Source organism: Ranitomeya imitator, chromosome 1 (genome assembly GCF_032444005.1).
Source record: "Ranitomeya imitator isolate aRanImi1 chromosome 1, aRanImi1.pri, whole genome shotgun sequence".
In the NCBI taxonomy this organism is placed as follows: Eukaryota; Metazoa; Chordata; class Amphibia; order Anura; family Dendrobatidae; genus Ranitomeya; species Ranitomeya imitator.
In genome coordinates this window covers 483,181,378-483,325,556 of record NC_091282.1, presented here as the reverse complement: position 1 = coordinate 483,325,556, position 144,179 = coordinate 483,181,378, and the positions used below count along the sequence as shown (strand labels likewise).

Sequence of the window (144,179 nt, the reverse complement as noted above, 5' to 3'; positions counted from 1 at the left end):
TGCACTCCCGTTCTGTCATGTGCTGCCCTATTCTGTCATGTGCTGGTCCCATCCAGCACCACCATTCTTTAATTTGCTGCTCCCATCCATATGCCCCATACGCTGCTCCATAAGATGCTCCATAGTATATGCCCCGTATCAGGTGGCGTAAGTAACAAATAGCTGTGGCATGAAGTGCCACAGCCTCATGCCACAGCAATTTGTTACTTGCGCCACCTGATTCCTTTCCGCCGCCATTTTCTTGGTCCTCCTGCTGGCGGAAACGGCGCCTGCGCAGTCCGCGCTTTCCGGCGCCACTTTCTTGAAGACACACTGCAGTGCGCAGGCGCCGATTCCGGCAGCAGGACAAAGAAAATGGCGGCGGAAAGGAATCAGGTGGCGTAAGTAACAAATTGCTGTGGCATGAAGTGCTACAGCTTCATGCCACAGCAATTTGCTACTTACGCCATTCCTTTCCGCCCATTTCTTCGTCCTCCTGCTGCCGGAATCAGCGCCTGCGCAGTCCGCGCTTTCCGGCGCCATTTTCTTGAAGACACACCTGCAGAGCGGAAAAAAGCAATGTGTAATTCTCTGTCCTCTGATGTGATCGCACATCAGAGGACAGAGAAATAGGGGGATTCGGGGACCCTATTATACTTACCGGTGTCCCTGGGTCCTCCTGCGTCCTCTCCTGCCCGCCGGCATCTTCATGGGGAAAGAAAATGGCGGGCGCATACGCAGTGCGCCTGCCATCTGTCGCCATCTGCCGGCCCGCAGGAGAAAGCCGTTGGGGCTAATGTTATGAAAGGCAATTCAGAATCACAATGGACATGGAGGTCAGAGCACATACAGTGAACTGACAATAACCCAAAATAATAGAACAAGCTCTGAGACGTGGGAACTCTGCAGACCGCAATCCCTAAGCCTATCAAACCACACTAAAGGTAGCCGTGGAGCGCTCCTGACCAGAACCTAGGCGCCTCGTCACAGCCTGAGAAACTAGCTAATCCTGAAGATAGAAAAATAAGCCTACCTTGCCTCAGAGAAATTCCCCAAAGGAAAAGGCAGCCCCCCACATATAATGACTGTGAGTAAGATGAAAACACAAACATAGAGATGAAACAGATTTAGCAAAGTGAGGCCCGACTAGCTGAACAGAACGAGGATAGGGAAGATAACTTTGCGGTCAGCACAAAAACCTATAAAAAACCACGCAGAGGGGATAAAAAGACCCTCCGCACCGACTAACGGTACGGAGGTGGTCCCTCTGCGTCTCAGAGCTTCCAGCAGGCGAGAAAAACCAATAAAGCAAGCTGGACAGAAAAATAGCAACAAAAAACATAAGCAAAACTTAGCTTTGCAGAGCAGCAGGCCACAGGAATGATCCAGGGAAAAAACAAGTCCCACACTGAAACATTGACAGGAAGCATAGATCAAAGCATCAGGTGGAGTTAAGTAGAGAAGAAGCTAACGAGCTCACCAGATCACCTGAGGGAGGAAACTCAGAAGCTGCAGTACCACTTTCCTCCACAAACGGAAGATCCCAGAGAGGATCAGCCGAAGTACCACTTGTGACCACAGGAGTGAACTGTGCCACAGAATTCACAACAGTACCCCCCCCCTTGAGGAGGGGTCACCGAACCCTCACCAGAGCCCCCAGGCCGACCAGGATGAGCCACATGAAAGGCACGAACAAGATCGGGAGCATGGACATCAGAGGTAAAAACCCAGGAATTATCCTCCTGAGCATAACCCTTCCATTTAACCAGATACTGGAGTTTCCGTCTTGAAACACAAGAATCCAAAATCTTCTCCACAATATACTCCAATTCCCCCTCCACAAAAACCGGGGCAGGAGGCTCAACAGATGGAACCATAGGTGCCACGTATCTCCGCAACAATGACCTATGGAATACGTTATGTATGGAAAAAGAATCTGGAAGGGTCAGACGAAAAGACACAGGATTAAGAACCTCAGAAATCCTATACGGACCAATAAAACGAGGTTTAAACTTAGGAGAGGAAACCTTCATAGGAATATGACGAGAAGATAACCAAACCAGATCCCCAACACGAAGTCAGGGACCCACACGGCGTCTGCGATTAGCGAAAAGTTGAGCCTTCTCCTGGGACAAGGTCAAATTGTCCACTACCTGAGTCCAAATCTGCTGCAACCTATCCACCACAGTATCCACACCAGGACAGTCCGAAGACTCAACCTGTCCAGAAGAGAAACGAGGATGGAACCCAGAATTGCAGAAAAACGGTGAAACCAAGGTAGCCGAGCTGGCCCGATTATTAAGGGCGAACTCAGCCAAAGGCAAAAAGGACACCCAGTCATCCTGATCAGCAGAAACAAAGCACCTCAGATATGTTTCCAAGGTCTGATTGGTTCGCTCGGTCTGGCCATTAGTCTGAGGATGGAAAGCCGAGGAAAAAGACAAGTCAATGCCCATCCTACCACAAAAGGCTCGCCAAAACCTCGAAACAAACTGGGAACCTCTGTCAGAAACAATATTCTCTGGAATGCCATGCAAACGAACCACATGCTGGAAGAACAAAGGCACCAAATCAGAGGAGGAAGGCAATTTAGACAAGGGTACCAGATGGACCATCTTAGAAAAGCGATCACAGACCACCCAAATGACAGACATCTTTTGAGAAACGGGAAGGTCAGAAATAAAATCCATAGAGATATGTGTCCAAGGCCTCTTCGGGACCGGCAAGGGCAAAAGCAACCCACTGGCACGAGAACAGCAGGGCTTAGCCCGAGCACAAATCCCACAGGACTGCACAAAAGCACGCACATCCCGCGACAGAGAGGGCCACCAAAAGGATCTAGCCACTAACTCTCTGGTACCAAAGATTCCAGGATGACCAGCCAACACCGAACAATGAAGTTCAGAGATAACTCTATTCGTCCACCTATCAGGGACAAACAGTTTCTCCGCTGGGCAACGATCAGGTTTATTAGCCTGAAATTTTTGCAGCACCCGCCGCAAATCAGGGGAGATGGCAGACACAATGACTCCTTCCTTGAGGATACCCGCCGGCTCAGATAAACCCGGAGAGTCGGGTACAAAACTCCTAGACAGAGCATCCGCCTTCACATTTTTAGAGCCCGGAAGGTACGAAATCACAAAGTCAAAACGGGCAAAAAACAACGACCAACAAGCTTGTCTAGGATTCAAGCGCTTGGCAGACTCGAGATAAGTCAAGTTCTTATGATCAGTCAATACCACCACGCGATGCTTAGCTCCTTCAAGCCAATGACGCCACTCCTCGAATGCCCACTTCATGGCCAGCAACTCTCGGTTGCCCACATCATAATTACGCTCAGCAGGCGAAAACTTCCTGGAAAAGAAAGCGCATGGTTTCATCACTGAGCAACCAGAACCTCTCTGCGACAAAACAGCCCCTGCTCCAATCTCAGAAGCATCAACCTCGACCTGGAACGGAAGAGAAACATCTGGTTGACACAACACAGGGGCAGAAGAAAAACGACGCTTCAACTCTTGAAAAGCTTCCACAGCAGCAGAAGACCAATTGACCACATCAGCACCCTTCTTGGTCAAATCGGTCAATGGTTTAGCAATACTAGAAAAATTGCAGATGAAGCGACGATAAAAATTAGCAAAGCCCAGGAACTTTTGCAGACTTTTCAGAGATGTCGGCTGAGTCCAATCATGGATGGCGTGGACCTTAACAGGATCCATCTCGATAGTAGAAGGGGAAAAGATGAACCCCAAAAATGAAACCTTCTGCACACCAAAGAGACACTTTGATCCCTTCACAAACAAAGAATTAGCACGCAGGACCTGAAAAACCGTTCTGACCTGCTTCACATGAGACTCCCAATCATCCGAGAAGATCAAAATGTCATCCAAGTACACAATCAGGAATTTATCCAGGTACTCTCGGAAGATGTCATGCATAAAGGACTGAAACACTGATGGAGCATTGGCAAGTCCGAACGGCATCACGAGATACTCAAAATGACCCTCGGGCATATTAAATGCAGTTTTCCATTCATCACCTTGCTTAATTCGCACCAGATTATACGCACCACGAAGATCTATCTTTGTGAACCAACTAGCCCCCTTAATCCGAGCAAACAGATCACATAACAATGGCAAGGGGTACTGAAATTTAACAATGATCTTATTAAGAAGGCGGTAATCTATACAAGGTCTCAGCGAACCATCCTTCTTGGCTACAAAAAAGAACCCTGCTCCTAATGCCGACGATGACGGGCGAATATGCCCCTTCTCCAGGGATTCCTTCACATAACTGCGCATAGCGGTGTGCTCAGGCACGGACAAATTAAACAATCGACCTTTTGGGAATTTACTACCAGGAATCAAATTGATAGCACAATCACAATCCCTATGCGGAGGTAGGGTATTGGACTTGGGCTCATCAAATACATCCCGGTAATCAGACAAGAACTCTGGGACCTCAGAAGGGGTGGATGACGAAATTGACAGAAATGGAACATCACCATGTACCCCCTGACAACCCCAGCTGGACACCGACATGGATTTCCAATCTAATACTGGATTATGGGCTTGCAGCCATGGCAACCCCAACACGACCACATCATGCAGATTATGCAACACCAGAAAGCGAATAACCTCCTGATGTGCAGGAGCCATGCACATGGTCAGCTGGGTCCAGTATTGAGGCTTATTCTTGGCCAAAGGCGTAGCATCAATTCCTCTCAATGGAATAGGACACTGCAAGGGCTCCAAGAAAAACCCACAACGCTTAGCATATTCCAAGTCCATCAAATTCAGGGCAGCGCCTGAATCCACAAATGCCATGACAGAATATGATGACAAAGAGCAGATCAAGGTAACGGACAGAAGAAATTTTGACTGTACAGTACCAATGGTGGCAGACCTAGCGAACCGCTTAGTGCGCTTAGGACAATCAGAGATAGCATGAGTGGAATCACCACAGTAGAAACACAGACCATTCAGACGTCTATGTTCTTGCCGTTCAACTCTGGTCAAGGTCCTATCACACTGCATAGGCTCAGGTTTAAGCTCAGGTAATACCGCCAAATGGTGCACAGGTTTACGCTCACGCAAGCGTCGACCGATCTGAATGGCCAAAGACATAGACTCATTCAAACCAGCAGGCATAGGAAATCCCACCATGACATCCTTAAGGGCTTCAGAGAGACCCTTTCTGAATATTGCTGCCAGCGCAGATTCATTCCATTGAGTGAGCACTGACCACTTTCTAAATTTCTGACAATATACCTCTATCTCATCCTGAGCCTGACAAAGAGCCAGCAAATTTTTTTCTGCCTGATCCACTGAATTAGGCTCATCGTACAGCAACCCAAGCGCCAGGAAAAACGCATCGATATTACTCAATGCAGGATCTCCTGACGCAAGAGAAAACGCCCAGTCCTGAGGGTCGCCGCGCAAAAAAGAAATGACGATCCGAACCTGTTGAATTGGGTCACCAGAAGAGCGAGGTTTCAAAGCCAGAAATAGTTTACAATTATTTTTGAAACTCAGAAATTTAGTTCTATCTCCAAAAAACAAATCTGGAATAGGAATTCTCGGTTCAAGCAAAGAATTCTGGACCACAAAATCTTGAATATTTTGAACTCTTGCCGTGAGCTGATCCACACATGAAGACAGACCTTTAATGTCCATTGCTACACCTGTGTCCTGAACCACCCAAATGTCTAGGGGAAAAAAAAGACAAAACACAGTGCAAAGAAAAAAAAATGGTCTCAGAACTTCTTTTTTCCCTCTATTGAGAATCATTAGCACTTCTGGCTTCCTGTACTGTTATGAAAGGCAATTCAGAATCACAATGGACATGGAGGTCAGAGCACATACAGTGAACTGACAATAACCCAAAATAATAGAACGAGCTCTGAGACGTGGGAACTCTGCAGACCGCAATCCCTAAGCCTATCAAACCACACTAAAGGTAGCCGTGGAGCGCTCCTGACCAGAACCTAGGCGCCTCGTCACAGCCTGAGAAACTAGCTAATCCTGAAGATAGAAAAATAAGCCTACCTTGCCTCAGAGAAATTCCCCAAAGGAAAAGGCAGCCCCCCACATATAATGACTGTGAGTAAGATGAAAACACAAACATAGAGATGAAACAGATTTAGCAAAGTGAGGCCCGACTAGCTGAACAGAACGAGGATAGGGAAGATAACTTTGCGGTCAGCACAAAAACCTATAAAAAACCACGCAGAGGGGATAAAAAGACCCTCCGCACCGACTAACGGTACGGAGGTGGTCCCTCTGCGTCTCAGAGCTTCCAGCAGGCGAGAAAAACCAATAAAGCAAGCTGGACAGAAAAATAGCAACAAAAAACATAAGCAAAACTTAGCTTTGCAGAGCAGCAGGCCACAGGAATGATCCAGGGAAAAAACAAGTCCCACACTGAAACATTGACAGGAAGCATAGATCAAAGCATCAGGTGGAGTTAAGTAGAGAAGAAGCTAACGAGCTCACCAGATCACCTGAGGGAGGAAACTCAGAAGCTGCAGTACCACTTTCCTCCACAAACGGAAGATCCCAGAGAGGATCAGCCGAAGTACCACTTGTGACCACAGGAGTGAACTCTGCCACAGAATTCACAACAGGCTAAAATTAGGGCTAGGGCTAGGGTTAGGGTTGGGGCTAAATTTAGGGTTAGGGTTGGGGCTAAATTTAGGGTTGGGGCTAAATTTAGGGTTAGGCTTCTTTCACACTTACGTCGGTGCGGGGCCGTCGCAATGCGTCGGCCCGACATACCGACGCACGTTGTGAAAATTGTGCACAACGTGGGCAGCGGATGTAGTTTTTCAACGCATCCGCTGCCCAATCTATGTCCTGAGGAGGAGGGGGCGGAGTTACGGCCACGCATGCGCGGTCAGAAATGGCGGATGTGACGTACAAAAAAACGTTACATTGAACTTTTTTTGTGCCGACGGTCCACCAAAACACAACTGATCCAGTGCACGACTGACGCGACGTGTGGCCATCCGTCGTGATCCGTCGGCAATACAAGTCTATGGGCAAAAAACGCATCCTGCGGGCACAATTGCAGGATCCGTTTTTTGTCCAAAACGACGGATTGCGACGGATGCCAAACGACGCAAGTGTGAAAGTAGCCTTAGGGCTAGGGTTAGGATTGGGGCTAAAGTTAGGGCTAGGGTTAGGGTTGGAGCTAAAGTTAGGGTTAGGGTTGGGGCTATATTTAGGGTTAGGGCTAGGGTTGGGGCTAAAGTTAGGGTTAGGGTTGGGATTAGGGTTAGGGTTTGGATTAGGGTTGGTATTAGGGTTAGGGTTGGCATTAGGGTTACGCTTGGGATTAGGGTTAGGTTTGGGATTAGGCTTAAGGTTAGGGTTGTGATTAGGGGTGTATTGGGATTAGGGTTAGGTTTGAGGTTGGGGTTGAGATTAGGATTAGGGGTGTGTTGGATTTAGGGTTTTGATTAGGGTTATGGTTAGGGTTGACATTATGGTTGTTTTGGGGTAAGGGTTGTGATTATCATTAGGGTTAGTGATTAGGATTATGGATCGGGTTGGGATTAGGGTTAGGGGTGTGTTGGGGTTAGGGTTGGAGCTAGAATTGGGGGGTTTCCTGTTATGTTTGCTAATGACAGGTGTTATGAAGGCAATCCAGAAACACAGTGTGCTTAGCGATCTGAGCGCACACAGTGATCTGACAAATACCCAAAAATACAAGAACGAGCTCTGAGACGTGGAAACTCTGTAGACTGCACACCTGATCCTATCCTAAACACAACTAAAAGCGGCTGTGGATTGCGCCTAACAACTACCTAGGCAACTCGGCACAGCCTAAGAAACTAGCTAGCCTGAAGATAGAAAAATAGGCCTGACTTGCCCCAGAGAAATTCCCCAAAGGAAAAGGCAGCCCCCCACATATAATGACTGTGAGTAAGATGAAAAAGACAAAACGTAGGGATGAAATAGATTCAGCAAAGTGGGGCCCGATATTCTAGGACAGAGCGAGGACAGTAAAGCGAACTTTGCAGTCTACAAAAAACCCTAAAGCAAAACCACGCAAAGGGGGCAAAAAAAAAAACCACCGTGCCGAACTAACGGCACGGCGGTACACCCTTTGCATCTCAGAGCTTCCAGCAAAACAAAAGACAAGCTGGACAGAAAAAAAGCAACAAAAAAGCAAAAAGCACTTAGCTATACAGAGCAGCAGGTCACAGGAACAATCAGGAGAAGCTCAGATCCAACACTGAAACATTGACAAGGAGCAAGGATAGCAGCATCAGGCGGAGTTAAGTAATGAAGCAGTTAACGAGCTCACCAGAACACCTGAGGGAGGAAGCTCAGAAGCTGCAGTACCACTTGTGACCACAGGAGTGAATTCAGCCACAGAATTCACAACAGTACCCCCCCCTTGAGGAGGGGTCACCGAACCCTCACCAGAGCCCCCAGGCCGACCAGGATGAGCCACATGAAAGGCACGAACAAGATCGGAAGCATGAACATCAGAGGCAAAAACCCAGGAATTATCTTCCTGAGCATAACCCTTCCATTTAACCAGATACTGGAGTTTCCGTCTAGAAACACGAGAATCCAAAATCTTCTCCACAATATACTCCAATTCCCCTTCCACCAAAACCGGGGCAGGAGGCTCAACAGATGGAACCATAGGTGCCACGTATCTCCGCAACAACGACCTATGGAATACATTATGTATGGAAAAGGAGTCTGGGAGGGTCAAACGAAAAGACACAGGATTGAGAACCTCAGAAATCCTATACGGACCAATAAAACGAGGTTTAAATTTAGGAGAGGAAACCTTCATAGGAATATGACGAGAAGATAACCAAACCAGATCCCCAACACGAAGTCGGGGACCCACACGGCGTCTGCGATTAGCGAAAAGTTGAGCTTTCTCCTGGGACAAGATCAAATTGTCCACTACCTGAGTCCAGATCTGCTGCAACCTATCCACCACAGAATCCACACCAGGACAGTCCGAAGACTCAACCTGTCCTGAAGAGAAACGAGGATGGAACCCAGAATTGCAAAAAAATGGAGAAACCAAGGTAGCCGAGCTGGCCCGATTATTAAGGGCGAACTCAGCCAACGGCAAAAAGGACACCCAATCATCCTGGTCTGCAGAAACAAAACATCTCAGATATGTTTCCAAGGTCTGATTGGTTCGTTCGGTCTGGCCATTAGTCTGAGGATGGAAAGCCGAGGAAAAGGATAGGTCAATGCCCATCCTACCACAAAAGGCTCGCCAAAACCTTGAAACAAACTGGGAACCTCTGTCAGAAACAATATTCTCAGGAATGCCATGCAACCGAACCACATGCTGAAAGAACAAAGGTACCAAATCAGAGGAGGAAGGCAATTTAGCCAAGGGCACCAGATGGACCATTTTAGAAAAGCGATCACAGACCACCCAAATGACTGACATCTTTTGAGAAACGGGAAGGTCAGAAATGAAATCCATCGAAATATGTGTCCAAGGCCTCTTTGGGACCGGCAAGGGCAAAAGCAACCCACTGGCACGAGAACAGCAGGGCTTAGCCCTAGCACAAATCCCACAGGACTGCACAAAAGTACGTACATCCCGTGACCGAGATGGCCACCAGAAGGATCTAGCCACTAACTCTCTGGTACCAAAGATTCCAGGATGACCAGCCAACACCGAACAATGAAGTTCAGAGATAAGTTTATTGGTCCACCTATCAGGGACGAACAGTTTCTCTGCTGGACAACGATCAGGTTTATTCGCCTGAAATTTTTGCAGCACCCGCCGCAAATCAGGGGAGATGGCAGACACAATGACTCCTTCCTTGAGGATACCCGCTGGCTCAGATAAACCCGGAGAGTCGGGCACAAAACTCCTAGACAGAGCATCCGCCTTCACATTTTTAGAGCCCGGAAGGTACGAAATCACAAAGTCGAAGCGGGCAAAAAATAATGACCAACGGGCCTGTCTAGGATTCAAGCGCTTGGCAGACTCGAGATAAGTCAAGTTCTTATGATCAGTCAATACCACCACGCGATGCTTAGCTCCTTCAAGCCAATGACGCCACTCCTCGAATGCCCACTTCATGGCCAGCAACTCTCGATTGCCCACATCATAATTACGCTCAGCGGGCGAAAACTTCCTGGAAAAGAAAGCACATGGTTTCATCACTGAGCAATCAGAACCTCTCTGTGACAAAACCGCCCCTGCTCCAATCTCAGAAGCATCAACCTCGACCTGGAACGGAAGAGAAACATCTGGCTGACACAACACGGGCAGAACAAAAATGACGCTTCAACTCCTGAAAAGCTTCCACAGCAGCAGAAGACCAATTAACCAAATCAGCACCCTTCTTGGTCAAATCGGTCAATGGTTTGGCAACGCTAGAAAAATTACAGATGAAGCGACGATAAAAATTAGCAAAGCCCAGGAACTTTTGCAGACTTTTCAGAGATGTCGGCTGAATCCAATCCTGGATGGCTTGGACCTTAACTGGATCCATCTCGATAGTAGAAGGGGTAAAGATGAACCCCAAAAATGAAACTTTCTGCACACCGAAGAGACACTTTGATCCCTTCACAAACAAAGAGTTAGCACGCAGGACCTGAAAAACCATTCTGACCTGCTTCACATGAGACTCCCAATCATCTGAGAAGATCAAAATGTCATCCAAGTAAACAATCAGGAATTTATCCAGATGCTCACGGAAGATGTCATGCATAAAGACTGAAACACAGATGGAGCATTGGCAAGTCCGAACGGCATCACTAGATACTCAAAATGACCCTTGGGCATATTGAATGCAGTTTTCCATTCATCTCCTTGCCTGATTCTCACCAGATTATACGCACCACGAAGATCTATCTTAGTGAACCAACTAGCCCCCTTAATCCGAGCAAACAAGTCAGATAACAATGGCAAGGGATACTGAAATTTAACAGTGATCTTATTAAGAAGGCGGTAATCAATACACGGTCTCAGCGAACCATCCTTCTTGGCTACAAAGAAGAACCCTGCTCCCAGTGGTGATGACGATGGGCGAATATGTCCCTTCTTCTCCAGGGATTCCTTCACATAACTGCGCATAGCGGCGTGTTCGGGCACGGATAAATTAAATAATCGACCTTTAGGGAATTTACTACCAGGAATCAAATTGATAGCACAATCACAATCCCTATGCGGAGGTAGGGCATCGGACTTGGGCTCTTCAAATACATCCTGATAATCAGACAAGAACTCTGGGACCTCAGAAGGGGTGGATGACGAAATCGACAAAAATGGAACATCACCATGTACCCCCTGACAACCCCAGCTGGATACCGACATGGAATTCCAATCCAATACTGGATTATGGGTTTGTAGCCATGGCAACCCCAACACGACCACATCATGCAGATTATGCAACACCAGAAAGCGAATAACTTCTTGATGTGCAGGAGCCATGCACATGGTCAGCTGGGCCCAGTATTGAGGTTTATTCTTGGCCAAAGGTGTAGCATCAATTCCTCTCAATGGAATAGGACACCGCAAAGGCTCCAAGAAAAACCCACAACGTTTAGCATAATCCAAATCCATCAGATTCAGGGCAGCGCCCGAATCCACAAACGCCATGACAGAAAACGACGACAAAGCATATCAAGGTAATGGACAGAAGGAATTTGGACTGTACAGTACCAATGACGGCAGACCTAGCGGACCGCTTAGTGCGCTTAGGACAATCAGAAATAGCATGAGTGGAATCACCACAGTAGAAACACAGACCATTCAGACGTCTGTATTCCTGCCATTCAACTCTAGTCATAGTCCTATCGCACTGCATAGGCTCAGGTTTAACCTCAGGCAGTACCGCCAAATGGTGCACAGATTTACGCTCGCGCAAGCGTCGACCGATCTGAATGGCCAAAGACAAAGACTCATTCAAACCAGCAGGCATAGGAAATCCCACCATGACATCCTTAAGAGCCTCAGAGAGACCCTTTCTGAACAAAGCTGCCAGCGCAGATTCATTCCACTGAGTGAGTACTGACCATTTCCTAAATTTCTGACAATATACTTCTATATCATCCTGACCCTGGCACAAAGCCAGCAAATTTTTCTCAGCCTGATCCACTGAATTAGGCTCATCGTACAGCAATTCGAGCGCCAGGAAAAACGCATCGACACTACTCAATGCAGGGTCTCCTGGCGCAAGAGAAAATGCCCAGTCTTGAGGGTCGCCGCGCAAAAAAGAAATAATAATCAAAACCTGTTGAATAGGATTACCAGAAGAATGAGGTTTCAAGGCCAGAAATAGCTTACAATTATTTTTGAAACTTAGAAACTTAGTTCTATCTCCAAAAAACAAATCAGGAATAGGAATTCTTGGTTCTAACATAGATTTCTGATCAATAGTATCTTGAATTTTTTGTACATTTATAACGAGATTATCCATTGAAGAGCACAGACCCTGAATATCCATGTCCACACCTGTGTCCAGAATCACCCAAATGTCTAGGGGATAAAAAAAAATGAACACAGAGCAGAAAAAAAAAAAAAAAAAATGATGTCAGAACTTTTTCTTTCCCTCTATTGAGAATCATTAGTTGGTGGCTCCTTGTACTGTTATGTTTGCAAATGACACGTGTTATGAAGGCAATCCAGAAACACAGTGTGCTTAGCGATCAGAGCGCACACAGTGATCTGACAAATACCCAAAAATACAAGAACGAGCTCCGAGACGTGGAAACTCTGTAGACTGCACACCTGATCCTATCCTAAACACAACTAAAAGCGGCTGTGGATTGCGCCTAACAACTACCTAGGCAACTCGGCACAGCCTAAGAAACTAGCTAGCCTGAAGATAGAAAAATAGGCCTGACTTGCCCCAGAGAAATTCCCCAAAGGAAAAGGCAGCCCCCCACATATAATGACTGTGAGTAAGATGAAAAAGACAAAACGTAGGGATGAAATAGATTCAGCAAAGTGGGGCCCGATATTCTAGGACAGAGCGAGGACAGTAAAGCGAACTTTGCAGTCTACAAAAAACCCTAAAGCAAAACCACGCAAAGGGGGCAAAAAAAAAACCCGCCGTGCCGTTAGAGCTTCCAGCAAAACAAAAGACAAGCAGAATTCACAACAGTTTCCACTGTTTAGGTACATCAGGGGGTCTCCAAACACGACAGCCAATTTTGCGCTCAAAAAGTCAAATGGTGCACCCTCCCTTCTGAGCTCTGCCGTGCGCCCAAACAGTGGTTTACCCCCACATATGGGGTACCAGCATACTCAGGTCAAATTGGACAACAACTTCTGGGGTCCAATTTCTCTTGTTACTCTTGTGAAAATAAAAACTTGGGGGCTAAAAAATCTTTTTTTGTGGAAAAAAAAAATATTTTTTATTTTCACGACTCTGCATTCTAAACTTCTGTGAGGCACTTGGGCATTCAAAGTTCTCACCACACATCTAGATAAGTTCCATGGCGGCTCTAGTTTCCAAAATGGGGTCACTTGTGGGGGGTTTCTACGGTTTAGGCACATCAGGGGCTCTCCAAACGCGACATGGCGTCCGATCTCAATTCCAGCCAACTCTACATTGAAAAAGTAAAATGGTACTCCTTCTCTTCCAAGCTCTGCGGTGCGCCCAAACAGTGGTTTACCCCCACATATGGGGTATTGACGTACTCAGGAGAAATTGCACAACAACTTTTGTGGTCCAATTTCTCCTGTTACCCTTGTAAAAATAAGAATTTGTGGGCGAAATGATCATTTTTGTGTAAACAAATGCGATTTTTTATTTTCACGGCTCTACGTTATAAACTTCTGTGAAGCACTTGGGGGATCAAAGTGCTCACCACACATCTAGATAAGTTCCTTAAGGGGTCTAGTTTCCAAAATGGTGTCACTTGTGGGGAGTTTCCACTGTTTAGGCACATTAGGCTCTCTAAACGTGACATGGCGTCCAATCTCAATTCCAGCCAATTCTGCATTGAAAAAGTCAAACACTCCTTCACTTCCAAGTTCTGTGGTGCGCCCAAAAAGTGGTTTACCCCCACATATGGGGTATTGGCGTATTCAGGAGAAATTGCATAACAAAATTTATGGTTACATTTCTGTTTTTACACTTGTGAAAATAAAAAAAAAATGGTTCTGAATTAAAATGTTTGCAAAAAAAAGTTAAATGTTCATTTTTTCCTTCCACATTGTTTCAGTTCCTGTGAAGCACGTAAAGGGTTAATAAACTTCTTGAATGTGGTTTTGAGAACCTTGAGTGGTGTAGTTTTTAGAATGGTGTCACACTTGGTTATTTTCTATCATATAGACCCCTCAAAATGACTTCAAATGTGATGTGGTCCCTAAAAAAAATGGTGTTGTAAAAATGAGAAATTGCTGGTCAACTTTTAACCCTTATAACTCCCTAACAAAAAAAAAATTTTGTTTCCAAAATTGTGCTGATGTAAAGTAGACATGTGGGAAATGTTATTTATTAACTATTTTTCATGACATATCTCTCTGATTTAAGGGCATAAAAATACAAAGTTTGAAAATTGCAAAATTTTAAAAATTTTCGCCATATTTCCGTTTTTTTCATAAATAATCGCAAGTAATATTGAAGAAATGTTACCACTAACATGAAGTACAATATGTCACGAAAAACAATCTCAGAATCAGCGGGATCCGTTGAAGCGTTCCAGAGTTATAACCTCATAAAGTGACAGTGGTCAGAATTGTAAAAATTGGCTCGGTCATTAAGTACCAAATTGGCTCTGTCACTAAGGGGTTAAGCCAGATTAATAATGGAGAGGCTTCAATTATGACACCTATCCATTATTAATCCAATAGTATGAAATGGTTAAAAAAACACACACACATTATTACAAAGTATTTTAATGAAATACACAGGTTGTTGTAATATTTTATTATACTGGTAATCCACCTGAAGACCCTTGTCACCTGAAACAAATGTAAACAAAACAAACAACAATATTCCATACCTTCCGACGATCAGTCTCGTCCCACGCTGTAAATCCATCTGAAAGGGTTAACTAATTTTACAAGCAGAAGCCTGCTAATGCAGCCGCCCCTGCCTGTAAGAACCAGGCGAATGAATGGAATGTAGGTGAATGACCTATAGTTACCTCGAGTTGCGGTGATGCGCCCTCTCCTGGATGTCCTCATATGAACTCGAGCCTGGGAAAATATTCTGAAAAGTTCCCAGGCTCGAGTTCATATGAGGACATCCAGCAGAGGGCGCATCACCGCAACTCAAGGTAACTACAGGTCATTCACCTACAGTTAGGTCCATATATATTTGGACAGAGACAACATTTTTCTAATTTTGGTTATAGACATTACCACAATGAATTTTAAACAAAACAATTCAGATGCAGTTGAAGTTCAGACTTTCAGCTTTCATTTGAGGGTATCCACATTAAAATTGGATGAAGGGTTTAGGAGTTTCAGCTCCTTAACATGTGCCACCCTGTTTTTAAAGCAACCAAAAGTAATTGGACAATTGAATCCAAAGCTATTTCATGGAAAGGTGTGGGCAATCTCTTCGTTATGTCATTCTCAATTAAGCAGATAAAAGGCCTGGAGTTGATTAGAGGTATGGTGCTTGCATTTGGAAGATTTTGCTGTCAAGTAAACATGCGGTCAAAGGAGCTCTCCATGCAGGTGAAACAAGCCATCCTTAAGCTGTGAAAACAGAAAAAACCCATCCGAGAAACTACTACAATATTAGGAGTGGCAAAATCTACAGTTTGGTACATCCTGAGAAAGAAAGAAAACACTGGTGAATTCATCAGTGCAAAAAGACCTGGGCGCCCATGGAAGACAACATTGGTGGATGATGGCAGAATAATCTCCATGATGAAGACAAACCCCTTCACAACAGCCAACCAAGTGAACAACACTCTCCAGGAGGTAGGCGTATCAATATCCAAATCTACCATAAAGAGAAGACTGCATGAAAGTAAATACAGAGGGTTCACTGCACGGTGCAAGCCACTCATAAGCTTCAAGAATAAAAAGGCTAGACTGGACTATGCTAAAAACCATCTAAAAAAGCCAGCACAGTTCTGGAAGAACTTTCTTTGGACAGATGAAACCAAGATCAACCTCTGCCAGAATGATGGAAAGAGAAAAGTATGGCAAAGGCGTGGTACAGCTCATGATCCAAAGCATACCACATCATCTGTAAAACACGGCGGAGACAGTGTGATGGCTTGGGCATGCATGACTGCCAGTGGCACTGGGTCACTAGTGTTTATTGATGATGTGACACAGGACAGAAGCAGCCGAATTAATTCTGAGATATTCCGAGACATACTGTGTGCTCAGATCCAGCCAAATGCAGCCAAACTGATTGGTCGTCGTTTCATACTACAGATGGACAATGACCCAAAACATAAAGCCAAAGCAACCCAGGAGTTTATTAAAGCAAAGAAGTGGAATATTCTTGAATGGCCAAGTCAGTCACCTGATCTCAACCCAATTGAGCATGCATTTCACTTGTTAAAGACTAAACTTCAGGTAGAAAGGCCCACACACAAATAGCAACTGAAAACCACCGCAGTGGAGGCCTGGCAGAGCATCAAAAAGGAGGAAACACAGCATCTGGTGATGTCCATGAGTTCAAGACTTCAGGCAGTCATTGCCAACAAAGGGTTTTCAACCAAGTACTAAAAATGAACGTTTTATTTAAAATTATTGAATCTGTCCAATTACTTTTGGTCCCTTTAAAAACAGGGTGGCACATGTTAAGGAGCTGAAACTCCTAAATCCTTCATCCAATTTTAATGTGGATACCCTCAAATGAAAGCTGAAAGTCTGAACTTCAACTGCATTTGAATTGTTTTGTTTAAAATTCATTGTGGTAATGTCTATAACTAAAATTAGAAAAATGTTGTCTCTGTCCAAATATATATGGACCTAACTGTATATTCCATTCATTCGCCGGGTTTTTAAAGGCATGGGTGGCTGCATTAGCAGGCTTCTGATTGTAAAATTAGTTAACCCTTTCAGATGGTCAGAATTGACGCCTCTCCATTATTAATCTGGCTTAATGTCACCTTACAATAGCAAGGTGGGATTAACCCTTCATTACCCCATATCCCACTGCTACACAGGAATAGGAAGAGAGTGAGTGGCCAAGTGCCAGAATAGGCGCATCTTCCAGATGTGCTTTTTCTGGGGTGGCTGGGGGCAGATGTTTTTAGCCGGGGGGAGGCCAATAACCATGGACCCTCTCCAGGGTATTAATATCTGCCCTCAGTCACTGGCTTTACCACTCTGGCGGAGCAATTGCGCGGGAGCCCACGCCAATTTTTTCCGTGATTTAACCCTTTAATTTAATAGAGCGCCCAAATTTTGCACATACACACTACTAACAGTAGTGTGGAATATGCAAAAAAAAAGGGATATGAGATGGTTTACTGTATGTAACCATGTCTCATATCTATCACAGCTATCTAGCGCTGTATATATATATATATATATATATATATATACAGGTCCTTCTCAAAAAATTAGCATATAGTGTTAAATTTCATTATTTACCATAATGTAATGATTACAATTAAACTTTCATATATTATAGATTCATTATCCACCAACTGAAATTTGTCAGGTCTTTTATTGTTTTAATACTGATGATTTTGGCATACAACTCCTGATAACCCAAAAAACCTGTCTCAATAAATTAGCATATCAAGAAAAGGTTCTCTAAACGACCTATTACCCTAATCTTCTGAATCAACTAATTAACTCTAAACACATGCAAAAGATACCTGAGGCTTATATAAACTCCCTGCCTGGTTCATTACTCAAAACCCCCATCATGGGTAAGACTAGCGACCTGACAGATGTCAAGAAGGCCATCATTGACACCCTCAAGCAAAAGGGTAAGACCCAGAAAGAAATTTCTCAACAAATAGGCTGTTCCCAGAGTGCTGTATCAAGGCACCTCAATGGTAAGTCTGTTGGAAGGAAACAATGTGGCAGAAAACGCTGTACAACGAGAAGAGGAGACCGGACCCTGAGGAAGATTGTGGAGAAGGACCGATTCCAGACCTTGGGGAACCTGAGGAAGCAGTGGACTGAGTCTGGTGTGGAAACATCCAGAGCCACCGTGCACAGGCGTGTGCAGGAAATGGGCTACAGGTGCCGCATTCCCCAGGTAAAGCCACTTTTGAACCATAAACAGCGGCAGAAGCGCCTGACCTGGGCTACAGAGAAGCAGCACTGGACTGTTGCTAAGTGGTCCCAAGTACTTTTTTCTGATGAAAGCAAATTTTGCATGTCATTCGGAAATCAAGGTGCCAGAGTCTGGAGGAAGACTGGGGAGAAGGAAATGCCAAAATGCCTGAAGTCCAGTGTCAAGTACCCACAGTCAGTGATGGTGTGGGGTGCCATGTCAGCTGCTGGTGTTGGTCCACTGTGTTTCATCAAGGGCAGGGTCAATGCAGCTAGCTATCAGGAGATTTTGGAGCACTTCATGCTTCCATCGGCTGAAATGCTTTATGGAGATGAAGATTTCATTTTTCAGCACGACCTGGCACCTGCTCACAGTGCCAAAACCACTGGTAAATGGTTTACTGACCATGGTATTACTGTGCTCAATTGGCCTGCCAACTCTCCTGACCTGAACCCCATAGAGAATCTGTGGGATATTGTGAAGAGAAAGTTGAGAGACGCAAGACCCAACACTCTGGATGAGCTTAAGGCCGCTATTGAAGCATCCTGGGCCTCCATAACATCTCAGCAGTGTCACAGGCTGATTGCCTCCATGCCACGCCGCATTGAAGCAGTCATTTCTGCCAAAGGATTCCCGACCAAGTATTGAGTGCATAACTGAACATTATTATTTGATGGTTTTTTGGTTTGTTATTAAAAAACACTTTTATTTGATTGGATGGGTGAAATATGCTAATTTATTGAGACAGGTTTTTTGGGTTATCAGGAGTTGTATGCCAAAATCATCAGTATTAAAACAATAAAAGACCTGACAAATTTCAGTTGGTGGATAATGAATCTATAATATATGAAAGTTTAATTGTAATCATTACATTATGGTAAATAATGAAATTAAACACTATATGCTAATTTTTTGAGAAGGACCTGTATGTGTGTGTGTGTGTGTGTGTGTGTGTGTGTATATATATATATATATATATGTGTGTGTGTATATATATATATATATATATATGTGTATATATATATATATATATATATATATAATCTATAATATAACGCTGGGAGCGTCACTCTGTCCGAAGCCTTTATAGACTGTGCAAGCGCAAGCGCCGGCGCAGTCTGGGCCTCACAGAGTGACGCTCCCAGGAGATCGCGGTATGCGTAAGCACTGAACGCACACCGCGATCTCCACCGGAGAGTCAGGGACCGCCAGGAGGGTAAGTATGAGCTATATTCACCTGTCCCGTTCCACCGCTGTGCGCCGCCATCTTCCCGGTCCTCGGCCTGTGACCTTCAGTTCAGAGGGCGCGATGACGCGCTTAATGCGCGCCGGCGCCTCCCTCTGACTGACCAGTCACAGCCAGAGGACCGGGAAGATGGTGGCGCGCAGCGGTGGAACGGGGCCAGGTGAATATAGTAAGTGCTGGCGGGCCTGAGCTGGCGGCGATACCGGCACCTGACCCCCACAGCGCGCCAGTGTCCCCGCCTGCTCAGGCCCCCCAGCACTCGGCACCCAGCGACCATAGGTGAGTATGGTATTTTTTTATATATATTGCAGCAGCATACGGGGCATATACAATGGAGCATCTTATGGGGCCATAAACCATAATGGAGCATCTTATGGGGCCATAAACCATAATGGAGCAGTGTACGGGGGCATATACTACGGAGCATTTTATGGGGGCCATAAACCTTTATGGAGCAGCGTATGGGGCATATGGATGGGAGCAGCAAATTAAAGAACGGTGGCGCAGGATGGGAGCAGCACATGTCAGAACGGGGGTGCAGGATGGCAGCAGCACATGACAGGATGGGGACGCAGGATGGGAGCAGCACATGACAAGATTAGGGCGCAGGATGGAGCAGCACATACCAGGATGGAGACCATATACCAATATAAATGCTCGCCACCCGGCGTAGAACGGATTCAATAGCTAGTATATATATATATATATATATACATACACACACACACACACACACACACTGTATTTTCTGGCGTATAAGACTACTTTTTAACCCCTGAAAATTCTCTCAAAAGTCTGGTGTCGTCTTATACGCCAGGTGTCGTCTTATAGGGCAGATGCGGAGTAATCTGCGTTCGCCGCATACTGTGGGGGGAGCGGTCCCAATGACGAGGTGAGGGGGCACCTCACCGGGAAGGTGTAAGTGAAGCAGAGGCAGAGAAGGAGATAATAGGATACAAGGGCGAGCCAGATGAGTGAAAGAGGAGTGTTTTTCTAGGCACAGCATCGCCCTCTCTCTTTTTTGCATATCCCTGGCATCCCAGACGCTGACAGTTTGCTTCACTTACACCTTCCTGGTGAGGCGCTCCCTCACCTCGTCATCAGGACCACTCCCCCCCACTATATACGTCGATCGCAGATTGCTCCGCACCCACCCTATAAGACGACACCCGGCATATAAGACAACCCCCGAATTTTGAGAAGATTTTATATTTTAACTGGAAAAGCTGGGGGTTGTCTTATACGCCCAGTCGTCTTATACGCCGGAAAATACGGGATATATATATATATATATATATATATATATACATATATACATACATACATACATACAGTATATATGTTTTTACGATTATTTGAGCCCATGGATCCATTGTATGTCCGTATGTCAGTTTTGCAAGCCTGCGAGAAGATCACGCAGTACGGATGCCATACCTATTTCATACGGAGGATGCCATGCGCAAAATACGCTGACACACCCTGCCTACGGATGACATACGGATCACTATTTTGGGGACTTTTCTGTGTATTACGGCCGTAAATAACGGACCGTATTTTTATACGCTGAGTGTGAGGCCGGCCTGTGTGTGAGTGTGTGTCCCTGTGTGTGTGCGGGTCTATGTAGCCAGGCATCGACTGTTGGGACTACTGCTCCCATCCGGCTATGAATGCTGTCACATATGACAGCATTAGCCGATAATGGGACAGTAGTCCCATCATACGATGCATGTGTTCAATAGTAAAAAAAAAAATCATACAACATACAGTACATACTCACCAATCACCTAGTCCCCGACACACTCGTTCTCCTGTAACAAAAATAAAATAATAAACCAACACAAATACTTCCTGTTCCGCCATTGTCAATTTAAAGAGAACCTGTCACCTGAATTTGGCGGGACCAGTTTTTGGTCATATGGGCGGAGTTTTCGGGAGATTGATTCACCCTTTCCTTACCCGCTGGCTGCATGCTGGCCGCAATATTGGATTGAAATTCATTCTATGTCCTCCGTAGTACACACCTGCACAAGACAAGATTGCCTTGCGCAGGCGTGTACTACGGAGGACATAGAATGAACTTCCTCGGTGTATCCCTCCGCCGCCGGGAGAGAGGTCACCTGAGTTCTTTCATGCTGTCACTGGCAACGCTGGCGTGAGAAAATTTTCACGCAGCGTTGCTGTAAAGTGAGAGCCTGAACTTCGGTAACCTCTTCAGTGATGCACTGCAGGAGCCATTACCTGCTGTATGTACATCACGGGAAGCCTATAGAGCAGTGACATCTCCCGATGTGACAGCTCTATAGGGGAGATCATTGTGGGACACTTATTATTAAATAGATTACATCGGAACAGGGAGTATTTGTGTTATTATTTTATTTTTTTGCAGGAGATCGAGGTCATCGCATGGATTAGCTGTACAATAAATATAGGAAAATGTGTTTAGAGTTTTATTTCATTAAAAGACTTTATTCTGCATGCATGTGTGTTTATTTAACCTCTTAACAAGTGTCTTATTTACACCTCTCCATTACTAAGCCAGCTTAATGTCACCTTACAATACAAAGGTGACATTAACCCCCTAGGATGCCACCACTACAGGGCAGTGGGAAGAGAGAGGCTAAGTGCCGGAATTGGCGCATCTTAGAGATGCGCCATTTCTGGGGTGGCTGTGAGCTGGTGTTTGTAGCTGTGGGGGGCAATATCCATGGCCCCTCCCTAGGCTATGAATATCAGCTGTCTGCATAGCTTTTTCTGGCTAATAATTATAGGGGGACCCCATGTCGTTTTCTTTGGGGGGGGGGGGGGAGGGGGAATTTACAGCTGTGGGATGATAATCATAGCCTGGGAAGTTCCATGGAAAATTGTGTGGAATCCCACGCCATTATTTTTCAGTCTTTTTTTTTTAATTAAACAGATATTGCCTTTAAGGCCGGGTCAGACTTGTGAGAAACTCGCACGAGTTTCGCAGTGCCGGGTATTGAGGTGCGAGACTCGTGCGAGTTTCTCGCAAGTGTGACCCCGGCCTAACGCAGATTTTATGTGTCTGTCTTTAACTCTTTATGTACCAATTTATTGTGTATTACTAAACATCGGGCTTGGTATTATCTAGCTATAGATCTATCGATCTGTGTGTGTAAACATTATTCTTCAATGGAGTATGTAAAAGAAGAGGTTGGACAAGAAATGAATTCACAACCCTTTTTTTTTTTGTTATATAATATTTAGCTTACAAAAACACATACAAATCCACATGAAACCAGCGCTGATTTTTACCTGCGTTTTCTGCATGTTTCCACGTGGCGTAATGGCAGCACTTTGAACGCAGCGGATCCCTGCCCCGTCCAGAGCGTTGCCGGCTTTTGTATGTGCGGTGCACCGCGTCCTATACATTGGACTGTGATAGTTATCTTGTGGTGACGGAGAGTCTCCGCAAGATAAATACACATGCTGCGTCTCCGCAAGATAAATACACATGCTGCGGTCTACTAACACGCATGCCCACTTACGCAGGGAAGCCGGAGGTGTCCCTGCACGCATACTGGAGACAGGGTTTCATAAAATCTCAGCCACTATGCTGTAACATTGGGACGCTGCGGATTGGACGCTGTGACTGTACGCAGCGTCCAATCCGCAGCAAATACGCCACGTGGAAACAATACCCAAAGGGCCCGTCACCGGGGATAACGCTGTCAGCCTGCGCATATGGGGTTAATCTGCAGGGTACAGCTATAGGAGTATGCTGCCTGGCGCCTGCGCAGCGAGGAGACAATAATTCAGTAGGCAGTCACAGGGGGCGGGGCGGGGCGGGGGCGGCGCCTGCTCTGTCACTGCCCTGATAGCGCCTCAGCCTCTCCTGCTGTGAGTGCAGTACAGGTCTGTAGGTTACAGCAGCAGCTCCTGGCCCCGCCCCGATTCTGACGTCAGCAAAGGTCCTTCATCCACAAGCTGTACAGCGGCACGTGCACCCGGTGGATGCGTGTAGCCCCGCCCCTTTCCGTGGACTTCGCTATGGGTTGAGCCTAGACTGTATGGGCTCCTTCCTGGTTTCCTGACTGCAGTCCATACACTCTAGCCGCCTCAGTACTGAAGATGCTAGAGTGTATGGGCTCTTTCCAGGTCACCTGACTTCAGCCCATACAGTCTAGCCGGCTCACTGTGAAGATGCTAGAGTGTATGGGCTCCTTCCAGGTCCTGACTGCAGCCCATACATTGTAGCTGGCTCAGTACTGAAGATGCTAGAGTGTATGGGCTGCAGTCAGGTATATATTCTTGAAGATAGCAGACTTTATGGGCGGCTGCCTGGCCCTGACTGCAGTAAATACATGACACTAGACTGTATGTGCTCCTTCAAGGTATAAATTATTAAAACCAGCAGAATATATGGGCTCCTGCCAGGTCCTGACTGCAGTCCATACAGTCTAGTCAGCTCACTGGTGAAGACACTAGACTGTACGGGCTCCTGTCAGGTATATATTATTGTAGATATAGACTGTACGGGCTCCTGTCAGGTATATAGTATGGTAGATACAGACTGTACGGACTCCTGTCAGGTATATATTACTGTAGATATAGACTGTACGGGCTCCTGTCAGGTATATAGTATGTTAGATATAGACTGTACGGGCTCCTGTCAGGTATATATTACTGTAGATATAGACTGTACGGGCTCCTGTCAGGTATATAGTATGGTAGATACAGACTGTACGGGCTCCTGTCAGGTATATATTATTGTAGATATAGACTGTACGGACTCCTGTCAGGTATATATTATTGTAGATATAGACTGTATGGGCTCCTGTCAGGTATATATTACTGTAGATACAGACTGTACGGGCTCCTGTCAGGTATATATTATTGTAGATACAGACTGTATGGGCTCCTGTCAGGTATATATTATTGTAGATATAGACTGTACGGGCTCCTGTCAGGTGTATATTATTGTAGATATAGACTGTACGGGCTCCTGTCAGGTATATATTATTGTAGATATAGACTGTACGGGCTCCTGTCAGGTATATAGTATGGTAGATACAGACTGTACGGACTCCTGTCAGGTATATATTACTGTAGATATAGACTGTACGGGCTCCTGTCAGGTATATAGTATGTTAGATATAGACTGTACGGGCTCCTGTCAGGTATATATTACTGTAGATATAGACTGTACGGGCTCCTGTCAGGTATATAGTATGGTAGATACAGACTGTACGGGCTCCTGTCAGGTATATATTATTGTAGATATAGACTGTACGGACTCCTGTCAGGTATATAGTATGGTAGATACAGACTGTATGGGCTCCTGTCAGGTATATATTACTGTAGATACAGACTGTACGGGCTCCTGTCAGGTATATAGTATGGTAGATACAGACTGTATGGGCTCCTGTCAGGTATATATTATTGTAGATATAGACTGTACGGGCTCCTGTCAGGTGTATATTATTGTAGATACACACTGTACGGGCTCCTGTCAGGTGTATATTACTGTAGATACAGACTGTACGGGCTCCTGTCAGGTATATAGTATGGTAGATACAGACTGTATGGGCTCCTGTCAGGTATATATTATTGTAGATATAGACTGTACGGGCTCCTGTCAGGTATATATTATTGTAGATACAGACTGTACGGGCTCCTGTCAGGTGTATATTACTGTAGATATAGACTGTACGGGCTCCTGTCAGGTGTATATTACTGTAGATATAGACTGTACGGGCTCCTGTCAGGTATATATTATTGTAGATACAGACTGTACGGGCTCCTGTCAGGTATATATTATTGTAGATACAGACTGTACGGGCTCCTGTCAGGTATATATTATTGTAGATATAGACTGTACGGGCTCCTGTCAGGTATATAGTATGGTAGATACAGACTGTATGGGCTCCTGTCAGGTATATATTACTGTAGATACAGACTGTACGGGCTCCTGTCAGGTATATAGTATGGTAGATACAGACTGTATGGGCTCCTGTCAGGTATATATTATTGTAGATATAGACTGTACGGGCTCCTGTCAGGTATATATTATTGTAGATACAGACTGTACGGGCTCCTGTCAGGTGTATATTACTGTAGATATAGACTGTACGGGCTCCTGTCAGGTGTATATTACTGTAGATATAGACTGTACGGGCTCCTGTCAGGTATATATTATTGTAGATACAGACTGTACGGGCTCCTGTCAGGTATATATTATTGTAGATACAGACTGTACGGGCTCCTGTCAGGTATATATTATTGTAGATACAGACTGTATGGGCTCCTGTCAGGTATATATTACTGTAGATATAGACTGTACGGGCTCCTGTCAGGTGTATATTACTGTAGATATAGACTGTACGGGCTCCTGTCAGGTATATATTATTGTAGATACAGACTGTACGGGCTCCTGTCAGGTATATATTATTGTAGATATAGACTGTATGGGCTCCTGTCAGGTATATATTATTGTAGATACAGACTGTACGGGCTCCTGTCAGGTATATATTATTGTAGATATAGACTGTACTAGCTCCTGTCAGGTATATATTATTGTAGATACAGACTGTACGGACTCCTGTCAGGTATATATTATTGTAGATATAGACTGTACGGGCTCCTGTCAGGTATATATTATTGTAGATATAGACTGTACGGGCTCCTGTCAGGTATGTATAATTGTAGATATAGACTGTATGGGCTCCTGTCAGGTATATATTATTGTAGATACAGACTGTATGGGCTCCTGTCAGGTATATATTATTGTAGATATAGACTGTACGGGCTCCTGTCAGGTATATATTATTGTAGATATAGACTGTACTAGCTCCTGTCAGGTATATATTATTGTAGATACAGACTGTACGGGCTCCTGTCAGGTATATATTATTGTAGATACAGACTGTACGGGCTCCTGTCAGGTATATAGTATGGTAGATACAGACTGTATGGGCTCCTGTCAGGTGTATATTATTGTAGATATAGACTGTACGGGCTCCTGTCAGGTATATAGTATGGTAGATATAGACTGTACGGGCTCCTGTCAGGTAAATATTATTGTAGATACAGACTGTACGGGCTCCTGTCAGGTATATATTATTGTAGATATAGACTGTACGGACTCCTGTCAGGTATATATTATTGTAGATATAGACTGTACGGGCTCCTGTCAGGTATATATTATTGTAGATACAGACTGTACGGGCTCCTGTCAGGTATATAGTATGGTAGATACAGACTGTATGGGCTCCTGTCAGGTGTATATTATTGTAGATATAGACTGTACTAGCTCCTGTCAGGTAAATATTATTGTAGATACAGACTGTACGGGCTCCTGTCAGGTATATATTATTGTAGATATAGACTGTACGGACTCCTGTCAGGTATATATTATTGTAGATATAGACTGTACGGGCTCCTGTCAGGTATATATTATTGTAGATATAGACTGTACGGGCTCCTGTCAGGTATATATTATTGTAGATATAGACTGTACGGACTCCTGTCAGGTATATATTATTGTAGATATAGACTGTACGGGCTCCTGTCAGGTATATATTATTGTAGATACAGACTGTACGGGCTCCTGTCAGGTATATATTATTGTAGATACAGACTGTACGGGCTCCTGTCAGGTATATAGTATGGTAGATACAGACTGTACGGGCTCCTGTCAGGTATATATTATTGTAGATACAGACTGTATGGGCTCCTGTCAGGTATATAGTATGGTAGATACAGACTGTACGGACTCCTGTCAGGTATATATTACTGTAGATATAGACTGTACGGGCTCCTGTCAGGTATATAGTATGTTAGATATAGACTGTACGGGCTCCTGTCAGGTATATATTACTGTAGATATAGACTGTACGGGCTCCTGTCAGGTATATAGTATGGTAGATACAGACTGTACGGGCTCCTGTCAGGTATATATTATTGTAGATATAGACTGTACGGACTCCTGTCAGGTATATAGTATGGTAGATACAGACTGTATGGGCTCCTGTCAGGTATATATTACTGTAGATACAGACTGTACGGGCTCCTGTCAGGTATATAGTATGGTAGATACAGACTGTATGGGCTCCTGTCAGGTATATATTATTGTAGATATAGACTGTACGGGCTCCTGTCAGGTGTATATTATTGTAGATATAGACTGTACGGGCTCCTGTCAGGTATATATTATTGTAGATATAGACTGTACGGGCTCCTGTCAGGTATATAGTATGGTAGATACAGACTGTACGGACTCCTGTCAGGTATATATTACTGTAGATATAGACTGTACGGGCTCCTGTCAGGTATATAGTATGTTAGATATAGACTGTACGGGCTCCTGTCAGGTATATATTACTGTAGATATAGACTGTACGGGCTCCTGTCAGGTATATAGTATGGTAGATACAGACTGTACGGGCTCCTGTCAGGTATATATTATTGTAGATATAGACTGTACGGACTCCTGTCAGGTATATAGTATGGTAGATACAGACTGTATGGGCTCCTGTCAGGTATATATTACTGTAGATACAGACTGTACGGGCTCCTGTCAGGTATATAGTATGGTAGATACAGACTGTATGGGCTCCTGTCAGGTATATATTATTGTAGATATAGACTGTACGGGCTCCTGTCAGGTGTATATTATTGTAGATACACACTGTACGGGCTCCTGTCAGGTGTATATTACTGTAGATACAGACTGTACGGGCTCCTGTCAGGTATATAGTATGGTAGATACAGACTGTATGGGCTCCTGTCAGGTATATATTATTGTAGATATAGACTGTACGGGCTCCTGTCAGGTATATATTATTGTAGATACAGACTGTACGGGCTCCTGTCAGGTGTATATTACTGTAGATATAGACTGTACGGGCTCCTGTCAGGTGTATATTACTGTAGATATAGACTGTACGGGCTCCTGTCAGGTATATATTATTGTAGATACAGACTGTACGGGCTCCTGTCAGGTATATATTATTGTAGATACAGACTGTACGGGCTCCTGTCAGGTATATATTATTGTAGATATAGACTGTACGGGCTCCTGTCAGGTATATAGTATGGTAGATACAGACTGTATGGGCTCCTGTCAGGTATATATTACTGTAGATACAGACTGTACGGGCTCCTGTCAGGTATATATTATTGTAGATATAGACTGTACGGGCTCCTGTCAGGTATATAGTATGGTAGATACAGACTGTATGGGCTCCTGTCAGGTATATATTACTGTAGATACAGACTGTACGGGCTCCTGTCAGGTATATATTACTGTAGATACAGACTGTACGGGCTCCTGTCAGGTATATAGTATGGTAGATACAGACTGTATGGGCTCCTGTCAGGTATATATTATTGTAGATATAGACTGTACGGGCTCCTGTCAGGTATATATTATTGTAGATACAGACTGTACGGGCTCCTGTCAGGTGTATATTACTGTAGATATAGACTGTACGGGCTCCTGTCAGGTGTATATTACTGTAGATATAGACTGTACGGGCTCCTGTCAGGTATATATTATTGTAGATACAGACTGTACGGGCTCCTGTCAGGTATATATTATTGTAGATACAGACTGTACGGGCTCCTGTCAGGTATATATTATTGTAGATACAGACTGTATGGGCTCCTGTCAGGTATATATTACTGTAGATATAGACTGTACGGGCTCCTGTCAGGTGTATATTACTGTAGATATAGACTGTACGGGCTCCTGTCAGGTATATATTATTGTAGATACAGACTGTACGGGCTCCTGTCAGGTATATATTATTGTAGATATAGACTGTATGGGCTCCTGTCAGGTATATATTATTGTAGATACAGACTGTACGGGCTCCTGTCAGGTATATATTATTGTAGATATAGACTGTACTAGCTCCTGTCAGGTATATATTATTGTAGATACAGACTGTACGGACTCCTGTCAGGTATATATTATTGTAGATATAGACTGTACGGGCTCCTGTCAGGTATATATTATTGTAGATATAGACTGTACGGGCTCCTGTCAGGTATGTATAATTGTAGATATAGACTGTATGGGCTCCTGTCAGGTATATATTATTGTAGATACAGACTGTATGGGCTCCTGTCAGGTATATATTATTGTAGATATAGACTGTACGGGCTCCTGTCAGGTATATATTATTGTAGATATAGACTGTACTAGCTCCTGTCAGGTATATATTATTGTAGATACAGACTGTACGGGCTCCTGTCAGGTATATATTATTGTAGATACAGACTGTACGGGCTCCTGTCAGGTATATAGTATGGTAGATACAGACTGTATGGGCTCCTGTCAGGTGTATATTATTGTAGATATAGACTGTACGGGCTCCTGTCAGGTATATAGTATGGTAGATATAGACTGTACGGGCTCCTGTCAGGTAAATATTATTGTAGATACAGACTGTACGGGCTCCTGTCAGGTATATATTATTGTAGATATAGACTGTACGGACTCCTGTCAGGTATATATTATTGTAGATATAGACTGTACGGGCTCCTGTCAGGTATATATTATTGTAGATACAGACTGTACGGGCTCCTGTCAGGTATATAGTATGGTAGATACAGACTGTATGGGCTCCTGTCAGGTGTATATTATTGTAGATATAGACTGTACTAGCTCCTGTCAGGTAAATATTATTGTAGATACAGACTGTACGGGCTCCTGTCAGGTATATATTATTGTAGATATAGACTGTACGGACTCCTGTCAGGTATATATTATTGTAGATATAGACTGTACGGGCTCCTGTCAGGTATATATTATTGTAGATACAGACTGTATGGGCTCCTGTCAGGTATATATTATTGTAGATATAGACTGTACGGGCTCCTGTCAGGTATATATTATTGTAGATATAGACTGTACTAGCTCCTGTCAGGTATATATTATTGTAGATACAGACTGTACGGACTCCTGTCAGGTATATATTATTGTAGACATAGACTGTACGGGCTCCTGTCAGGTATATATTATTGTAGATATAGACTGTACGGGCTCCTGTCAGGTATGTATAATTGTAGATATAGACTGTATGGGCTCCTGTCAGGTATATATTATTGTAGATACAGACTGTATGGGCTCCTGTCAGGTATATATTATTGTAGATACAGACTGTACGGGCTCCTGTCAGGTATATATTATTGTAGATACAGACTGTACGGGCTCCTGTCAGGTATATATTATTGTAGATATAGACTGTACGGACTCCTGTCAGGTGTATATTATTGTAGATACAGACTGTACGGGCTCCTGTCAGGTATATATTATTGTAGATATAGACTGTACGGACTCCTGTCAGGTATATATTATTGTAGATACAGACTGTATGGGCTCCTGTCAGGTATATATTATTGTAGATACAGACTGTATGGGCTCCTGTCAGGTATATATTATTGTAGATACAGACTGTATGGGCTCCTGTCAGGTATATATTATTGTAGATATAGACTGTACGGGCTCCTGTCAGGTATATAGTATGGTAGATATAGACTGTACGGGCTCCTGTCAGGTATATATTATTGTAGATATAGACTGTACGGACTCCTGTCAGGTGTATATTATTGTAGATACAGACTGTACGGGCTCCTGTCAGGTGTATATTATTGTAGATACAGACTGTATGGGCTCCTGTCAGGTATATATTATTGTAGATATAGACTGTACGGGCTCCTGTCAGGTATATAGTATGGTAGATATAGACTGTACGGGCTCCTGTCAGGTATATATTACTGTAGATATAGACTGTACGGGCTCCTGTCAGGTATATATTATTGTAGATATAGACTGTACGGACTCCTGTCAGGTGTATATTATTGTAGATACACACTGTACGGGCTCCTGTCAGGTATATATTATTGTAGATATAGACTGTACGGGCTCCTGTCAGGTGTATATTATTGTAGATACACACTGTACGGGCTCCTGTCAGGTATATATTATTGTAGATATAGACTGTACGGGCTCCTGTCAGATGTATATTATTGTAGATACAGACTGTACGGACTCCTGTCAGGTATATATTATTGTAGATACAGACTGTACGGGCTCCTGTCAGGTGTATATTATTGTAGATATAGACTGTACGGGCTCCTGTCAGGTGTATATTATTGTAGATATAGACTGTACGGGCTCCTGTCAGGTGTATATTATTGTAGATACACACTGTACGGGCTCCTGTCAGGTATATATTATTGTAGATATAGACTGTACGGGCTCCTGTCAGATGTATATTATTGTAGATACAGACTGTACGGACTCCTGTCAGGTATATATTATTGTAGATATAGACTGTACGGGCTCCTGTCAGGTATATATTATTGTAGATACACACTGTACGGGCTCCTGTCAGGTATATATTATTGTAGATACAGACTGTACGGGCTCCTGTCAGGTATATATTATTGTAGATATAGACTGTACGGACTCCTGTCAGGTATGTATTATTGTAGATATAGACTGTACGGGCTCCTGTCAGGTATGTATTATTGTAGATATAGACTGTACGGACTCCTGTCAGGTATGTATTATTGTAGATATAGACTGTACGGGCTCCTGTCAGGTATATATTATTGTAGATATGGACTGTACGGGCTCCTGTCAGGTGTATATTATTGTAGATACAGACTGTATGGGCTCCTGTCAGGTATATAGTATGGTAGATACAGACTGTACGGGCTCCTGTCAGGTATATATTATTGTAGATACAGACTGTACGGACTCCTGTCAGGTATATATTATTGTAGATATAGACTGTACGGGCTACTGTCACGTGTATATTATTGATGTCAGAATGTATGGGCCCCTGTCAGGTATATATTAGTGATGGTATCAGAATGTATGGGCCCGTCAGGTATATATTAATGATGGTATCAGAATGTATGGGCTCCTGTCAGGTATATATTATTGATATCAGAATGTATGGGCTCCTGTCAGGTATATATATTATTGATGGTATCAGAATGTATGGGCCCCTGTCAGGTATATATTATTATTGATATCAGAATGTATGGGCCCCTATCAGGTATATATTATTGATATCAGAATGTACGGGCTCCTGTCAGGTATATATTAGTGATGATATCAGAATGTATGGGACCCCTGTCAGGTATATATTATTGATATCAGAATGTAAGGGCCCCTGTCAGGTATATATTATTGATATCAGAATGTATGGGCTCCTGTCAGGTATATATTAGTGATGATATCAGAATGTACGGGCTCCTGTCAGGTATATATTAGTGATGATATCAGAATGTATGGGCCCCTGTCAGGTATATATTACTGATGATATCAGAATGTATGGGCCCCTGTCAGGTATATATTAGTGATGATGTCAGAATGTATGGGCTCCTGTCAGGTATATATTAGTGATGATATCAGAATGTATGGGCCCCTGTCAGGTATATATTAGTGATGATATCAGAATGTATGGGCCCCTGTCAGGTATATATTAGTGATGATATCAGAATGTATGGGCCCCTGTCAGGTATATATTAGTGATGATATCAGAATGTATGGGCCCCTGTCAGGTATATATTAGTGATGATATCAGAATGTACGGGCCCCTGTCAGGTGTATATTAGTGATGATATCAGAATGTATGGGCCCCTGTCAGGTATATATTAGTGATGATATCAGAATGTATGGGCCCCTGTCAGGTATATATTACTGATGATATCAGAATGTATGGGCTCCTGTCAGGTGTATATTATTGTAGATATAGACTGTACGGGCTCCTGTCAGGTGTATATTATTGTAGATACAGACTGTACGAGCTCCTGTTAGGTGTATATTATTGTAGATATAGACTGTACGGGCTCCTGTCAGGTATATATTATTGTAGATACAGACTGTATGGGCTCCTGTCAGGTATATATTATTGTAGATACAGACTGTACGGGCTCCTGTCAGGTATATATTATTGTAGATACAGACTGTACGGGCTCCTGTCAGGTGTATATTATTGTAGATACAGACTGTACGGGCTCCTGTCAGGTGTATATTATTGTAGATACAGACTGTACGAGCTCCTGTTAGGTGTATATTATTGTAGATATAGACTGTACGGGCTCCTGTCAGGTGTATATTATTGTAGATACAGACTGTACGAGCTCCTGTTAGGTGTATATTATTGTAGATACAGACTGTACGGGCTCCTGTCAGGTGTATATTATTGTAGATACAGACTGTACGAGCTCCTGTTAGGTGTATATTATTGTAGATACAGACTGTACGGGCTCCTGTCAGGTGTATATTATTGTAGATACAGACTGTACGAGCTCCTGTTAGGTGTATATTATTGTAGATACAGACTGTACGGGCTCCTGTCAGGTGTATATTATTGTAGATACAGACTGTACGGGCTCCTGTCAGGTATATATTATTGTAGATACAGACTGTACGGGCTCCTGTCAGGTGTATATTATTGTAGATACAGACTGTACGGGCTCCTGTCAGGTATATATTATTGTAGATATAGACTGTACGGGCTCCTGTCAGGTGTATATTATTGATGTCAGAATGTATGGGCCCCTGTCAGGTATATATTAGTGATGATATCAGAATGTATGGGCTCCTGTCAGGTATATATTAGTGATGATATCAGAATGTATGGGCTCCTGTCAGGTATATATTATTATTGATATCAGACTGTATGGGCCCCTGTCAGGTATATATTATTATTGATATCAGAATGTATGGGCCCCTGTCAGGTATATATTACTGATGATATCAGAATGTATGGGCCCCTATCAGGTATATATTACTGATGATATCAGAATGTATGGGCTCCTGTCAGGTATATATTATTATTGATATCAGAAAGTATGTGCTCCTGTCAGGTATATATTACTGATGATATCAGAATGTATGGGCTCCTGTCAGGTATATATATATTATTGATGGTATCAGAATGTATGGGCCCCTGTCAGGTATATATTAGTGATGATATCAGAATGTATGGGCCCCTGTCAGGTATATATTATTGATGGTATCAGAATGTATGGGCTCCGGTCAGGTATATATTAGTGATATCAGAATGTATGGGCCCCTGTCAGGTATATATGCTGCGATTGTTCTCGTATGCGGATTCGGCATGAAAAAATAATCACAGCTGTGATCTGCCCCATAGATTAACACTGGTCCGAGTGCCATGCGATGTTTTCTCACATAGCGCTCGTCCGTATTCTACGCTAGTGTGACCCCGGCCTTAAACTTATGAAGAGACACAGACCACCTGCAGCTCAGCCTTCATCAATATTTAAATTACAAGTTTTTCACCATCCAAAAAATGCTATTTTTTACCTAGTTCCATAGGTTTCTTAAAGGGAACCTGTCACCAGGTTTTCCCCATATATTGTACCACCAGAACCTATATGCCCTTATACACACCCTTCTACAGTGCTGTACCGTACATACCGTATATACTCGAGCATAAGCGGAGATTTTCAGCCCACTTTTTTGGGCTGAAAGTGACCCTCTCGGCTTATACTCAAGTCATTGTCGGCGGGGGAGGGGGAGCGGCGGCTGTCACATACTCACCTGCTCCCGGCGCGGTCCCTGCATGTCCGATGGTCTCCGGGCAGCTCTTCCTTTGTTCAACGGTCACGTGGAACCGCTCATTAATGAATATGGATGCATATTCATTACTTTAATGAGCTGTCCGTGACAGCTGAACATAGGAAGACGCTGCCGACTCCCGGAGACCATCTGACAGTGAGAAGCTGCCAGGGACCGCGTCGGGGGCAGGTGAGTATGACGGGGGAGGTGAGCATTGCGCGATATTCACCTCTCCCCTTTCCACCGCTGCGGGCCGCTCTGTCCTCTGGCTGTGACTGTTTAGGTCAGAGGGCACGATGACGTAGTTAGTGTGCGCGCTGCCCTCTGCCTGAACAGTCAGTGCAGAGGATGGAAGACAGAGCAGCGCGCAGCAGTGGAAAGTGCCGGGGGCCTGAGCGAAGAGAGGCGAGTATGTGTTTTTTTTTTATTTTATTCGCAGCAACAGCAAATGGGGCATAATGTGTGGAGCATCTCATGGGGCATAATCTATGGAGTAAAATCTATGGAGCATCTTATGGGGCCATCAACCTTTATGCAGCATTGTATGGGGCAAAAGTTTCTATGAAGCATCTTATGGGGCCATTATTAACATTTGTGCAGCATTATATGGGGCATATTTTAATATGGAGCATCTTATGGGGCCATCAAACTTTATGGAGCATTATATGGGGCTCCTCATTCAATATGGATATTCAAAAACACTTAACCTACTGATGTCTCAATTAATTTTACTTTTATTGGTATCTATTTTTATTTTTGACATTTACCAGTAGCTGCTGCATTTTCCACCCTAAGGCTTATACTCGAGTCATTAAGATTTCCCAGTTTTTTGTGGCAAAACTAGGGGGGGGTGGGGGGTGGTCAGCTTCTACTCGAGTATATACGGTATGTCCCTAAGCCAACGTGCATAATGTAAATAACTTCTTATACTCACCTACGGGGCGGTCCGGTGTTATGTTTGGCGCTGGTCTTCATCCGGCACAGTCCTTCCCGTGGATGATGTGTTCTACATCATCCACACAACCTCCCTCATCACGCTTCTGTGCAGGAACACTTCTCTGCCGAGCACAAAGCAAAGTACTGCAACGGGCAGAAAGAAGTGCGATGCACAGGAGCACGATGGAAGACACCGTGTGGATGACATAGGACGCGTCATCGACTCAAAGAAAGAAGGACGGTGATAGAAGAGGAGAAGGCCCCGGATTAAGACTAGCAAAGCCCATTGTATGGGGCTAGGCAAGTCTTAAGGGCATACAGATAGTGGTTGTGCTTTATAAAATGCTGTATATAAGGGTATACAGGCAGTGGGCCTACTATATATACACAGCATTCTAGAATGCTGTATATAAAGGCATATAGATAGTGGTCGTACTTTATGTGGGGGGGGGGGGGGGGGGGGGGGGCGGCGCAGAAACAATGTTTGAATACCCTGTAGTAAGTGAACGGCTACAGTGCAAGAAAATAAAGGGTACTTAGTTAACACTTTTTTGGGGGCCTGAGAAAGGAGTCAGAAAAGAGCATCGGGGCGGACGCGCTGCTGTGAATGTCAGTGTCTATATCTAGCACGGCATAATTTTCATAACCAGCAGAGGGAAAGCTGACAGCTGATGTTAATATTCTGGAAAGGAGCCAATAACCATAAAGGTTCCCAGGCTATTAATATCAGCTCACAGCTGTTTGCTTAGCCTTTACTGGCTATTTTACAGTGGGACACAAAATATTGACATGGGGTCCCCCTATAAAAGCTGTAGGCTGATATTAATAGTCTGTGAAGAGGCCATGGATATTGGCAGCCCCAGAGGCTAAAAACCATCAGCTCTCAGCCATCCCAGAAATGGCGCATCTTATAGATCTGCCAATTCTGGTACTTAGCCTCGCTCTTCCCACTTTCCCTGTAGCAGTGGGGCTCAGATTTGTGGGGTTGAGGTCACCATTTTATTGTCAAGTAACATCAAGCCCACAGGTAAGTAATGGAGAGGCATCTATCAGACACCTCTCCATAAGTAAGCTGGCCTACTGTCACCTTACAATACAAAAGGTGACATTAACCCCTTATTACCCCATATGCCACCGCTACAGGGCAGTGAGAACAGAGGCTGAGTGCCAGAATTGGCGCATCTTACAGATGCACCTTTTCTGGGGTGGCAATAACCATGGTCCCTCTCTAGGCTATAATATCTGTCCTCAGTCACTGACTTTTCCTCTGTGGCACAGAAAATTGTGTGGGAGCCCACGCCAGTTTTTTCAGTGAAAACATTTTTATTAAATACATACAGGTCCCAAATTTTACACACACATACTACTAACCGTATTAGTCACTGACCTATATAAATCTAACCGTTCTGCAATGGTTTACTGTATGTAAACCATGTCTCCTATCCTGCAATGATTTGACAGAAGCCGACAAATTAACTATTTGTAAATATTATAAGCTGTCAGTGTGATTTTACTGTACACTGCACCTGAATTGCAAGCCTTTAAAAGGACACCATTGCGTATTTCTCGCAAGTCAAACTGATGGCCCGTGTGGTATGAGTTTTTCTTGCATAAACAGACTTTCATTGGGGATTCTCGGCTGATATACGGTGCAAATCGCAGCATAGTGCAATTTCACTCGCACATATAATACGGCCGTGAAAAAAAAAAAAGTGATGGGAGCTGCCCAACAGATTAACATTGGTCCGAATGCTATGCAATTTTTTTTTCTCGCATAGCACTCGTCCGTATTCCTCTCTAGTGTGACTCCGGCCTTAAAGGGAAAATCATTCAAAATTTGAAAATTTCAATTTTTTAAAATTTCTGATATTTTTACAAAATAAAGCAAAACATTAACCCAAGTTTATCATTAGCCCAAGTTTACCATTATCATAAAGTCTAATATGTCAGGAAAAAAAACAACCTCAAAATCAATGGAATATGTTGAAGCATTCCAGAGTTATTACTACATAAAGTGACACTGGTCAGATTTTAAAAAATTGGCCCCGTCACTGAGGGGTTAAATGCTTGTACAAGTGAACATTGTTTCAAAAGTGGTTTACCTGTCTAAGACTGGTTTCACACCAGCGTTCGGCAGCCTTCTTCCTCCGTTAAGCCCCACCCACTGCTACACCTCTTTCAGCTCCGCCTACGTCTGCATGCATCCCCTATCTTTAACATTGGGTACACAGGCACGTGTCGTTTTGACGATGCACTGAACTGCGTCGAACGCAACATGTTGCATTTTGTTGCGGTCGGCGCAGCATTAAAACAACGCATGCAGAGGCATCCGCTTGGCCTGCGTACCCAATGTTAAAGATAGGGTATGCAGGACGCATGCAGATGCAGGACGCATGCAGACGTAGGCGGAACTGAAGGAAGAGGTGCGGCATTGGGCGGGGCTTAACGGAGGAAGAAGGCTGCCATCCGCAGCCCTGCCGAATGCTGGTGTTAAACCAGCCCAAGGCTGTTATTATAGCACCTTACGTCTTACGCTAGGTTCACATTGCGTTAGTGCAATCCGTTAAGCGCATAGCGCTAGCGGATTGCGCTAACGCAATGTTTCTAGAGGGTCGGCGTTCACCCTCCCCGCTAGCGCAGATCCCTGATCTGCGGCAGCGAGGAACGGGCCTCAAAAGAACGGCACATCGCTAGCGCGTGCCGAAAATGGCATGCGCTAGTGATGCGCTTCAGCTAAAAGTAACATTGCTGTCCATGGGTGCGCTAACGGACCCGTTGCACGGCGTTAATCTCGACATTTTCGCCGTGCAACGCAGTCCGTTAGCGTTAACCCATTAACGCAATGTGAACCTAGCTTTACACAGATACATCATGGGCTTGTCCTGCCCTACGCATCAAATGAAAGACAAATACAATGTGGAGACTTAATCAGAGCAATGTTTTATTTACATTCAGAACTGGTTTAAGAGGTAAACAATTACCATTTCCCACAGAAATCTCAGACTTTTACTTATAGAAATACTGGATAAATATAATTTTAACAATAGATATAGAAATATTTCTAATTTTATAAAACTGCCTTTTTTTGCATAGAAAAACTTTATGCCTGTCCTTGTTTCATTTTATGCATTTCTAAAGTATTGTAAAAACGTAATATGCTGTTGGTGCATGCGGGCAGGACTGTCGGTAGGGTATGCGGCTCTGAAGCCCCCCCCCCCCCCCCCCCCCCCAGGCCTGCTTCCGGTGTCTGAGATTTCGGTGTCCCGGACCTGAGATCATAATACCGGCCTTGAATTGTGAAGGACACGGCAGCCGATCCTGAGAAACATCCAAGGTGGGAATGCCCCATCATGTCGAAGAGAGTCTGCTAGATCCAGGCCTAGCAGACCAGTACTGGTGGGTTCATGGATGCCAGGAGGGAGCTGGCCTAAAGGAAGGTCTCGTCTTTTCCTGGCGGGTCAGGAAGTTGTCCCGTCGTTTTTTTTTTTTTTGGACAGAACATTTCCAAAACAACCAAATTTGAACAGATCTCTTGGGAGGCAGACTTTAGTCCTCTGTTGCAGAAGCGAAGTACTCTTAAACTGATAGGCGCAGAGTAGGACGCACTAGAAAGTTGGCGTGCATGATTGTTCAGGGCGCTGGCGGTGTGGACCGGCCACCAGAGAAGGCCTAGACCAAAGCCTGGATATTTTAAGAGCAAGGTCACTGGAGCCTCTGGAAAACGTGGAGGCTGCATGAATAGGAAGGTTTCCTCAGGAGACGTCCACATTGCTCAGGGGAAAACTAGGACATATTTGTCCTGTGTTTTTTTTTTTTTTTTAAAGTAGCCCCCTTACTGCCTCGTAGGATATACCAGTCCTTAAGATCACAAATCCTTTTTCGCAGAGCGATGATGAAGACGGGCATGGAATAACCTGGACGCAGAGAGGCGAGAGGGTAGGGCGATTCGTGGCATGAACGGTCCTCCGGGGAACCCCAAACACTCTTGATGTGTTAGGGCCTTGCCTCGTAGACCACAGATGATATGGTAGTGACAATTCTAGGTGGGAGATTAGAGTGACAATTCCACTGTCGCCCTCAAAAGCCATATCTGGGAAGAAAAAAAAAAATTAAAAAAAAAAATCGTTAATAAAAAAACCTCCCAAAAACTAAGGCCTAAACTGGGCTGGGCGGTCCAGACCCATGTCTTCCTCCTACTGACATTAAGTTAAAACAGATTAGCTTCGTGCTAGTTGGTGGTGTACCCTCCTCTACAGGAAATACCTAAATTTTTTTTTTGCATAGCATAAGCAGCATACACCCATTTTTTTTTTTGTGTACCCCAATGAAGCATTAGCTCCCCCACATCAACCAGAAGGCCACACAGCATAACCTCGCTCCCCCAGTCAGAAACCTCCACCTCACATTAACCAGCGGACCCCACAGGATAAACCCAAAGCCCACCAGACATTCCCTCCCACAAGCGTAAATCCCCATATGACGCCCCCTGCCCCCAACCATAAATCCCATCAGACACCCCCCCAATCGGATGCCACCCCAGCTTAACCCCCCAGCATAAACCCCCATCGGACGTCCACCCCTCCTCCAAGCATTACTCCCATCGTACACCACGCCCACCCAATAATAAACCCCCACCGGACGGCCAAACCCCCACAGGATGTGGACCCCCCCATCCAGCACACACCCCCATCAGACGCGGACACCCCACCCAGCACAAACCCCCCATCGGACGTCCACCCCCGACCCAGCCTAAACTCTTATCGGACGTCCACTCCACCCAGCCTAAGCCCTCATCAGCCCCCCAAACCCAACCCATAAGCAGGTCGCCCCCCAATAAAGGGGATCCCTCCGTAAGCGGCAGGTCGCCTCCCCACGTCCCACCACAGGCAGGTCGCCTCCCCACGTCCCACCACAGGCAGGTCGCCTCCCCACGTCCCACCACAGGCAGGTCGCCTCCCCACGTCCCACCACAGGCAGGTCGCCTCCCCACGTCCCACCACAGGCAGGTCGCCTCCCCACGTCCCACCACAGGCAGGTCGCCTCCCCACGTCCCACCACAGGCAGGTCGCCTCCCCACGTCCCACCACAGGCAGGTCGCCTCCCCACGTCCCACCACAGGCAGGTCGCCTCCCCACGTCCCACCACAGGCAGGTCGCCTCCCCACGTCCCACCACAGGCAGGTCGCCTCCCCACGTCCCACCACAGGCAGGTCGCCTCCCCACGTCCCACCACAGGCAGGTCGCCTCCCCACGTCCCACCACAGGCAGGTCGCCTCCCCACGTCCCACCACAGGCAGGTCGCCTCCCCACGTCCCACCACAGGCAGGTCGCCTCCCCACGTCCCACCACAGGCAGGTCGCCTCCCCACGTCCCACCACAGGGGTCCCCCAATAGCCTGCAGCAGGTCTCCCCCCACATCCCACAAGCAGATAGCCCTCAAATCCCACAACAGGGGTCCCCCACTAAAAGGGGTCCACCCCGTAAGCAGGTCACCTCCAAACCCCACCACAGGGGTCCCCCCCAACAGCCAGCAGGTGCCCCCCAAAATCCAACCACAGGGGTCCCCCACAATAGTCAGCAGCAGCAGGTGCCCCCAAAATCCCACCACAGGGGTCCCACCACAATAGCCAGCAGCAGCAGGTGCCCCCCACAACAGCCAGCAGCAGTAGGTGCCCCCCAAATCTCACCACAGGGGTCCCCCCACAACATCCCACCACAGGGGTCCCCCACAACATCCAGCAGCAGCGGTGCCCCCCCAAAAAGCCCACGACGGGGGTCCCCCACAACAGCCAGCAGCAGCGGTGCCCCCCCAAGAGCCCACCACGGGGATCCCCCACAACAGCAGCGGTGCCCCCCCCACAAAGCCCACCACAGCAGCAACGGTGCCCCCCCACAAAGCCTACCACAGAGGTCCCCCACAGCAGCAGCGGTGCCCCCCCCACCACGGGGGTCCCCCGCAACAGCCGGCAGCAGCGGTGCCCCCCCCACAAAGCCCACCACAGGGGTCCCCCACAGCAGCAGCGGTGCCCCCTCCCCACAAAGCCCACCACGGGGGTCCCCCACAGCAGCAGCGGTGCCCCCCCCACAAAGCCCACCACAGGGGTCCCCCACAGCAGCAGAGGTGGCCCCCCCACAACAGCCGGCCGGCAGCAGCGGTGCCCGACCCCCCCCCCCCACAAAGCCCACCACAGGAGTCACCCAAAGCAGCAGCGGTGCCCCCCCCCCCCCACAAAGCCCACCACGGGGGTCCCCCACAGCAGCAGCGGTGCCCCCCCCACAAAGCCCACCACGGGGGTCCCCCACAGCAGCAGTGGTGCCCCCCCCACAAAGCCCACCACAGGAGTCCCCCACAGCAGCAGAGGTGGCCCCCCAACAACAGCCGGCAGCAGCGATGCCCCCCCCCACAAAGCCCACCACAGGGGTCCCCCACAGCAGCAGCGGTGTCCCCCCCTACAAAGCCCACCACGGGGGTCCCCCACAGCAGCAGCGGTGCCCCCCCGCCACAGGGGTCCCCCACAGCAGCAGCGGTGCCCCCCCCACCACGGGGGTCCCCCACAGCAGCAACGGTGCCCCCCCCACCACGGGGGTCCCCCACAGCAGCAACGGTGCTCCCCCACAAAGCCTACCACAGAGGTCCCCCACAGCAGCAGCGGTGCCCCCCCCAACCACGGGGGTCCCCCGCAACAGCCGGCAGCAGCGGTGCCCCCCCCACAAAGCCCACCACGGGGGTCCCCCACAGCAGCAGCGGTGCCCCCCCACAAAGCCCACCACGGGGGTCCCCCACAGCAGCAGCGGTGCCCCCCCACAAAGCCCACCACGGGGGTCCCCCACAGCAGCAGCGGTGCCCCCCCCACAAAGCCCACCACGGGGGTCCCCCACAGCAGCAGCGGTGCCCCCCCACCACGGGGGTCCCCCACAGCAGCAGCGGTGCCCCCCCCCACAAAGCCCACCACGGGGGTCCCCCACAGCAGCAGCGGTGCCCCCCCACAAAGCCCACCACGGGGGTCCCCCACAGCAGCAGCGGTGCCCCCCCCACAAAGCCCACCACGGGGGTCCCCCACAGCAGCAGCGGTGCCCCCCCCACAAAGCCCACCACGGGGGTCCCCCACAGCAGCAGCGGTGCCCCCCCCCCACAAAGCCCACCACGGGGGTCCACCACAGCAGCAGCGGTGCCCCCCCCACAAAGCCCACCACAGGGGTCCCCCACAGCAGCAGCGGTGCCCCCTCCCCACAAAGCCCACCACGGGGGTCCCCCACAGCAGCAGCGGTGCCCCCCCCACAAAGCCCACCACAGGGGTCCCCCACAGCAGCAGAGGTGGCCCCCCCACAACAGCCGGCCGGCAGCAGCGGTGCCCGACCCCCCCCCCCCCACAAAGCCCACCACAGGAGTCACCCAAAGCAGCAGCGGTGCCCCCCCCCCCCCCACAAAGCCCACCACGGGGGTCCCCCACAGCAGCAGCGGTGCCCCCCCCACAAAGCCCACCACGGGGGTCCCCCACAGCAGCAGTGGTGCCCCCCCCACAAAGCCCACCACAGGAGTCCCCCACAGCAGCAGAGGTGGCCCCCCCAACAACAGCCGGCAGCAGCGATGCCCCCCCCCACAAAGCCCACCACAGGGGTCCCCCACAGCAGCAGCGGTGTCCCCCCCTACAAAGCCCACCACGGGGGTCCCCCACAGCAGCAGCGGTGCCCCCCCGCCACAGGGGTCCCCCACAGCAGCAGCGGTGCCCCCCCCACCACGGGGGTCCCCCACAGCAGCAACGGTGCCCCCCCCCACCACGGGGGTCCCCCACAGCAGCAACGGTGCTCCCCCACAAAGCCTACCACAGAGGTCCCCCACAGCAGCAGCGGTGCCCCCCCCAACCACGGGGGTCCCCCGCAACAGCCGGCAGCAGCGGTGCCCCCCCCACAAAGCCCACCACGGGGGTCCCCCACAGCAGCAGCGGTGCCCCCCCACAAAGCCCACCACGGGGGTCCCCCACAGCAGCAGCGGTGCCCCCCCACAAAGCCCACCACGGGGGTCCCCCACAGCAGCAGCGGTGCCCCCCCCCACAAAGCCCACCACGGGGGTCCCCCACAGCAGCAGCGGTGCCCCCCCCACAAAGCCCACCACGGGGGTCCCCCACAGCAGCAGCGGTGCCCCCCCACCACGGGGGTCCCCCACAGCAGCAGCGGTGCCCCCCCCACAAAGCCCACCACGGGGGTCCCCCACAGCAGCAGCGGTGCCCCCCCACAAAGCCCACCACGGGGGTCCCCCACAGCAGCAGCGGTGCCCCCCCCCACAAAGCCCACCACGGGGGTCCCCCACAGCAGCAGCGGTGCCCCCCCCACAAAGCCCACCACGGGGGTCCCCCACAGCAGCAGCGGTGCCCCCCCCCCACAAAGCCCACCACGGGGGTCCACCACAGCAGCAGCGGTGCCCCCCCCACAAAGCCCACCACGGGGGTCCCCCACAGCAGCAGCGGTGCCCCCCCCACAAAGCCCACCACGGGGGTCCCCCACAGCAGCAGCGGTGCCCCCCCCCACAAAGCCCACCACGGGGGTCCCCCACAGCAGCAGCGGTGCCCCCCCCACCACGGGGGTCCCCCACAGCAGCAACGGTGCCCCCCCACAAAGCCCACCACGGGGGTCCCCCACAGCAGCAGCGGTGCCCCCCACACAGACAAGCAGGTCGCCCACCACAGAGCCTCCCCCCAATAGCGAACAGCAAGTAGCATTTTTTCACCCTGAAACCACTAACCTCCATGTGCCATGGCGTCCACAAGCTACAATCATGCTGCTTTGCTTTGCCGCCTTCATGATGTGACTGAAAACACGCCCCTTCCCAATAGGACACGCCCCCCGGAAATGACGTCACACCTGGAAGGAGCCCATACACTCTAGCATTTACCCTTCGCTATGGCTGCAGGACACGCTGTGAAGGTTGGTACTTGTGCAGCAGAGGCCGCGCTGCGCTCAGCATTCCCCGCACATGCCCCCGTCCTGTGCCGCCGGTGGGTGCGGTGTGCCGGTAATTAGCAGTGATTTCCTCCCAGGGCAGGGCTGCTCACAGTATAGGCGGCTCCCGAGCAGACGTCTGTGGTAGAGGGGGCTCCAGCTGCTCTATTAACCCCTTCACCCCGGGGCAATTTTGTGTTTCCGTGTCTTGCTCTCCTTTGTCTCAGAGCCATAATAAGGCCATGTGCACACGTGAACCCCAGCGATTTTGCCGCTACCGGTCCGCAGCAGTTTCCATTGCATTTACAGTAACATGTAAACCAATGTGAAACCCGCAAACCGCTGTGCACATGCTGCGGGAAAAACCGTGCAGAAACGCAGCGGTTTACAACCCGCAGCATGTCACTTCTTTGTGCAGAATCGCGGCGGTTCTGCACCCATAGAAATGCATTGATCCGCTTACTTCCCGCATGTGGCTGTGCCCACCTTGCGGGAAGTAAGCGGATAATGTGCGGGTTATACCCGGGGTGGAGGAGAGGTGACTCTCCTCCAGGCCCCGGGAACCATATTTGTGTTAAAAAAAAAGAATTAAAATAAAAAATGATATACTCACCTCTGAAGTCTCAGCGCTGCACACGGCCGTCCGGTCCCAGGGTTGGTATGCGAGCAGGGCCTGTAATGACGTTGCGGTCACATGACCGTGACGTCACGAAGGTCCTTCTCGCACAGCATCTTTGGAACTGGACCACCATTTTTTTTTTTTTTTTTAACATTACTATTGATGCTGCATATGCAGCATCAATATTAGGAGTAAATCCCGCAGCGGAAACCGCAGGACAAACCGCTATAAATCTGCAGGGATAACCGCAGCGGGTTTGCCCTGCAGATCTATCAAATCCGCTGCGGGAGAACCCGCAGGGACCCGATCCTACGTGTGCACATAGCCTAAGGCTATGTGCAGACGGTGCGGATTTTGCTGCGGATCCACAGCAGTTTCTCATGAGTTTACAGTACAATGTAAACTTATGGGAAACCAAAAACGCTGTGCACATGCTGCGGAAAAAGCTGTGCGGAAACGCAGCGGATTATTTTCCGCAGCATGTCAATTCTTTGTGCGGAATCCGCAGCGGTTTTCCATCTGCTTCAATAGAAAAATGCAGATGAAAAACCGCGATGAATCCGCAGTAAAAACCGCAGCGGATTTTTCTACGTGTGCACATAGCCTTAGGGTATGGTCACAATGAGCATTTTCCTGCGTTTTCTTTACACTAGTTTTCAGCTGCTTTTTACCGTACCAGCAAAGCCTATGCGATTTCCGAAATCTCCTGCACACACATTGGGTTTTCTATGTGCTTTGCAGTGGTTTCCTGACATAGAGCATGTCACTTCTTTCAGCGTTATTCACCCATTGACTTGAATAGATGGTGAAAAAACGCTGCAGATACGCAGATTGATTTTTTTTTTTTTTTGTTTTTGCAGCGTACTTGCTGCAGAAAGTCAAGGACAGCCAGATGTGACAGCAGTCAGCTACACTACATCTAGATGGCAGGCTGCATGATGATTCCGTACAGCCTGTCCTCCAGCAGCGCGGACCCACACCTGACCGGCCGTGAAACCATACTCTCCGGTCAGACAGCTGTGGTTCCCAGAAGACATCGGGAGCTTTCAGCTGTGATCGGAGGTACACCGTTTATCTTCGGTCACTGGTGTCAGCTGATGAGACTACTGCTCCCATCATCCGACACCTGCATCCGCTAATAACAGCGACAGCAGGAGCGGCAGATGGGAGTTTTCATCTGCCGCTCCTGCGCTATAAGTAAATAATAATAAAAAAAAAAAACGGAGTGGGTTCCCCTCTAATTTTGATAACCAGACAGACAAAACTCAGTCTATTGGATGCGCTAAATCTGGCGCTTTGCCTGCCTCTTCCCACTTGCCCTGTAGCGATGGCAAGTGGGGTAATATTTGTGGGGTTGAAGTCACCTTTGTATTGTCAGGTGACCTCAAGTCCACAGCTTAGTAATGGAGAGGCATCTATAAGACACCTATCCATTATTCTTATACTTGTATGGTAAATAAAGACACAGTTTTCCTTTTTTATTTAAAAAATAACAAACTCAGTCATACTTGCCTAACGCCTAATTCCACCGAAGCCCTCATTCTCCTGTAATAAACCAAAAATGGAAAAGAACAATATCCTTCACCTCTCCGTCGTTCTGTCCCATGCCGTAATCCATGTCTGGGGTATAAACAAATTTCAACCTGGACAGTGCTAAGATGCGACCATCCTGGATGAAAACCACTGGTGAATGAGCTGCTGTGACTGCAGTGTCGGTGACCAGGGGTGACGTCATAGAGGTTACTGCCGGTCACTGAGGCTGCGACCCCAGCCGGGCCCATGAACCTGCAATGATCTTAGTGAGATCCCCACTAGCACCGTGAGAAAGTTGCACGATGCAGAGGCGAGATCACCAGTAGAATTTCACTACGGTGAACTCGCCTTTGCGCCGTGCGACTTTCTCACAGTGCTAGTGGGGATCTCACCAAGATCATTGCAGGTTCATGGGCCCGGCTGGGGTTGCAGCCTCAGTGACCAGCAGTAACCTCTATGATGTCACCCCCGGTCACAGGCTGCGCTTGCAGCAGCTCATTCACCAGTGGTTCTCAGCCTGGATGGTTGTATCTTGGCACCGTCCAGGGTTAAAACTGTCTATCCCCCAGATATGGATTACGGCGTGGGACAGAATGACGGAGAAGTGAGGGATATTGTTGTTTGTTTTATTTTTAACTCTTTTGCAGATGACAAGATTGTCGGTGGAATGGGCGAGGTCGTAAGTATGTGCCCTAAGGCCACATTCACAGGTTCCTTTTTATCCTGCGGGTTCTCCCGCAGCGGATTTGATAAATCTGCAGGGCAAACCCGCTGCGGTTATCCCTGCAGATTTATCGTGGTTTGTCCTGCGGGTTCCGCTGCGGGTTCCGCTGCGGGATTTACCCCTACTATTGATGCTGCATATGCAGCAATATGCAGCATCAATAGTAATGTTAAAAATAATAAAATCATGGTATACTCACCCTCTGACATCCCGATCTCCTGGGCGCTGCAGGCGGCGGTCCGGTTGCAAAGATGCTGTGCGACCAGGACCTTCGGTGACGTCACGGTCATGTGACCGCGACGTCACCGAAGGTCCTGGTCGCATAGCAAACCTGAGACCGGACGGCCGCGTGCAGCGCTGAGACTTCAGAGGTGAGTATATCATGATTTTTTATTTTTAATTCTTTTTTTTTTTAATACAAATATGGTTCCCGGGGCCTGGAGGAGAGTCTCCTCTCCTCCACCCCGGGTATAACCCGCACATTATCCGCTTACTTCCCGCATGGTGGGCACAGCCCCATGCGGGAAGTAAGCGGATCAATGCATTTCTATGTGTGCAGAATCGCTGCGATTCTGCACAAAGAAGTGACATGGTCCTTCTTTTTTTCCGCAGCAATTCTGCGCGTTTTTTTTCGGGTTTTTCCGCATCATGTGCACTGCGGTTTCTGTTTTCCATAGGGTAACATTGTACTGTACCCTGCATGGAAAACAGCTGCGGACCCGCAGCGGCAAAATCGCCGCGGTTCCACAGTAAAAACCGCATAGTGTGAACATGGCCTAAAAGAGACTTTGAGTACAAAATCCAGAATGTAATGTAAAACAACAAAAAAAAAATTATTAATCACATAACAGTAACTGGTACAATAAACACAGACAGTTCAAGGCAATAGCACACAGTGTCTGTAAACTACACAGCCACAAAAATAGTAGCAGGCATGGGAATCAAAATTGTTGGTACCCCTCGTTTAATGACAGAAAAACCCACAATGGTCACAGAAATAACTTGAATCTGACAAAAGTAATAATAAATAAAAGATCTATGAAAATGAACAAATGAAAGTCAGACATTAGTTTTCAACCATGCTTCCACAGAATTAAAACTAAAACTCATGAATAGGCCTGGACAGAAATGATGGTACCCCTGAAAATAATGTGACAAAAGGGACATGTAAATCAAGGTGTGTCCACTAACTAGCATCACAGGTGTCTACAATCTTGGAATCAGTGAGTGGGCCTGTATATAGGACTACAGATACTCACTGTGCTGTTTGGTGACATGGTGTGTATAACACTCAACATGGACCAGAGGAAGCGAAGGAAAGAGTTGTCTCAGGAGATTAGAAAGAAAATTATAGACAAACATGTTAAAGGTACAAGTTATAAGACCGTCTTCAAGCAGCTTGATGTTCCTGTGACTACATTTGCACATATTATTCAGAAATGTAAGATCCATGGGACTGTAGCCAACCTCCCTGGCTGTGGCCACAGGAGGAAAACTGTTGACAAATCAAAGAGATGGATAAGCATCTAAACAGATTAAAGGTGAACTTCAAGCTCAAGGAACAGCAGTGCCAGATCGCACCATCAGTCGTTATATGAGCGAAAGTGGACCTCATGGGAGACGACCAAGGAGGACACCATTGTTGAAAATAAATCATAAAAAGCCAGACTGGAATTTGACAAACTACATGTTGACAAGCCACAAAGCTTCTGGGAGAATGTCCTATGGACATATGAGACAAAAATGGAACTTTTTTGCAAGGCACATCAGCGCTATGTTCATAGATGGAAAAATGAAGCATATCAAGAAAAGAACACCATCCCTACTGTGAAACATGGAGGAATCGCTGTTATATTCTGGGGCTGCTTTGATGCATCTGGCACAGGGTGCCGAGAATCTTTGCAGGGTGCAATGAAATCTCAAGACTATCAAGGGATTCTAGAGAGAAATGTGCTGCCCAGTGTCAGAAAGCTTGGTCTCAGTGGCAGGTCATGGGTCTTGCAACATGATAATGACCCAAAACACAGAGCTAAATACACCCAAGAATGGCTAAGAGGGAAATATTGGACTATTCTGAAGTGGCCTTCTATGAGCCTTGACCTAAATCCTATTGAGCATCTTTGGAAAGAGCTGAAACATGCCATCTGGAAAAAGCAACCTTCAAACACAAGACAACTGGAGCAGTTTGCTCTTGAGGAGTGGGCCAAAATACCTGTCGAGAGGTGCAGAAGTCTCACTGACAGTTACAGGAATCGTTTGATTGCCTTAAAAGGTTGTGCAACAAAATATTAAGTTAAGGATACCATCGTTTCTGTCCAGGTCTATTTCATGAGTTTTATTTTATTTTTTTAAATTCTGTGGAAGCATGGTTGAAAAGCAATGTCTGACTTTTATTTGTTCATTTTCATAGATCTTTTATTTATTATTACTTTTGTCAGATTCAAGTTACACTGCTCAAAAAAATAAAGGGAACACTTAAACAGAATATAACTCCAAGTACCGGATATACTCGAGTATAAGCCGACCCGAGTATAAGCCGACCCGAGTATAAGCCGAGACCCCTAATTTTGCCACAAAAAACTGGGAAAACTTAATGACTCGAGTATAAGCCTAGGGTAGGAAATGCAGCAGCTACTGGTAAATATCAAAAATAAAAAGATACCAATAAAAGTAAAAATTAATTGACATCAGTAGGTTGTGTTTTTTTAATATCCATATTGAATTAGGAGCCCCATATAATGCTCCATACAGTTCATGATGGGCCCTATTAAATGCTCCATACAAAATACACCCCATATAATGCTGCATAAAGGTTGATTTATGGCCCCATAGGATGCTCTATAGAGTAATATGCCCCATATGCTGTTGCTGCAATTTAAAAAAAAAAAAAAAAAAAGACATACTCACTTCTCGTCGCTCAGTCCCCCGGCACTTGCGATATTCACCTGTCTCCGGCCCACTGCTGCGCGCCTCTCCATCTTCCGTCTCTCTGCAGTGACTGTTCAGGCAGAGGGTGGCTAGCACACTAACCATGTCATCGCGCCCTCTGACCTGACCGTCACAACCAGAGGACGCAAAAGACGGAGCGGCGCCCGGCGGTGGGACGGGTGAATATTGCGATGCTCACTCTCCCCATTATACTCACCTGCTCCTTGCGCAGTCCCTGGCAGCTTCTCACTGATAGATGGTCTCGGTGCGGCAGCTTGTTCCGGTGTTCAGTGGTCACTGGTACCCCTCATTAACCCCTTTCTGCCACTCGACGTACTATTCCGTCCATGTGGGGTGGGCCCTACTTCCCAAGGACAGAATAATACGTCCAGCGCGATCGGCCGAGCTCACGGGGGGAGCACGGCCGAGTGTCGGCTGCCTATCACAGCTGACATCCGGCGCTATGTGCCAGGAGCGGTCACAGACCGCCCCCAGCACATTAACCCCCGGCACACCGCGATCAAACATGATCGCGGTGTGCCGGCGGTACAGGGAAGCATCTTGCATGGAGGGGGCTCCCTGCGAGGGTCTCCTTACCTCCCTCCCTGCTCCAGGCCCGGATCCAAGATGGCCGCGGCATCAGGGTCCTGCAGGGAGGGAGGTGGCTTACCAAGTGCCTGCTCAGAGCAGGCGCTTGGTAAGCCTGCAGCGCTGTAAGTCAGATCGGTGATCTGACAGAGTGCTGTGCAAACGGTCAGATCACCGATCTGTGATGTCTTTCCCCCCCGGGACAAAGTAAAAAAGTTTAAAAAAAATGTTTTCACACGTGTAAAAAAAAAAAAAAAAAAGAAATTCTCATAAAGAAATGTATTTATCTAAATTAAAAAAACGAAACAACAAAAGTACACATATTTAGTATCGCCGCGTCTGTAATGACCCAACCTATAAAACTGTCCCACTAGTTAACCCCTTCAGTGAACACCGTAAAAAAAAAAGAGGCAAAAAACGCTTTATTATCATACCGCCGAACAAAAAGTGGAATAACACTCGATCAAAAAGACAGATATAAATAACCATGGTACCGCTGAAAGCGTCATCTTGTCCCACAAAAAACGAGCTGCTATACAGCATCATCAGCAAAAAAATAAAAAAGTTATAGTCCTCAGAATAAAGCGATGCAAAAATATTTTTTTCTATAAAATAGTTTTTATCGTATAAAAGCGCCAAAACAAAAAAATGATATAAATGAGGTGTCGCTGTAATCGTACTGACCCGAAGAATAAAACTGCTTTATCAATTTTACCAAACGCGGAACGGTATAAACGCCTCCCCCAAAAGAAATTCATGAATAGCTGGTTTTTGGTCATTCTGCCTCACAAAAATCGGAATAAAAAGCGATCAAAAAAAATGTCATGTGCCCTAAAATGTTACCAATAGAAACGTCAACTCGCCCCGCAAAAAACAAGACCTCACATGACTCTCTGGACCAAAATATGGAAAAATTATAGCTCTCAAAATGTGGTAACGCAAAAAATATTTTTTGCAATAAAAAGCGTCTTTTAGTGTGTGACAGCTGCCAATCATAAAAATCTGCTAAAAAACCCGCTATAAAAGTAAATCAAACCCCCCTTCATCACCCCCTTAGTTAGGGAAAAATTAAAAAATAATGTATTTATTTCCCATTAGGGTTGGGGCTAGGGTTAAGGCTACAGTTAGGGTTGGGGCTAAAGTTAGGGTTAGGGTTTGGATTACATTTACGTTTGGGATTAGGGTTAGGGGTGTGTCTGGGTTAGAGGTGTGGTTAGGGTTACCGTTGGGATTAGGGTTAGGGGTGTGTTTGGATTAGGGTTTCAGTTATAATTGGGGGGGGGGTTTCCACTGTCTAGGCACATCAGGGGCTCTCCAAACGCAACATGGCGTCCGATCTCAATTCCAGCCAATTCTGCGTTGAAAAAGTAAAACAGTGCTCCTTCCCTTCCGAGCTCTCCAGTGTGCCCAAACAGGTGTTTACCCCAACATATGGGGTATCAGCGTACTCAGGACAAATTGGACAACAACTTTTGGGGTCCAATTTGTCCTATTACCCTTGGGAAAATACAAAACTGGGGGCTAAAAAATAATTTTTGTGGGGAAAAAAAAGGATTTTTTTATTTTCACGGCTCTGCGTTATAAACTGTAGTGAAACACTTGGGGGTTCAAAGTTCTCACAACATATCTAGATAAGTTCCTTGTGGGGTCTAGTTTCCAATATGGGGTCAATTGTGGGGGGTTTCTACTGTTTAGGTACATTAGGGGCTCTGCAAACGCAATGTGACGCCTGCAGACCAATCCATCTAAGTCTGCATTCCAAATTATGCTCCTTCCCTTCCGAGCTCTGCCATGCGCTCAAACGGTGGTTCCCCCCCCACATATCGGGTATCAGCGTACTCAGGACAAATTGGACAACAATATTTAGGGTCCAATTTCTCCTGTTACCCTTGGAAAAATACAAAACTGGGGGCTAAAAATTAATTTTTGTGGAAAAAAAAATATTTTTTATTTGCGCGGCTCTGCGTTATAAACTGTAGTGAAGCCCTTGGTGGGTCAAAGTTCTCACCACACATCTAGATAAGTTCCTTAGGGGGTCTACTTTCCAAAATGGTGTCACTTGTGGGGGGTTTTAATGTTTAGGCACATCAGTGGCTCTCCAAACGCAACATGGCGTCCCATCTCAATTCCAGTCAATTTTGCATTGAAATGTCAAATGGCGCTCCTTCGCTTCCGAGCTCTGTCATGCGCCCAAACAGTGGTTTACCCCCACATGTGGGGTATCGGCGTACTCAGGACAAATTGTACAACAACGTTTGGGGTCCATTTTCTCCTGTTACCCTTGGTAAAATAAAACAAATTGGAGCTGAAGTAAATTTTGTGTTAAAAAAAAGTTAAATGTTCATTTATATTTAAACATTCCAAAAATTCCTGTGAAGCACCAGAAGGGTTAATAAACTTCTTGAATGTGGTTTTGAGCACCTTGAGGGGTGCAGTTTTTAGAATGGTGTCACACTTGGTTATTTTCTATCATATAGACCCCTCAAAATGACTTCAAATGAGATGTGGTCCCTAAAAGTAAATGGTGTTGTAAAAATGAGAAATTGCTGGTCAACTTTTAACCCTTATAACTCCCTAACAAAAAAAAAATTTGGTTCCAAAATGATGTAAAGTAGACATGTGGGAAATGTTACTTATTAAGTATTTTGTGTGACATATCTCTGTGATTTAATTGCATAAAAATTCAAAGTTGGAAAATTGCGAAATATTCGCCAAATTTCCGTTTTTTTCACAAATAAAAGCAGGTAATATCAAAGAAATTTTACCACTATCATGAAGTACAATATGTCACGAGAAAACATTGTCAGAATCACCAGGATCCGTTGAAGCGTTCTAGAGTTATAACCTCATAAAGGGACAGTGGTCAGAATTGTAAAAATTGGCCCGGTCCATAACGTGCAAACCACCTTTTGAGGTAAAGGGGTTAAAGTAATGAATATGAGCTCCATCCCTATGGGAGTGGAGTCGTGTCCATATTCATTACTTTAATGAGCGGTACCACGTGACCGCTGAACACAGGAAGAGTTGCCAGAGACCATCGGAGAAGCAGGGACCGCGCCAGGAGCAGGTGAGTATGTGACAGCCATGTCTCCCCCGCCGACCCCCTGGGACAATAACTCGAGTATAAGTCGAGGGGCACTTCAAGCCTAAAAAAAAAAAAATGGGCTGACAATCTCTGCTTATACTCGAGTATATACTGTAAATCAAACTGTCCACTTAGGAAGCAACACTGTTGCTGGCGGCAGACAGAGAGGCAGGATTTTTTTCTCGAGGGAATACATCCGGGGCAGGATCGGCAGCGCGAACAGACCGAAGACCACGCCGCATATATTAAGGTAACGGGGTGGGGGGCGATCAGATTCCTAGAGCAGTCCTTTCTACTCCAGCAGTCAGTATGGATGAGACTGCAAGAACGGAGGTTGGCTCTGAGAGCCAGGGGCATCTGAGTACCCAGTAAGAGGTCACCATAGGAGCCCAGCCTAGCCCAGTTACCATAGGGCACATATCTTTATGTATTCCAGGGAGCTTCCAACGCTGCAGCAACTAAAAAAGATGGCAAGAGGTCGGTGAAAAATAGGAAGTGCCCCATTTGCACTTCAAGGCTACCAGAGACCTGGCAGAAACCCCTCTGTGATGCATGCACCATGAGTCGTTGGGGATGAACAGGCTGTGCTTATGTCCAACATGAGGTCTATTATAAGGCAGGAGGTGCAGGCCTCAATATCAGGACTAGTATGCCCTCAGCCTGCACAATCCGAACCCCAGGGGTCCCGTAAGAGGCCAAGAGAATCTGACTTTTCTTCATAAGAGGTTTTTTCCAAGTCTGATATAGAGGAAGAAGGGTCAAGCATGTATCCTCCAGAGAAGGGAAAGAAATATTTATTTTCCTCTGCAGATACGGATGAACTCCTGTTCTGTGAGACACACTATGCAGATAGAGGAGCCCCCGGCATTTCTCTCCATACAGGATGAAATGTTTGGGGTGCTACGTTCGCAGACTTCAAGCGTCTTTCCAGTCAACTCCCATATACGTGCTGTCATCTTAGAGGAATGGGAAGAGGCAGATAAGAGACTGGCGATTCCCAGGGACTTTAGACTCTGGCTACCATTTGATTCTGAACAGGTCAGGATCTGAGAAGATATCCCTAAAATTGATATCCCGATAGCAAAAGTGTCCAAAAGAATGGCTACTCCTTTTGAGAATTCCTCTAATCTGAAGGAACCGATGGACCGAAAGGCTGATGGACTCCTAAAAAGGACCGGCCAGAGTTCAGCAGCAATAATACATGCTAACATAGCAGCAACATCGGTAGCGCATTCTATGCATTTATGGGTAGATGATTTAGAGGAGCACCTGACAGCCAAATCTCCTAGGGAAGCTATCCTAAAATCCCTTCCCTTATTAAAGCTAGCAACTAATTTCCTAGCAGACGCTTCTGCTGAATCAGTCAGATTTGCTGCCAGAAATCAATCACTGTCCAATGCAGCTCGAAGAGCCATCTGGCTAAAGAGTTGGTCGGGGGACAGGCAGTCCAAAAACAAGCTTTGCTCTATACCTTTTCGGGCGGAAAGGTGTTCGGACCCGTCCTGGACGACATTTTAGAGAAAGCTTCAGATGAGAAGAAAGGGTTTCCTGAAAGCGCAGGAAATGTCAGCCCTTTCATAGGTTCCTTTTCAGTTAAAAAACACTATAGGGGAAAAGGAAAATCGAGAAAGTGGAGCTATCCCGTAGGGGGTGGGAATAGAGATTCCATCTTCTCGGGTTCAGGATCCGCCCCTAGAAGTAAATGATGCTATCAGAGCAGGGGGCATCTGATGGGGTTCTTGGAGGGTTGGCAAAATATTTCCAGAAGTCCATGGATTCTATCTCTCAGGGATACAGGATAGAATTCGGTGATCTGCCTCCAAAGAAATTTCTTGTAACAAAGCCCAGGCTTGTCTCAACCTCACCTATGTGATCAGATATTCAGGACCTCTTAAAAATAGCAGCAATAATTCCAGTACCCTTTCAAGAAGAAGGCAGAGGTCATTACTCGAGTCTCTTCTCGTTAAAAAAAAAAAAAAAAAACTCAGGGAAATCCAGAACAATGGTAAACCTCAGACACTTAAACAGGTGGATAAGGTACAAGAGGTTCAAGATGGAGTCCATACGATCCACGGTACCCATCCTGAGCAAGGGCGTGGTTATGTGCACTTTGGACCTAAAGAGTGCATATTACCATGTACCGATCCACGCAGGCCATCAAAAATACCTAAGGTTTGCCTTAGAAATGGAAGGCAGAATCTACCACTATCAGTTTTGCTGCCTTCCCTTCGGCCTACCATCAGCCCCCAGAGTTTTTACGAAACTAATGGTAGAGGTAGTAGCCTACCTGAGAAAATGGATCATCACTGTAATCCCTTACCTAGATGATTTCTTAGTAGTAGCAGATTCTGTAGAACAACTCAGAATCGACTGTCAGTCATTGTTCTCCACACTGCAGAAGTTGGGTTGGATCATAAACTGGGTAAAGTCAGACCTAGCTCCCAAACCAAGAATAAAATTTTTGGGAATCATGTTAGACACGGTGTTAAGGATGTCTTTCCTACCAGAGAATCAAGCCAGCATAAAAGAAATGATTCGTTAATTTTCAAGAAGTCGGGTCTCCATCAGAGATGCGATGAAGAACCTGGGGTTGGTGACATCCTGCATTCCCTGTGTGAACTGGAGCAAATTTAATTTTCGAGATCTACAGCAGGCGGTCCTAGCATCTTGGGAAAGAAAGCACAGCTCACTGGACTGGGAGATGGAGCTGTCTCTTAGAGTCAAAAGATCCCTATACTGGTGGACCATTCCCAGAAATCTCCAAACAGGTGTCTCGTGGGTGCAGTCTCCGTGTGTCGTCACCACGGATGCGAGTCAGCAAGGATGGGGTGGACACATGCAAGAAAGATACTTCCAGCGCCATTGGAGTCCAGAAGAGAAGAAATATAAGCCAGCTCACCCGTGATGCATAAGCCAAACTTCAGGAGCACGGACCCGCTGTGTCCAGGCGTATAAAGTCCAAAAAAAGAAGAGAATGTCCAGCTTCACTGAATCCGTAAAAAAGAGTTTTCTTTATTCACAAACTTTAAGCATAGAGGATACAGACTTCAGCACGAACCATATGGGTAAGAATCTCAACGCGTTTCTGGAGACTAAGCTCCCTTAATCATGACAACAGATCTGCAGGGCCACTTCGTGGTCCAGTCTTGGTACTTTTTCTAAGCATTATAAACTGGATGTGGTGTCGACACAATTAGCGTTTGGCAGGATGGTGCTTCATGCAATAGTCCCACACTAGGACCATTAGTCTTTGGTACTTCTCCATGGTGCTGTCAGGTGGTGACCTGGAAAACTGTAATTAACCTATCAGTAATTGTATTTCCTGGAATCCATCCTGACAGCACTATTAGTTCCCTCCCTTTTTTCTTGCAAAGCACTCCATACTAATGTGATGTAACATTTGTATGACAAATTATTGTTTTAAATAAAATTCTCTTCTTGCATCCATCCAGATGTGTTAATTTGGAAAAACACTAAAGGGTGGTAGTGGGAGGGTCCTTTTAAATTCTTGTGGTTTCCTGTCTCACTATGGATAAGAAGGACGTCCTCCATGGTGCTGTCAGGATGGATTTCTGGAAATACAATCACCGGTAAGTCCAATTACCGTTTTTTGATTTTTATTTTTTTTTTATTTAGTATTTTGAATGGGGCAAAAGGGGGGTTATTTGAACTTTTTATATTTTTACAAATATTTTTTTTTACACTTTTTATTTGCTTCAATAGTCCCCTTAGGAGACTTGAAGCTGCGATCTTCTGATCACCTGTGCTACACATAGTAGGGCTTCAGCCCTGTGTATCAAAAATCATGTGCTATGAACGCCGGCGATCATGTCACAGGGGCGCCGATGCGCGGGGTTTGTGATTGAGCTGTGAGTCAGCTGTCATGTGCTGGAAAAGTTGCGGACTCTGCCCCAGAGTCTACATCACATCAAAGAGGGACACACACACACAGGCACACATAAACACAGGCACACATAAACACAGGCACACATAAACACAGGCACACATAAACACACGCACACATAAACACACGCACACATAAACACACGCACACATAAACACACGCACACATAAACACACACACATAAACACACACATAAACACACACACACACCCTGTATGGTAAACGCTGGAAATAGAGGAACAAAGCGTCAATGATTACATTTTATATCCTGTCACTAGAGGGTCTTAAACCTGCAATTGTCCTATAGTACCATTGTACTGTCATGTTTGGCAATCCATGGGCCCTCCTCAATCTTTTCCCAAGTAGCCTATAGGAACTGGTGTGCGTGCGGTAAGCAAGCCATTTAGATGCTGCTACCAGTGATTGGCAGCATCTCTGTTCGCAGCTTACAGTCAGTCGGCTGTGTAGTACAGCCAGCATTGCTAGGTATAGCGTTGGTTCTGTTCCTGAGCCTGCTCCATGCACTTATATCTGGCATTGGTAAGGGCTTATAGGGGTATTCTAACCACTATAATGGGGTAGGTATATTAAGGCCTCATTCAGACTTGTGTTCATGTACGTGTTCTATCCATGATATTCTCAGGCTGTAATGGGTACATATCCTATGGGGCTGTTCACATGTCTGTGTTGTTTTGTGGACCATGTGTCCATTTTTAATCCAAGTCAAGGATCAAAATTGTCCATACAAGTCTATGGATTCATGAAAATCACGGACAGCACACAGATGCCATCAGGGTGCAATCTGCGCTCTTTGTGGTTAGCATTGTAATAATTAATAGTAAATAATTGAGCTATTCCAGCCACTACAGTGGAAGAGACTGAGTTGTCTGAAATCTTAACAATCTAGTATGATCCTTGATTTATTAATATAATAAAAGAACCTAAACAATATTCTAATATAATTAAATGAAAAAAATCCCTATCCTTCTTTCTCTGTTATCCGTGGTAATTTTTATTTTTTTTAACTTCCGATTGCGTTTCCCTCCTGGCATGTGCTAGGGATTTTCATAGGAGATGTCATTTGGGAGCTTGAGCTGCTGTCCCCAATCTGATCCAGATTGCCATCAGGGAGGACCCTTTCAGGAGCTGTTCTACTCTCTGCCATACTGAGCATGCCCGGGTTGTCAGTCCAGATGCGTGCTCCGTGTGCTGCCTCTGCTTGCTGCTGTACTATTATTATTGTGCACTGACAGTGCACTCCCTCACCCACTGAGAAGAGGAGTGCCGGGCCGGCAGGAGAATGCGCTTTGGCCAGCTGGTAAATTCTTTTTAGAGCTGGTGAGAGAGTGCACTGAAAGCAGCAGTGGAGAGCAGAGACGGCACACTGAACCGACAGCCCACACATGCTCAGTATAGCAAACAGTCTATCTGTCCCCACCCTGAAATGATCATCATCGGAATAACCCTTTCAGAAGGTGGCTATTGCTCAGTTGTTCCAATAATGATCCATTGTAGGTTAGGGACAGTGGCCGTCCCCTGATGTCTCGCTTGAAAATCCCTGCTGCATGCTGGGAGACTATTGGGAATCTTTCGGAAGTAGAAAAAAAAAAAGCATTGGAAGGGTGGGGATTTTTTTAAATTGAAGTACATTAGAAACGTGCTTAGTTTTTTAGGTACATACTAATCCGCAGCATTGCAGCATTGCACGCTTGGCGGTTCCAAGCGCTGTGGATTAGACAGGGGTGGAAAGAGATGATTTGCATAGCTCCGCCTACTGCAAAGGATTCTGGGTAAACCTGCTATTCTTTGTATTATGCTGCTTGCAAGTACTTTCCGTTTCAGGAAAGCATCCACTACCTAGTTTTTTAGGTAAACTCCTCATATTAAATAGTTAGGTTTTGGACAACCCCTTTAAAGGGAGCATTTCTGCCGCTACAGTTGGTTAGGTATGTTAAAGGGGTATTCCTATTATTACAGTGGGGTAGTTATAATAATGGGGTAATCCTACCATTACCAGCTCTATTAAATGGGTACTACAGTGGGGAGAATATATAAAGGAGTCATTCTTTAGATTAAATGCTGTAGCGTTCTGACCTTAGAAAATGTTATTTTTTCCCCCTAGAAACCATTCCGTATCATAGGGGTCACAAAAGCAGCCATTAAGGAAACTGGAAGCACAACATCGGCACTAATACTGTACACTACAATGTGGTGCACATAACTTATGCATTCAGTGTATTTTATGACCATTTTTCTCTCAGGTTACATGCCGACGTTGATAATGCAGTGACTTTCCCCTGTGTATTTGCTTGAGGAAAATGTATGTTTTACAGTGCGTGTAATTTTAAAGGGGCAGTGTCAAGTTTTTAATTGGGGAAATTGCAGCGTGCTTGTGAAAAGGAACACCTTTGCAATTTACCTCTTAATAAAAATCCTTCAGATCAGAGGGATATTTAGTTTTATAGGGCAGTGTTCCTTGTCTGTCACTGGTCACCCTGCTGTCCTAGTCTGGCCAGTTACCTAGGTTAGGGGTATGGCACAGACAGGCTCCAAGCTGGATTTACCAAGCTTCAATCCCCTTGTGTCTCTCACATGCCACAGAGGCAAGGCTGTCGCCATGTAAATGGTCTGAGCTGCCAGTCTTCAGGAGCACGCTGCCCCCAGGAAGTCAGGAGGTAGAGGAACGGTGTGCTCCAGAAGATCCAAACGCCCCTTTGGGGAAAAATGTCTGCATTGCTTATTGACAGGAGCTGTTGTCAATGTACGCTGCCGATGTGAGTGCGAATTTTCCCCCGATCCATCTTCTCAATGATATCTGCAGTAATAAATACCACTGCAGGACCACCACTGAAGGGGCCATAGTAGACATGTTCCATGAGCATGTACCCTCATAAGTTTCAGGAACATCGAAGTAAGCCTGAAATGTGCCTAAAATGCATCATCGTTTGGTGCAGGCCATGTTTTGGCACAACTTGTGATGGCCTTGCCTGCTGTAGGCATGGGGGTGCCATCCATTCTCGCTATACAGTATCTGGAAAGGGGTATGTTGTTTTTGCTTTGTCATTTTATTGATTGGTTTATGTAAAAGTCTTGGAATTACTAACCTATTACTTCTTCAATAGGTTGGAATTATCGGTGGATCTGGACTGGATGACCCCGATATTTTGGAAGGAAGAACCGAGAAGTATGTTGAAACGCCATTTGGCAAAGTATGTGCATTTACGAATATTTCCCACTCCTCTATTTTTCTAGGTTCAGATTTAGCAAATTTCCTATTAGATCTTGATAGGATGAGCGCTCTATTTTTACGGTGCACCCTAGTGCTTGGCAGCGGGCAGACACCAGTTACCGTAACCACGTTGGGACCAAGGCCTTCACGTCCTAAATATTGGCCTACTGGATTGACACCACGTAATGTGAATATGCTTTATAAGTCTTGGATTTTATCTCGTGGAAGATATGTTGTAGCGTTCTGTCAGTGTCGTTCTCCGCTGACAAGGGCCTGCAGAGGAGAGAACCCTATTCAGCTGAAGAACATATTTTCAGTGGCAAAGATCCATTTACGAGGATGAGAGTAGGTTTTTATAGGGAAAATGTTGCAGTGTTTCACTGCTTGGGGCCACTGCTGCAATACAGAATTTACCTTTCCCAAATGTATAGTGTTATAATAGTTTTATAATAAAGGAGTTTTCAGGACTTTGGTATTGATGAGCTATTGTTAGGAGAATGTAAATTCGGAAAGGTCCCGGCACCTTTCCCAATTTACATGGTCTCTTTCCACGTGCACCACTGCCACAACGGCTGCTCATTTTTGGACTTCTCTACTGTAGTATATCAGATTATTGGGATCAGACACCCACTTTCCCAATGATCAGGTCCTGCAGCAGCTGGATATGCCTGGTGTGCGGAACCGGAGCAGCACAGAGCTGTTATCAGGCACTCCTGATCAGCTCCCGATGAAGTGAATGGCAGCCATGGGATTGGCCAGTATATGTACAGCCAACTGTTATGTGGGGACGTTCTGTGTCTGACCACTACGGAGTCCCGGCAAGCCCCTTTAAGTGTATAAGTGCCATTTGCAGCAATTTCTTAGGTATTTTTCTGTTTCCATTATGTAGGATATCACTTAGGAGCTTCTCTAAACTGTAATACGGTTTTCTTCTTGTGTAGCCATCAGATGCCTTGGTTCTTGGAAAAATTAAAAATGTGGACTGCGTACTTCTTGCAAGGTAAGCATACGAATAATAATATATAGTCAATTTCTGCAACTCTGCAATCCTTGCGTTGCGATTCCTAATTGTTTTTAAGGTCTCCGATTGCTGTCAATGAATGAGAACATGTCTTGCTATTGCTGCAAAAACATGTCATGGCGCCCGTTGGTCTCCTTTTAAGTTCTTTGCCCAGGACGTCCACCTGGTGTGCCAGTGCTGGTGGTGGTCACACATGGCCAGGTCAGAACCCTCAGGCAGAGGAGTGATTCCTGGTGGTGTGCATGTTAGCTGATATGGATTGGTGACTAGAATAGCTTACCACTAGGGCTGGAGAGATTAGGTGGACGTTGGGACAGGGCACTGAAAGTACAGCAGGGGGCACTATCACAAGTACAGTGGGTACGGAAAGCATTCAGACCCCTTTAAATTTTTCACTCTTTGTTTCATTGCAGCCATTTGGTAAATTCCAAAAAAAAAATCATTTTTTTTTCTCAGTAATGTACACTCTGCACCCCATGTTGACTGAAAAAAACAGAAATGTAGTAATTTTTGCAAATTTATTAAAGAAAAACTGAAATATCACATGGTCATAAGTATTCAGACCCTTTGCTCAGTATTGAGTAGAAGCACCTTTTGAGCTACTACAGCCATGAGTCTTCTTGGGAATGATGCAACAAGTTTTTCACACCTGGATTTGGGGATCCTCTGCCATTCATCCTTGCAGATCCTCTCCAGTTCCATCAGGTTGGATGGTGAACGTTGGTGGACAGCCATTTTCAGGTCTCTCCAGAGATGCCCAGTGGGGTTTAGGTCAGGGCTCTGGCTGGGCCAGTCATGAATGGTCACAGAGTTGTTCTGAAGCCACTCCTTTGTTATTTTAGCTGTGTGCTTAGGGTCATTGTCGTGTTGGAAGGTGAACCTTCAACCAAGTCTGAGGTCCAGAGCACTCTGGAAGAGGTTTTCATCAAAGATATCTCTGTACTTAGCCGCATTTGTGTTTCCTTTAACCCCTTCCCGACATGCGCCGTACTATTACTGTGGAGGTCGGGTCCCCTGCTTTGATGTGGGCTCCGGCGCTGAGCCCACCTCAAAGCCGGGACATGTCAGCTGTTTTGAACAGCAGACATGTGCCCGCAATAGCGGCCGGTGAAATTGCGATTCACCCGCCGCTATTAACCAGTTAAATGCCGCTGTCAAACGCTGACAGCGGCATTTAATAGGTGCTTCCAGCCACACGGCCGGAAATAATCGCATCGCCGACCCCGTCACATGATCGGGGGTCGGCAATGCGTCAGGATGGTAACCATAGAGGTCCTTGAGACCTCTATGGTTACTGATGCTGGCCTGCTGTGAACGCCCCCCTGTGGTTGATCTGATGATTGCTGCTATGTAGCAGAGCCGATCGTGCTGTGCCAGCTCCTAGCATCCCACGGAGGCTATTGAAGCATGGCAAAAGTTAAAAAAAAGTTTTAAAAAATATGAAAAAAATAAAAAAATTATAAAAGTTTAAATCACCCCTCTTTCGCCCCATTCAAAAAAAAAAAAAATCAAACCTACACATATTTGGTATCGCCACGTTCAGAATCGCCTGATCTATCAATAAAAAAAAGCATTAACCTGATCGCTAAACGGCGTAGCAAGAAAAAATTTGAAACGCCAGAATGACGGTTTTTTGGTCACCGTGACATTGCATTAAAATGTAATAACGGGTGATCAAAAGAATGTATCTGCACCAAAATAATATCATTAAAAACGCCAGCTCGGCATACAAAAAAATAAGCCCTTACCTGACCCCATTTCATGAAAAATGGAGACGCTACGGGTAACGGAAAATTGCACAATTTTTTTTTTTTATTTTTATTTTTTTTTAGCAAAGTTTTGAATTTTTTTTCACCACTTAGATAAAAGAGAACCTAGTCATGTTAGGTGTCCATGACATGAACTCGTACTGACCTGGAGAATCATAGTGTCAGGTCAGTTTTAGCATTTAGTGAACTTAGCAAAAAAGCCAAGCAAAAAAACAACTGTGGGATTGTACTTTTTTTGCAATTTCACCGAACTTGGAATTTTTTTCCCGTTTTCTAGTACACGACATGCTAAAACCAATGATGTAGTTGAAAAGTGCAACTTGTCCTGCAAAAAATAAGCCCTCACATGGCCAAATTGACGGAAAAATAAAAAGGTTATGGCTCTGGGAAGGAGGGGAGCGAAAAACGAAAACTCAAAAACGGAAAAGGGCAAGGTCGTGAAGGTGTTAATGACAACCAGTCATCCTGTCCTTGCAGCTGAGAAACAACTCCCATAGCATGATGGTCTGACATGCACTGTGAGCTGTGAGGTCTTATATAGACAGGTGTGTTCCTTTCCAAATAAAGTCCTATCAGGTTAATTAAACACAGCTGGACTCCAATGAAGAAGTAGAGCCATCTCAAGGAGGATCACAAGGAAATGGACAACATGTGACTTAACCCCTCTGTGACCTTAGACGTACTATCCCGTCGAGGTGCCCTGGGCTTATCTGACCCTGGACGGGATAGTACGTCATAGCGATCGGCAGCGCTCACGGGGGGAGCGCCGCCGATCGCGGCCGGATGTCAGCTGCTTATCGCAGCTGACATCCGGCACTATGTGCCAGGAGCGGTCACGGACCGCCCCCGGCACATTAACCCCTGGCACACCGCGATCAAAGATGATCGCGATGTGCCGGCGGTGCAGGGAAGCACCGCGCAGGGAGGGGGCTCCCTGCGGGCTTCCCTGAGCCCCCCGCAGCAACGCGATGTGATCGCGTTGCTGCGAGGGTCTCCTCACCTCCCTCCCTGCTCGAGCCCCGGATCCAAGATGGCCGCGGATCCGGGTCCTGCAGGGAGGGAGGTGGCTTCACAGAGCCTGCTCAGAGCAGGCACTGTGAAGGCTGCAGCGCTGCATGTCAGATCAGTGATCTGACAGAGTGCTGTGCAAACTGTCAGATCACTGATCTGTGATGTCCCCCCCGGGACAAAGTAAAAAAGTAAAAAAAAAAATTTCCAAATGTGTAAAAAAAATAAAAAAAAATATTCCAAAATAATGAAAAAAAAAAAAAAAATATTATTCCCATAAATACATTTCTTCATCTAAATAAAAAAAAAAAACCAATAAAAGTACACATATTTAGTATCGCCGCGTCCGTAACGACCCGACCTATAAAACTGTCCCACTAGTTAACCCCTTCAGTAAACACCGTAAGAAAAAAAAAAAAAAAAACGAGGCAAAAAACAACGCTTTATTATCATACCGCCGAACAAAAAGTGGAATAACACGCGATCAAAAGGACAGATATAAATAACCATGGTACCGCTGAAAGCGTCATATTGTCCCGCAAAAAAAGAGCCGCCATACAGCATCATCAGCAAAAAAATAAAAAAGTTATAGTCCTGAGAATAAAGCGATGCAAAAATAATTATTTTTTCTGTAAAATAGTTTTTATCGTATAAAAGCACCAAACCATAAAAAAATGATATAAATGAGGTATCGCTGTAATCGTACTGACCCGAAGAATAAAACTGCTTCATCAATTTTACCAAACGCGGAACGGTATAAACGCCTCCCCCAATAGAAATTCATGAATAGCTGGCTTTTGGTCATTCTTCCTCACAAAAATCGGAATAAAAAGCGATAAAAAAATGTCACGTGCCCAAAAATGTTTTCAATAAAAACGTCAACTCGTCCCGCAAAAAACAAGACCTCACATGACTCTGTGGACCAAAATATGGAAAAATTATAGCTCTCAAAATGTGGTATTGCAAAAAATATTTTTTGCAATAAAAAGGGTCTTTCAGTGTGTGACGGCTGCCAATCATAAAAATCCGCTAAAAAACCCGCTATAAAAGTAAATCAAACCCCCCTTCATCACCCCCTTAGTTAGGGAAAAATAAAAAAAAATGTATTTATTTCCATTTTCCCATTAGGGCTAGGGTTAGGGTTAGGGTTAGGGCTAGGGTTAGGGCTAGGGTTAGGGTTAGGGCTAGGGCTAGGGTTAGGGCTAGGGTTAGGGCTAGGGCTAGGGTTAGGGCTAGGGCTAGGGCTAGGGTTAGGGCTAGGGTTAGGGCTAGGGTTAGGGTTAGGGCTAGGGTTAGGGCTAGGGTTAGGGTTAGGGCTAGGGTTAGGGCTAGGGTTAGGGTTGGGGCTACAGTTAGGGTTGGGGCTAAAGTTAGGGTTAGGGTTTAGATTACATTTACAGTTGGGAATAGGGTTGGGATTAGGGTTAGTGGTGTGTCAGGGTTAGAGGTGTGGTTAGGGTTACCGTTGGAATTAGGGTTAGGGGTGTGTTTAGATTAGGGTTTCAGTTATAATTGGGGGGTTTCCACTGTTTCGGCACATCAGGGGCTCTCCAAACACGACATGGCGTCCGATCTCAATTCCAGCCAATTCTGCGTTGAAAAAGTAAAACAGTGCTCCTTCCCTTCCGAGCTCTCCTGTGTGCCCAAACAGGGGTTTACCCCAACATATGGGGTATCAGCGTACTCAGGACAAATTGGACAACAACTTTTGTGGACCAATTTCTCCTGTTACCCTTGGGAAAATACAAAACTGGGGGCTAAAAAATAATTTTTGTGGGAAAACAAAAAGATTTTTTATTTTCACGGCTCTGCGTTATAAACTGTAGTGAAACACTTGGGGGTTCAAAGTTCTCACAACACATCTAGATAAGTTCATTGAGGGGTCTAGTTTCCAATATTGGGTCACTTGTGGGGGGTTTCTACTGTTTAGGTACATTAGGGGCTCTGCAAACGCAATGTGACGCCTGCAGACCATTCCATCTAAGTCTGCATTCCAAATGGCGCTCCTTCCCTTCCGAACCCTCCCATGCGCCCAAACGGTGGTTCCCCCCCACATATGGGGTATCAGCGTACTCAGGACAAATTGGACAACAACTTTTGGGGTCCAATTTCTCCTGTTACCCTAGGGAAAATACAAAACTGGGGGCTAAAAAATAATTTTTGTGGGAAAAAAATTTTGTTTTATTTTTATGGCTCTGCATTATAAACTTCTGTGAAGCCCTTGGTGGGTCAAAGTGCTCACCACACATCCAGATAAGTTCCTTAGGGGGTCTACTTTCCAAAATGGTGTCACTTGTGGGGGGTTTCAATGTTTAGGCACATCAGTGGCTCTCCAAACGCAACATGGCGTCCCATCTCAATTCCTGTCAATTTTGCATTGAAAAGTCAAACGGCGCTCCTTCCCTTCCGAGCTCTCCCATGCGCCCAAACAGTGGTTTACTGCCACATATGGGGTATCAGCGTACTCGGGACAAATTGGACAACAACTTTTGAGGTCCAATTTCTTCTCTTACCCTTGGAAAAATAAAAAATTGGGGGCAAAAATATAATTTTTGTGAAAAAATATGATTTTTTATTTTTACGGTTCTGCATTATAAACTTCTGTGAAGCACTTGGTGGGTCAAAGTGCTCACCACACCTCTAGATAAGTTCCTTAGGGGGTCTACTTTCCAAAATGGTGTCACTTGTGGGGGGTTTCAATGTTTAGGCACATCAGTGGCTCTCCAAACGCAACATGGCGTCCCATCTCAATTTCTGTCAATTTTGCATTGAAAAGTCAAACTGCGCTCCTTCCCTTCCGAGCTCTCCCATGCGCCCAAACAGTGGTTTACTGCCACATATGGGGTATCAGCGTACTCAGGACAAATTGGACAACAACTTTTTGGGTCCAATTTCTCCTGTTACCCTTGGTAAAATAAAACAAATTGGAGCTGAAGTAAATTTTTTGTGTAAAAAAGTTAAATGTTCATTTTTATTTAAACATTCCAAAAATTCCTATTAAACACCTGAAGGGTTAATAAACTTCTTGAATGTGGTTTTGAGCACCTTGAGGGGTGCAGTTTTTAGAATGGTGTCACACTTGGGCATTTTCTATCATATAGACCCCTCAAAATGACTTCAAATGAGACGTGGTCCCTAAAAAAAAATGGTGTTGTAAAAATGAGAAATTGCTGGTCAACTTTTAACCCTTATAACTCCCTAACAAAAAAAAAAATTGGTTCCAAAATTATGCTGATGTAAAGGAGACATGTGGGAAATGTTACTTATTAAGTATTTTGTGTGACATATCTCTGTGATTTAATTGCATAAAAATTCAAAGTTTGAAAATTGCAAAATTTTCAAAATTTTCGCCAAATTTCCGTTTTTTTCACAAATAAACGCAGGTACTATCAAAGAAATTTTACCACTATCATGAAGTACAATATGTCACGAGAAAACAGTGTCAGAATCACCAGGATCCGTTGAAGCGTTTCGGAGTTATAACCTCATAAAGGGACAGTGGTCAGAATTGTAAAAATTGGCCTGGTCATTAACGTGCAAACCACCCTTGGGGGTAAAGGGGTTAAACATGAGTGTCTGAGCAAAGGGTCTGAATACTTATGACTATCTGATATTTCATTTTTTCTTTTCTATTAAATTTGCAAAAATTTCTACATTTGTTTTTTCAGACAAAATGGGGGGGGCAGAGTGTACATTAATGAGAAAAAAAGAAACTTTTTTGAATTTACCAAATGGCTGCAATGAAGCAGAGTGAAAATGTAAATGGGCCTGAATACTTTCCGTAGCCACTGTATGTAACAGTCTCCTTCTCAACAGGGGTTTCCCACATTACCTGCCTCTGCTCTTCTCTCCTGGCTTTTCAGAAATGAGGCGCAGTAGTTTGGTTACAGAGGGTGATGTAGACGGATATTGGGTCTTGAGGGATTTGCAGTCTCTTTACTTGTCAGACAATAGGGACATTCATTGTGTAAAGTAAGATGCACTTTTTAACCCCTTCAAGACGCAGCCCTTTTTCATATTTGCGTTTTCCTTTTTCGCTCCCCTCCTTCCCAGAGCCATAACTTTTTTTTATTTTTCCGTCAATATGGCCATGTGAGGGCTTATTTTTTGCGGGACGAGTTGTACTTTTGAACGACATCATTGGTTTTACCATGTCTTGTACTAGAAAATGGGAAAAAAATTCCAAGTTGTGGTGGAATTGCAAAAAAAGTGCAATCTCAAACTCATTTTTTGTTTGGCTTTTTTGCTAGGTTCACTAAATGCTAAAACTGACCTGCCATTGTGATTCTCCAGGTCATTACGAGTTCATAGACACCTAACATCTCTAGGTTATTTTCTATCTAAGTGGTGAAAAAAAAAATTACAACTTTGCTAAAAAACAAAAAAAAACAAAATTGCGCCATTTTCCCGATACCCGTAGCGTCTCCATTTTTCGGGATCTGGGGTCAGGTGAGGGCTTATTTTTTGCATGCCAAGTTGATGTTTTTAATGATACCACTTTTCTGCAGATAATTCTTTTGATCGCCCATTATTGCATTTTAATGCAATGTCACGGCAACAAAAAAATGTAATTATGGCGTTTCAATTTTTTTTTTCTCTAAGTTGTTTAGCGATCAGGTTAATCCTTTTTTTTATTGATCGGGCGATTCTTAATGCAGCGATACCAAATATCTGTTGAATGTTAAAAAAACAAAGAAAAACACATACAGTACACATGTCATCGGCTTTTCCTCTCTGGCGCAGAAAATTGCACAGGAGCCCACGCCTTTTTTTCTATTTTAAATTAAAGATATTGCGTGCAGATTTTATGTGTGTCTGTGTCTTTATTTATGTACCATTTTAACTACTGGTATATCTATCTGTCTGTGTGTGTAAACACTATTCTTCCATGGAGTATGTAAAATAAGAGGTTGGACAAAGAAATGACATCACAATTTATTTTTTTTTTTTTTTAAACAGATCTTTATTTAGGTTGAAAAAACGCACGGATTTTTACCTGCGTTTTCTGCCAAGAGGTGCAGATTCTGCACACAAAATTCTGCAGGCAAATCTGTAATATGTGCACATACCCTGAAAAGATGAAAGGGATGTGTAAAATAATGTAGCAGAGTTGTGTGTGTATGTAGCACAAGTGATTGTGTGCATGCAGCATTATTGTGAATATGTGTGTGCTGCACAGTGTACATAAATATGCGTGCTGTGCAGCTATCTGTGTATGATTTACAGAGACACACTAACAGTAGATCTATCACCTCCTAGCCTCCCCCAGTGCAGAAACATTAGTGATAATCACTGCTCCACTTTCCAACACCAAGAAGGTTTTAGCTAGGCACTTTAGCGGTGACATGGAGGACCATTTCCACAGTTTTCTCTACAGAAGAGATGGATGAAATGTTATTTCATGTAAGCTGCATAGAATATCTGTGTACAGGAAAAAGCCGGCTAGGAGGGTGAGAAACCTGCTTGTAAGGCTCAATTCAGACATCCACATTGCACAGCTCCTATACATACCATAGTGCCCGGCCATGTGTCTCCTGAGCCGAACTAGCAGACTCTTTAGGGTATGTTCCCATGGTCAGTAAATGCCACCAAATGTTACAGCATACTGGAAGGGATTTGAAGAAATCCCATCTCCACTTTGCGTGCACTGGCACTTCGCTTCTTCCCTGCAGAGACGGACATGCAGCGCGTCTTTCCAGACCACAGCATCTCATTTTATCTTGCGGAGACGCTCAGTTTCCGCAAGATAAATGTCCCCGTCCATTGTATAGGATGCGGTGATTCCGCATGGTTCAATGAACAAATAATAATTTTTTTATGTTTATTTGAACATGTATGTAATTTTACTTTTTTTTTTTTAAATTTTTTTATATAAACTGTGAGCACAGGCGCGGGCAGATGAGAATGTCGCCTATCAGCGGCACCTGAGGTCACTGTTACCTGCGACAGCAGATGTAGCCCAATGGGAGCAGTAGTCTCATCAGCTCACACCTGCGAGTCACAGCTGTGGGGTCACGCTGACATCTGACAGCATGACCCCGCAGTGCTCTGACTGCCTGTCTTACTGGCAGTAGCGTTCCTACCGGTAAGAACTACCGCGCTGGTGTTTCCCACGCTGTCACACAGATGACAGAGAGGGAAACACCATAGGAAGCAGGTAAAATGCAAAACTAAAACTCAACAAATCTGCAAATATTTTTATACCTGTGTTTTTGCTGCGGATTTGACTGACTCAATTGAAGTCAATCGGAGCAGAAACACTGCAGAAATGCACAACGAATTGACATGTTGCAGAAAAAAAACACACTGCAAATACTTAATACAAACCTATCACAGGTTTGGCTGTTATAAGATACGGCCACTGCCTTTCAGGGCTTATCTACCGCATTCTATAATGCCGTAGATAAGCGCTCGATGTAACCTGAAAGGTAAGAAAAATGAGTTTTATTATACTCATCCAGGTCTGGCACCTCCCATCTTCTTGCGATGCCGTCCTCTTGCTTGTGTCATGGCTCCTGGCACTGCACTTGTGCGCAGGCGTACTTGTCTGCCCTGTTGAGGGCAGAGCAAAGTACACCTGCGCCGGAGCCGCGGCGTGAAGACCAGAAGAGGACGTCACGGAATGAAGATGGGAGGCGCCGGAGCGGACCTGAAACACCCATCGGAGCAGGACCGCCCGCCCAGGTGAGTATAATCTAACCTTTTTTTCGCCTCTTTCAGGATACATTGGGGGCTAATCTACAGCATTACAGAATGTTGTAGATAAGCCCCTGATGAAGGTGAGCTTACCTCACCATCGATTTTGGGGGTGACAGGTTCCCTTTAAAATGACACCTCTTCAAAGGTTAGCTTTAACTTTTTTTTCCTTCAGGCACTAGGGGTTACCATTTGCATTTGCTGGTAAGTGTCTGAGCACGACACTTACTCACCTACTGCTAACATATTCCACATCGCTTTACATACATTATCATCTGATACAATCTAAATATCCTATCACTAAGTGGGAGGAAACAGAGAGAACATACAACTTCTCCCAAATGTTGTCCTTGCTGGGACTAGAACCCAGGACCCCAGCACTGCTAACCACTGAGCCACCGTGCTGCCTTCACTACTGACTGTCACCACCATGTTCAGAGGAGAACAACGTAATCACTAACACAACTCTGCTAGATTTTCATGGTAAATTTCAACAGCTGCTCTCCCTAGTGTTTAAAAGCAGGACGGTGGAGTCGGAACAAAATGGACCGACAATATATAATAAATTGGTACAGTAGTACAATGCAGGATGTGCTGTAAATGGTTTCACAAGAATTTGGTGAAGTTGTGAAATGGCCTATAAATGTCTGTTCTGTTCCTGATCGGCTTTTAGTGGAGATGAATCTGTGCTTAACATTTTTTTTCAATTGTTAATTATTGTTATTAATTTGATATTGATAGATCGGACCTTTTTGAACGTAGCGATACCACATGTGTATTTTGTTTTTTTACTTGTTTGTTTTTTTTTTTTCTTTAACTTTTCACTGTAATTATTTTCCTTAGGGAGCTCATCTGATCACATACTATACACACTGATATTACAGTACTGCTATATACAGCAAAAATGACTGCCCCCTATGAATCAGCCATGGGCTGGCTTTCTCAGGCACATGCATGGAGTCTTCAGCAGGCCCCTGTTACGACAACCAGTCTGTGCATTGCGGGCATGCTGATTAGCGATTAGAACAGCACCAACCATCTCTGGGACGCATGCAGTAAATGCCTCTGTCTTTGATTGGCACCAGCATTTAACAGGTTAACAACCGTGGACGCTGCGCTGCTCCATGCACAGCCTTTAGAGGTAGTTGATGGCTGTATATTACTGCCATGATCTGCCGGCAAAGAAGCGGGCTCAGTTCCTGAGCCCGCATCAGTCAGAGATCTGGCATATGACGTACTAGTACATCATATGTCAGAAGGGGGTTAATGGCCTTGTTGATAGCATGCTAAGGGTATGTGCACATGTTGGGTATTTGCTGCAGATTTTTAATAATGTGGTGTCAGAAAAAATGCTGCGTAAAATGTAATTTAGTTTTTATTTTGTGCATGCTTATTTGTGTTTTGACTCGTTTTTGCATGTTTTTTTTTTCCCCAGACATTTGAATGGGTGAAAAATGCTTAAAAAAGCACTGGTACTGGCAAAATTCATATCCGCAAGGAAAATTTAGCAGCACTTACATGAGATTTCAGAAATGTAATTCACGTTGCTGGTGCTCTAAAGTGCCACATTTTTGTTTGACCCTTGAAAAACGCACTTAAAAAACACAGTGTGTGACAAGCCCTATAGCGTGTAAGGGCATATATTTCTGTGGGTGTTGCTTATATTCAATATTGAATAAATCGAGATGTTTTTAAAATGTTTCCATTTTTTTTTATAATTTCCGTATCACTACCATGTCTGTGATTTTCATAATTCTACAATGTTTCCTTCTTGGTATTGCAGTTTCATATGTTGTGGAGTGCATATTATAGAGAAATAATTCTTTCTTTGGCTGGACTGATGATTAGTTACTCTCAAATCAGTGGTAAAATTCGACTCCAGTGAAAGAAATATTCAATTCACTAAGAATGATGTGACAGTTGCTGCTCATAGAAGTTTATGGAAGGGGGAGGAGCTAGAGACAGGTAGACACAGATGTTCTGCTGCAGGTTCACCTTAAATGGGTTGTCTACTACTCTTAAACTAAATGTAGTGGACAACCCCTTTAAACCACAGTTACTCTACATACAAAACTGGCAAAGCAAATTCGGTGAGCGCTATTATTTAGATGCTATCATCAGAGATGGGACTGGTTGATGCTTACTAAATCACAATTGCATTAAGTCTTTGGTAAAGTTGTTGAAATTAATTTTTTTTCTGCTTTTGTTTTTTGTTATTTTGTGTTTTTTTTTTTTTTTTTTTTTTTTTTTCCCCGTCCTGCAGACATGGCAGACAACATACAATAGGTCCTACAAATGTTAACTTCCGAGCAAATATTTGGGCGTTGAAGATGGAAGGCTGTACTCACGTTCTGGTCACCACAGCTTGCGGATCACTGAGAGAGGAGATCCAGCCTGGAGATATCGTTGTAATTGACCAGTTTATTGATCGGTGAGAATAAAAACTTTTCTGCTACCCTTTATTAATAGAAATGTAAATGCACACTTATGGAAGGGTGTAGATATATTTACTAAGGAATCCTAAAAGGGCAGAGCCCTACTAAATCTAAGCCTTCTCTGCCAGGTTAGTAAACCCCTTTATTACAATAAACTAAAATGATTCATTTGAGTAGGTTAAGGAGTTAAAATAATGCATATTTTGCCATGATCAGTTATCTGTATATATAATTGTCTAAGGGGCACTTCAGTCTGTTTGTCTGTCTGTCTGTCACGGAAATCCCGCTTCGCTGATTGGTCACGGCCAATAATTAGTCCCTCCCAACTTCCGTCCAGTCAGTGCCTGCTCTGTACTCCCCTCCAGTCAGCGCTCACACAGGGTTAATGGCAGCGTTAACGGACCGCGTTATGCCACGGTGTAACGCACTCCGTTACCGCTGCTATTAACACTGTGTGTCCCCAACTTTTTACTATTGATGCTGCATATGCAGCATCAATAGTAAAAAAATCTAATGTTAAAAATTAATAAACAAAAAACCTGCTATTCTCACCTTCTGTCGTCCGCCGATGCGCACGGCTGCCGCCAGCTTCCGTTCCCAGAGATGCATTGCGAAATTACCCATAAGACTTATCGGTCTCGCGAGACCGCTAAGTCATCTGGGTAATTTTGCAATGCATCTCTGGGAACAGAAGCTGGCGGCAGCCGCACGCGCATCGGGACAGCTTCGCTTGACGCCGGAGGGTGAGTAACTATTTTTTTATTTTAATTATTTTTTTTAACAGGGATATGGTGCCCACACTGCTATACACTGCGTGGGCTGTGTTATTTACTGCGTGGGCTGTGTTATTTACTGCGTGGGCTGTGTTATTTACTGCGTGGGCTGTGTTATTTACTGCGTGGGCTGTGTTATTTACTGCGTGGGCTGTGTTATTTACTGCGTGGCCTGTTATTTACTGTGTGGCCTGTGTTATATACTGCGTGGCCTGTGTTATATACTACGTGGCTGCTATATACTACGTGGCTCCTATATAAAGCGTGGCCTGTGCTATATACTATGTGGCTGCTATACAGTCATGGCCAAAAGTATTGACACCCCTGCAATTTTGTCAGATAATACTAATTTTCTTCCTGAAAATGATTGCAAACACAAATTGTTTGGTATTATCTTCATTTAATTTGTCTTAAATGAAAAAAACACAAAAGAGAATGAAGCAAAAAGCAAAACATTGATCATTTCACACAAAACTCCAAAAATGGGCCAGACAAAAGTATTGGCACCCTCAGCCTAATACTTTGTTGCACAACCTTTAGCCAAAATAACTGCGACCAACCGCTTCCGGTAACCATCAATGAGTTTCTTACAATGCTCTGCTGGAATTTTAGACCATTCTTCTTTGGTAAACTGCTCCAGGTCCCTGATATTTGAAGGGTGCCTTCTCCAAACTGCCATTTTTAGATCTCTCCACAGGTGTTCTATGGGATTCAGGTCTGGACTCATTGCTGGCCACCTTAGAAGTCTCCAGTGCTTTCTCTCAAACCATTTTCTAGTGCTTTTTGAAGTGTGTTTTGGGTCATTGTCCTGCTGGAAGACCCATGACCTCTGAGGGAGACCCTGCTTTCTCACACTGGGCCCTACATTATGCTGCAAAATTTGTTGGTAGTCTTCAGATTTCATAATGCCATGCACACGGTCAAGCAGTCCAGTGCCAGAGGCAGCAAAGCAACCCCAAAACATCAGGGAACCTCCGCCATGTTTGACTGTAGGGACCGTGTTCTTTTCTTTGAATGCCTCTTTTTTTCTCCTGTAAAGTCTATGTTGATGCCTTTGCCCAAAAGCTCTACTTTTCTCATCTGACCAGAGAACATTCTTCCAAAACGTTTTAGGCTTTTTCAGGTAAGTTTTGGCAAATTCCAGCCTGGCTTTTTTATGTCTCGGGGTAAGAAGTGGGGTCTTCCTGGGTCTCCTACCATACAGTCCCTTTTCATTCAGACGCTGATGGATAGTACGGGTTGACACTGTGGTACCCTCGGACTGCAGGGCAGCTTGAACTTGTTTGGATGTTAGTCGAGGTTCTTTATCCAACATCCGCACAATCTTGCGTTGAAATCTCTTGTCAATTTTTCTTTTCCGTCCACATCTAGGGAGGTTAGCCACAGTGCCATGGGCTTTAAACTTCTTGATGACACTGCGCACAGTAAACACAGGAATATTCAGGTCTTTGGAGATGGACTTGTAGCCTTGAGAGTGCTCATGCTTCCTCACAATTTGGTTTCTCAAGTCCTCAGACAGTTCTTTGGTCTTCTTTCTTTTCTCCATTCTCAATGTGGTACACACAAGGACACAGGACAGAGGTTGAGTCAACTTTAATCCATGTCAACTGGCCACAAGTGTGATTTAGTTATTGCCAACACCTGTTAGGTGCCACAGGTAAGTTACAGGTGCTGTTAATTACACAAATTAGAGAAGAATCACATGATTTTTCGAACAGTGCCAATACTTTTGTCCACCCCCTTTTTTATGTTTGGTGTGGAATTATATCCAATTTGGCTTCAGGACAATTCTTTTTGTGTTTTTTCATTTAAGACAAATTAAATGAAGATAATACCAAATAATTTGTGTTTGCAATCATTTTCAGGAAGAAAATGAGTATTATCTGACAGAATTGCAGGGGTGTCAATACTTTTGGCCATGACTGTACATACATACATACATACATACATACATACATACATACATACATACATATTCTAGAATACCCGATGCGTTAGAATCGGGCCACCATCTAGTTCTATATATGTTCAGTAGCAGTTGCTTATCTTTGTATATTATAGATAGCAACAGCTTATGACTGTCATTGGTAGGCATGGACTGCATAATCATATCTTTGGTAAATGACTATATAGCCAATGTTAGAGCGCCACATGATAATGGCCTGTAACTATGACATGTACCATTGTCATTTTTAGGCGCATTGCCTTCCAAAAATCACAATATAGCTCAGTTCACATTTACCCTGCACTCTACACTGAGCACTTACATCAGGGTTTCCGTGTAAATGTCTGAAATACATGATTCCTATCAAACCCACATGTAAGATTCACTATAATGAGGCTGATGGCATCACTTTTGGTGCGTCCCGGCGTCTGATCTGGTTGTGTCACTCTTTTTAGGCCTTTTTTTTTAGGCATGCACAAAAGCACGGCTTTGAGCACTTCTGGAGAAAAATAGGACACTGATGAACATAGAGCAGGCAGCGTCCAAAGTGACTCCATCTGCCTCACTCTTGTGAATGGATCTGTCAAAGGTTCTGTGTGAATCACGTATTTCGGAGCTTTAGATGGAAACTCCAATATTAGCGGTTAGTGTAGCCTGAAAGTGATACGAAATGTTGTGTACCCTAAAATGTTCCCAATGAAAACTTCAACTCAATCCACAAATACAGGGGGGTTTCACGTTACTGGCAGCACAAAGACTCTAGGAAAGTGACGTACCCCCCAAAAGAAATACAGCAAAAACTGTGCACTCAAATAATAATGCCCCCCCCCCTCCCCCTTCTAAGCCTTACCACATTTAGCTTCCACATGTTTTAGATGTTTTAGTACTGTAGTGGGCAGAGCCCACTTAATTTACGAGGTCCATGTCTCCAGAACAATGAGATGGGCACTACAATGACATACTGTCAATTTTCATTTTGCAACATTCACTGCAGCTTGTTTCTGGAAAACACCCATGGAGTCAAAATCATCACTACACCCATAATTCCCAGAGGGGTGTAATTTCCAAAATGGGGTCACTTATGGGGAGGTTTCTGTTTTTTTTTTGCACCCCATAGGCTCCCTAAATGCAACATGGCATCCATAATTTGTTCAAGCAAAAAAAGTCAAAAAGAAAATGTGTGCTAAAGTAACACATTTGTGTAAAAATATTTTTCATAGCCCAATATTATGACGATTTAAAATAAAATTTGTGAAGCAAATGATCACCTTATCTGTACATTAATTCCTTGATGGGTGTTAATTTCCAAAACATGGTCAATTGTGGGAAGATTCTGCTGCTTTTGCCCCTTGGGGGCATATGTAACATGGCATCAAAAATCTATTTTGAATAAATTTACACTCCAAATCAAATCACACTCCTTTTCTTCCCAGCGCTCCCATTAACCCAAACCTAGTAGTGTCCGCCCTCATATCTGATATTTGTGGACTACAAATTGCATGGTCCGTTTTCTTCTGTTGCCTTGTGAAAATGAAAAATTTGGGGCTAAATCAACATTTTATTTAAGAAAAAATAAATATAGATTTATTTTCTTATTTTACACTAATTTTTGTGAACAACCTGAAGGACTAACAAACTTTCTGAATGGGGTTTTGCATACCTTTAGGCTATGTGCACACGTCAGGTTTTTTTCCTGACAAAATCCGGAGAAATCTGCCAGAAAATCGCGTTTTTTTCAGCGCGTTTTTCTCGCGGATTTTTTGCGGATTTTTTGCGTTTTTTTTTTTTTTTCCTGAATGCATGAAATCCGCAAAAAGAATGAGCATGGCCATTCTTTTTGCGGATTGCGTTTTTTTTGCGGAAAAAAACGCATACATCTGCACAAAAAATGCGGAATGCATTCTAAATGATAGGATGCATAATTTGAGCGTTTTTTATGCGGATTTATAGCGTTTTTATCGGGAAAATCCGCAAAAAAAACGCGAAAAATCCGGACGTGTGCACATACCCTTAGAGTTAGTTTTGTTTGCAGGTTTTCTGACATAAAGGCCCCTCAGTCGCTTCATATGTGATGTGATCCCTAAAAAATATGGGTTTTGTAAATTTTATTGGAAAAATGAAAAATTACAGCTAAACTTTTAACCCGTCTCACATTGTAACAAAAAAAAGTATTTTAAAAAATGATGCAGATGTACTATAGACATTAGTATATGTTATATACTACCAAATTTTTTGAACTACAAGATGCAATTTTTTTTTTTTTAAAGCAAACTCTTGTTAAAAAGTGTGTGCGGAGGCAGCTTCTTGTGATGGAGAACACTGACATCTCCCTATCTCCTCCTGCTCTGTACTCCTAATGCGATCGGTGCAGAGCAGAAGAGGAAGATCACCGACCGGAACGGAGGCTGAGCGACTGAAGGACCTTCCACACAAGTAATTCAAGGACCTTTCAGGTCATATAACCGATCACATGACCTAAAAGATTCATTGAGTGGAAGGTCTTTCAGCTGCTCTGCTCCTGCGGCCTCTGTTAGGTCCCAGTCAGGAACTGCAAGATGTTAATGTATTGTATGGTTGATGTGGTAATGTTTAGTGTGTGTAACTGCAACCTGTTCTAATGTATAGTGTCTATATAACTGTAAATGTGCATGTAGCAGAGCTGTGAGTGTCTGTGTATATAATGGAGGGAAAGGAAAGCGGTTATAGGTATGCGATTTAACCCCTTTCTGCCATTAGACGTACTATTCCGTCCATGTGGGGTGGGCCCTACTTCCCAAGGACGGAATAGTACGTCATACGCGATCGGCCGCGCTCACGGGGGGAGCGCGGCCGATCGCGGCCGGGTGTCGGCTGCTTATCGCAGCTGACAACCGGCACTATGTGCCAGGAGCGGTCACGGACCGCCCCCGGCACATTAACCCCCGGCACACCGCGATCAAACATGATCGCGATGTGCAGGGAAGCATCGCGCAGGGAGGGGGCTCCCTGCGGGCTTCCCTGAGATCCCTGATCGCGTTGCTGCGAGGGTCTCCTACCTTCCTCCCTGCAGCAAGGCCCGGATCCAATATGGCCGCGGCATCCGGGTCCAGCAGGGAGGTGGCTTACCAAGTGCCTGCTCAGAGCAGGCACTTTCTGCCATAACCCACATATGGGGTATCAACGCACTCAGGACAAATTGGACAACAACTTTTGGGGTCCAATTTCTCCTTTTACCCTCGAGAAAATACAAAACTGGGGGCTAAAAAATAATTTTGAGGGGAATTTTTTTTTTTTTTTCACGGCTCTGCGTTATAAACTGTAGTGAAATACTTGGGGGCTCAAAGTTCACAACACATCAATCCATCTAAGTCTGCATTCCAAATGGCGCTCCTTCCCTTCCGAGCCCTCCCATGCGCCCAAACGCTGGTTCCGCCCCCCACATATAGGGTATCAGCGCACTCAGGACAAATTGCACAACAACTTTTGGGGTCCAATTTCTCCTGTTACCCTCAGGAAAATACAAAACTGGGGGCTAAAAAATAATTTTTGTGGGAAAAAATTTTTGTTTTATTTTTACGGCTCTGCATTATAAACTTCTGTGAAGCTCTTGGTGGGTCAAAGTGCTCACCACACATCTAGATAAGTTCCTTAGGGGGTCTACTTTTCAAAATGGTGTCACTTGTGGGGGGTTTCAATGTTTAGGCACATCAGTGGCTCTCTAAACGCAACATGGCGTCCCATCTCAATTCCTGTCAATTTTGCATTGAAAAGTCAAACGGCGCTCCTTCCCTTCCGAGCTCTCCCATGCGCCCAAACAGTGGTTTACCCCCACATATGGGGTATCTGCGTACTCAGGACAAATTGTACAACAATGTTTGGGGTCCATTTTCTTCTGTTACCCTTGGTAAAATAAAACAAATTGGAGCTGAAGTAAATTTTTTGTGAAAAAAAGTTAAATGTTCATTTTTATTTAAACATTCCAAAAATTCCTGTGAAACACCTGAAGGGTTAATAAACTTCTTGAATGTGGTTTTGAGAACCTTGAGGGGTGCAGTTTTTAGAATGGTGTCACACTTGGTTATTTTTTTTATCATATAGACCCCTCAAAATGACTTCAAATGAGATGTGGTCCCTAAAATAAAATGGTGTTGTAAAAATGAGAAATTGCTGGTCAACTTTTAACCCTTATAACTCCCTAACAAAAAAAATTTTGGTTCCAAAATTGTGCTGATGTAAAGTAAACATGTGGGAAATGTTACTTATTAAGTATTTTGTGTGACATATCTCTGTGATTTAATTGCATAAAAATTCAAAGTTGGAAAATTGCGAAATTTTCAAAATTTTTGCCAAATTTCCGTTTTTTTCACAAATAAACGCAGGTAATATCAAAGAAATTTTACCACTATCGTGAAGTACAATATGTCACGAGAAAACAATGTCAGAATCACCGGGATCCGTTGAAGCGTTCCAGAGTTATAACCTAAAGGGACAGTGGTCAGAATTGTAAAAATTGGCCCGGTCCATAACGTGCAAACCACCCTTGGGGGTAAAGGGGTTAAAATAGAGCTTTTATTGATAAAAATATTTTTTTTACTTTTTTTTTGTGCTTAGAATTATTAAAAATATTAACCACATCCCGACCTTAGATGTATCCAGTACGTCTTTGGTCGGTAAGTTCCTGAAATTGCCTGAAACATGGATGTCCAGCCTGCAATTGGTGCTGTGAGAGCACTAATCATAGGCTGGAGCCTAGCAACTATGGCGTCACCAGGGCCAGCTCTGATGCGATCGGACTATGATGTTGATTGTGCCAATCAGAATGCACAGACACTGTGCCATCACTGCTGGTGTGCCTGTTGCTGAAGAAGAAAGATTATCCTGATCCTTCTATGATCCGTTCCTGATCCCTGATCGACCTCTGATTGTTGGGATTTTTGCTGAGAAAAAAAGAATTAAAAAAAAAAAAAAAAGATTAGGGACCGTAAAAATATACTGTACTAATCAGCGTCTACTATACAACAGTATTTTTTACTGAATTTGGTGAGGGTGAGTGGTCGACAGCCATCGAGCCTTGATTGACGACATATCACTAATCAACCTCCGGTGTCTTGTTTTTTGTTGGGTTTTTTTGTGATTAAAGAATAAAATATAATAATTTAGATTAACTGTTAAGATTAGATTAGATTTTTATTCTCTTCTAAATAAAAAAAAAAAAGTTTGCACCACACACGCTTGATTAAATTTGGTACACATACAAACACCCTATACATGAAAAAATGTCGTCCCTCACATCCAAAATGCAATCCAGAATCCAGTTTGACACTACTGGCCTTTATCTCTGTTTTTGTAAACTTCATGGTGGCTGCACAAAACTCCCTGTCATCATTTTTTAACTGGACCCCTGTAAACACAGTAGAAACTGTGACATTTTGGTGCCTGGTTCTACACATGGGGTTACTGAAGAAACCAGAACTTTGGCAATATTGGAGTTTGATGTTTTTATAAAACACTTCAGTATCTGCATGGCCATGACCCATAAACGTTTTGAGGCCATCCACAAATTTTTGTACAATGATAATGCACGGTGTCCTTCCCGAGATGACCCCAACTTTGATCGACTTTTCAAAATTCGGCCGGTCACTGATCACTTCAGCAACAAGTTTGCTGAGGTGTTCGTGCCTCAAAGGGACATCTGTATTGACGAGTCCCTAATCCATTTTCAATGCCTGCCCAGTAAGAGGGCCAGGTACAGAATTAAGCTCTAGAAGCTGTGTGAGAATACCTCAGGGCACACCCACAGGTTTAGGGTTTATGAAGGGAAGGACTCCTGGGTTTAACCCTCTGAATGCCCCCTGTCCTGTGAGTGAGTGAGAAATTTGTGTGGGATTTGGTTTCCCAATGTTGGATCAATATTATCACCTCTATGTAGATAACTTTTATACCGGCATCCCACTCTCAAAGTCCCTCTCTGCGCGATCTACCATAGCCTGCAGTACTGTTAACAAAAATCAGAGAGGCCTCCCTAAGATGCTAAGTGGGCAGCAGCCCAGAAAATGGTGAGAGAAGAGCCCAATGTAGCAACAACATGATGGTCTAGTACAAGGACGAGAGGGATGTCCTTTTCTTGACCACCATACATGGTGATGGCAGTACCCTACCACTGTATGAAGTTCCTCTCCACATGTCCACAAACCAAACTGTGTAATGGGGTACAACAAGAACATAGGGGGGATTGATCTCTGATAAAGTCCTCCAGCTGTACAGTGCTATGAAAATAGCCAAGGTGCCGTACAAGAAGCATCATACAGATTACATATCATACAGATGACAATGTACAATGCTTTCGTGCTATCGCGATGTGCAGGCCAGACCGGTACATATTTGGTTCAAGTGATCACCTAATCAGAAGCACATTAAGTAGAATGAGTCTATGTGCCCACAATGCGGATTCGTGTGCGGCTTTTTCCGCACCGTTTTTGTAAAATCCGCATGTAAAGCGCACTGCGGATTAACTGTGGATTTGCCGCAGATTTCTTCCTTTTTTTTGTGCGGATTTCACCTGCGTTTTTACACCAACGGATTCCTATTGACTAGCAGGTGTAAAACGCTGCGGGATCTGCACAAACAATTGACATGCTGCAGAAAATAAACCGCAGTATTTTCCGCAGCATGGGCACTACGGATTTGGTTTTCCATAGGTTTACATGGTACTGTAAACCGCATGGAAAACTGCTGCGAATCCCCTATGCTACTGAGAGCCACTAAAGTCCCAGTATGCAGGTGACAGTATTATGTAGCTTAGGTAAACTCTCGCCAAGGTCCCTTATATCATATAATTTTCCAGTGGTGGGGATCTCATTATTGATTGTCAGCTATAATAAAAAGCAAGGCAGTAGATGCTGCTGCAGTGAACTTCATTATTAGCCAGTGCTGCATATTGTGATTATGTCCCTCTGCAGTGTGCATTAACAGATTAATCACCTCCCTATTCTACCATGGTACATTTCTGATAATGATCCCTCTACTTTACACTGCCAGGGAAGTTTTAATTAATAGGAAAACCGTTTTTCCTCATTTTTTGCTGTCTAAAAATGGTGTGCGTCTTATAGTAAGATGCGTCTTCTAGTCCGAAAATATGCTGTAACTTATTTTGTGCGATAGGACTATCTAGGCATAAAGTTTCAACGTTCGAAAATTGCAAATTTTCAACATTTTTGTCCAATTTTCGATATTATTATAAATAGACACAAATCCTATCGACCTCAGCTTATATGTCACGAAAAAACAGTCTCCGTATCGGTGAGATACGTAAGTTATTACCACATAAAGTGACACTGGTCAGAATTGTAAAATTTGATTTGGTCATGCAGGTGAAAACAGGCTCACGGGTGAAGGGGTTAACCGTGTTGGATGTGGACACCTTTGAAAGTGATGTAGGTCACCTTTCCCTTTTTGTAAAGCAGTCTGAAGCAACGGAGAAAACCGTTTGTTACCACTAGATGGCACTATTCAACATAATGCTACCATTTAGAAGACTGGTCCTCATGATGAGAAGGGGATTTTAACTAAAGATGTGGTTTAGGTTAAGGAATTTGGAAATCCCCTTCTAATTCCTTGAAAGACTAATCTATTAAATAGTTGTTTTCCATAAATGCCAGTGTTATGTGTTTGCAATGTTATAAAACCCATAAAATTGAAAGTTGCTTTTTTATTGGGTATATTTGTTAATTAGCATCACTATGCTCCACCATTCCTTGCACAGCATTTGTGGTTTGACTCTCTCTTTTTGAGGTTCTTCCAGCAAGAGGGCAAGGCTTGACATAAGGGGAATGGAAGACCACGTGCCAAATAGTGTAATTTCCACACCGCATGTTGTCTGGATAATGATCAGACGGTTACTTTAGGGGTGGCGTGTTCTTACAGAGCTTGCTGAAGATTTCATTACTCTGTATGTTCGATTGTGTCAACAGGACCACAAAAAGAGAGCAGACATTTTACAATGGGTCGCCCAGCTGTCTCCCAGGTGTTTGTCATATTCCGATGGCTGAGCCCTTCTGTGGCAAAACTCGAGAGGTGAGTACTTCATCCCCCCCCGACCTTCAGACGTAGCCCAGATAACGCGGTAAGCTATAGAGTGCGCGGATATAGAAATATATACTGTATGTGATTGCATATGTATACTGCTGTCCAAAAGTTTGCGGTTGCTCACACTTTTTCTATAGTTTATACCATTAAAAAGGACCACTGTCAGAATCCTTCATTTTACTGTTTGGCAAAAATGGAAGCCGCACACATGGCGGAATTTGTTAGAGCTCAGGTTTTAATCTCAGTGCTGCACTGGATACCACGTAAAGCATTAAGGTACTAAGCTACCATGTTTTGGTCACGAAATGAAAAAAGCCATCCAACCACGGCAACAAGAGCTTAAAGAGTAGCCTTCATTATTTTTAGTTCATAAATCAATAGAGTGCAAGAAAACAGTAAGCAACTTTGTAGCATATCTTATTAGAGAAATCTGCTTTTTCTCTGATCCCCTCCATGACCGCACACACAGGAGGTTGCCTCCCCATTCTGATTAAGGACCGGAAACAGAGGAGGTTTATATCGCCCTCCTCCGCCCTCCGTCCCTAAAGGATGAAGAGGTTTATCTTGATCCGGGAAGCCTGGATCGATCGTCCCATACCTTCCTCCTGGAGTTGCTCCCGCCCAGGAGCTGGACCGCACCATCCTCCAGCACTGTCAGGCAATGCTGGATGTGCTGGAAGTGAGAGAGGGGGTGACAGTTGGTGCTCATTGGATTCTATGTAGAGATGGTGGCGGAGCTCTGCCTAAAACTTATCCTGTCTCTATTTCCTCCAGATAGGAAAAGCCAGTAGCTACTAATAGAATTGCATCACAGTAATGGGAACGTCTGTCTTCACTGTATACAGATTTTACTTGTGAATTGAGAATTTTGAGTGACCAGTCCTGAAGGAGCAAGAGAGGCATATTTTTCTGATGAGATCTATTACAAAGTTGCTTGTTTTAACATGTACTGTTTTATGAAATATAAATAACGGTTGGTTATTCTTTAGCCTTGAATGGTTCTTAACTATAGTGATTCACCTCTCCATGTATCCAGACAGGCCTCAACTGAACTGTGCTAGAGATAGGTGTGGATAAGGAGGGTGTACAGTCCAGGACGGGTCCACACCAGGGCTGTGGAGTCGGTAAGCCAAACCTCTGACTCCTCAATTTCCCCAATGCCGACCCACCAGCACTGGTCACTACTGAGCATGTACATAAAGTGCAGCACAGATTCATCTCATCTACAACTCCACAGCACTGGTCACTACTGAGCATGTACATAAAATGCAGCACAGATTCATCTCATCTACAACTCCACAGCACTGGTCACTACTGAGCATGTACATAAAGTGCAGCACAGATTCATCTCATCTACAACTCCACAGCACTGGTCACTACTGAGCATGTACATAAAGTGCAGCAGATTCATCTCATCTACAACTCCACAGCACTGGTCACTACTGAGCATGTACATAAAGTGCAGCACAGATTCATCTCATCTACAACTCCACAGCTCTGGTCACTACTGAGCATGTACATAAAGTGCAGCACAGATTCATCTCATCTACAACTCCACAGCACTGGTCACTACTGAGCATGTACATAAAGTGCGGCACAGATTCATCTCATCTACAACTCCACAGCTCTGGTCACTACTGAGCATGTACATAAAGTGCGGCACAGATTCATCTCACCTACAACTCCACAGCACTGGTCACTACTGGGCATGTACATAAAGTGCGGCACAGTTTCATCTCATCTACAACTCCACAGCTCTGGTCACTACTGAGCATGTACATAAAGTGCGGCACAGATTCATCTCATCTACAACTCCACAGCACTGGTCACTACTGAGCATGTACATAAAGTGCGGCACAGATTCATCTCCTCTACAACTCCACAGCACTGGTCACTACTGAGCATGTACATAAAGTGCGGCACAGTTTCATCTCATCTACAACTCCACAGCTCTGGTCACTACTGAGCATGTACATAAAGTGCGGCACAGATTCATCTCATCTACAACTCCACAACACTGGTCACTACTGAGCATGTACATAAAGTGCGGCACAGATTCATCTCACCTACAACTCCACAGCACTGGTCACTACTGAGCATGTACATAAAGTGTGGCACAGATTCATCTCATCTACAACTCCACAGCACTGGTCACTACTGAGCATGTACATAAAGTGCAGCATAGAGTCATCTCCGCTAAAAGCCGAGATCCTTAGATCAGGAACAGAACAGACATTTATAGGACATTACATAACTTTCCCAAATTCTAATGAAAACATGTACAGCACATCCTGCATTGTACTACTGTACCCAATGTATTATATATTTTAGCAGTCGGTCCATTTTATACCGACTCTGACAAAATGAACAGCGGTTCTACAGCTCTGGTCCACACCACCCAATACATACTATAAAAAAGGGCATGCACATCTTTTAACAATACACTAATATGCAGGTGCACAAACATGCTGTAGCCCACATAAAAATGTATTTACACTGTGCATCCGTACACTGCAATTAATGATTGCATGAATTCCAATATAGCTATACAATGAAAGGTACTTGGTTAACTTTTTTTTTTTTTTTTTATAAAATAGCGTAAAAACCATCCAACAATGTCAAGATGAACTTCACGTTAGATTGTCCATAACCGTTGTGATTTGCACCTTTGTGTTCCTAACTAGGCCTCATCTGAACTGGATGAGAGATGGGAGGAAGGCTTAAACGGCAGAAAATAGGCACAACATATTTACTGCCACAAATTTCTGTTAACACAAAGTTTGCTGCTTCAGTTTTAAAGTGGTAATTTTGGTCTGAAGGGAGTCCATCACCCCCCAGACTACAAGCTTAGCTACTTAAATATTTATATAGGGGACCTGGACCCTATAAAAATCATACAAAAAAAAGTCCCATAAAATGGCAGCACAAAACAATTTTTTTTTCTTTTTTATAGTTTTTTACCACTGTAAAATATATACGGTACATAAAAACCCTTATAAGTTTGGTATCCCCATACTTACTGAGCTGAAGAATAGTACTGTCAGGTAATTTACACCAAATAAGGAATACCGTAAATACCAAACATAAGAGGGAGAATAGTTTTGTATTCTACCACTTTTGGAATGTTTATCCCATTTTTCAGTACATAAAATAGTAATGTGAATTGTCATTCAGAACTAGAACTCCACTCACAAATAAATCCTCCTGCTTTGGGCTCTTCCCCCACAGCTGATGCGCCCACCACTTAGGAGATGTGTCCAACACACTCTCCTCTGCCCTGTGTATGTCATACTTGTGGTCATGGTCGTGTTCTGACTCAAATCAGAAAATAAAAATGGCAACCCCAGGAAATTACTAATGAATTAGAACAAAATTTACTGTAGTAATTTTTTTTTTTTTAATTTAAAAAATGTGTTTTATGCAATAGTCGTTGATTAAAGGTAATGTATCACAAATCTATCGAATGGCGGACTCTGAATTGTTTGGGAATGGTATATTAATGTGTCCTCGATTGATGGGTAAGAAAAATTGCTTCTCTTAAATAACTACTGATGTATTTCCTCCTTGGCATGGTGAATTTTTCTAATTTAACTTGAGTACCTATTCCAGTTGGTGCTGCTCCACTGATTAGGAAATCACATTTTTTTTTTTCTTCTGTGCCCCACTGTTCCAGACTAATGCCACATAGTAATATTGGTGCAGAGTTTCCTTGCAAACAAGTGGGCGTATTCCACAGTTTCCCATTGGGCATGGCAATATTTTGATTGGCAAGCATTAGACAAAAATATAATGTATGCCGACAGTGAGGGTGGTATGTGCGCCATTGGTTGAAGAGAAAATTTGCACCATTCTTACAGGGGGATATGACTTTGGAATAGAGGGGCACAGGAGAGAAAGAAGAACTATTCCAGAGCTGTAAATGATCCTGTATAAGATTATTAGCGGAGTAAAAAAAAACGGACAGCGTGCGAGAATTAGGCTACTTTCACACTAGCGTCGGTACGGGCCCATCGCAGTGCGTCGAGCCGACACATGCTGTGAAGTAAAATCACAACGGGGCAGCGGATGCAGTTTTACAACGCATCCGCTGCCCCATTGTAAGGTCTGGGGATGAGGGAGCGGAGTTCCGGGCGCGCATGCGCGGTCGGAAAAAGCGGACCCGACGGACAAAAAAAAACGTTGCAAGCAACGTTTTTTTGTCCCGACGGTCTGCAGAAACACGTCGCATCCGTTGCACGACGGATGCAGCGTGTGGCAATCCTTCGCAATGCGTCGCTAATTAAAGTCTATGGAGAAAAAAACGCATCCTGCAGGCAACTTTGCAGGACGCGTTTTTTCTTCAAAACGACGCTTTGTGACGTGCGTCGTACGACGCTAGTGTGAAAGCAGCCTAAAATCGTCCCACTCTCCTGGATGAGAATGGGACCGATTTATTTATACGCTTGTGTAAAATGTAGGTTGTCCACAAGCAGTGCTAACCCTTGGCATTATTTCTTTATTTCTTTTAAAGGCTGCTTTGTTTTGTGTTGCAGGTTTTAATAGATGTTGCCAAGAAGCTCGGTGTAAAATGCTACTCTAAAGGTACAATGATCACCATAGAAGGCCCACGTTTCAGTTCCAAAGCTGAAAGTATCATGTTTCGTCTCTGGGGCGCTGATGTTATTAATATGACGACCATTCCAGAGGTTGTTCTGGCCAAGGAAGCTGGCCTCTGTTATGCAAGTCTTGCGATGGCAACAGACTTTGACTGCTGGAAGGAGCATGAAGAGGCTGTAAGTACGGAGAAATGCGAGTTGTTTTTTTTTTTTTTTTTTTAATACTTTTATATTGGGCCAAGATGTGTCATCAAGATAAAGTGATAAAAATGAATGTGTTACTGCTACGTTCACACAAGTGAAAAATCATCAACAAAAAAGTAGTTTTCCACAACGTCCCTTCTGACAGCACCACCAGGAGGTTGTCCTTCTTATCCTTGATAGGGACAGGAACACAGAAGAGGTTAAATAGCCCCTCACCACCACCACCCCCCTTCAGTGTTTTTCCTGTCCATATCAGGGACAGACGCAGGAGAGGAGTTCTGTAGAAGATCAGAGGTTACCTGATGCTGTAAGGTATCGGGGTCCGGTCGAGCAGGAGGCTCCCGAGAGCGGCCATATCCTCCTTAGAGGGGCTCTGGGCTGAAGGAGTCCCGGTGGACGGGGACTCCATAATATCGCTGAAACTGATGGAGGTCCCTCAGGCATTTTAGGTTGAGCTGTGGGCTCCCGTCAGCTACCTCATCCCTTCACAAAGGGCTCTGGGCAGCGGCTGCTGTAGCGTTGTTCCGGCTGCCGACTCCTCATGTCGAACGCCGAGCTGGGAATCACGCCGGCGGCGGATCAGGGGAGTGGCCTCACACGACAGGTACTCCCGGAGGGTTACCGTCAGCGTCTCCTGAACGTCCGGTGCGCCGCGTCATCGGGGGGTGCACTGGTGACTACTTCAGGGGGTGTGGCCGGGTGCCCGAGTTTTGCCGGCGATGACAGTTTCCGGTACTCCGGATGGCCGCAGCGCTTCAGCAGAGCCTGGGGGAGTGTCTGGGGCTCCAAAGGACATCATGGCGCCGGAAGCCGACGATCCCATACTGGTCAGCGTGCGTTCCAGTTCGGCAGAGGACCTGCAACACCGAAAATTGACTGCAGCTGAGCTCGGAAGGATGACAGATCAGATGTCTTGAAGTCGGGTAAGACTGACTACTTAATGATGGACAACTGACAGCACACCTGACTTTAGTAAGATGGAAGGTGCTAGCCGTCCTGACGTCCAGTCCTTAGAGCTGCCCACGGATCATGTGAGTAAACTTGGTGGGGGGTTATAGGGCCTTCTTTCTACATTATATTTTAGGACAAGGACATCCCTAAACGGTCTGCTACAACCACTAAAAAGAAGGCTAGCAAATGTCCGTTATGTACCGCCAGACTCCCAGAGGGTCATAACAAGCAGCTATGTGAAGCATGTATTGCTAAACTACTTAAAGACGAACAGACTTCATTATTAACTAATATAAAGACCATGACTAGGGATGAAGTTCAGGCTATTGTCTCAATGTTAGTGCCACCCCAATCCCCTTATCCAAAAAGGCCCAGATGGGATGTGGACCTGAGTTCGGAGGAAGGAGAAGTATCAGGGTATTCCGACCCGGAGTCTGGTTAAGGCGAAAATTCTTCAGTATTGTTTCCGGAGGAACGGAAAAGTTGCCTATTCTCGTCTGAAAACACTGACGTATTTCTAAAAGCGGTTAAGGGTACCATGAAGGTAGAGGACTCAACGGAACCACTGTCACTTAAGACGAAATGTTCAGCTGTCTCGGAACGCGCAGGAACAGGGTGTTTCCTGTTAACAACCATATAACCACAAAGATTCTGGAAGAATGGGAAGATGTGGGATAGAAGTTACTAGTCCCGAGAGACTTCAAGTACCGTCTTCCCTTCGATCCGGAAGACACTAAAGTATGGAAGTCCATACCGAAGATCAACATTCCTGTGGCTAAAGTCTCAAGGAAAACAGCAATTCCTTTCGAGGACTCATCTGGTCTAAAAGATCCTATGGACAAAAGATCAAAAGACATCCTTAAGAAATCCTGGGAGTCATTGGCAGCCATTATGAAGACAAACATAGGGGCCAGCTCAGTAGCAAGATCGATGAGTCTCTGGGTAGACGAGCTAGAAGGTCACATTAAAGACTGGACTCCCAGGGAAGAAATTTTGAAATCACTATCAGTGCTAAGAATGGCAATTGATTTGATGGCAGATGCATCAGCAGAGTCAGTGGGTTTTGCAGCTAGAAATAATGCACTATCAAATGCGGCAAGGCGGACCATGTGGCTAAGAACTTGGACGGGAGATACCCAACCAAAAACAAACTTTGTTCGATTCCTTTCTCAGGCTTTCATGTGTTTGGACCAGTCCTGGATGAGCTGCTTGAGAAAGCATCAGATAAAAAGAAGGGCTTTCCCGAAGAAAAGGCAAAGAAGATGCCATTCTTTTGGAAGACTCGCTCCCACCCTAGACAGGACTATAAATGGAAAGGGAAGTCCGGCAGATGGAGCTACCCTAAAGGCGGCAGGGGTAGAGGTTCCTTTCGAGACCAGACGTTGGGACCCGGCAAACAATGATGCCAACAATATAGGAGGGAGGCTGCAGTACTTCCTGGAAGTATGGCAGGACATCACCCAAAATCAGTGGATCCTGCAGACGGTCGCTCGGGTACAGGATAGTATTCACAAAACTACCTCCCAAAAGATACTGCCTAACACATACTGAGTCGACAGAAGTCAATCAAAGGCTGTTAACAGATATACAAGAGCTTTCAGAACTGCAGGTCATGGTTCCGGTGCCCCATCACCAGCGTTTCCATGGACATTACTCCAGTCTGTTCTCCATAAAAAAAGAGTGGAGAAAACCGTACGATAATAAACTTAAAACCATTAAATCAGTGGGTAGCTTACAAACGCTTCAAAATGGATTCTCTCCGATCAATCATACCCTTAATAAAAAAGAATTCAGTAATGAGCACGCAAGATCTCAAACATGCTTATTACCATGTACCCATCCATGCCTCACACTAGAAATTTTTCAGATTTGCAATAAAAGACCACGGGGAAATACATAATTTCCAATTCCAGTGCCTGCCATTCGATCTCTCTTCTGCCCCACGTATATTCACAAGACTCATGACAGAGGTTACGGCCTCCTTGAGAGAAAAAAATATTCTCATCGTCCCATACCTAGACGTCCTTTTGTTTAATGGCAGATTCACCACATCAGATGGAGAAATCTTTAACAGTATCCACGTCACTCATGAAGAGACTGGGGTGGGTAATAAACTTTTAAAAAAAAATCAAATTTCAGGCCATAAAGGAAGAAAGCATTCCTGGGGGTACTGCTAGACTCTGAACAGGAATACTCATTCCTGCCAGTGCAAAAACAACGGACAATCAGGCTTCATGTCTTCCCAGTGTACAATGAAGTCAGTTTCATTCAAGAACACTTCAACGGGAGGTCCTTTCAGTATGGGACGGCAAGAAAGATTCGTTGGACAACAAAATGTTATTACCCAAAGAGGTAAAACAGTCCCTGTCATGGTGGAGCAACATAACAAAGCTCAAAAAAGGGAGGTCCTGGAGAGCGTTTCCATGCATAAATATCACCATAGATGCAAGCTTCAGCGGCTGGGGAGGTCACATAGAAAGACGTTACCTTCAAGGAACATGGCCCACATCTGTATGCAGCAGTTCCTCAAATCACAAGGAACTCTGGGCAGTTTAGGAAGCACTGAAAAGATGCCAAGAAGAGTTGCATGGTTGCCATGTCAAGGTCTTCTCAGACAACTCGACCACGGTATCCTTCCTTCTACATCAGGGAGGTCCGAGGCACCGTCACTTACAGGACCTAGCAGAATCAATATTCTCATGGGCAGAACGCATTGTAAAGTCCATCACAGCAGTACATCTAAAAGGCTCAAAAAATCAGATAGCAGAGTTTCTCAGCAGGGAAAGAGTGCAACCCTCCGAATGGTCTCTAAACGAGAACGTCTTTGTTCAGCTAACCCAGCGATGGGGCACGCCATAATTACTTATTTGCATCAAGGCGAAATACAAAGACGAGAGTTTTTCTCGTTAAATCCAAGAGACAATCCAACAGGGCTAGACGCCTTGGCACAGAACTGGGATATGGAACTTGCTTACGCCTTCCCAACAGGCGCCCTATTACCGAGAGTTTTGAAGAAAATACAGGAGTCTCTCACATCGGTAATCTTAATAGTTCCATACTGGCCCAAGAGGAGCTGGTTCCCCCTTTTGAAGTGGATGGTGTTGGAAGATCCAGTTCTCCTACCATCAAGGTGGGACCTTCTGACGCAAGGACCGCTGGTCCATCAGAATCTAGAGTTGCTACAGCTTTCAGCGTGGATCTTGAAAAGGAGATCTTGAGGTCAAAAGGTCTATCAATCCAGTCATCTCAACCATGCAAAAAAGCAGGAAACCAGTGACCTCGGCCATATATCTAAAGATCTGGAAGAAATTTTGCACACAGAGCAAAACTCCAATATCCATCTTTCAGGGTCCAAATATTCCTCAGATCTTAAATTTCCTTCAAGCAGGCTTTGATACGGGTCTGAGACCTAGTACATTAAAGGTGCAAATTTCATCTCTGGGCGCTTTTTATGACTATCCACTAGCCGATCATCCCTGGGTAGTAAGGATCATAAAAGCTACTCAACGTATTAGGCCAACAATACGTAGTTCAGTACCACCCTGGAACCTCAGCTTGGTACTAAACGAATTACGGAAAACCCCATACAAATCTCTAGATCAAGCAGACCCTAAGGTCTGTAACATTCAAAACTGTCTTCCTAGTCGCAATAACGTCAGCAAGGCGAATAGGCGAGATCCAAGCCCTGTCCATAACAGACCCATACTTAAAAATCCAGGAAGATTGTATTATCCTAAAGTTGGATCCTGCATTTCTTCCCAAAGTAGTGACTGACTTTCACAGAAACCAAGAAATTGTGTTACCCACATTCTGCCAAAACTAAAACAACGACAAAGAACGTTCTCTTCATTCTTTGGATGTTAAAAGGACAGTACTACAATATTTAAAACTTACAGAGGGCTGGAGAATTGACTCAAACCTCTTTATCCAGATGGCCAGAAAGAACAGAGGGAAAAAAGCTTCAAAAGTTACTCTAGCCAGATGGATTAAAGCTACCATTTGTGCTGCGTATATCTCAGCTGAAGAATCTCCACCAGAGAATCTTAGGGCTCACTCACTGAGAGCAATCTCTGCTTCTTGGGCAGAGAGTGCGGGGGCATCCATGAACCAAATTTGCCGGGCGGCAACTTGGTGTAACTCAAATGCTTTATGCAAACACTACAAGCTAGACATTCTGTCAAACCAACAGACGGTCTTTGGGAGGAAAGTCCTCCAAGCTATAATCCCACCCTAATAGGAGTTATTTGGTATTTCTCCTGGTGGTCCTGTCAGGAGGGATGTCCTGGAAAGTAGGAATTAGTCCTACCGGTAATAGTGTTTCCAGGAGTCCATCATGACAGCACCCCTTATTTACCCTCCCTTGAATTTCCTGTCTGATATCAACATGTGTAGAGAGGAAGTTCAATAAAATTGTGTTGCATCCATCCTGGTGTGGCACTTTGGAAAATCACTGAAGGGTGGTGATGGGGAGGGGCTATTTAACCTCTTCTGTGTTCCTGTCTCTATCAAGGATAAGAAGGACAACCTCCTGGTGGTACGGTCATGATGAACTCCGGGAAGCACTATTACCGGTAGGACTTATTCCTACTTTTTCACCCATATGCTGGACAGTTTTAGTCGTATGTCTGCTTTTGACATCTGTAAGACATCCAATTTTTATATCCACAGCTAAAAGTGATAATAAAAGGCCTAATACTGTTTTTATGTAACTGTTGTTTACAATATATCCATTAAAAACAGATTCCATATGGATTGATTAACATTGAGTCAGTGTGTGGTCTGGTTTCTATACACAAGGACCAAAAACATACTTGTGTGAACTTGGGGCCTAAAACATAAAAAAAACTGTTGGTCAGCCACTCATGAACCCACCATTTTACACTTAATTTCAAGAGTATGCCAAGAATATGCAAAGCAGTCATCAAAGCAAAAGGTGGCTAATGTGAATAACCTAGACTATGACATAATTTCAGTTGTTTGACACTTTTTTGTTATATAGTTCCACATGTGGTAATTCATAATTTTGATACCTTCAGTGTGAGTAGTCATGAAAATACAGAAAAATCTTTAAATGAGAAGGTGTGTCCAAACTTTTGGTCTGTAGTGTGTGTGTGTGTGTGTGTGTGTGTGTGTGTGTGTGTGTGTGTGTGTGTGTGTGTGTGTGTGTGTGTTTGTTTAAGTCTTTGGTTACAGTTCGCACCCAAAACGGATTGGGACAAATCCACACATGTAAATCAAAAACTTTTTGTTTCTCCAGCGATCAGTCCAATGGTGGAGTAAAATATACCTTTTATTTATCCATTGAAAAGTTCCAGATTTCTTCAGTAACAATATTGCATACATTCAATCCCTTATGGACGACCTGTTTCGACACCACCATCAGTTTTTCACTATTTGCAACGGATTGTTGTTTTTTTTTCTTTTTGTTTTTTTTTTTCTTTTTTTAGAGAGAGAGAACGGAAAATGTGCATGATTTGAATGGAAACATGCATGGAAAACAGGATTCGGAGGCCAGATTTTCATTTCACATCTGTTTCATAAATTTTTCACAGGATCCGTCGCTGGGCGTTTTTTCGTCGGACATAAAAAACGTTCCTCTGTACCTTTTCTCCATTGCCGGAAACAGCTCTTCTGACGGATCCAGCAAAAATCGGATGAAACGTGTGGCCATCAGGCGCAATCCGGTGCTAATACCACTCTATGAGAAAAAAATGGATCCGTTTTTTTCAAAACTTGCTGGATTGTGCCTGACGGCAAAAACCTGATGTGTGAAAGTAGCCAGATAGATATATGGATAGATATATCTATGTATCTACAGATATATCTATTTATCTATAAATATATCTATAGATAGATATAGCCATAGTTATATCTATAGATATATCCATCTATAGATACCTAGATTTATCCATAGATATGGCAATAGATATATAATAGCAAGGCCGATGTTTATTAATAAACGTTTAATTAAAAAAAAAACGGAAGAAAATGACGTGGGCTGCCGCACAGTTTTCTGCACCAGAGGGGGAAAGCCGACAGCCGGGGGTCAATATTTGTAGCCTGGGAAGGGGGTTATACCCATGGCCCCCTCCCTGACGATGAATATCAGCCCGCAGCTGTCTGCGTAGCCTTTACTGGCTATTAAAATAGCGGGTCTCTCCCCCCCCCCCCCAAAAAAAATGACGTGGGGTCCCCCTATATTTTATAGCCAAAAAGGCTACACAGACAGCTGCGGGCTGATACTCATAGCCTAGAGAGGGGCCATGGATATTTGCCACCAAACCCCCACCCTCCCCCCCCCAGCTACAAATACCAGCCCGCAGCCGCCCCAGAAATGGCGCATCTGTGAGAATTCTGGCACTTAGCCTCTCTCTTCCCACTCCCGAGTAGTGGTGGGATATGGGGTAATAAGCGGTTAATGTCACCTTGCTAATGTAAGGTGACATTAAGCCCGGTTAATAATGGCCCGGTTAATAATGGAGAGGCGTCAATAAGACGCCTATCCATTATTAATCCTAGAGTAGTGAAAGAGTTAAAAAATAAAGTATTTTAATATTCTGAATTTAACCATACTTGCCATACTCGATCGCCTGCAAAAAATTAAAAATAATAAACCGTATACTCACTTGCCGCCGTAATCCAATTAATAACGAGTGTCCCAGGACGATCTCCCCTATAGAACAGTGACATCGGGTGATGTCACTGCTCTATAGACCTTCAGTGACACACTGACAGGAGACAATGGCTCCTGCAGTGCATCACTGGGAATTTTCCCACACAGCAGTGCTACAAGTGAGACTAGGGACTATTTTTTACAGTGGCGGAGGAATACATTGCGGAAGGATACGTATTCCTGGAGCCCCTGGAGAGCGGTCGCATCAGCTGATGTGGCTGCTCTCCACGGGAGATCGTCGTGGGACACTCGTTTTAATTGGATTTCTGTGGATCGGGAGTATAGTGTTTGTTTATTATTTTAATATTTTTTTACAGGTGACACTGGCTTCGGGGATCAAGGTGATGGGGATTATGTACTCTGTCTATATGTAATGTATGTATGTACTGTATGTTGTATGTACTGTTATGTTGTATGTAATGGTGTATGTACTGTTATATGTTGTATGTACTGTTATGTTTGTGTTTTTTTTTGTTTTTTTTTCACATTCAACACATTAACCGGATGATGGGACTACTGCTGTCCCATCATTGGCTAATGTGTCAATCACTGTAGCAGGCATAGTCTGATGGGACTTGTAGTCCAATCAGACGATGCCTGCACGCACGCGCACACACACACACACACACACACACACACACACACACACACTCACTCACTCACTCACTCACTCACTCACTCACTCTCACTCAATTGGCAGTTGGATGGCAGACATGGAGTTGTCAGGTGTGCGGTGGTCGAAGCTACAAGACCTGTGTCAAGTCCTTCAGTGTTTTGAGGAATGCACACGGCTCTCTCTCTCACTCACTCACAGCAGACCCCTGACAGTCCCGCACAGAGTCCCGACAGCCCTGCACATACACGCACAGTCTCCGCCCACACACTTCCCTCCTCCCGATCTGCAGCATTTTCCCCGCAGCAACATCGCAGATCTTTTTTACATCTGCGGTTTTGCTGTGGATGTACCCGACTCCATGCAAGTCAATGGGTGCAGAAACGCTGCAGATCCGCTCAAAGAATTGACATGCTCCGTTTCCGCAGCTTTTTTTCCGCAGCATGTGCACATTGGATTGGATTTTCCATAGGTTTACATGGTACTGTAAACCACATGAAAAACTGCTGCAGATCTGCAGCGTCAAAAACGCGGCAGATCTGTGGTAAAAATCGCAACGTGTGAACATGGCCAAAAGCTCTTTCATAATCTCGCCTCTGACAAAAAGTTTACCCAATCCAGACCATAGAACTGGAAATTCTTTAAATCATGTGCTTTAAAAAATTGTTTAACCCATTAACAACCAGAGGTATTCTTGGTTTTGCGGTTTCATTTTTTTTGCTCCCCTTCTCAGAGCCATAACGTTTTTATTTGTTGGTCAAAATGGCCATGTGAGGGCTTGTTTTTTGGAGGACGAGTTGTACTTTTGAACGACACCATTGGTATTAACGTATCGTGTACTGGAAATTGGGGGGGAAAAAATCCAAGTGCGGTGAAATTGGGAAAAAAAAGTGCAATCCCACAGGTTTTTTTTTTTTTCTTCCATGTTCACTAAATGCTAAAACTGACCTGCCATTATGATTCTCCAGGTCATTACGAGTTCACAGGCACCACACGTCTAAGTTCTTTATTTAAGTGGTGAAAAAAATTCCATTTGTTAAAAAATAAAAAAAAGTGCCATTTTCTGATACCCATAGCGTCTCCATTTTTCGTGATCTCGGGTTGGGTGAGGGCTTATTTTTTGCGCACCGTGCTGATGTTTTTATTCATATCATTTTGGTGTAGATGCAATGTTGAGGAGACCAAAAAAACGTAATTTTGGCATTTTTACTTTTTTCTTGTTACCCTGTTGAGCGATTGGGTTAATTCCTTTTTCATATTGATAGATCGGGCGATTCTGAACACAGCGATACCAAATATGTGTGTTTGAATCTTTTTTGTTTTATTTATAATGGGGCGAAAGGGGGGTGATTTGAAATTACATTTTTATTATTTGATATTTTTAAACACTTATTTATTTTTTTTATACTTTTGGCATGCTTCAGTTTGGCATAGGAGACTAGAAGCTTTCATAACCCAATTTGCTTTGCTATATACAAGCAATGATCAGATCGCCTATGTGTAGCAGAAATGCTCAGTTGCTATGAGTGCCGACCACCGGGCAGTGACAACCATAGAGGTCTGCTGGTGCCCTCTTGTTGTCATGCCAACCCATCGGTGACCTGTGATAACATGACTGGGTCACCAATGGGCAGGATTTTTGCTGCGCTTGCCATAAGCACGAGTTAAATGCTGCTATCTGAAATTGACAGCAGCATTTATCGGTTTGACAGCCGCGAGTGGATCTAATATAATGTATTCAATGTGATCACATTAAATTCTTTAAGCGGCACATCTGTCCAACGATGTATAAAATCATAACATGCTGTATTTGAGATTCATTAAAAAAAGGGAGTCCAAAATATAAAAATCTGACGCATTTCTGGCGTCCAAGCAACCTTAGTCATAGGATAAGTCATATACAGAAATGCGTCAGGTTTTTATATTTTGGATTCCGTCTTTTTAATGAATCCTCCAATAAAGCATGTTATGCTTTTATACATCGTTGAAGTGATATGGTCACTTTGTGAGAGCAGCAGCTCATGCACGCTAAACGCTCAGGTATATACAGGAAAAAAGCCTGCAGAAAACTTGAAAAGAATCAGGGTATGCAAGTTTCAGATTTGACTTATGGACTAAGAGAAGGGATGAGCGAATATACTCGTTACTCGAGATTTCTGTTAGCCAGCATAAGTACATGTGGGGGTTGCCTGGTTGCTAGGGAAGCCTATAATGTCAATCTTCCTGTGTATAATGGGAGGTGACTGAAAGCCAGATGCTACCAAGAGGAATTATGCATAGTTTGGAAAACCTTTGGAATTTTTTTTTTCCCCCATGGGGTTATAAGATTTCAACTATTAGAAAAGATTTGCTTTCCGAGGAGTAACAACTGAGGGAAAGTCAGTAGTGAGGAGTTCTCAAATAAGCAAATGGGTGAGGAGTTGCCGATGTTTGAAGGCCCAAAGCCAACTGAAGGACTTTTAATTAAAGGGGCTGTCTGATCTAAAATGAACATTCAAATAAAAAATGAAGACAGCGCCTCATTAGTTGGTGAAAAATCGCAGTTCCTTTATTCTGCCCTCTGTGGCAACGTTTCGATCTACTTGAAAAAGATCATGTGGATTGAAACATCGCCACAGGGTGCAGAATGAAGGTTTTTTCACCAACGCAGGAGGCGCTGTCTTCGTTTTTTATTTGGATGTTTTCCGGGAAGGACTCTCTGGAATTGATGTGCGCCTCTCTTGTGGGTAATTGCTAACCCTTTATTTGCTATGAGGTGCTGTGAATTGTTTATTCTTTGATCTAAAATGAAGTCTACAGTCGAATCCTCGCAGAGCACAGTTTGTACACTGGGGGGACAAGGTCCAACAGTGAGTTATTTGTTCTGGTCAAAAATATTATTGTAAAACCAGGAAACATGGAAAATTGCTGACCTGGATGGTTAAAGTTTAGTGAGAGGGGCACTCTGTCGTGGCTTCACGTTCGAGTATAGTTGCACAAGATAAAAAGATTTTAAAGAAATTTGCAATATATTACAAGGGTATCTAAAGTGCAAAGCAAATGGGGCATCAGACAGATATCGAAACCTTTCCAGAACAGACTGATTTTCCAGTACTCTGAAGTAACGCAAACATTTTTGGAAGCGCTGATACTGGCATGAGACCTCACAAATGCACTAAAATTAATATTGCTTAAAAACTTTAAAAAGTGCCAATGGTCTACATTTTGAAGTTTATAGGAGACATGGCCAAACTCTTCTCCCTATTTTGACAAAGGTTTTTTTTAATAGGGCTTTTGAGGCGGGATCACTTTTCCCTTTAATGTTGGAAGGGATTACCATACTTTAATTTGAAAAAAAGGAAAAGACACATTGGATACGAAGAGGCTGCAGATGACAATTTTCTCTTCTGAATACGGATGTTAAAATTCTGACTAAAGTTTTAGCTAAAAAACTAAAAGTTTTCTATACAGTTATATGAAAAAGTTTGGGCACCCCTATTAATCTTAAGCTTAATGTTTATAAAAATTGTTTTTTTGCAACAGCTTTTTCCGTTTATATATATAATAACTGTTGGACACAGTAATGTTTCTGCCTGGATATGAGGTTTATTGTACTAACAGAACATATGCAATCTGCATTCAAACAAAATTTGACAGGTGCATAAGTATGGGCCCCCACCAGAAAAGTGACATTAATATTTAGTAGATCCTCCTTTTGCAAAAATAACAGCCTCTAGTCGCTTCCTGTAGCTTTTAATGAGTTTCTGGATGAAGGTATTTTTGACCATTCCTCTTTACAAAACAATTCCAGTTCAGTTAAGTTTGATGGTCGCCGAGCATGGGCAGCCCTCTTCAAATGATCCCACAGATGTTCAATGATATTCAGGTCTGGTGACTGGGATGGCCATTCCAGAACAGTGTAATTATTCCTCTGCATGAATGCCTGAGTAGATTTGGAGTGGTATTTTGGATCGTCTTGCTGAAAGATCCATCCCCTGCGTAACTTCAACTTTGTCACTGATTCATGAACATTATTGTCAAGAATCTGCTTATACTGAGAGGAATCCATGCGTCCCTCAACTTTAACAAGATTCCTGGTGCCGGCATTGGCCACACAGCCCCAAAGCATGATGGAACCTCCACCAAATTTTAGTGTGGGTAGCAAGTGTTTTTCTTGGAATGCTGTGTTTTTTGTCCGCCATGCATAACGCCTTTTTGTATGACCAAACAACTCAATCTTGGTTTCATCAGTCCACAGGACCTTCTTCCAAAAAGAAATTGGCTTCTCCAAATGTGCTTTTGCATAACTCAGCCGACTCTGTTTGTGGCGTGCTTGCAGAAACGGCTTCTTTCGCATCACTCTCCCAAACAGCTTCTCCTTGTGCAAAGTGCGTTGTATAGTTGACCGATGCACAGTGACACCATCTGCAGCAAGTTGATGCTGCAGCTCTCTGGAGGTGGTCTGAGGATTGTCCTTGACTGATCTTACCATTCTTCTTCTCTGCCTTTCTGATGTTTTTCTTGGCCTACCATTTCTGGCCTTAACAAGAACTGTACCTGTGTTCTTCCATTTCCTTACTATGTTCTCACAGTGGAAATTGACAGCTTTTTGTATCCTTCCCCTGAACAACTATGTTGAATAATCTTTGTTTTCAGATCATTAGACAGTTGTTTTGAGGAGCCCATGATGCCACTCTTCAGAGGAGATTCAAACAGGAGAACAACTTGCAAGTGGCCACTTTAAGTAGCTTTTCTCATGATTGCATACACCTGGCTATGAAGTTCAAAGCTCAATGAGGTTAGAAAACCAAAAAAAGTGCTTTAGTAAGTCAGTAAAAAGTAGGTAGGAGTATTTAAAACAAGAAAATGATAAGGGTGCCCATACTTATGCACCTGTCAAATTTTGTTTGAATGCAGATTGCACATTTTCTGTTAGTACAAAAAACCTCATTTCAAGGCAGAAACATTACTGTGTCCAACAGTTATTAGATATATGAAACTGAAATAGCTGTCGCAAAAAAAACAATTTTTATAAAACATTAAGCTTAAGATTAATAGGGGTACCCAAACCTTTTCATATAACTGTATAATTCATCTTAATCAACATGGTCTATTCCCAACATTGGGCTAATATCAATAAGATTGTTCGCTGGTATCCAGAAGGACGATCTATCCAGTCATGCCATTATGACCTTTGACAGCGTGGAGTGGAGGTTCCATTTAGATGGTTATGGAGTGATTTGGTCTCAGTGGACGGTATCTCTTGGGTTCAGATTCTATTTATGACCACATGGCCAGGGTGGGGGTCAATGGGGAATTGTCAGGTTTCTTTAATCTAGCTAGAAGTACTAGATAGACTTGTTCCCGCTACTATTTGGTATGATTATAGAACTACTAGTTATAATAAAAACCTTTATTACTTTATTAAAGGGAACCTGTCACCCCGTTTTTTCAGATTGAGATATAAATACTGTTAAATAGGGCCCCCACCGATGACAAGGGTAATAGCGCAGATCACGCGCTGTTTCTTCACGTGCGCGCAGTGGATTCGGCACTGCGACATGCACACACCACTACGCCACCAACGGAAAGCTGGGGAAGAAAAGAGCGATGTCACCACGCCCACCTGACCAGACCAGCCTGATTGACAGGCGAAAACGGCGACTTTGGTAATGTATTTCGCAGCATAGGTGGGGAATCAGGGTACACTACATACACTATTGTAACGCACAGCGCAGGCCCTATTTAACAGTATTTATAGCTCAATCTGAAAAAACGGGGTGACAGGTTCCCTTTAAATATTTAGAAAAATTCATAAAAGCTTATATACAGACACAACAGATATATGGGGCTGAAAGATGGCATAAAATGTAGCCAGCGCCAAAAATTGCCCAAGGTGGGGTATCCCCCTGGTTTTAAGGTATATACATATTTCAACACTCAGTGATTAGATATATACTGCCATGTGGCAAGAGTACAACACAAATCATACATTTGTCATGGTTAAAATCACATTGTCCCTTATGATGAAGTAGTCTCCAGGAGACATCTTTAAAATAGTTAGTCTTTGCTCCTACCAATTAAATTTATACCACTTGTTCTTTCTTTCCTAAGGTCTCTGTTGACAAGGTGCTGAAAACCTTAAAAGAAAATGCCAATAAAGCGACGAGTATACTACTGTCTGCCATACCTCAGATAGCCGCCATGGACTGGACAGACACAATTCAGAACATGAAGGTACTTCTTTGTCACTTAACTTTACTTTTACTATAGTGTGGTTTACTACAAACTTTTAGTAGTCATACGCAGGCCTCTGTTTTTAGACGTCATTCACATTTGTGCCACAACAATAAGTAGTCAATTTGCCTTAGATTTGAAGGGGTATGTCATCAATATGAGATTTGTGGGGGTCCGTCACCCAGCACCCTCACTTATCACCTGTTATCTGCTTCATCAGACGTTGTATATAGTATATTGACTTTTGAAAGTATACGCCCTCCTTGGCTTTTTAGCTGTTTTGTTACATTACAACCGATCTATATATATAATTGTCTAAGGGGTACTTCCGTTTGTCTGTCACGGAAATCCCGCGTCGCTGATTGGTCGCGGCAGCCAGGACAGTCAGGCCGAGAATTAGTCCCTCCCGCTCATACTCCCGTCCAGTCACCGCTCACACAGGGTTAATCCCAGCGTTAACGGACCGCGTTATGCCGCGCGTAACGCACTCCGTTAACGCTGCTATTAACCCTGTGTGTCCCCAACTTTTTACTATTGATGCTACCTATGCAGCATCAATAGTAAAAAGATCTAATGTTCAAAAAAAAATAAAAAAACAAAAAACCTGCTATTCTCACCTTCCGTCGTCCGACGATGCGCTCGCGCCTGTCGCCAGCTTCCGTTCCCAGAGATGCATTGCGAAATTGCCCAGAAGACTTAGCGGTCTCGTGAGACCGCTAAGTCATCTGGGTAATTTCGCAATGCATCCTGGGAACAAAAGATGGCGGCAGCCGCGCGCGCATCGGCACAGCTTCGCTGGATCCCAGCGGGTGAGTGTATCACAATTTTTTATTTTAATTACACGGTGAGTGGCCGGGCCCAGGTGTAGTGATCTGTGTACGGTGGCCCCAGCTGTGCGGAGTAGTCGTGTATCATATGAAGCTGTATGGGACTATTTACTTCTATGGGCAGTGTTAGATACTATGTGGGCTGTGTTACATATTACGTGGCCAGTGTTATATACTACGTGGCCTGTGTTATATACTGCGTGGCTGTTGGATAGTGCATGGCCTGTGTTATATATTACGTGGGCTGTGTTATTTACTACTTGGGCTGTTATTTACTGCGTGGCCTGTATTAACGCATCAGGTATTCTACAATATGTATGTATATAGCAGCCACATAGTATATAGCACAGGCTATGTAGTACTCCTATATACTACGTGGCCTGTGCTATATACTATGTGGCTGCTATATACATACATACAGTTGTGGCCAAAAGTATTGACACCCCTGCAATTCCCATCTGCCGCTCCTGCTCTCACTGTAATTAGCAGCAGTAGGTGTCAGATGATGGGATCAGTAGTCCCATCAGCTGACACCAGTGATCAGAGGTAAAGTTTATGTTTCTGATCACAGCTGAGCGCTACCTCTGTCTTCTGACAGCGTGGGGAGCGCAGCTCTCTGACCGGCGGGGATGTTTTCCCCCACCGATCAGAAGCGGTGTTTGACATGCTGTCATGTGCATGACAGCGCGGCAAACACTGTAATGTCGGGCCCCCCATTAAAGTGAATGGGGTTCGAGTCCTTTCTGCTGGATGACAGGCTGCATGGACGCATCATGCAGCCTGCCATCTAGATGTAACAGAGTCGAGTATGATGTCAAATCCTGCCGTCCTTGACTTTCTGCAGCAAATACACTGCAAGAAAAGTCACTGCAGCGTTTTTTCACCATCCATTCAAGTCAATGGGTGAAAAATGCTGAAAGAAGTGACAGGCTCTATGTCCAAAAAACGCAGCAAAGCACAAAATACTGATCACACAAAAAAAACCAATGTGTGTGCATGAGATTTCTGAAATCTCATAGGATTTGCTGGTATTGTAAAAAGCAGCTGAAAATTAGCATAAAAAAACAGCATAAACGCCCTGTGTGAACTTACCCTAAAACACGCTTTTTTCCTCCAAAAATGTGGAGGAAAATGGGGGATGCGTCTTATAGTCCAGATGTACCATCTCTGGCTGTGGTGGGGAGGTGGCGGTGCGGTATCGGCAGAGCAGCAGGTTACAGAGGGAATTAATTTTACCTCATTCCATGCCCATGGGAGTGGAATGCGGTGAATATTCATTTCTCTTAAGTAGCAGCATACGTGACCGCCAGCAGCTGCAGGTAGGAACCCTCCGGCTGACATTGTGCTCGCTATTAAAGAGCAAGGAAGGTAAGTGTAAGGGTATGTGCACACGATGCAGATTTAGTGCAGAACTGCAGCAGATTTTTCTGCAGCAGAAACGCTGCAGAACTGCACTGTGATTTACAGTACAATGTAAATCAATGTGAAAAAAAAAGAAGCTGTGCACATGGTGCAGAAAAATCTGCGCAGAAACGCTGCAGATTTCAAAGAAGTGCATGTCACTTCTTTTGTGCAGTTCTGCAGCGTTTCTGCACCCCTCTATAATAGAAATCCATTGGTAAAAAAACGCATCAAAAACGCACAAAAAACGCACCTGCGGATTCTGCCAGGAGATGCAGATTTAGTGCAGATTTTATGCAGAAAATTCTGCACCAAATCTGCATCGTGTGCACACAGCCTAATGGTTTATGTTTTTAAAATATTTTCTTATGGGGCCATGCATACCAGGAGGGAGGGGGGCAATCATACCAGGTTAGGGATGGGGCCCTGCATACCAGGATAGAGATGGGCCCATGGATACTAGGATGAGATGGGGGAACCGCATACCAGGATGGGGATGAGGGCGATCATTCCTGCCAGGATAGGGGTGAGGGGGCCATGCCTACCAGGCTAGCGATGAGGGGGACATGCATACCAGGGTAGGGATGAGGGGACCATGTGTATCAGGATGGGGATGAAGGCACCATATAGACCAGGATAGGAGACATTAAGTACAGAATTGACCACATTTTATGCTTCAATGTATTTTTCCTAATTTCCTCCTTTTAAAACCTAGGTGCATCTTATGGTCTGGTGCGTCTTATAGTCTGAAAAATATGGTATTTTACACATCCAATCCATGTTTCGTATAGTACCCAACCTGATTTGAGCGAACAATTTTATAGGCATATTGGAGCCAGTAGCTCAGGTCAGAAGACCCAGCGGTCTGTCAATGTTTCAGCAATGCGTAAGACCAGTTTTACAGAAGAGTAATTTTTCTCCCTGCCTACACCCATGTGGACTCAGAGGAGAAAGACAGGCCTGCTCTATATACAGTGGGTGCTTGCTGTGTTATACCGCTGGCACCCATCTCTAACTACAAGTCTGAGCTAGCTCAGGTCGCTGCTGGTTAACTACTTAGCCGTAGTCATTTGTAACTATGGTACCTAAGTAATAGGACGTATTTGTACTTCTACACTGTGTTCCAAATTATTATGCAAATGATTTTCCTAAATGGTCGGTGCAAATGAGTCATTCTAATAAAAGTCATCACCCGTTAGATTATACATCGAATTTTATTGAAGAAACCTCCCAATGATCTTATATATAATTGTCTAAGGGTCACTTCCGTCTGTCTGTCCTTCTGTCATGGTTATTCATTCGCTGATTGGTCTCGCCAGCTGCCTGTCATGGCTGCCGCGACCAATCAGCGACGGGCACAGTCCGGAAGAAAATGGCCGCTCCTTCCTCCCCGCAGTCAGTGCCTGTCGCCCGCATTCTCCCCTCCGGTCACCGCTAACACAGGGTTAATGCTGGTGGTAACGGACCGCATTATGCTGCGGGTAACGCACTTCGTTACCGCCGCTATTAACCCTGTGTGTCCCCAACTTTTTACTATTGACGCTGCCTATGCGGCATCAATAGTAAAAAATGTAATGTTAAAAATAATTTTTAAAAAATAAACCTGCTATACTCACCCTCCGCTGAGCCGCTCCCATCGGCCGCCATCTTCCGCTGCAGTTTCCGGTGGCAAAGATGGTCTGGCAGAAGGACCTGCCATGACGTCACGGTCATGTGATCGTGACGTCATCACAGGCCCTGCGCGACAAGGACCTGCCATGACGTCACGGTCATGTGACCGCGACGTCATCACAGGGCCTGCGCTAGAAAGACCTGCCATGACGTCACGGTCATGTGACCGCACGTCATCACAGGTCCTGCGCTCTGATACCAACCCTGGAACCGCAAGCTGCCGTGGACTACAAGGGGCCTTCGGAAAGGTGAGTATAAGTTTTTTTTATTTTTTCACCTGTGACAAACCTGGCTGGGAAATATACTACGTAGCTGGGCAATATACTACGTGGCTCTGTGCTGTATACTACGTCACTCGGCAATATACTACGTTACTGGCCAATATACTACGTGGCTCTGTGCTGTATACTACGTCGCTGTGCGATATACTACGTCACTGAGCAATATACTACGTGGCTGGGCAATATACTACGTGGCTGGGCAATATACTACGTGACTGGGCAATATACTACGTAACTGGGCAATATACTACGTGGCTGGGCAATATACTACGTAACTGGGCAATATACTATGTGGCTGGGCAATATACTACGTGACTGGGCAATATACTACGTGGCTGGGCAATATACTACGTGGCTGTGCGATATACTACGTGGCTGTGCGATATACTACGTGACTGGGCAATATACTACGTGGCTGGGCAATATACTACGTGGCTGTGCGATATACTACGTGGCTGGGCAATATACTACGTGACTGGGCAATATACTACGTCGCTGTGCGATATACTACGTCACTGGGCAATATACTACGTAACTGGGCAATATACTACGTTGCTGCGCAATATACTACTTCACTGGGCAATATAAAACGTAACTGGGCAATATACTACGTGGCTGTGCGATATACTACGTGACTGGGCAATATACTACGTGACTGGGCAATATACTACGTGACTGGGCAATATACTACGTGGCTGGACAATACACTACGTGACTAGGCAATATACTACATGGCTCTGTGCTGCATACTACGTCACTCGGCAATATACTACGTTACTGGCCAATATACTACGTGGCTCTGTGCTGTGTACTACGTCTCTGCAGTATACTACGTCACTGGGCAATATACTACGTAACTGGGCAATATACTACGTGGCTGCGCAATATACTACGTGACTGGGCAATATACTACGTGGCTGGGCAATATACTACATCACTGGCCAATATACTACGTGACTGGGCAATATACTACGTGGCTGGACAATATACTACGTGACTAGGCAATATACTACATGGCTCTGTGCTGTATACTACGTCACTCGGCAATATACTACGTTACTGGCCAATATACTACGTCACTGGGCAATATACTACGTCACTGGGCAATATACTACGTGGCTAGGCAATATACTATGTGGCTGGGCAATATAGTACGTGGCTGGGCAATATACTACGAGGTTTTGCAATATACTACGTGGCTGTGCAATATACTATGTGGCTGTGCAATATACTATGTGGCTGTGCAATATACTATGTGACTGGGAAATATACTACGTGGCTGAGCAATATACTACATGGCTGGACAATATACTACGTGGCTGGGCAATATACTACGTGGCTGGACAATATAGTACGTGGACATGCATATTCTAGAATACCCGATGCGCTAGAATCGGGCTACCATCTAGTAACAGTATAATCTCCAAAAAAAAATAAAAACTCAAAATGCACTGTTCCAAATTATTAGGCACAGTAGAATTTCTATTCATTTGATATGTTTTAAAGAACTGAAAATGCTCATTTGTGGAATTTCCAGCATTAGGAGGTCACATTCACTGAACAAATAAGCTACTTAACTCCAAAACCTCCTAACAGGCCAAGTTACATGTTAACATAGGACCCGTTCTTTGATATCACCTTCACAATTCTTGCATCCATTGAACTTGTGAGTTTTTGGAGAGTTTCTGCTTGTATTTCTTTGCATGAAGTCAGAATAGCCTCAAAGAACTGCTGTTTTGGTGTGAACTGCCTCCCACCCACATAGATCTTTTGCTTGATGATACTCCAAAGGTTCTCTGTACGGTTGAGGTCAGGTGAAGATGGTGGCCACGCCATGAGTTTATCTCCTTTTATGCCCATAGCAGCCAATGACTCAGAGGTATTCTTTGCAGCATGAAATGGTGCATTGTCATGCATGAAGATGATTTTGCTCCTGGCACGTTTCTGCTTTTTAGACCATGGAAGAAAGTTGTCAGTCAGAAACTCTATATGCTTTGCAGAGGTCATTTTCACACCTTCAGGAACCTTAAAGTGTCCTACCAGCTGTTTCCCCGTGATTCTGGCCCAAAATGTGACTCCTCCACCTCCTTGCTGACGTCGCAGCCTTGTTGGGACATGGTGGCCATCCACCAACCATCCACTACTCCATCCATCTGGACCATCCAGGGTTGCTTAACACTCCTCAGTAAACAAGACTATTTATAAATTAGTGTTCATGTATGTCCGGGCCCACTTTAACCATTTCTGCTTGTGAACGCTGTTTAAGGGTGGCTGAATATTAAGTTTATGCACCACAGCAAGCCTTTGAAGGATCCTACACTTTGAGGTTTGAGGGACTCCAGAGGCACCAGCAGCTTCAAATAACTGTTTGCTGCTTTGTAATGGTATTTTGGCAGCTGCTCTCTTAATCCCATGAATTTGTCTGGCAGAAACCTTCCTCATTATGCCTTTATCAGCACGAACACGTCTGTGCTCAGATTCAGCCACAAATCTCTTAACAGTACAATGATAACGCTTAAGTTTTAGGGAAATATCTAATGTCCCTTGACCAAGGCATTGCACTATTTGATGCTTTTAGGGAGCAGAGATCCTTTTTCTTTCCCATGTTACTTGAAACCTGTGGCCTGCTTAATAATGTGGAACATCATTTTTAAGTAGTTTTCCTTTATTTTGAATCACCAGGAAAACTAATTATCACATGTGTTTAAGATTGATTTCAGTGATTCATTGAGCCCTGAGACACAATACCATCCAGGAGTTTATTTGAAAACCAAAATTAAATCTTTGACACTTAAATCCAATTTGCATAATAATTTGGAACACAGTGTATGCAGCCCTGCTGCGGGCAGGATAGGAATTTGAGTATTTTATAAAAAGGGTATGTCCCCTTACAGAAATCTTTGTCATAGAAAAACAAACCGCACTTTATGAACTCTCCCCCGAGCCAGTGCTGCTTTGGTGATTGTGTATAAGCTGTAACTGTATCGTCATCTCGACAGCGCTGCAGCCAGTCACTAAGCTCAGTGGCTGTGCTAGGTTATGTGCACACGATGCGGAATGGGGTGCAGAATTTTCCTGGCAGAATTCGCAGCTGCGGATTTGCCGCGGTTTTTATGCGGATTTGCCGTGGAATTGATGCGGATTTTCTGCAATTTTTCCCACTGCGGATTTCTATCATGGAGGGGTGCAGAAACGCTGCAGATCCGCACAAAAGAAGTGACATGCACTTCTTTTAAATCCGCAGCAATTCCGCACTGATTTTTCCACACCATGTGCACAATTATTTCTCCTTCGCCTCATTGGGGGACACAGGACTGTGGGTGTATGCTTCTGCCGCCAGGAGGCTGACACTAAGTAAACGTGAAAAAAAGTTATCTCCTCCTCCATCGTATACACCCTGACACTGGCTACCAGAGACTCCAGTGTATGCTTAGTGTCTCAAGGAGGCACACCTCCGAGTCCTGTTCCTTTGGACTCCTTTTTTCAACACTATGAATTGAAGGGGCGGCGGATCCTTTTGAGGGTCCGATCTCCCCAAAACCATCAACGGGCAAGCACGTGTGATTCCATATCCACGTTCCCTTTCCCGCTACATGGGATTCTGTACCGGACTTGGCCCTGACCACCCTAAGGTATTTAGACCCTGGGCTATACAGGTGCCCCCAGACGTCCGTGCTTCCCCCCGGATTTCTACACCCCTGCTCTGCTGCGGTGATAGATGGGGTGGTGGACGGTCCCTCTCCTTATCCTAGATAATGGAGATAGGGCTCCTGCACCGTCTTTTTTGCCTCCCTTCTCGTTTTGCTGGCATCTAACATGGGGGGGCTCCTGACAGGGCGCCTTAGGCTTTACCTTTATGCTGCTGGCATCTTGCGACGGCAGGGGCTCTCCAGTGCTGGGGGGGTTCCGTCGCCTGCGAGTGGTTGTGCTGCGACGCTGCTTTGCTGCCGACCCCTTTTCTTTCTTTCGGGGGCCGTTTCTGCGGCGCTGTGGTGGGGTCTCTGTGTGCGGCCGGCGCTGCGGTGCCGCCGGTGCGGCGTTGCGGCCGGCTCCGCGGCGCTACGGTGCTTCTGGCGCCGCGGCGCTATGGTGCGGCGGAGCTACGTGCGGCTGGTGCCGCACTATTATCTCCAGGTGCGGGCCAGGTCTCCAGATTTCATGGGGACATCTTCGGGCAGCACAGGGCCCGGGCTTCCGCCCTGCAGACCGCACCGTTAGGCTCCTCCCCTTCCGGCGCGTCCACTTCCGGTTCCGCCCTTCCTCTCTCAGGGGGAAAAAATTGAGGTCCCGGCTTTAGGCCTACTACAGGCCGCAGCGCTGTTTGGCGGTCCCTCCCCCTGACATCGGCTCAAGGGGCTCTGAAGAAGATAAAAGCAACTTCCTTTTGCTCCGCAGCGTGTGTCTGGATCTGTCGCTACAGCCTTGGGGACACAGGACTGGGGTAAGTGCTTCTCCCTCCAGCTGGCTGAAGCAGTATTTTTTTGTTCCAGTCTCTGGCCCTGGGTATAGCATTTACGGATCGCTATGTCTAGAAGAGTTAAGTCTCACACGGTTCTTTTTACCGTTTGTGTAGATTGTCGTGCCCCATTCCCGCACGCCCAGAGTAATCGCCGCTGCGAGGCCTGTGACTCTGAACGCGCCCAGGAGCCCCCCCCCCCCCCCTGCCAGCTCCCCAGCAATCCCTCCGGCTTCTGCCCCTCAGGATTCTGAGGCAGCTCCGCCGGAATGGGTCACGTCTTTGTCGCAATCGATGGCGTCCCTTACTTAAGCAATCAAATCCCTTCAGACCCCGGTAGTTAGGGCCAGCAGTCCATCTGTCTCGGAGAGGGCCTCGGAGTCTCAGGAGCCTCCGGCCTGCAGGGGCCACGCTCGCGCTAGACAGACGCGTGGAAAGCGGATTCGCACTGCGTCTCCCAGGCCCTCAGGTGCTTCCGCATCCTGGAGCTCTGTATCTCATTCTCCTTCCCCTGCAGAGAGCGGGGAAGTTGAGACCGACTATGAGTCTGAAGGGTCCCTTAATTTTGAGAATCCTGGTTTTCAGGAGTTAGTAGATAGCCTCAATGAGGCTGTCAATCAGTCCCTGGGAATAGAGGACGAGCTCGCCTCGTCCTCGGATCATAAGGTCTTGTTTAAGCGGGCAAAACGGGCCCATAGGGTATTCTCCTCTCATCCGGAATTTGAGGACCTGATTCGCCGTAACCGAGAACACCCAACAAACGCTTTTCAGGGCTTAGGGCTCTGAAAGCTAGGTATCCCTTTGCTACTGAACTTTGTAGTAATTGGGCAGAAAATCCTGCTGTGGATCCTCCGGTGTCCTGTTTAGCCTCTAATACATTGCTATCTCTCCCTACTGGCTCGGCGATTAAGGATCCTACGGATCGTCTTATTGAGAGCTTGGTTCGCTCCGTTTTCGAGGCTTCTAGTTCAGCGCTTTTTCCTTCCTTCACGGCAACCTGGGTTACTAAGGCTATGATGTCTTGGTCAGAGTCTTTAACAAAGACTCTTCAAGAAAGTGATTTGTCAGCAGAATTGGCGGAAATGTCATCTCAGATAGCTCTGGCTGGCAGTTATCTGATTAATGCATCTTTGGATGCTGCAGATTGTGCCTCTGCAGCGGCGGCTAATGCTATTGCTATTAGAAGGGCTCTCTGGCTAAGATCATGGCGGGCTGACGCTACCTCTAAAAAATCGCTTACTACTCTACCGTATCAGGGTGGTCGCCTGTTCGGTGAAAAACTGGATCAGCTGATTTCGGATTCCACAGGAGGGAAGAGTAAGTTTCTTCCTCAGCTGAGGATTAGACAGCCTTTTCGCCGCCATTTTCAAGCTCGTTTCAGACCCTTTCGCAATGCTAGATGGGCTCCAGCATCGAGTTCTGCTGCGCAGGGTCGACCCAATCAGGACCGGGACGTTCGGTTCCCCTATTCGGCCAACCAGGGGGGAAGAATGCGTTCCCAGTCAACTAGATCCAGAGGATCTAGGACTCAAAGGTTTTCGGCTAAGTGACTGGAGGTCTCCTCGGGGTTCCTCCAACAGGGTAGGCGGACGTCTACTTTTGTTTCACCAGGTCTGGCTTCAGGTAATCCACGACCGGTGGGTGGGGGAGCTCGTATCTTCAGGTTACAGGATAGAGCTGGTCCGTCTACCTCCTCCCCGGTTCTTCCCATCCCGTCTTCCCAAGTCCGAGTCTCTCCGACAAGACCTGTACAACTCCATAGAGACCCTTCGTCTCAGCGGAGTAATTTCTCCTGTTCCAAGGGAGGAAAGGTTTCGGGGCTTTTATTCCAATCTTTTTGTAGTCCCCAAAAAGGACGGAATAGTCAGGCCTATTCTAGATCTAAAACTTTTAAACAGGTTTGTCCGCGTTCGTCACTTTCGGATGGAATCCCTCAGGTCTGTCATCTCCTCGCTAGAAAAGGGAGAGTTTTTGGCCTCAATAGACATTCAGGACGCCTATCTACATATTCCCATCTTTCCACCTCATCAAAGATTTCTCCGGTTTGCCTTAAACGATCAGCACTTTCAGTTCACGGCTTTACCCTTCAGGCTGGGCTCCGCCCCCAGGGTGTTCACAAAAGTCATGGCAACTGTAGTATCCATTCTGCACTCCCGGGGCATAGTTGTCCTGCCTTATCTAGACGATCTACTGATCAAAGGGGCGACTTTTCAATCTTGCAGGGAAAATGTCGGCATCACTCTGGACACCCTTTCTCGTCTAGGTTGGCTAATAAATTTAAGGAAGTCATCCCTTCAACCATCTCGGAGAATCTCTTTTTTAGGCATGATCTTCGACACCTCTCAAGCCCTTTCAATTCTCCCCCAGGACAAGGTCCTCACCCAGGAAGTGTGGAAGCTTCAACAACCGTACTCTCATACGATCCGGTCTTGCATGAGGGTGTTAGGAAAGATGGTTGCAACTATAGAGGCAGTTCCTTTTGCGCAGCTTCATCTTCGTCCTCTCCAACAAGCTATCCTGGCAGTGTGGAACAGAAATCCTCTCTCCCTCAACCACAGATTCCGGTTGTCTCAGGCAATCCCTCTCTTGGTGGCTAAACAGCTCATCACTCCTCAGGGGGAAGCCATTTCCCCCAACCAATTGGCTTGTGGTCACAACAGATGCCAGTCTCCGGGGTTGGGGAGCAGTGTTCTTCCATCACACAGCTCAGGGGCTCTGGTCCCTTCAGGAATCAGCCCTCCCCATCAATCTCTTAGAGATCCGAGCAGTTCGGCTAGCCTTGCGACATTTCCACCATCTTCTGGCGGGTCGCCCTGTCCGAATTCGATCGGACAACGCCACAGCTGTGGCCTATATAAATCACCAGGGGGGCACTCGCAGCAAGGCAGCCATGCAGGAAGTAAAACAGATTCTGTTCTGGGCAGAGAGAAATCATTCTGTGATTTCGGCAGTCCACTGTTGTGAATTCTGTGGCAGAGCTCCCTCCTGTGGTCACAAGTGGTACTTCGGCTGATTCTCTCTGGGAGCTTCCGTTTGTGGAGGAAACTGGTACTGCTGCTTCTGAGTTTCCTCCCTCAGGTGATCTGGTGAGGTCGTTAGGTGCTTCTCTACTTAACCCCACCTAATGCTTTGATTCTTGCTTCCTGTCAATGTTCCAGTGTTGGACTTGTGTTTCTCTGGATCATTCCTGTGGCCTGCTGCTCTGAATAGCTAAGTGCTTCTTTGCTATTTGTTGCTATTTTTTCTGTCCAGCTTGTCTATTTGTTTTGCTGGAAGCTCTGGGACGCAAAGGGTGTACCTCCGTGCCGTTAGTTCGGTACGGAGGGTCTTTTTGCCCCCTTTGCGTGGTTTTCTTTAGGGTTTTGTGTAGACCGCAAAGTTATCTTTCCTATCCTCGTTCTGTCTAGAATATCGGGCCTCACTTTGCTGAATCTATTTCATCCCTACGTTTGTCTTTTCATCTTACTCACAGTCATTATATGTGGGGGGCTGCATTTTCCTTTGGGGTATTTCTCTGAGGCAAGGTAGGCTTATTTTTCTATCTTCAGGCTAGTTAGTTTCTCAGGCTGTGCCGAGTTGCATAGGGAGCGTTAGGCGCAATCCACAGCTGCCTCTAGTTGTGTTTGGAGAGGATCAGGAATTGCGGTCTACAGAGTTTCCACGTCTCAGAGCTCGTTCTATTATTTTGGGTTATTGTCAGATCACTGTATGTGCTCTGATCGCTATGTACATTGTGTTACTGAATTGCCTATCATAACAGTCCACATTCCGGGCGAAGCGAACTGGGCGGCAGATTTCCTAAGCCGTCAGGGTCTAGCTTCCGGGGAATGGTCTCTCCATCCCGAGGTTTTTCTGCAGATATGCCATCGTTGGGGGACGCCAGACGTGGATCTAATGGCGTCCAAGGGCAATGCCAAGGTGCCCAGATTTGTCTCTCGGTACCGAGATCCTCAGGCTATCGCGGTAGATGCGCTAGTACTGTCTTGGAACCAATTTCTCTTCCCTTACCTGTTCCCGCCTCTGGCTCTGCTCCCGAGAGTAATCAAGAAAATCAAGGCAGAGAGAGTACCGGCTATTCTGATCGCTCCGGATTGGCCTCGTCGGACCTGGTATGCAGACCTGGTGCAGCTTCTCGCCGGGGTTCCATGGCGGCTGCCCGATCGGCCAGATCTTCTTTCGCAAGGGCCGATCTACCACCAGAACTCAGGGGTCCTACGTTTGACGGCCTGGCCCTTGAATCTTGGGTGTTAACTCGGGCAGGATTCTCCCAAGAGGTAGCAGATACTATGATCAGTGCACGTAAGACTGTTTCGGCCAGAATCTACCATCACACTTGGAAAGTTTTCCTTTCTTGGTGTAGAGCACGGGCTGCCCCCTCTGCGTTTTTCCGTCCCCAACATTCTAGCCTTTCTTCAAACAGGCCTGGATTCCGGGCTTGCGCCAAGTACTCTTAAACGGCATATCTCGGCCTTATCTGTCTTTTTTTCAGCGCAGGATTGCTACTAATCTTCAGGTCAAAACTTTTTTCCAGGGTGTCGCTCATAAGGTCCCTCCTTATAAGACTCCTTTGGATCCTTGGGACCTTAATTTGGTCTTAAGGGCTTTACAGGACGCTCCTTTTGAGCCTCTTCAGGATATTTCCTTGACTCTCCTTTCCTGGAAAGTTGTATTTTTAGTGGCCATAACCTCCATAAGGTGGGTATCAGAGCTGGCAGCCCTCTCCTGTCGTTCTCTCTTTCTTCGTTTTCATCAGGACAAGGTAGTGCTCAGACCAGCACCGTCTTTTTTTGCCGAAGGTTGTTTCCTCATTCCACATCAATGAGGTTATTGTTCTGCCCTCTTTTTGTCCTGCGCCCACGCACCGTGTAGAAAAAGCTCTCCATACGTTGGATCTGGTGAGGGCACTGAGGAGGTATGTTTCCCGAACGGCTCCTTTTCGCCAGACAGATGCTCTGTTTGTCCTTCCGGAAGGTCGCAGGAAGGGTTGTGCGGCCTCAAAATGCACCCTGGCCAGGTGGATACGGGCAACCATTCAGAAGGCCTATCGCTCCAAGGGCATGATGGTTCCGGCTGGAATCAAGGCTCATTCCACTAGAGCAGTGGGGGCTTCCTGGGCGATTCGGCACCAGGCCTCAGCAGAACAGGTTTGCAGGGCTGCAACCTGGTCTAGTCTGCATACGTTTGTCAAACATTATAATGTCCACTCCCAGATCTCTGCGGATGCAAGTTTGGGTAGAAGGATTCTTCAAGCGGCGGTGGCGCACTTATTGGGAATCATTCTCCGAATAATTTCTACTGGTGAGTTAATTTCCCTCCCTGGGACTGCTTTAGGACATCCCACAGTTCTGTGTCCCCCAATGAGGCGAAGGAGAAATAGGGATTTTTGTGTTACTCACCGTAAAATCCTTTTCTCCGAGACGCTCATTGGGGGACACAGCTCCCTCCCTGGTAGCCAGTTGGCTGCTTTGGCTGTATCTGTTTTTGTTAGTCAGTAGGATCTTTTCTAGACATAAGTTTTCTGTATTTATGCTGTTATATCATTTTTTGTGTTTTGTTCTCCTACTGCTTTTGCACCAAACTGGAGTCTCTGGTAGCCAGTGTCAGGGTGTATACGGTGGAGGAGGAGCTAAACTTTTTTTCACGTTTACTTAGTGTCAGCCTCCTGGCGGCAGAAGCATACACCCACAGTCCTGTGTCCCCCAATGAGCGTCTCGGAGAAAAGGATTTTACGGTGAGTAACACAAAAATCCCTATTTTTTACCCTATTGATTTACATCACAGTGCGGATCTGCAGCGTTTCTGCACAGAAAAATCCACTGCGGATCCGCACTAAATCCACATTGTGTGCACACAGCCTTAATGTAAACAGCATGAGCCTTTGCGCTTGGTAATTGGCTGCAGTTTTATCGACTTGACATGGAGCCAAAAATAAACCAGGGCAGCAGCTTACAGATGCAATTTTGGACCTGGAATTCTGGTACTCCTGGTATTCATATCAATGGTGCCTGGCCACGCTCCAGCCCAGCATGGACCTTATCTACACTCAGTCCTTGTAAAGCTTTGACTGCTGGTGTTAGTACACAGGCACTTTCTGTATTTTTCTGTATCTATTCCTCCACTCTGTAGTAACTGATGTAACTCCTCCATTCCACTCCAGGCCCTAATTTATGCATACTGCTGCCAGTACAGACTTGAAAACTGCAGGAGCATCCTATAAATCCTTGGAGGGAGTGCACAGCTTGTAGAGTCTTTGATCATACCTAGTGTAGACAAGCAATGTAAAATATTTACCATATTTCCCGGCATATAAGATGACTTTTTGACCCCTAAAAATTGTCCCAAAAGTCGGGGGTCGTCTTATACGCCGGGTACAGCGTGTGCAGGGAGCGATCCTGCATTTCGGCGTGTGGTTCCCAGGGTCTGGAGGAGAGGAGACTCTCCTTCAGGCCCTGGGATCCATATTCATGTAAAAAATAAAGAATAAAAATAAAAAACATGGATATACTCGCTCTCGGACGGGCCCTGGCTCACAGCGCTGGTCACCTGACCGCTCATGTGACCGCGACGTCACTGAAGGTCCTTCACTCACCGCATTCTAAGGAACAGAGGGAGACGCTAGCAGCGCTGTGATCCAGGGCCCGTCCGAGGGTGAGTATATCCATGTTTTTTATTTTTATTCTTTATTTTTAACATGAATATGGATCCCAAGGCCTGAAGGAGAGTCTCCTCTCCTCCAGACCCCGGGAACCACACGCCGTATAAGATGACTGGGTGTATAAGATGATCCCCGTCTTATACGGCGGGCATATCCCAAATTCCATATTTTATATGGAAAAGTTGGGGGTCGTCTTATACGTCCAGTCGTCTTATATGCCAGAAAATACGGTAGTTTCTTTTTTTTTTTACTTTCAAACACAAAAAATTAAGGGAAGTACAGTTTAATACTCGGAAAACTGCACGCATAAACCTCTACACCCCGCAGTCCACCAGCACAGAGTAATGGCAGCGGTGGTTCCACAGAAGTAGGGGAGGTAAAGTGGTTTCTTGGGAAAGCTGAGCACAACTGCAGCCATGAAACTAACATGTCCTGTAGTGAAGCCTAGGACATTACATGCTGGGAGATGATGATCTGCAGCAGTAGAGGTGCAGACACCCGGTATACATGTATATAGCTCGGTACTGTCCATCCATATACTTGCACGGTATAATTCAATCCACATTAATCTGCGCTTTATGTGTATGTATATATGTGTGTGTGTGTATATACAGTCATGGCCAAAAGTATTGACACCCCTGCAATTCTGTCTGATAATACTCATTTTCTTCCTGAAAATGATTGCAAACACAAATTCTTTGTTGTTATTATCTTCATTTATTTTGTCTTAAATGAAAAAACACAAAAGAGAATGAAGCAAAAAGCAAAACATTGATCATTTCACCCAAAACTCCAAAAATCGGCCAGACAAAAGTATTGGCACCCTCAGCCTAATACTTGGTTGCACAACCTTTAGCCAAAATAACTGCGACCAACCGCTTCCGGTAACCATCAATGAGTTTCTTACAATACTCTGCTGGAATTTTAGACCATTCTTCTTTGGCAAACTGCTCCAGGTCCCTGATATTTGAAGGGTGCCTTCTCCAAACTGCCATTTTTAGATCTCTCCACAGGTGTTCTATGGGATTCAGGTCTGGACTCATTGCTGGCCACCTTAGAAGTCTCCAGTGCTTTCTCTCAAACCATTTTCTTTTTCCTGTGCTTTTTGAAGTGTGTTTTGGGTCGTTGTCCTGCTGGAAGACCCATGACCTCTGAGGGAGACCCAGCTTTCTCACACTGGGCCCTACATTATGCTGCAAAATTTGTTAGTAGTCTTCAGACTTCATAATGCCATGCACACGGTCAAGCAGTCCAGTGCCAGAGGCAGCAAAGCAACCCCAAAACATCAGGGAACCTCCGCCATGTTTGACTGTAGGGACCGTGTTCTTTTCTTTGAATGCCTCTTTTTTTTCTCCTGTAAACTCTGTTGATGGCTTTGCCCAAAAAGCTCTACTTTTCTCATCTGACCAGAGAACATTCTTCCAAAATGTTTTAGGCTTTTTCAGGTAAGTTTTAGCAAACTCCAGCCTGGCTTTTTTATGTCTCGGGGTAAGAAGTGGGGTCTTCCTGGGTCTCCTACCATACAGTCCCTTTTCCTTCAGATGCCGACGGATAGTACGGGTTGACACTGTTGTACCCTCGGACTGCAGGGCAGCTTGAACTTTTTTGGATGTTAGTCGAGGTTCTTTATCCAACAACCGCACAATCTTGCGTTGAAATCTCTTGTCAATTTTTCTTTTCCGTCCACATCTAGGGAGGTTAGCCGCAGTGCCATGGGCTTTAAACTTCTTGATGACACTGCGCACGGTAGACACAGGAACATTCAGGTCTTTGGGGATGGACTTGTAGCCTTGCGATTGCTCATGCTTCCTCACAATTTGGTTTCTCAAGTCCTCAGACAGTTCTTTGGTCTTCTTTCTTTTCTCCATACTCAATGTGGTACATACAAGAACACAGGACAGAAGTTGAGTCAACTTTAATCCATGTCAACTGGCTGTAAGTGTGATTTAGTTATTGCCAACACCTGTTAGGTACCACAGGTAAGTTACAAGTGCTGTTAATTACACAAATTAGGGAAGCATCACATGATTTTTCGAACAGTGCCAATACTTTTGTCCACCCCCTTTTTTATGTTTGGTGTGGAATTAAATCCAATTTGGCTTTAGGACAATTCTTTTTGTGTTTTTTTTAATTTAAGATAAATTAAATGAAGATAATAATACCAAATAATTTGTGTTTGCATTCATTTTCAGGAAGAAAATGAGTATTATCTGACAGAATTGCAGGGGTGTCACTACTTTTGGCCATGAAAATATATATATATATATATATATATATATATATATATATATATATATATATATATATATATATATATATATATATATATGTATGTATGTCAGCTGATCAATGTAAATCAAAATTAACCCCTTTCTGACGTTGGACGAGAGTACGTCGAAGGTCAAAACCCCCACTTTGATGCAGGCTCCGGCGGTGAGCCCGAATCAAAGCCGGGACATGTCAGCTGTTTTGAACAGTGGGGGTTAAATTACGCGCCAATATCACTGATTGGTCGCGCCCGGCTGGCCGATCAGTGAAGCGTGGTTCAAATCTGGCGCAGTTCGCGGCCGGACTGCGCCTGTCGCCGGCCGCGACCAATCAGCGAACCGTGGTTTAAATTTCGTGTCAATTCAAGGCTGGACTGCGTCTATCGCTGATTGGCCGCAGGATGTCGGGGGTTTGGGGCGCTGGATGTCGGGGGTTCGGGGTGCAGGAAATAGTACAGCCACGTAGTATATAGCACAGCCACGTAGTATATAGCACAGCCACGTAGTATATAGCAGCCACATAGTATATAGCACAGCCTCGTGGTCTATAGCAGCCACGTAGTATATAGCAGCCACGCAGTAAATAAAACAGCCCACGCAGTAAATAACACAGCCCACGCAGTAAATAACACTGCCCACGTAGTATACAGCAGTGTGGGCACCATATCTTTGTTACAAAAAAATTAAAATAAAAAATAGTTATATACTCACCCTCCGGCGTCCACTAAAGTTGTCCCGATGTGTGCGAGGCTGCCGCCAGCTTCCGTTCCCAGTGATGCATTGCGAAATTACCCAGATGACTTAGCGGTCTCGCGAGACTGCCAACTCATCTGGTTAATTTTGCAATGCATCTCTGGGAACGGAAGCTGGCGACAGCCTCGCGGCTCGCACGCATCGATGGACGGCTGAAGGTGAGAATAGCACCATTTTTTTTTAAATTATTTTTAACATATCTTTTTACTATTGATGCTGTATAGGCAGCATCAATAGTAAAAAGTTCGTCACACAGTGTTAATAGCAGCGCTAACAGACTACGTTACACCACGTTATGCCGCGGTGTAACGCAGTCGGTTTAACGGACTACTAAAACGCTATGTGGACGGCGGACGCTGACTGGGGGGGGGGGGGGGAGTAGGGAGGGGGCACTGACTGCAGGGGAGTAGGGAGCGGCCATTTTGCGGCCGGACTGTGCCCGTTGCTGATTGGTCGCAGCCGGCTGGCCACGAGTGTGAAAGCACAACCAACATTCAAGTGACCAAAACATCAGCCAGAAAGCATTGGTACTGAGATGTGGTCTATGGTCCCCCCCCCCCCCCCCCTACAGAACCACTCCTTTATTGAGTGTCTTGATAATGGCCAGTAATTTCCATCTGTTATCTATTCCATTTGCACAACAGCATGTGAAATTGATTGTCACACAGTGTTGCTTCCTAAGTGGACAGTATGATTTTACAGAAGTTTGATTTACTTGGAGTTATATTCTGTTTTTTTAAGTGTTCCCTTTATTTTTTTGAGCAGTATGTATGTATGTATGTATGTATATGTGTGTGTGTATATATAATATATATATATTTTGCAAGCAGCTAGATAACGGACATGTGTATATACAATTCGGGTGGGTAGTGGTTCTGTTGCCAAATAAAAACAAAAAGGGCATGTCCACCTAAAATTGATATGTGAATGAGCCCTAAGGGAGGAAGAAGCTGCTACTTGTGTGGTCATACCATCTCGTGTACAGCCTGCCAGTGGCCACGCTGGGCAGAATGGAACTGTTCTTCATTATTCTATTACCAGGCAGAGGGAATATGTGCGCTATGATTGGTGCATTATGAAATGTTTACAACTGAAATCAATTTTTAATGAGGTGTAATATGTTTTCAGGCGCTGCTTGGGTCAGACACATACATACATTTATATGTTGTCTAAAAAATAAAATGCACCAAATTACATGCAGGCTCCATGAGTGTGAAGTGTTTAATTTATGATTCATTTCTCATCGCTGTGCCACGTGTGGGCAATTTTGTTAACTGTGTTTTTGTTTGTTTTTTTTAGTGTACAGTTGAACTTTCTGTCATGTTGCCAAGGCATTGATCAATAACTGAAGCAGGGAATTAAGGATAATGGTGTCATTCCAGTGAACAACAGGGAACAAAGCTACTACATAATGAAGGCTGTCTTCTTACTTTGTATGTTCTAGTAAATACAGTGACCTAGCTTGTATATATACTACACTTACGTATCAATAGTTATTTGCAAACTGTCCTTACTAGCATGTCTGTTACTTTTGAGAACCTGAATTGTAAAACTGAAATAAATTCATCTCTGAGACTGAAATTCAATCATTTTTATGAAATGTGTGAACTTCTAGGTCCTGGTAATTTTTTGGAGCAGGATTACCTTTATTGTAATACTAATAACCATACTTAAAACAGATCAATCAAACAGCTGACTGGTGAGGGTTGGTCTGGTGGTACCTTTGCCAATCTACTACCCAAGCGATAGGCCATTACTTTTAGTGACGTAAATAACCTCCGTTATTGCTAGCTCTAATGCCTTTGTTAGGTTAGGAGTCGGACTATTGCGTACAAGACCCCAATAAAAATCCCGAAAAGGCAAGTGTTCAGTGCACAGTAATGAGGAAATCTTGTCTAGTCACTTCAGTTATGTGCTGTGGTCATCTACCTACTACACAGAATCTAGTGTTGGGTTCCCATTTCTTCTATGTTGCCCTCCACTCTACTGGAAAAGATGACTTGCAATTAACCTAATTTATTTCAAAGAAGTTTGACATATTAATCACCTATCCAGGCTCCTTCACTGTTCTCCTCATGTACCTTACTATGATAACCTGGTGTGCACCTATAATGTCACTCACACAGAAGCACATCACCAAAGTATTCAGGTAAAACCCACACTACTACCTCATGCTACCATCTCTGCTGCGCCACATAACATACCCAGTTTTTCTTTTGATGAGCTCTGCTACAGTTTCCACAAAGTGTGCCTCCAGATAAACTCTTCTCTGCCAGTTCATACACTCGGCTCTGTTGTACAAGGGTGCCTGCATATTTGGTTCTGCATACTGGGCTCTGCTGTTCCAAGGTGTGGTCCACACACCCAGCTGTATCAGGGTTCCTGTTTGCATATTTTGCTCTGCTGCATCAATATTCCTCTTTGCTTCCTCGGATTTGCTGTTCCAGGGTGCCTGTCCACACACTTGGCTCAGCATTACCAAGGTACCTCACACTGTACCTTTATGTATCTCTATGCATTTGGGTAAAGTCTTGCTATGTAGAAGAGAAAAGAGCCCTCCCCAAACTAGTGCCATAAAGTTGGAGACAGGGTTGTGAGACATGTCCTGATATCTTGCAGCATAATTATTACTTACAGGTGTGGAGAAGATGGAGAATTTCTCTATCCTCGGATGTTTCATATGCACCCATAGGCATGTATGAGTGCTCGTGATCCGATCGGATGCACTCACAACATGCTGCGATTGTTTTCTCATACCAAATCAGCATGAGAAAAAAAAATCACAGATCTCACTATCCCATAGTATAACAGTGTGCTGAGTGCTGTCCGATAAAGCATTGCATAGCCCTCGGCCCTGTTATACGCTCATGTGAGCGAGCCCTTAGGGAAGCGCACATTATGGATGTTTGCACCGCTCTGGTGACTGCGTGTGGCAAGCTTCACAGCACTCCTCCCAACACTTAGCTTTGCACATTGCAACTTGTGTTGCTAACCGACCTGGATCCGTTCGATAAGGGGATACACTAGTGTTCAAAATAATAGCGGGCCAGTATGACTAACTAGATTAATCACTGTTTTTGGTATAAATTATATAACCACATGTCAAACAATTAGTTGGTGCAGTAGATTCTAAGAACCAACAGACTCAGCATTCATGATCTGCAGGTTTTTGAGTCTGTGCATTAGAATAATTACCGTAATTGAGAGGGGGAGTGTTCAAAATAATAGCAGTGTGGAGTTCAACTAGTGATGTCAATCATATTGAGAGGAAACAGGAGTGACTCAGGTGGCCCTTATTTAAGGGTGAAGCCAGGACATGTTGTATGTGCATTGCTCCTTGAAAGCCTGAGAAATGTGGATCTTTGGAGACATTTTTCAGAAGAACAGCGTACTTTGATTAAAAAGTTGATTGGAGAGGGTAAAACGTATAAAGAAGTGCTGATAATGATCGGCTGTTCTGCTAAAATGATCTCCAGTGCTTCAAAATGGAAAGCCAAACCAGAGACGTGGAAGAAAGCGAAAAGACCACCATTCAAATGGATGGAAGAATAGCCAGAATGGCAAAGGCTCAGCCACTGATCAGCTCCAGGATGATCACAGACAGTCCCAAGTTACCTGTGAGTACAGTGACACGCCTGTGTGAAGCTAATCTCTCAGCAATAATTCCCAGCAAAGTCCCACTGTTAAAAAAAAAAAAAAAAAAAAACCTCAGTAGGTTTTCACCTTCCTGATCAGGACAAATTTTAAAATTCTGACCAGTGTCACTTAGAGTAGAAAAATCATAAATGGCACTCCAGAGGGGATAGATGAGGTGCCTGAGCAGGGTTCTAATCTGTACCACTAGTAGTAATGAAACTTTGCACTCAAAAGGAAATGTTGCAAAACAAGGTGAATTTATTTACAGTCCGTGGATCAACAGCTAGTGGAGAACGATTGACACCTCAGGGAACTTATCTAGATGTGTGGTAAGCACCTTGAACTCCCAGGTACTTTAAAGAATTTTATTAACCCCTATCTGACCTCGGACGGGATAGTACGTCCGAGGTCAGATCCCCTGCTTTGATGCAGGGCTCCGCGGTGAGCCCGCATCAAAGCCGGGACATGTCAGCTGTTTTGAACAGCTGACATGTCCCCGAAATAGGCGCGGGCAGAATCGCGATCTGCCCGCACCTATTAACTAGTTAAATGCCGCTGTCAAACGCAGACAGCGGCATTTAACTACCGCTTCCGGCCGGGCGGCCGGAAATGACGTCATCGCCGACCCCCGTCACATGATCGGGGGTCGGCGATGCGTCTCCATTGTAACCATAGAGGTCCTTGAGACCTCTATGGTTACTGATCGCCGGTGGCTGTGAGCGCCACCCTGTGGTCGGCGCTCACAGCACACCTCCATTTCTGCTACATAGCAGCGATCAGCAGATCGCTGCTATGTAGCAGAGCCGATCGTGCTGTGCCTGCTTCTAGCCTCCCATGGAGGCTATTGAAGCATGGCAAAAGTAAAAAAAAAAAAGTTGAAAAAAATGTTAAAAAAATAAAAAAAATATAAAAGTTTAAATCACCCCCCTTTCGCCCCAATCAAAATAAATCAATAAAAAATATATAAAATCTACGCATATTTGGTATCGCTGCGCTCAGAATCGCCCGATCTATCAACTAAAAAAAGCATTAACCTGATCGCTAAACAGCGTAGCGGGAAAAAAATTCAAAATGCCAGAATTACGTTTTTTTGGTCGCCGCGACATTGCATTAAAATGCAATAACGGGCGATCAAAAGAATGTATCTGCACCGAAATGCTATCATTAAAAACGTCATCTCGGCACGCAAAAAATAAGCCCTCAACCGACCCCAGATCATGAAAAATGGAGACGCTACGGGTATCGGAATATGGCGCAATTTTTTTTTTTTTTTTTTTTTTTTTTTAGCAAAGTTTGGAATTTTTTTTCACCACTTAGATAAAAAATAACCTAGTCATGTTAGGTGTCTATGAACTCGTACTGACCTGGAGAATCATAATGGCAGGTCAGTTTTAGCATTTAGTGAACCTAGCAAAAAAGCCAAACAAAAAACAAGTGTGGGATTGCACTTTTTTTGCAATTTCACCGCACTTGGAATTTTTTTCCCGTTTTCTAGTAGACGACATGCTAAAACCAATGATGTCGTTCAAAAGTACAACTCGTCCCGCAAAAAATAAGCCCTCACATGGCCAAATTGACGGAAAAATAAAAAAGTTATGGCTCTGGGAAGGAGGGGAGTGAAAAACGAACATGGAAAAACGAAAAATCCCAAGGTCATGAAGGGGTTAAGTTGAGTCATGAAAAAAAAAAACCTCACATTTCTCCACAAAAATGTTGCTTTAGCCCCAAAGTGTTCATTTTCAAATTGTAACTGTAGAAAATGAATCATATAATTTGTTGTGCAATTTCTCATCAGTATGCCCCATAATGTGTGGGGGTGGGGGGGAACTACTGTTTTGGCACATGGCAGGGCTCTGAAGGAAAGGAGCGCTATTTGACTTATCGATCGCAGATTTGGCAGGAATAGACTGCAGCTGCAATGTCTCGTTTGAAGAGCCGCTATGGCTCCAAACCAGCAGAAACCACCCACATGTGACCCCCTTTTTGGAAACTACAACTCTTGAGGAATGCGTCTAGTAAGCATTTTAATCCCACAGATGATTCACAGAATTGTGTAATATTGTGCTGAGGAAATGAAAAATTATTTTTTTCCACTAAGATATGGCCCCAAGATTTTGATTTTCAAAAGAGCTATTCGGAGTAAAGGGATCACATAATTTCTTACACGTTTGTAATACCACACACAACCTATGGTCAGGGGTGGCACTGTTTCTGAAGGAAAGTAACTGTTTATACATGGCACAATGAGATGACCTAAAGTCCTGTCTACCACATAACAAAACCCAAGATAGCTGGTGCCTTGTTACAGACTTTGCCCAGGATCTTAGATAATCCTTGGACCGCTTTCTCCATCCACTACAGCCTTTTGTGATCTCTACCGTATGCTGAAGTAGGCATGATTGCTTTACTGTGGGGGCTCTGCATACCTAATCGGCTGTATCGTAGTAGATGATTTTGCAGTGTATAGAGCCTGGTGTCGTGTAGTATGTTTTGCCCCGACTGTATGCCCCTTAAATATGTTCGGGATAGATAAGATTGAACTTAAGGAAAGAGGAGGAAAGATTAGTATACCCTTGGCAAAATTAGAGACCAAATGGATGTGGACATTGGATACAGTTTCCCCTATTGGCCTTAATGAAAATTTGAGCTTTGCTCCGTTTTTGTGACTTCTCCATGCCAACAGCTGAACTCTATCTTTGTATATCACTTTTTATATATGTTTTTATACAATTTCTATTTTAAAATGTTTTATTTTATTTTTTTATATGTAATAAATATGTATGTCTGCAACTTTGTTTTTTGTTTTTTATCTTTTATTGATCGTAAGGTTTCTATTAAATTGATATGCAATTAATCTTTATTAATAATTTTTATTCTCTATACTATCATAGGTGATTTTATCATAACTTACCTTTGTGAGTGTTTCTTTGGTGCTGGTCCGTCTATTCCAGGTGATACCTACTTGGGGATTTTCGATTCCTTGCCCCTACTTCGGGCCGGACTGCAGGGATTTTGGCTGAGACATTTGATCCGGCTTGGACACCTTGGACTTATGAAATAGTATTGATGAGTTGTTATACTTTGTTTATATTTTGTTTACTATGTAGTATTTTCTGTCTTACATCATGCTCATATGTTTCGCTGCCATTACTAATCATTACTGTACTTTTTATAAATATCATCTAATATTTATATAGTAATTTTGAATGTGGACAGCTATATATGGATATATTATTCTTTATTATTCTTTGTCTTTCACCGAAATATATTCCTTGATTTAGAATTATAGCACCCATCTATTTTATATACATTCACTGAACACTACATTAGATACAATATACCGTTATATCTTCAGCAGTGCGCATGCGCAGCCAGCTGAACACTTCACAACACCAGACACATTATACTGCTCATGTCATACCCTCAGTAGTGCGCGTGCGCGGCCGGCACCTTGCGGTCTGGGCTGTGGCGTCTCCTTGACCTTGGCAACGCCAGGAACACATCCTGTGCGTCCGGTCACTTGATGCGGCGTCTTGGATTTCCTGGTTGGCTAGGCGGCGGCATGCGCCGTACACACTGAGGTTACAGACATCGGCGCCAACACACATTTGAGCTCACATATAAACCCATCGGTCACATACTATACACACCCCCTGACGAAGGAACTGGAGTTCCGAAATATCAAGTACTTGGCGGTCCTAAGGTTTACTCCCTCATTTTTATAAGTAATTGACTTTTGAAAGTATCTGCATATAGCACCCTATTATAGCACTTTATTTTATGCACCTATGCACTTTTTTTTTAAAGCCATCTGATTTTTCCTGCACCTGGCCTACCAGTATAAGGCTATATGCACATTATATGCACTTCATACACTTTGTACCATATAGATTTCTTAATATAATCACTTTACTGAGTGGCATGTGCAATATATGGTTCCCTCTGATACTAATTTAGTCCTTTGGGGTATAATATACAAAATAACTTGACCTACAGCACGTAAAGATTCAAATGTTTCTATATACCGTATGTAATTGAATTGTTAATATATCCTTGATATGTGCACATATCTATTATATACTACATATTTATAATAATTTTAATATTGTATATTTTAATTGTTCCTCTATTGCTTCAAATAAAAGATATACGGTATATTTTAAAATATTCCCTGTCTAGGTGGTTCTGGTTCTGTTTATGGCTGGAGCACGGTCCATATACACGGTGTGAAGAATTATTAGGCAAGTTTTATTTTAGAGGATTATTTTTATTATTGATCAACAAATATGTTTTCAATCAACCCAAAAGACTCATAAATTTCAAAGCTTAATATTTTTGAAAGTTGGAGTGTTTTTTTTTTTTTTTAGATTTGGCTATCTTAGGAGGATATCTGTTTGTGCAGGTAACTATTACTGTGCAGAATTATTAGGCAACTTAATAAAAACCAAATATATTCCCATCTCACTTATTTTTACCAGGTAAACCAATATAACTGCACGGAATAAACATTTCTGGCATGCAAAAACAAAGCCCAAAAAATTAGTGACCAATAAAGCCACCTTTCTTTATGATGACACTCAACAGCCTTCCACCCATAGATTGTCAGCTGCTTGATCTGTTTACGACCAACATTGCGTACAGCAGCCACCACAGCCTCCCAGACACTGTTCCGAGAGGTGTACTGTATTTCCTCCCTGTAGATATCACATTTTGAGAGTTTATGGGGTTCAGATCAGTTCAACAAGGGGGACATGTCATTATTTTTTCTTCTTTGAGACCTTTACTGGCCAGCCACGCTGTGGAGTAGTTGGAGGCATGTGATGGAGCATTGTCTTGCTTGAAAATCATGTTTTTCTTGAATGATACCGACTTCTTCCTGTACAACTGCTTGAAGAAGTTGTCTTCCAGAAACTGGCAGTAGGTCTGGGAGTTGACCTTCACTCCATCCTCAACGCGAAAAGGTCCCACAAGTTCATCTTTGATGATACCAGCCCATACCAGTACCCCACCTCCACCTTGCTGGCGTCTGAGTCGGAGAGGAGCTCTCTGCTCTTTACTCATCCAGCCTCTGGCCCATCCGTCTGGCCTATCAAGAGTCACTCTCATGTCATCAGTCCATAAAACCTTTGAAAAGTCAGTCTTAAGATATTTCTTGGCCCAGTCTTGACATGTTATCTCATGTTTCTTGTTCAAAGGTGGTTGTTTTTCAGCCTTCCTTACCTTGGCCATGTCCCTGAGTATCGCACACCTTGTGCTTTTTGTTACTCCAGTAATGTTGCAGCTCTGAAATATGGCAAAACTGGTGGCAAATGGCATCTTGGCAGCTTCGTGCTTTATTTTCCTCAATTCATGGGCAGTTATTTTGCGCCTTTTTTCCCCAACACGCTTCTTGCGACCCTGTTTGTTATTTGCCATGAAACGCTTGATTGTTCGGTGACCACGCTTCAAAAGTTTGGCAATTTCAAGACTGCTGCATCTCTCTGCAAGACATCTCACAATTTTGGACTTTTCAGAGCCCGTCAAATCTCTCTTCTGACCCATTTTGCCAAAGGAAAGGAAGTTGCCTAATAATTAAGCACACCTTATATAGGGTTTTGATGTCATTAGACAACACCCCTCCTCATTACAGAGATGCACATCACCTGATTTACTTAATTGGTAGTTGACTCTCAAGCCTGAACAGCTTGGAGTAGGACAACATGTATAAAAAGTATCATGTGATCAAAATACAACTTGCCTAATAATTCTGCACACAGTGTAATGGATGTGCATGTGCATGAGTCGCCCGCCAGGGATTGAGGTACTCTGTACCGGGTCCGGTCGCAATTAAAGGGGTGGTCACGGTGGCAGCGACCCGGTTTGTGACCCTGGGCACTCAAGTAAAAGGGGAAAGTCTTAAAAAGAATTATGGTAATAAAGTTTGTGTTCGTGACGCCACCTGTAGTTCTCGGTCAGAGGGGAGCGACGCTGCTTAAAAGGGTCCTCTGGAGTGATGTTACTGCAGCAAGATGATAACACTTCCCACAGGTGAAGCAGGATCCCCAGGGGTCCCAGTGTGGTGGGCAAGGATGGTGGGTTGCCGGTAAAATAAACGGAGGACACAGGGTTGCATTCTTTACCTGGTTTACTGTTGTTGTAGTCAGCCTCTGTCCAGTGTACTGGCAACAGGCGTAGATGGAGTCCAGGCAGCCTGAAGACAGGTGGAAATCCCCTTGACAGGTCAGTTTGGGAGCCTTCCACTTTGCACTGCCTATTAGTCCCTTGCCGCCTGTAGTGTCCTGACGTCCTCATTCTCTCCAGACCTGGGACAGTACCTGCACGGTAGGCAACTTGAGGCGTCTCTTTGGGGTCTCGGTACACGGTGACTCAAGGCTCTGGGATGTTGCTTTACCTCAGGTGTAAGGTGATCAGGTCACATTAAGCTCTCTGCCCTCCGACTCTGCTGTGGGACTTGCAGTTCCACACAGCCTCGGGCTCCCGGTGCCTGGTTTCTGCGCTCTAGCTAGAGGGGCCCAGTCGCAGCCCTCCTCTTGCTCTTAGGTTCCTCTGTACTCACTCACTCTCTGCTTGTCTGCACCAGACTATCTCACTTGGTCTCCTTGGACCAGCTGTCTAACTCCTCCTCCAGACCAGGATGTATATTGAGGGAAGCTCCCCTTAACCCCTTTCTGACATATGACGTACTATACCGTCAAAGTGGTATGGGCCCGTATGACCACCAACGGGATAGTACGTCATCACTGATCAGCTGCGCTCACGAGGGGAGCGCGGCCGATCGGGGCTGGGTGTCAGCTGACTATCGCAGCTGACATCCGGCACTATGTGCCAGGAGTGGTCACATTAACCCCCAGAACACTGCGATCAAACATGATCGCAGCGTTCCGGCGGCATAGGGAAGCATTGCGCAGGGAGGGGGTTCCCTACATACTTCCCTGAGACCCTCGGAGCAACGCGGTCTCCTACCTCCTCCCTGCAGGCCCAGATCCAAAATGGCCACAGGGGGCCTTCCGGGTCCTGCAGAGAGGTGGCTTGCAAGCGCCTGCTCAGAGCAGGCGCCGGCAAGCCCCCCTGCAGTGCCTGTCAGATCCGCTGATCTGACACAGTGCACTGCAAAGTGTCAGATCAGCGGTCTGACACTACTGTGATGTGTCCCCCCCCCCCCCCCCCCGTACAAAGTAAAAAAGTAAAAAAAATATATCTACAGGTGTAAAAAAAAAAAATCCTAGATAAAGAAAAACAATATATAGTTCCAATAAATAACATTTCTTTATCTAAATAAAAAAAAAACAATAAAAGTGTACATTTACTATCGCCGCGTCCATAACGACCCGACCTATAAAACTGTCCCACTATTTAACCCCTTCAGTGAACACCGTAAAAAAAGAGGCAAAAAACAACGCTTTATTATCATACCGCCGAACAAAATGTGGCATATCACGCGATCAAAAAGAGGGATATTAAAAAAATGGTACCGCTGAAAACGTCATCTTGTCCCACAAAAAAACGAGCCGCCATACAGCATCATCAGCAAAAAAATTAAAAAGTTGTAGTCCTCAGAATAAAGCGATGCAAAAATAATTTATTTTTTATATAAAATAATTTTTATCGTATAAAAGCGCCAAAACATAAAAAAGATATAAATGAGGTATTGCTGTAATTGTACTGACTCGAAAAATAAAACTGCTTTATCAATTTTACCAAACGTGGAACGGTATAAATGCCTTCGCTCCCAAAAAAAACGAAATTCATGAATTGCTGGTTTTTGGTCATTTTGCCTCACAAAAATCGGAATAAAAAGCGATCAAAAAAATGTCACGTGCCCGAAAATGGTACCAATAAAAACGCTTACTCGTTCCGCAAAAAACAAGACCTCACATGAATCTGTGGACCAAAATATGGAAAAATTATAGCTCTCAAAATGTGGAGACGCAAAAACAAGTTTTTTGCAATAAAAAGCGTCTTTTAGTGTGTGACAGCTGCCAAACATAAAAATCCGCTAATAAACCCGCTAATACTATATCAATCCCCCCTTCATTACATCACCCATCCCCTTAGTTACGGAAAAACAATAAAATAAAAATAATGTATTTATTTCCATTTTCCCATTAGGGTTAGGGTTGGGGCTAAAGTTAGGGATAGGGCTAAAGTTAGGTATAGGGTTTGGATTACATTTACAGTTGAGATTAGGGTTAGGGGTGTGTCAGGGTTAGGGGTGTGGTTAGGGTTATGGTTGGGATTAGGGTTAGGGGTGTGTTGGGGTTAGGGGTATAGTTGGGATTAGGGTTAGGGGCATTTTCAGATTAGGGGTGTGGTTAGGGTTATGGTTAGGGTTGGAATTACGGTTAGGGGTGTGTTAGGGTTTCAGTTAGAATTGGAGGGTTTCCACTGTTTAGGCACATCAGGGGCTCTCTAAGTGCGACATGACGTCCGATCTCAATTCCAGCCAATTTTGCATTGAAAAGTCAAATGGCGCTCCTTCCTTTCCGAGCTCTGTCCTGCGCCCAAACAGTGGTTTACCCCCACATATGTTGTATCGGCGTACTCAGGATAAATTGCATAACAACTTTTGGGGTCCAATTTCTTCTGCTACCCTTGGGGAAAAAAATTGGGGGCAAAAAGTTCATTTTTGTGAAAAAATATGATTTTTTTATTTTTACGGCTCTGCATTATATACTTCTGTGAAGCACTTGGAGGGTCAAAGTGCACATCACACATCTAGATAAGTTCCTTAGGGGGTCTACTTTCCAAAATGGTGTCACTTGTGGGGGGTTTCAATTGGGGTCCAATTTCTCCTGTTACCCTGGGTAAAATAAAACAAATTGGAGCTGAAGTAAATTTTTTGTGAAGAAAAGTTAAATGTTCATATTTTGTTAAACATTCCAAAAATTCCTGTAAAACACCTGAAGGGTTAAAAAACTTCTTGAATGTGGTTTTGAGCTCCTTGAGAGGTGCAGTTTTTAGAATGGTGTCACACTTGGATATTTTCTATCATATAGACCCCTCAAAGTGACTTCAAATGTGATGTGGTCTCTAAGAAAAAACCGTGTTGTAAAAATGAGAAATTGCTGGTCAACTTTTATCCATTATAACGCCCTAACAAAAAATAATTTTGGTTCCAAAATTTTGCTGATGTAGACATTTGGGAAATGTTACTTATTAAGTATTTTGTGTGACATTTCTCTGTGATTTAATTGCATAAAAATTCAAATTTGGAAAATTGCGAAATTTTCACAATTTTTGCCAAATTTCCTTTTTTCACAAATAAACGCAGGTAATATCAAAGAAATTTTACCACTATCATGAAGTACAATATGTCACTAGAAAACAGTGTCAGAATCATCAGGATCCGTTGAAGCGTTCCAGAGTTATAACCTCATAAAGGGACAGTGGTCAGAATTGTAAAAATTGGCTCGGTCATTAACGTGTAAACCACCCTTGGGGGTAAAGGGGTTAAACTGGGTTTAGAGCTCCCCCTTCAGGCCTGGATTCAGAAAGTGTTGCATGTACAGCTTACCTGCCAAAGGGATCCCTCCTGTCTCCAGGCGTGGCATTACCCTCCCCGAGAGGAAGGCAGCACCACTGTGGTACTCTTAACTCCTGGGTTGCCACATGTACGTGTCTCTGGTACGTGTGGCTTCATTTTTCACTCGTACCGGAGACAAATACTCATGCACGGACATGTGAAGGGGCATTGTACAGTTTGTTCTGCTGTGTACAACCTACTCCCTTCCAGAGAAAAAAGCCGTGTGTGATCCCGGCGTGGTAATATGTCTCTGACGGTGAAGCGACGCTGTGTACCCTAGGAATACCCTTAGTGCCTGTCCTGAATACATCCTACTGTCATTGACATAATTTCTATAGAACCATGGGTCTCATAGCAACATTGCTTAGTTTTTGGTCATGTTTTATGTGGTCTTTAAGTTGCTTGATACGAGAATGTGATAATTAATTTTGTGAATAATGGATCCTTCACCTGAGTGTTAAATGGTCAGGAGAGACCGCTGCACCCAACAGTTTGGGTGTATCTGCTTGGGACACAGAAAATAAACACTGTCCACAGTCTGCACGGCTTTATGACGGTCTCATCGTTGTCAGCGTTCACAGTCAGACTGTACTGGGATGTATGAGAGTTACTTTTTTTTTTTTAGAACTGATGCAAAATATTACGATAATGTGCCAATTGCAAATACTCCAATGTCTCTGAAAAGATGTAACACGCCTTGGTCTCCTCAGAATGTATCCAATTAATTTTAAGCTTTAATTAGTAATGTTAACGTGATCTCGCCACACTCCTCAACAAAGAAATTACTACACAAGAAGAAAAAGCTGTGGATTCGTGAAAATCATAGGATAGACAAGTTAATGATGTGCAAATTATGAAAAAATGGAAACATTTTCAAAAGATCTTTTTATTCAATTTAAGTATGAGCACCACACACAAATACGCACATGGGCATGTTATTAATGGTTATCTGAGGAATGTTTTGTCATGCTGGGTGCACTTGGGCACACAAATCTGATGTAAAATACTGACCAAATATTGAACATGTGAATGTGACCTTAAAGGGGTATTCCCATTTTCAAGATCCTATCTCAATATGTAGTAGGCTGTTATGACCTGGTGGTCAGGACAATAATGGACCTGGTGGTTAAGAGCACACGGAATGACCTGATAGTTACTGATAATAAAGGACGAGCTCTGGGACGTGGGAACTCTGCTGACCGCAATCCCTAAACCTATCAACCACACTAGAAATAGCCGTGGATTGCGCCTAACGGTCCCTATGCAACTCGGCACAGCCTAAGAAACTAGCTAGCCCTGAAGATAGAAAAATAAAGCCTACCTTGCCTCAGAGAAATTCCCCAAAGGAAAAGGCAGCCCCCCACATATAATGACTGTGAGTAAAGAAGAAAATACAAACACAGAGATGAAATAGATTAAGCAAAGTGAGGCCCGACTTACTGAACAGACCGAGGATAGGAAAGGTTACTTTGCGGTCAGCACAAAAACCTACAAAAAGACCACGCAGAGGGCGCAAAAAGACCCTCCGCACCGACTCACGGTGCGGAGGCGCTCCCTCTGCGTCCCAGAGCTTCCAGCAAGCAAGACAACAAATAAATAGCAAGCTGGACAGAAAAATAGCAAACCAAAGAAATACAAGCTGGAACTTAGCTTCTGATGGGAAGACAGGTCACAAGAACGATCCAGGAGTGAACCAGACCAACACTGGAACATTGACAGGTGGCCTGGAGCAAAGATCTAAGTGGAGTTAAATAGAGCAGCAGCTAACGAATTAACCTCGTCACCTGTGAAAGGAAAATCAGAAACACCCACCAGAGGAAGTCCATGGACAGAACCAGCCGAAGTACCATTCATTACCACAGGAGGGAGCCCGACAACAGAATTCACAACAGTACCCCCCCCCCCCCCTTGAGGAGGGGTCACCGAACCCTCACCAGAGCCCCCAGGCCGACCAGGATGAGCCAAATGAAAGGCACGAACCAGATCGGCAGCATGAAGATCAGAGGCAAAAACCCAGGAATTATCTTCCTGACCATAACCCTTCCACTTGACCAGGTACTGGAGTTTCCGTCTCGAAACACGAGAATCCAAAATCTTCTCCACCACATACTCTAACTCCCCCTCAACTAACACCGGGGCAGGAGGATCGACGGATGGAACCACAGGCGCCACGTATCTCCGCAATAACGACCTATGGAACACATTATGGATGGCAAAAGAAGCAGGAATGGCCAAACGAAATGACACAGGATTGATAACCTCAGAAATCTTATACGGACCAATGAAACAAGGCTTAAACTTAGGAGAGGAAACCTTCATAGGAACATAACGAGACGACAACCAAACCAAATCCCCAACACGAAGTCGGGGACCCACACAGCGCCGGCGGTTAGCCTGGAGCAAAGATCTAAGTGGAGTTAAATAGAGCAGCAGCTAACGAATTAACCTCGTCACCTGTGAAAGGAAACTCAGAAACACCCACCAGAGGAAGTCCATGGACAGAACCAGCCGAAGTACCATTCATTACCACAGGAGGAAGCCCGACAACAGAATTCACAACAGTACCCCCCCCCCTTGAGGAGGGGTCACCGAACCCTCACCAGAGCGCCCAGGCCGACCAGGATGAGCCAAATGAAAGGCACGAACCAGATCGGCAGCATGAACATCAGAGGCAAAAACCCAGGAATTATCTTCCTGACCATAACCCTTCCACTTGACCAGGTACTGGAGTTTCCGTCTCGAATCACGAGAATCCAAAATCTTCTCCACCACATACTCTAACTCCCCCTCAACTAACACCGGGGCAGGAGGATCGACGGATGGAACCACAGGCGCCACGTATCTCCGCAATAACGACCTATGGAACACATTATGGATGGCAAAAGAAGCAGGAATGGCCAAACGAAATGACACAGGATTGATAACCTCAGAAATCTTATACGGACCAATGAAACAAGGCTTAAACTTAGGAGAGGAAACCTTCATAGGAACATAACGAGACGACAACCAAACCAAATCCCCAACACGAAGTCGGGGACCCACACAGCGCTGGCGGTTAGCGAAATGTTGAGCCTTCTCCTGAGACAATGTCAAATTGTCCACTACATGAGTCCAAATCTGCTGCAACCTGTCCACCACAGCATCTACACCAGGACAGTCTGAAGACTCAACATGCCCTGAAGAGAAACGAGGATGGAAACCAGAATTGCAGAAAAACGGCGAAACCAAAGTAGCCGAGCTGGCCCGATTATTAAGGGCGAACTCAGCCAACGGCAAAAAGGACACCCAATCATCCTGATCAGCAGAAACAAAGCATCTCAGATATGTTTTCAAAGTTTGATTAGTTCGTTCGGTTTGGCCATTTGTCTGAGGATGGAAAGCCGAGGAAAAAGACAAATCAATGCCCATCCTAGCACAAAAGGATCGCCAAAACCTTGAAACAAACTGGGAACCTCTGTCAGAAACGATGTTCTCCGGGATACCATGTAAACGAACCACATGCTGGAAAAATAATGGCACCAAATCAGAGGAGGAAGGCAATTTAAACAAAGGTACCAAATGGACCATCTTAGAAAAGCGATCACAAACCACCCAAATGACTGACATCTTCTGAGAGACGGGGAGATCCGAAATAAAATCCATAGAAATATGCGTCCAGGGCCTCTTCGGGACCGGCAAGGGCAAAAGCAACCCACTGGCACGAGAACAGCAGGGCTTAGCCCGAGCACAAGTCCCACAGGACTGCACAAAAGAACGCACATCCCTCGACAAAGATGGCCACCAGAAGGATCTAGCCACCAAATCTCTGGTACCAAAGATTCCAGGATGCCCAGCCAACACTGATCAATGAATCTCAGAGATAACTCTACTAGTCCATCTATCAGGGACAAACAGTTTCTCCGCTGGGCAACGGTCAGGTCTATTAGCCTGAAATTTTTGCAGCACCCACCGCAAATCAGGGGAGATGGCAGACAAAATTACCCCCTCTTTGAGAATACCCGCCGGCTCAGGAACACCCGGAGAGTCAGGCACAAAACTCCTTGACAGGGCATCAGCCTTCACATTCTTAGAGCCCGGAAGGTACGAAACCACAAAATCAAAACGGGAGAAAAATAACGACCATCGAGCCTGTCTCGGATTCAACCGTTTGGCAGACTCAAGATAAGTCAAATTCTTGTGATCTGTCAAGACCACCATGCGATGCTTGGCTCCTTCCAGCCAATGACACCACTCCTCGAATGCCCACTTCATGGCCAACAATTCACGATTACCAACATCATAGTTACGCTCAGCAGGTGAAAACTTTTTAGAAAAGAAAGCACATGGCTTCATCACCGAGCCATCAGAACTTCTTTGCGACAAAACAGCCCCTGCTCCAATCTCAGAAGCATCAACCTCAACCTGAAACGGAAGCGAAACATCTGGCTGGCACAACACAGGGGCAGAAGAAAAACGACGCTTCAACTCCTGAAAAGCCTCTACAGCCGCAGAAGACCAATTGACCACATCAGCACCCTTCTTGGTCAAATCAGTCAACAGTTTAGCAACAGTAGAAAAATTAGCGATGAAGCGCCGATAAAATTTAGCAAAGCCCAGGAACTTTTGCAGGCTCTTCACAGATGTCGGCTGAGTCCAATCGTAAATGGCCTGGACTTTAACAGGGTCCATCTCGATAGTAGAAGGGGAAAAAATGAACCCCAAAAATGAAACCTTCTGAACTCCAAAGAGACACTTTGACCCCTTCACAAACAAGGAATTCGCACAAAGGACCTGGAACACCATTCTGACCTGCTTCACATGAGACTCCCAATCATCCGAAAAGACCAAAATATCATCCAAATACACAATCAGGAATTTATCCAGGTACTCTCGGAAGATGTCATGCATAAAGGACTGAAATACTGATGGAGCATTGGAAAGCCCGAATGGCATAACCAGGTACTCAAAATGGCCCTCGGGCGTATTAAATGCTGTTTTCCATTCATCGCCTTGTTTAATACGCACAAGATTATAAGCCCCTCGAAGATCTATCTTGGTGAACCAACTAGCCCCTTTAATACGAGCAAACAAATCAGACAGCAACGGCAAAGGATACTGAAATTTGACTGTAATTTTATTAAGAAGGTGGTAATCAATACAAGGTCTCAAAGAACCATCCTTCTTGGCCACAAAAAAGAACCCTGCTCCTAACGGTGATGACGACGGGCGAATATGGCCTTTCTCCAAGGATTCCTTTATATAACTCCGCATAGCGGCGTGTTCTGGCACAGATAAATTGAACAATCGGCCCTTAGGAAACTTACTACCAGGAATCAAATTAATTGCACAATCGCAATCCCTATGAGGAGGTAGGGCACTGGCTTTGGGCTCATCAAATACATCCCGATAATCCGACAAAAACTCTGGAACTTCAGAAGGAGTGGAAGACGAAATAGACAAAAATGGAACATCACCATGTACCCCCTGGCAACCCCAGCTGGACACAGGCATAGATTTCCAGTCCAATACTGGATTATGAACCTGTAGCCATGGCAACCCCAAAACGACCACATCATGCAGATTATGCAACACCAGAAAGCGGATATCCTCCTGATGTGCAGGAGCCATGCACATGGTCAATTTGGTCCAATACTGAGGCTTATTCTTGGCCAAAGGCGTAACATCAATTCCTCTCAATGGAATAGGATACTGCAAGGGCTCCAAGAAAAAACCACAGCGCCTAGCATACTCCAAGTCCATCAAATTCAGGGCAGCGCCTGAATCCACAAATACCATAACAGAATAGGATGACAAAGAGCAAATCAGAGTAACAGACAATAGAAATTTAGACGGTACCGTACCAATGGTGGCAGACCTAGCGAACCGCTTAGTGCGCTTATGACAATCGGAGATAGCATGAGTGGAATCACCACAGTAAAAACATAGCCCATTCCGACGTCTGTGTTCTTGCCGTTCAGCTCTGGTCAAAGTCCTATCACATTGCATAGGCTCAGGCCCATGCTCAGATAGTACCGCCAAATGGTGCACAGCTTTACGCTCACGCAAGCGTCGATCGATCTGAATGGCCAAGGACATAGACTCATTCAGACCAGCAGGCATGGGAAACCCCACCATGACATCCTTAAGGGCTTCAGAGAGACCCTTTCTGAAGATTGCTGCCAGGGCACATTCATTCCACTGAGTGAGCACAGACCACTTTCTAAACTTCTGACAATATATCTCCGCTTCATCCTGACCCTGACACAGAGCCAGCAAGATTTTCTCTGCCTGATCCACTGAATTAGGTTTGTCACAAAGCAATCCAAGCACCAGGAAAAACGCATCAACATCACGCAATGCCGGATCTCCTGGCGCAAGGGAAAATGCCCAGTCTTGAGGGTCACCACGTAACAAAGAAATAATGATCTTTACTTGTTGAACAGGGTCACCTGAGGAGTGAGGTTTCAAGGCAAGAAACAATTTACAATTATTTTTGAAATTCAAGAACTTAGATCTATCACCAAAAAACAAATCAGGAATAGGAATCCTAGGCTCTGACATCGGATTCTGAACCACAAAATCTTGAATGTTTTGTATCCTTGTAGTGAGATTATCCATCCAAGAGGACAGACCTTGAATGTCCATGTTTACACTAGTGTCTTCAACCACCCAGAGGTAAAGGGGAAAATTGAGACAAAACACACTGCAAAGAAAAAAAATGGTCTCAGAACTTCTCTTATCCCTCTATTGAGATGCATTAGTACTTTGGGCCACCTGTACTGTTATGACCTGGTGGTCAGGACAATAATGGACCTGGTGGTTAAGAGCACACGGAATGACCTGATAGTTACTGATAATAAAGGACGAGCTCTGGGACGTGGGAACTCTGCTGACCGCAATCCCTAAACCTATCAACCACACTAGAAATAGCCGTGGATTGCGCCTAACGGTCCCTATGCAACTCGGCACAGCCTAAGAAACTAGCTAGCCCTGAAGATAGAAAAATAAAGCCTACCTTGCCTCAGAGAAATTCCCCAAAGGAAAAGGCAGCCCCCCACATATAATGACTGTGAGTAAAGAAGAAAATACAAACACAGAGATGAAATAGATTAAGCAAAGTGAGGCCCGACTTACTGAACAGACCGAGGATAGGAAAGGTTACTTTGCGGTCAGCACAAAAACCTACAAAAAGACCACGCAGAGGGCGCAAAAAGACCCTCCGCACCGACTCACGGTGCGGAGGCGCTCCCTCTGCGTCCCAGAGCTTCCAGCAAGCAAGACAACAAATAAATAGCAAGCTGGACTGAAAAATAGCAAACCAAAGAAATACAAGCTGGAACTTAGCTTCTGATGGGAAGACAGGTCACAAGAACGATCCAGGAGTGAACCAGACCAACACTGGAACATTGACAGGTGGCCTGGAGCAAAGATCTAAGTGGAGTTAAATAGAGCAGCAGCTAACGAATTAACCTCGTCACTTGTGAAAGGAAACTCAGAAACACCCACCAGAGGAAGTCCATGGACAGAACCAGCCGAAGTACCATTCATGACCACAGGAGGGAGCCCGACAACAGAATTCACAACAGTAGGCATAATAAGAACATTATAGAACCAGAAACACATGGGCTACTTGCACACTGAACAAGTCTGTAGGAACCTGTTCACACACCACCAAGAAACTCGAAGACACAAAAGAGCACAGTGAGGTAAAAAATACTCTGTTGTAAAAAAGTCACAGTAACAAGCAAGTTCTAGTCAAAAGATGAAAAAAACAGGGTATTTAGTTGATACTTTTTTTTGCAAAAAAATGTATACTAAGCTGCTCGACCTTGTTTTCCTCACCTCAGCTGAATGATTTACATTTGTTAGCCAGCTTGATTACATGTGGGGATTCCCTAGCAACCAGGCAACCCCCACGTGTACTTATGCTGGCTAACAGAGGTAAATCATTCTGCTGCAGCAAGAAAAACTAAATCTCCGAGTACTAAAAAATACTCGGAGGACCCCTGAGCATGCTCGAGAAATCTCGAGTAACGAGTATATTCGCTCATCACTAGTGTTGAGCGATACCGTCCGATACTTGAAAGTATCGGTATCGGATAGTATCGGCCGATACCCGAAAAATATCGGATATCGCCGATACCGATATCCGATACCAATACAAGTCAATGGGACATCAAGTATCGGAATGTATCCTCATGGATCCCAGGGTCTGAAGGAGAGGAAACTCTCCTTCAGGCCCTGGGATCCATATTAAAGTGTAAAATAAAGAATTAAAATAAAAAATATTGTTATATTCACCTCTCCGGCGGCCCCTGGACATCAGCGG

At 44.8% G+C, this 144,179-nt stretch overlaps 1 protein-coding gene and 1 long non-coding RNA gene across 6 annotated transcripts; one reads left to right on the top strand and one right to left on the bottom strand.

The window, feature by feature from the left end:
- Positions 1 to 38,813: 38,813 nt before the first annotated feature.
- LOC138676357 (uncharacterized) lies at positions 38,814 to 44,725 on the bottom strand. Its single transcript, XR_011320779.1, has 2 exons — positions 44,632 to 44,725; positions 38,814 to 39,982 (listed from the first exon to the last, which is right to left on the bottom strand). It is a non-coding gene; the product is annotated as an uncharacterized lncRNA (long non-coding RNA).
- Positions 44,726 to 44,728: 3 nt separating this feature from the next.
- On the top strand, positions 44,729 to 124,293 carry MTAP (methylthioadenosine phosphorylase). Of its 5 annotated transcripts, none has more exons than XM_069765528.1 (8): positions 44,732 to 44,813; positions 61,332 to 61,418; positions 62,380 to 62,438; positions 74,196 to 74,363; positions 85,035 to 85,137; positions 89,682 to 89,921; positions 104,279 to 104,401; positions 124,012 to 124,293. In XM_069765528.1, the coding sequence occupies exons 1-8, from the start codon at positions 44,790 to 44,792 to the stop codon at positions 124,048 to 124,050; spliced, it is 843 nt and encodes a 280-aa protein (XP_069621629.1). In that variant the 5' UTR covers positions 44,732 to 44,789; the 3' UTR covers positions 124,051 to 124,293. The 5 variants fall into 5 exon arrangements, with proteins under 5 accessions (XP_069621653.1, XP_069621629.1, XP_069621645.1 ...); XM_069765519.1 differs by lacking the exon at positions 44,732 to 44,813 and adding an exon at positions 44,848 to 44,901; XM_069765552.1 differs by lacking the exon at positions 62,380 to 62,438 and having other exon boundaries at positions 44,729 to 44,813.
- The last annotated feature ends 19,886 nt before the right edge of the window (positions 124,294 to 144,179 follow it).

Coding starts and splice junctions, on each gene's coding strand:
- MTAP (XM_069765519.1), top strand. CDS start 44,863: ATGCCCCCGTCCTGTGCCGCCGGTGGGTGCGGTGTGCCG. Junction 61,419..62,379: donor TTGAAACGCCATTTGGCAAA/GTATGTGCATTT, acceptor CTTCTTGTGTAG/CCATCAGATGCCTTGGTTCT. Junction 104,402..124,011: donor ACACAATTCAGAACATGAAG/GTACTTCTTTGT, acceptor TGTTTTTTTTAG/TGTACAGTTGAACTTTCTGT.